Here is a 121,896-nt window from a genome sequence, read left to right on the forward strand (position 1 = left end):
GGTGCCCACCATTTTGTCTCGCCAGAAGTCCCCATATGATGTGTCTTGTGCCTTTGAACCAATCACACAACATTCATTCCCTACTAATAAATCTACAACACTTAAAATATAAATCCGGAGACATTAAATGAAATCTGGGGACATTTCGGGGACAGATTTTGTCCGGGGACAGATTTAGAAATCCGGGGACTGTCCCTGAGAAACAGGGACGACTGGTAACCATATGCTAACACAGCAGTTTGACTTCACCCCTGGAGGTACACTCCATTGTCTCACAATGCCAACAAGAAGAGTCCAAGCCATATAGGTTGACATATTGAGCAGGAGCTCCCCCTGGAGGTAAGATTAGTAAAATGCTTTACTACCTTTCACAGGAGAGTAAATAACGCCCAATTGAAATAACTGCTCTGAGTGATTTGACCGGATCATTTTGAAGATACAACAATGTGAAGTTGTGGGGTGTGCATATTTCTTTCTTCTTGCTATGTCCTATCCTGAAAGCTTTTCAGTGTAATTATAGGTGTGAGGGTTTTTCCATTGCAATTTTTAAACTTTTCATTGATCTTCACTGTATTATTTTGTAGGGACATGAGTGGCGCTGTGGTCTAAACCCCTGAGCCTCTTGGGCTTGCCAATCAGAAGGTCGGCGGTTCAAATCCCCATGACGGAGTGAGCTCCAATTGCTCTGTCCCAGCTCCTGCCAACCTAGCAGTTCGAAAGCACACCAGTGAAAGTAGATAAACAGGTACCGCTGCAGCGGGAAAGTAAACGGTGTTTCCATGCTCTCTTGTTTCTATCACAGTGTTCTGTTGCTCCAGAAGCAGTTTAGTTCTGCTGGCCGCATGACCCAGAAAGCTGTCTGCAGACAAACGCCGGCTCCCTCGGCCTGAAAGCGAGATGAGTGCTGGAACCCCATAGTCGCCTTTGACTGGACTTAACCCTCCAGGGGTCCTTTACCTATTCATGGCAGTAAAAACAAAAAAATAAGATTGCATGCATTTCTCCAAAGTGTGTGAATGGTCATTAAAATGGCAAATGTAGTTCAATGTAAATAAGCAAAAAGTAATATAAATTTGAGGGAGGGAAGGAAGGAAGGAAGGAAGGAAGGAAGGAAGGAAGGAAGGAAGGAAGGAAGGAAGGAAGGAAGGAAGGAAGGAAGGAAGGAAGCCTAGCTTCACATCTACAAACTAAGGACTTAAGAAGAGTCCTGCTGGATCACACCAATGGTCATTGAGTCGAGCATCCTGCCTTTCTCGGTGATCCACCAGGTGCCACAAGCAGAACACGAGAGTGGCAGCAGTCCTTGCCCTCTCTTGTTCCCTAGTGACTTACATTCAGGAACGTGCTGCCTCCAATCCTGGCAGCTACATAGACCCAGTTCGTTGACACTGCTCAAAGCAACATGGTGAATTCAAGGGGGGCATCCCACAAATTAGCAATGAGTCTGGTTGGTTGGTTGGTTGGTTGGTTGGTTGAGATGCTGGCAACTGCCCAAGGATGCCCAACGGTGAGGCCAGACCTAACTGTACTTGGCAGCTTGATTGCAATTAGTCTAAAACTGTTTTTAATGTTGTATTTTAGATGGTTGTGACCCAACCTGGGACCTTCTGAGGGAGGTCATGTAATAAATATTAATATTTTTGTGGCCAGGGCATCTAAAGCACAGGTGCCAGTGAGAGTTTTTACAATTCTAGTTGATTGCTTTTTCACTTCCTTGAGAAGGAACTTTTCCTCCCTGAATTGATCACTTGAAGTCAGTCATGCAAACCCTCTAGAAACCACAGCTGTTTCTATTGAGATTTTCACTCTCTGTGGCAGACTTTGAGTACTTCCGACCTCTGCTGGCAAGTGTCAGTCTACCCTCTGTTTGATTTGAAACGAGAATAACTTTACCATTTCTTGTCTTCTGCTGCCATCTTCAGGTACCTCCTAGCAGAGGTGGAATTGGATGTACAGTGGTACCTCAGGTTACATAGGCTTCAGGTTACATACGCTTCAGGTTACAGACTCCGCTAAGCCAGAAATAGTACCCCGGGTTAAGAACTTTGCTTCAGGATGAGAACAGAAGTCTTATGGTGGCAGCGCAGCAGCAGCAGGAGGCCCCATTAGCTAAAGTGGTGCTTCAGGTTAAGAACAGTTTCAGGTTAAGAACGGACCTCCGGAATGAATTAAGTACTTAACCCAAGGTACCACTGTACATGCCTTGTCTATCCTCATTTTGATTTGAAACCAGAAAGGTCGGGGCTCTTCCATGTTACTTTCAAAAATCCATATTTTCCAAATCCATTTTGTGCACTCCCCCCCCCCCAGTTTTATAAATTTTATTTTTGCATTTTCTTATTTTACGTAAACACATGAATTAAAAACATAAACATATAATCCCTTCTGACTTCCCTCCCCACCCCATTGTGGATCTTAATATAATGATTTTCCCTTCTGCATCTCTGTCATAACTCTATTTTTATAAATCTATTCTAGCTTCTTCTTCTTTTCACTTCCTTAAAAAGGAATTTTCCCACCCCAAGTTATTGATTCCTTGCTGTCTGTGATGCAAGCTATCTAGAAACTGCAACTTTTTCGATTGAGGCTTTCCCTCTGCCGAGAGCGGTGTGATTACTCTGTAATCTTCCTTTATTTCACGGCAGGCGTTGCTAACTGTGTGTACATCTGACCTCTGCTGGAAAGCATAGGTTTGACTTCGCAACCAGAATATTTTGTTTTTCCATTTCTTAGGTTCTGCTGCCATCTGCTGCCATCTTCAGGGCCTTCCTAAACGGAGAAGAAATCAGGTGCAAATATTGGGTTTAAATGTGGTCAGCAAGAAAACCCACAAATATAGACATGTGTTGCATAACCAGCTCAAGAAATCTCAGTCAGTACAGCATGAGACTCTTAATTTCAGGGTTGTGGGTTTGAGCTTCATATTAAGCAAAATATTCCTGCACTGCATCTTTGAGAAGAGGCACCACATTATTCTCCTCTTCTATGAAGATGATAGATAGATAGATGATAGAAGATGAGGAGAGAGAGAGAGAGAGAGAGAGAGAGAGAGAGAGAGAGAGAGAAATGATAGATGATAGATAGATAGATAGATAGATGATGATAGATGATAGATAGATAGATGATGATAGATGATAGATATAGATAGATAGATAGATAGATAGATAGATAGATAGATAGATGATAGATAGATGATAGATAGATAGATAGATAGATAGATAGATAGATAGATAGATGATAGATAGATAGATAGATAGATAGATAGATAGATAGATAGATAGATAGATGATAGAGATAGATAGATAGATAGATAGATAGATAGATAGATAGATAGATAGATGATAGATAGATAGATAGATAGATAGATAGATAGATAGATAGATAATAGATAGATGATAGATAGATAGATAGATAGATAGATAGATAGATAGATAGATGATAGATAGATAGATAGATAGATAGATAGATAGATAGATAGATAGATAGATAGATGATAGATATAGATAGATGATAGATAGATAGATAGATAGATAGATAGATAGATAGATAGATAGATAGAGATAGATAGATAGAGATAGATAGATCGATATAGATATAGATAGATGATAGATAGATAGATAGATAGATGATAGATAGATAGATAGATATAGATAGATAGATAGATAGATAGATAGATAGATAGATAGATAGATAGATAGAGATAGATAGATGATAGATAGATAGATAGATAGATCGATATAGATATAGATAGATGATAGATAGATAGATAGATAGATAGATAGATAGATAGATAGATGATAGATAGATAGATAGATGATAGATAGATGATAGATAGATACCAAGTAAAGTATTTACTTACTTTAAGTAAAGTAGACCTCATTAATTTAGGTACATTCAGTTGATCTCCTCTAAGTAGAACTCAGTCTGGTGGAGGCTGAGCCATTAAGGGTAAGGTCCCACCAGTTGCCATCTGCCCATCTGCTTGCCTTATCATGTCATATCAAAGAGTTGGAAGGGACCCTAAGGATCATCTAGTCCAGCAATGCAAGAATATACAGCTATCCCACATGGAGATCGAACCTGCAACCTTGGCATTATCAGCACCACGCTCTAACCAACTGAGCTATCCAAGCCATATACGCATATGGAGATCTTTTTAATTATAGCAAAATGTGCCCGTGTCCTGCGGGTTCGGTTCTTCCTAGTTTTAGTGGAAATCTCGCTAATTATTGATCAGAGAGCTTGCGAAAGCTGGAGGCATTCATTTCAAGGGGAATCTCAGATGAATAATACATTAATGGATTGCAGGGTGACTTGCACAGAGCTACCATTTCCAGCCTCTGCAGTGCTGCAGTAAGCTTGGTTTTGATGCAAGAAAGAACTAAAAACCTGAATTCAACCAAATTAAAGGTGGGGCATTGCTTCTAGGTTCTCCAAGTCAGCAGAGAAACCATCAGTGATATGAAGTACAGATGTTCAGAGAGCTGGTGATAGTACTATTAGTTACATCTCAGTGCCTCTCTTGTATCCCCAGAGCTCAGATTCATATTATACAATATCCTCCTTTTTCATTTATCCTCACAACAACCCTGTGCAAGGTAGTTTAAACTAAGCAATAGCAACTGGCCAAGATTCTCCACCACCACCAGTTGATGACAAGCTCTGGTCTGAGGCCAGATCTCACGGAGAAATCAGGTCAGGAGTTTCTTTTCTTTCTTTCTTCTAAAAAAATATATATTTATACTTTTCAAGTTTATACATTTCACCAATTTTATGCATTTCACTAATTTTACAATCATTATGACATTTCAAAACTTGACTTCCTACCCCCTCTTTGTGCAGTTCCTTAAATTTATTTTTAATATCTTCTGCATATCCAAATTAACTTAATTTGCTCATTTATTCATCTTCTTTAAATATATACTCTTGTGAAACTTCAGGTTATTTTTATCTGCTTACAATTTATCTGTAAATTTTCAATAGACCATTTCCATTCTTTTATTTAAAAAATTGTTATCTTGATTTCTTCTTCCGGTAAGTTTCGCCATTTCTGCACATTCCATAAGTTTTTGTATCCATTCTTCCTTTGCTGGGACTTCTGCTTCTTTCCATTTTGGGGCAAGTAACATCAGGTCAGGGACGCAGGTGGCGCTGTGGGTTAAACCAGAAGGTCGGCGGTTCAAATCCCCGCGACGTGGTGAGCTCCTGTTGCTCGTTCCCTGCTCCTGCCAACCTAGCAGTTCGAAAGCACATCAAAGTGCAAATAAATAAATAGATACTGCTCCCGCGGGGAGGTAAACGGCGTTTCCGTGCACTGCTCTGGTTTGCCAGAAGCGACTTAGTCATGCTGGCCACATGACCCGGAAGCTGTACGCCGGCTCCCTCGGCCAATAAAGCGAGATGAGCGCCGCAACCTCAGAGTCGGCCATGACTGGACCTAATGGTCAGGGGTCCCTAATGGTCAGGAGTTTCAGAACCATGGACAGCTCTGAGTGAGCAACTTGTTCCAGCAAAGGTTGAGAGCAGACTGAGGTCCTTTCAGTTTCTGCCGCCAGACTACCTCTTCCAGGTTCTACCCCTTTGTGGAGAACCTCAGAGCCTTAATGGATCAGACCTCTGGCCTGAAGATGGGTACTCCATTTCATAACCTGCTTGGTAAGTGCCCAGTGCCAGAAGACCAGTGAGAGCCTGTGGGAGACGTTACAGCCTTCATCTCTGTATCAGGATGCTACTGGATTCATGGCTCATGGCAAGTGATCTACATGGATGACTCTTGCACCAGAATGCTCTCTGCCGCACCACATAATTATTATTATTATTATTATTATTATTATTATTATTATTATTATTTATTATTTATACCCCACCCATCTGGCTGAGTTTCCCCAGCCACTCTGGGCGGCTCCCAATTGAGTGTTAAAAACAATGCAGCATTAAATATTAAAAACTTCCCTAACTTCAGTTGTCTTTTAAAAAAGTCAGATAGTTGTTTATCTCCTTGAATCTGATGGGAGGGCGTTCCACAGGGTGGGCACCACTACCGAGAAGGCCCTCTGTCTGGTTCCCTGCAACCTCACTTCTCGCATTGAGGGAACCGCCAGAAGGCCCTCAGTACTGGACCTCAGTGTCCAGGCAAAATGATGGGGGTGGAGATGCTCCTTCAGGTATACAGGACCAAGGCTGTTTAGGGCTTTAAAGGTCAGCACCAACACTTTGAATTGTGCTCGGAAACATACAGGGAAACACATGGCCTCGGCAGGCTCTCCTCCTATTTTTGAGGTACCTGAAGAATAAAAAGAAAGTTTAATTCAAACCCCAAAGTTCTTGTTTTGCTTCAGGGGGAGGAAACCTCACTAATTATTGATTAAAGGGTTTGCTCAACCGCAGTTTGTAAGTGAGAATTTTACGAATGACTAATCAATGAATAATACATGGATGTAACATCTACTCCAAAGCGCTCTGTTTCCTTTTGATAGGCAGACTTAATTGAAGAGAGGGAATCAATGGGAATATCTGATTTTGCTAGCTGTGGGGCTCTTAAAGCAAAATTGGGGATCCGTCGGTGGGAAACGGCTGGTTTATATATATTCATGTGCTTGCCTGATTTAATGAAGGGAAGGAATAGCCTAGCCATGGTTGGGAATACAAACCAGCTGCTCTTAGCACACAGAGAAGGGAACTGTGGTCTTCTAAAAATATTGTTGGCCTCCAACTCCCATCAGCCCCAGCCAGTATGGCCAATGGGCAAGGATGAAGGAAGCTGCTCTCTGTAATATCTGCAGGGCACCAAGTTGCGGAAGGCAGTTTTAATGTAACTTTTGCAGCCTATACATTTATGGGTCCGAATCAGATGAGAGCTGGAAATGTAATGAGGTTGAGGGTACGCCTTAATCATATGTGGTGGACTTGTAAAAGGGTAAAAAAAGTATTGAGAAATAATTTACAATGAATTAAGGGGTGTTTAAAAGTACCTCTCCAAAAAAACCAGAGTCCTTTTTGTTGAGGATAGTTCAGATGGAAATTCCCAGGTGTCAAAAAGGGTTATTCATGTATGCCACTACTGCAGCCCATGTTTCATTAGCCCAAAAATTGAAAACAGGTGAGGTTCCAACCCAAGAAGAATGGCAACTTAAACTGATGGAAGATGTGCAGCTTGCCGACTTAACGTTTAAAGAAGATTGGACAATGTTTATTGAATATATGGGTTAAAAGTGTGTACATGTGAAAACGCTGGTAGCATTAAGATAAATTCAACAGTGTAAATAAGTTAGATGGATGCAAGATTGGAATACTGAGTGGTTTGGATTATGTAAAATATGCAGGGATGTGTGGTACCACGAAAGGAGAAGAAGGGAAGTCATCAGTTTAAGGTTGTTTAAATGAACATTTTAAAATGTAAATTAGAAGATCAATAATAATAATAATTATAATAATTAATGTAATTTTTGCAGCAGGGAGACTTTTCTACTTGTGGAAGCTTCCTGAATGATAAAGAACGCTGATCTTCCATATCTCATTGACCCAGGCTTGCTCACCCTGGTTTTAACAATAGGATTGTCTTTTAGATTTTTCTTTTTATGTATGTGTTTGTTTACTTATCCTTGGTGGTTGCTTTGAATTGCCTTGGTTAAAAAAAAAAAAGCAGCCAATAAATAATACAGTGGTACCTCGAGTTATGAATGCCTCAGTTTACAAATGCTTCAGGTTACAAAGTCCGCTAACTGGAAGAGTTACCTTGAGTTGAGAACTTTGCCCCAGGATGAGATCGGAAATCGTGTGCTGGCAACGTAGCGGCCGCAAGAGGCACCACTAGCAAAAGCACGCCTCTAGTTAAGAACAGCTTCAAGTTAAGAACAAACCTCCAGAATGAATTAAGTTCGTAACTACAGGTACCACTATACAGTGGTGCCTCACAAGATGAAAAGAATCCGTTCCGCGAGTCTCTTCATCTTGTGGTTTTTTTGTCTTGCGAAGCAAGCCCATTAGCGGCTTAGCAGATCAGCTGATAAGCGGCTTAGCGGATCAGCTGATAAGCGGCTTAGCGGATCAGCTGTTAAGCGGCTTAGCAGATCAGCTGATAAGCGGCTTAGCGGATCAGCTGATAAGCGGCTTAGCGCTTAGAAAAAGGGGGGGAAAGGAAAAAACCCCGCAGGAACTCGCACGACATTTTCGTCTTGCGAAGCAAGCCCATAGGAAATTTGTTTTGCGAACCGCCTCCAAAACGGAAAACCCTTTCGTCTAGCGGGTTTTCCGTCTTGCGAGGCGTTCGTCTTGCGGGGCACCAATGTAGTAATAATCCAACAAAATCCAGGCATGTTCAGTGCAGCAGAAGTAGAGCCCATGTAAATTCAGAGTGAGCAGGAAGTGCGAGGGCTGCTATACATATGGGGTTCCCTGGACATATCCTGGATTCTGCCCTTAAAGATGAGTAAAAAGTAAAAATTTCGAGGTATCAGAACAAAGGAAGCAAGTCAATATGTGTATACGTATGTAATGATTAGATTAGAATGATGATATGGTTTTATTTGTAGATGTGTGTTTTTGTTTTTTGTGTTCTTTATTTCTATTGTGTTTTGTTTTGTTTTCTACTGTTTTATTTTGGATTCAATATTTGTAAATGTTGTTGTAATTTTGCATCAAAAATTTAAAAAAATGAAAAAATGAAAAAACTGTGCAAGGGGGAAATTCCCGGAATCAGCAAAATGCCGACCAACTTATGGCAATGGGGGCCATACGTGAAAAATGTGAAAAAGTTCATTACTTTTTTTATTCATAATGAACTTTAAAAAAGGTTCAGATTCTCTTTTGTAAAAACAAAACAAAACCCAGAATCCTTCCTATTTGGTATCATGTCCAAAGAAATTAAGAAAACAGTCAGACCATTATTCATGTACGCAACCACAGCGGCAAGGATCTTAATTGCCAAGAACTGGAAAAGTAATAATGTCCCCACAAAAACAGACTGCTTAGCAAAAAATGATTGAATACTTACACATTGCTAAATCAACAGGGAGAGTAAGAGGAAACACCTTACAAAAAGTTATGTAATAAGGAATGGACTGTCTTTAAAGAATATCTTGAAAACTATGTGGAGAAGGTACATCTCCTGACAGACATTGAATGTATCTAGAAAATAAAGAGAATATAACGAAATTAGCTTGGAAAATATTTAGAAGAACAGAGCATCCAAAATGAATTGTGTATCGATTAAATAAATGTAAACTATCACAATGAGAATGGTTGGAAGTCAATTCGCTGAGGATGTGTTGACGTTGGGTATGTATATTGGTAATGTATGTTTTGTAAATATGTATGTATGTATTGTATTGTTTGATATATGCATTGTATTGTATGTTTAGAGATTCTGATGCACAATAAAGGTATTTAAATGAAAAAGGAAAAGGAAAATGTGAAAAAAGTTGCAGAAAACATTGGGGGGGGGGGCGGGGAGCTTCTCCTATTAAAAAAAGCTCCATAACTTTGGTCTACCAAAGAAGAGTTGTCTGGAAGAGTTACATCATAGTTTTTTAAGAGGATATTTACTGAGACTGTGGCGATCACACAGGGTCCCTGGACGTTTAACGGTCTATTGATCCCTGTGTCACCACTGTGCTCACTTCCCTGCTGCCACCAACCCGTTACTCTCGGGTAAAACACTGAGTCTAGACAGTTGTTAAAAGTGAACCAAATAAACAAGTTTGTTTTATAAACATTAACAAGTTTATGGTTTCTCAGATAATATTCCTGTCAGTATCTTAACTTTAGTTTCTTTACCGGCCTATACCTTCCTAGGTATAGGTATAGGTATAGGTATAGAGGGACGCGGGTGGCACTGTGGGTTAAACCACAGAGCCTAGGACTTGCCGATCAGAAGGCTGGCGGTTCGAATCCCCGCGACGGGGTGAGCTCCTGTTGCTCGGTCCCTGCTACTGCCAACCTAGCAGTTCGAAAGCACCTCAAAGTGCAAGTAGATAAATAGGTACCGCTCTGGCGGGAAGGTAAGCGGCATTTCCATGCGCTGCTCTGGTTCGCCAGAAGTGGCTTAGTCATGCTGGCCACGTGACCCAGAAGCAGTACGCCGGCTCCCTCGGCCAATAAAGCGAGATGAGCGCCGCAACCCCAGAGTTGGTCACCACTGGACCTAATGGTCAGGGGTCCCTTTACCTTTAGCTTTACCTTCCTAGGACCTTCTGACTGATTATCTCAACTGTTTGACTGACTCCTCTTAACAAATTCTCTCACTCTCTCACATCAGACTAGCCCAACCCACAGACTTATCCTCTCTATCTCTTCTAACACCAGACTGTCTTCTCAACCACCCTAACTCTAACTCTCTTCTTTTGGGTTCCCATTGGTTAGTCATTTTACAATTAGTTAACCCTTTCCTTATGAACCCAGTATGATGTCACGCACCTGGGTGGCCAAACACCACAGAGACCTTTCACGGGCACCATTTGAGGTACTGATGTGCACATTGGCACCCCAGTAAGACAGAGGGAGGTAAAGGGTTCCCCGAGTGAAATTGGCAACACCTCGCTTATTCAAAAGAGGCAACAGCTAACTCAAGATTGTGTAGTTGCTGCACAACAGAAGACAGAGGAGCTGTCCCATGATCCCTCGGGGGTTCATTAGCAACATTTCAGCCGCCGTATTAGATTCTGCCCCCAGAGATGCTGTTCATTAATAAACTGTCATAATAGCGCTGCGTATTTATGTAGTGACATTTAAGTAGAGTTCCGCCAGCTGTCGAGGCATCATGATCAATCTGAAGCGTTGCCCACCCCCAACCATCTCAAATCTGCAAATCAAGTGGGTTGTAAACATTAATCTGAAACAAACAAACAAAAAATACTAAAAGCAAAACAGAGGTGTGAACATATGGGGTAATTTTTTTTAGAGCTAAATAGGAGCTTCAATTAAATCCCAACCGATTGCTTGTATTCCAGGCATGGCCAAACTTGGCCCTCCAGATGTTTTGGGACTACAACTCCCATCATCCCTAGCTAACAGGACCAGTGGTCAGGGATGATGGGAATTGTAGTTCCAAAATATCTGGAGGACCAAGTTTGGCCATGCCTGGTCTAATCTGAACTGAGTTGCATCTCAGGTCTTGAAAATTCACAACCATTCACCTCAGCTCTTGTGAGCTTAGCTTGTTCATCATAAGGGCTTCCTTTTCTGTTAGTACAGGGGGAAATGCACAGACGTATGCTGCATTAGAGATTGTCACTTGTCTGCAGAACTTAAAACGTGTAAAAGAAATGTGATTCTGATCTATGTCTCCCCACTTTATCCCTAGATCAGAGAGCAGGTATAGAATGGCAGGATTTCAGATCTGGTCCAACCTTAGTCTTGCGCCATCATCCCCGTTTTTTAAGGTTGCTCAAGGTGCATCACCAATAGTCTTAAATACCTTTGTGACTTTGATCTGATATAACGTCATATTGATTTTAAAGAGTGAAGACAAGGAGAAAAGTCCAAACTTGAGTGAGCCACCAGATGGCAGTGTTTTCCTCACTAAGCAATCTATCATTACACCTGCTCATTGTGGAGGAAGAAAGCATAATGTAAATGTAATAATAATAATAATAATAATAATAATAATAGAATCTATAATACTGCAGCACAAGTTGTTACTATTAATATTATTAATTAGAATTATTTGTTTAGAATGTTTTAATTATTCAGAATTATTTGAACGATGGTTTGGAATTATTTGGAAGTCTTATATCCCAAAGCCACTCATGAAAGATTTGCGCAGAGCAATCACACGCAAGCATCGTATCAAGAACAGAAGATATTTATTTATTTATTTATTTTTTATTGAATTTATATATCGCACTATACCCAGAGGTTTCAGGGCGGTTCACAGAACAGCAAAAAAAATCAAAATACAAAACCACAATACAATCGTACCTCGGTTGACGAACGCATTGCAACTCAAACGTTTTGGCACCCGAACGCCGCAAACCCGGAAGTGAGTGTTCTGGTTTGCGAACGTTCTTTGGAACCCAAACGTCTGACAGGGCTTCCGCAGCTTCCGATTGAGTGCAGGAAGCTCCTGCAGCCAATCGGAAGCCGCGCCTTGGTTTTCAAACATTTTCAGAAGCCAAACGTACTTCCGGAACAGATTCTGTTTGTCAACCAAGGTACGACTGTATATATAATCAAAATAAAGACAGTAACCTACTAACACCTCCCCCTCCATTTAATATTTTTTTTAATTATAATTATAAGTGTGCTTCCAAGTAACACAAAGTGGGATACATGGTATTTTCCCGCCCTGTCATATCTCACCAACGAACCTGTGAAGAAGATTAGGCTGAGAGATTGTGGCTGCAGCCCAACGTCACCCAGTGATCTTCATAGCTGAGTGGGGATTTGAACCCTGACCTCTTGGATCTTAATCCAGCACTCTAACCACTAATCTACACTGTCTGGCACCTGGTTTCTTTAGGCATCACCAGGCAGAGGTTCTCACTGAGGTCCTCTGAGGTCTTCACCTAGCCCAATATGGCGGCAAGTCTTACATTGCTGGCTGCTGATAGCTATATCCTCATTTGCCTTTATATTACGGCTTCTTGGTGCTGTGGTCTAAACCACTGAGCCTCTTGGGCTTGCTGATCAGAAGGTCGGTGGTTCGAATACCCATGACAGAGTGAGCTCCTGTTGCTTTGTCCCAGCTTCTGCCAATCTAGAAGTTTGAAAGCCCACCAGTGCAAGTAGATAAATAGGTAGTGCTGCGGTGGGAAGGTAAACGATGTTTCCATGCACTCTGGCTTCCGTCACGGTGTCCCGTTGTGCCAGAAACGGTTTAGTCATGCTGGCCACATGACCTGGAAAGCTGTCTGTGGACAAACACTGGCTCCCTCGGCCTGAAAGTGAGATGAGCACTGCAACCCCATAGTCGCCTTTGACTGGACTTAACTGTCCAGGGGTCTTTTATCCTTACCTTTTACTAACCACCACACTTTTTCACCTAAAGTTCTCACCATGATTAACAGCACACCAGGCCAACTTTTTTTTTTAGTATCTCACTTGTCAGGTTTATAAATTGAGTCTCCAGAGGTCCATGGAGACTTCATTAGCTTCCAGTTATCTTCCAGACCAACTGGAACAGCCCGTTGTGGTCCTTTACAAGCTCATAACTCAGGCCCAAGCGAAATGTAAAAAGGGCAAAGATCATCTCCCTGGAACAATTCAACTCTGCAATAAAGCTTGACTTCCCCTTCCTGGTCTCCTGCAAAAAGGCAGGGATGGGAAATACCTCGGCAGGCCAGGAGAAACTGAATTGGTTTGACTCTGTGAGTGGAGAGCAAAAAGCTTGGCAGGAACAGAAGATAGCCTAGATCAGAACTTTCCAAACTTTTCACACTTTTTAGACATCATTTCACAACACAGTAATTCAGTTTTACTAGTGTTTTGGGAAATCTAAGGTCTTAAATATAGAATACATGTTGATAACTGCACAAGGTAAACACACATACATAAGTATATAAGCCACGTGTCTAAAATAGTACAAGAGAGAAATCCTAAAGCCATCTTAGCTCTCCTAAAGACTAAATATTTCCTCTGCCTCCTTAGTCCTCCCTGCCTGAGAACAGGTAGGCAGATAGCAATCAGGGGAATTTTTTGAAAGGATTTCTCTCCTATATCTATGAACCACCTTTGTATTAATTGTCATTGTTTGCCCAGATGCTCTGCATTGAGGGGTGTCTGTCCGGCATCCTGATTGTCTTATCAGATGCTATTTTTGTGTGTGAACTGTGTCTAGAACTGTGTGAAACTTGCCAAATCCTCAGGAACATCACACCTTGGCCTGCCTGAGCCACAGCAACCCCACCTTATGTATGACATAATTTCTGACTCTTTGTAGAGGGGATGTGCTTCTTCTCCATGCCAAAATGCAAACCCTTAAAGAGATATTTCTTCTTGGTTTGGGGTCTCTCTTGTCTCCTTGCTAGGAGGGGAGGGAACTCTGTTGCAAGAGAAAAATAAAGATCTGTCTTGCATTCACTGCCTCCTGCCTCCATCCATTCATCTCTGACCTATTATTATTATTATTATTATTATTATTATTATTAAGTTTATATACTGCCCTATACCCGGAGGTCTCAGAGCGGTTCACATAAAAAAAATCACAGTATATAAAATAAAAATAAAAGGAATTACCCAATGGACTTAGGGGACTCAGTCCCTTGGGGAATTGGGCAGCAAAAGCCAACCACCCCTATTTTTTCTATATCACTAGCAAACCAGATGCTAAGCTAGCCCCTTTTCTTTTCTTTTTTTTATAATATTTTATTAGTTTTATGAATACAGAAAAAAGAATAAAGAACATATTATAAAAGTAGGGAAAAAAAGTTACAAATTTTCTTGTTCTTTTTTCCAAATCTACTGGACTTCCCCACGTCCTCCCAACCCTGCATTCTCTGTGATACATAACATCTGCAATTTGTTAACTTGTTTCAATACTTATTGTATCTTCCATTTTATCATGTTACCCAATTTCAAATATATTATGACCCAAATCATGTACGTTTTCATTTTAACACAATAAAGTTGTTTCATTATTCTATCTCTGACTTCTTGTACCTTAATTTCCATTTCTTTAATTTAACCTTACTGAAGCTAGAATTTCCTAAAAGGTGCGTTTTTTAACATTCATACAACTTATAATATTTTTCCAAATAGTCTTTAAATTTTTTCCAGTCCTCCTCAATTGTTTCTTCTCCCAAGTCTCGGATTCTGCCAGTCATTTCGGCCAGTTCCATATAGTCCATCAACTGCGTGTGCCATTCCTCCAGTGTGGGTAAATCTTGTGTCTTCCAGTGTTTTGCAATCAGGATCCTTGCTGCTGTAGTAGCGTACATAAAAAAAGTTCTGTCCTTCTTAAGCACTCTCTGGTCCACCATGCCCAGGAGGAAGGCCTCTGGTTTCTTGGGTAAGGTAAATCTAAGTACCTTTTTTAGTTCATTATGAATCATTTCCCAAAAGGCCTTCACTTTCGGGCAGGTCCACCAGAGGTGAAAGAATGTCCCTTCCGCCTCTTTACATTTCCAGCATTTATTATCAGACAGGTGATATATCTTAGCAAGCTTGACTGGGGTCATGTACCACCGGTATATCATTTTCATAATGTTTTCCTTCAAGGCACTACATGCCGTAAATTTCATTCCGGTGTTCCATAACCTTTCCCAGTCTTCAAACATAATGTTATGCCCCAAATCCTGCGCCCACTTTATCATGGCGGATTTGACTGTCTCATCCTGAGTATTCCATTTAAGCAGCAGGTTATACATTCTCGAAAGTAGTTTACTTTTTGGTTCTAACAGTTCTGTCTCTAGTTTCGATTTTTCCACCTGGAATCCAACCTTCTTGTCTACTTTAAAGACCTCTTGAATTTGTGCATAATGCAACCAATCTCGCACCTTGTTTTTTAGTTTTTCCAAGCTCTGCAACCTCCAATTGTCTCCAATCTTTTCAATAATTTCCTCATATTTAGGCCAATTGGCTTCCATATTAGGTCTCTTACGTGCCTTGGCCTCCACCGGTGAGAGCCACCTCGGAGTCTTACTCTCCAATAAGTCTTTATATTTTGTCCAGACCATTAAAATTGCTCTCCTGACAATGTGGTTTTTAAACAGTTTATGCACTTTAACCTTGTCATACCACAAATATGCATGCCACCCAAAAGCGTTGTCAAACCCTTCCAGATCTAGGACATCAGTGTTTTCCAGTAAGATCCAATCTTTCAACCAGCAGAAGGCTGCAGATTCATAATATAACCTCAAGTCTGGCAGGGCAAATCCCCCTCTTTCTTTCGCATCAGTTAATATCTTAAACTTTATTCGGGGCTTTTTGCCCTGCCAAACAAACTTAGAGATATCCTTCTGCCACCTTCCAAAGCATTCCACCTTGTCCACGATCTGTAGGGTCTGAAACAAAAATAACATTTTTGGCAATACATTCATCTTTATAGCTGCTATTCGGCCCAACAAGGAAAGTTTCAATCTTGACCACGTTTCCAAGTCTCTTTTGATTTCTGACCAACATTTCTCGTAGTTGTCTTTAAACAAATTCAAATTTTTGGAGGTCAGATACACCCCTAGGTATTTTACTTTTTTAACCACATTTAATTCTGTTTCTTTCAGGAACTCATCTATTTCTGCAGTTGTCAAATTTTTTGCTAAAACCTTAGTTTTTTGCTTATTCAACTTAAATCCCGCCACCCGACCAAAGTCAGAAATTAATTCTAGCACTCTTTTAGTACTAGAGACTGGCTCCTGTAATGTTAATACCAGGTCATCTGCAAATGCTTTCAATTTGTATTGTTTCACTCCGACCTCAATTCCCTGTACCAACCGGTCCTTTCTAATCATGTTCAATAGCACCTCCAGAACTGAAATAAACAATAGAGGGGATAGAGGGCACCCCTGTCATGTCCCTTTTTCAATTTTAAACTCCTCTGCCACCACATTGTTTACTATCAATTTAGCTTTTTGTTCTGAATATATTGCTTCTATTCCATTTTCAAACCCCCGCCCCACTCCCATCCCTTCCAAATTTTTCTTCATAAACATCCAAGAAATGTTGTCGAAGGCTTTCTCCGCATCGATGAAGATTAACACCGCTCTAGTGTTAAGCTTTGTTTGTAAAAGTTCCAAAATGTCGAAGATGTTTCTTGTGTTGTCACACAAATGCCTACCAGGGAGAAAGCCTGCCTGGTCCTTGTGGATCACTTCATTAAGCACTTTTTTAAACCTACTTGCCAAAATGTCTGCAAAAATTTTGTAATCCACATTTAGGAGTGAGATGGGGCGGTAGTTCTTAAGCTGGATCTTCTCAGTTTCTAGTTTGGGTATCAATGTGATGAAGGCTTCTTTCCACGTTTCCGGTGCCTTCCTCCCCTCCATAATCTGGTTACAGACCTCCAACAAAGGTTGTATCAAATAGTCTTTCAGAACCTTATGGTATTTGGAGGTAAGTCCATCCGGGCCTGGAGATTTGCCTAATTGGAGGTTCTGAATGGCGCTTTCAATTTCTTGCTGTATGATATTACTATTCAGGATTGTTCTCATTTCCTGAGGTATTTTCTGTAATCCATTGGTTTTGAGAAATTGGTCCACCTCCGAATCTTTCTGTGGCCCTTGTGAATAAAGTTCTTTGAAATATCTCTGGAAGCACTTTCTGATTTCCTCGGGTTTCTGAACCATTCTCCCTTCAATCTCTAGATTTGTAACAGTATTAAGTTTTTGTCTCTTTTTCAACTGCCATGCTAGCAGTTTCCCACACTTATTTGCTGATTCAAAAGATCTTTGTTTCATTTGTTTAATTTTCCATTCCACCTCTTGATTTATCAGTTTCAAATATTGTGCTTGGAAAAATTTCACTTCTCTCAGCACCTCCTTCGACTTAGGCCTGGATCTTAATTTTTTCTCTCCATCTCTTATTTTTGCCAATATCTTCTCCTTCTTTTCATTCCAGAGTTTTTTCTTGATCGTATTTTGTTGTATTAGAAACCCTCTCATGACTGCTTTACTTGCGTCCCAGATTATTCTTTTTTCCACAGTGGTATTTAAATTTATAGTCCTTTAAAGTTTTTTGGGCCTTCTTAACAATCTTCTCGTCCCTTAATAAGTTGTCATTCATTTTCCATCTGAAGGATCCGGTTGTATTTAGTCTCAATTCCATTTTCAAAGCATTATGGTCGGAGCAGGTTTTTGGGCAGATTTCCACCTTTCTAGTCTTGGGTGCCAGTCCTCTAGTTATCCATATTTGGTCGATTCGTGTCCATGTCAGATGAGCTTCAGAAAAGAAAGTCCCTTCTTTTCCTAGGGGGTTCTTAACCCTCCATATGTCAATTAAATCCACATTGTCAGTCATTTCAAAAAAAGTTTTAGGTAGTCTGCCATCTTTCGTTAAGTTAGCACTTTGCGACTTATCCATATTTACAGACACAACCCCATTCATATCACCCATCATGATGATGATGTTGTTATAGTCTAAGTAATCCAGCATAATCTCATGCAGCTTCCTGAAAAATTCCGATTTTCCTTCATTTGGGGCGTATATTCCTAATATCAAAAATTTTTCTCCTTGTGTCTGAATTTCAATCGCCAAAATTCTGCCGTGTTCATCTTTAAATAAGAATTTCGGTGACAGGCTCTCCTTTGCATATATCACCACTCCTCTTTTCTTCACTTTGTCCGAAGAGATGAATTCCTGGCCTAGTCTTTTATTAATTAGCACTTTTCTGTGGAGCCTTGTCACATGCGTTTCCTGCAGGCAAATAATGTCCAATTGTTCTTTTTTCAAAATGTGAAATACTTTTCTTCTTTTTTCCGGAGAATTTCCGCCATTTATATTCCAACTAAGAAGCTGCAGCGACATCCTGGTCTAATTGGTGGGTCTACAATGGGGTGTCTAGGTTTCCCTCCGATCAAGGAGGTGGTAATGCTGGTCCAGATCCAGACGGTGTAGGCTTTGGAGATGGTCCCGGTGGTGGTGGAGGCCAAGAAGCTGCAGCTCCTTTCTGGAGGTCCTCCTCGTGGTCGTGTAGGAACTTCTGTTGGTCCTCCGGTGTTTTAATTCTTACTTTCCTTCCTTTGTAGGTAAATGATAGTCCTTGCGGAAACTCCCACCTATAAGGGATTGTGTTGTATCTCAACAGTTTGGTCAAATCTGTATAAGTGGTCCTAAGATCCAAAAGGTGTTTAGGAATGTCTCTGTAAATTTCAGCCTTTTTACCTTCTATCTCCAAAGATTTTTTAAAATGTAGGCCTAGTATCTTGTCTCTTTCCTCTCTCGATCTCAGAATAACCAAACAGTCTCTGGACTTGTCCTTCTTTATCAATTTTCCCAGTCTAAAGGCAGTCACAATCTTAAAATCCTTATCTTCCTCAATCCCCCAGAATTTGGAGAACAAAAGTGTTAAAAATCCCTGTAGATTTCCTTCCTCCAGTTCTGGGATAGCCCTTAATCTGAGATTATTTTCCTTACTTTTCAATTCAACCAATGACAGGTAGGCTTGTTGTTCCCCTACCTGTCTTTTCAGAGGCCTTACTTCCCCCCTAATCTCATCAACCTTTTTGTTCGCCTGTTCTGCTTTTTGACTAGCTTCCACAGCAAGTTTATAATTTTCAGTCGTTGCCCCTTGCAATTTTTCAATTGCCTGAGTGTGATGAGAAACTTGCTCGGATAATTTAGTAATAGAGGATGTCAATTTTTGATGATTGATTGTCCACTTTTTGGTTTAAAATTGCCAGTTGTTCCAGGATTTGTTTCAGGACTGTTTCAGATCCTCCAGTTGCCATATCTTCTGCAGCAGGCTCTACAGCAGGCTCTTCAATTTCCACCTCCTGTGCTGTCAGCACAGTTGGGACGGATGATCTTCGTTGATGAGATAGGGTTGTTTGAACAAGTTGCCCTGGTTTCTTTTCTTTTTCTTTAGCTTTAGCTGCTCTTGTTCTCCCTGTGCCACTCATTCCACACCTGCCTCTGTTCAAGGTCAAGTTTTCTTTTGTTTCATAAGTTAGACAAGACCAGAGTGTAAACAATTTAACCACAGAGAGTCACAATAAAGTACAGTTCCCAGGCCTCTATATCTCCACAATCCTCTAGGTGGGGGTATTTCAAAGTTTCAAGGAAGGAGAGAGCTCTTGTCCGCCATTGAAGTTCTTATATTCCCTATGTTAAATCTTTAGTAGTTCCAGAGCACAAAAGGAAGTTTCCCCAGGCTTTCTTTCTCCTGAAGAAAGGCCACAAGGTGTCAAGAAAGGTCCCAGCAACAATGTTTAAACTCTAGTGCCTCAGTCAATGTATCAGTTTAAACTCCAATAACAGTATCAGCAGTTTGACAGTTCTCTTTTACACACTGACAGCCCGATAGCTGGGTTGTCCCTTTTAACTCCACATAGCTCAAAATTAGGAAGAAGGTCCCAAAAATAAGATCCACAACTTTTGCAAAGATTTCCAGCTTATCTTTTCACTTCTGTCAAATGCACCCTCGTTTTACTTTTACAGTCCCTTTTAAGCGCTTCAGCGCTCTTCTGCGCAATTGCTTTAATCTGGTTAGCAGGATCGGGAGGCGGACTTCCTGTTACTCGCCTCCCGTTTTCAGCCGAATTTCAACCAAATTCCCAAATTTTTCCGATGTTCCCCTTACTCACGGGTATGTAGCAGCCAATTTTGATGTTTTCAAGAAGAAAGGTCAGCGCTCATCAGCAGCAGCAGCGCGGCTTTGCATCCACGAAAAGAGCGATGAACTCACAGCGCCGCTCCCCCTTTCGCGTTCCGGAGCCCCTTACGGAGCTCCTTCTTCGTTTCCGGGGGGGCTTTGGGCGCCTGCCGAGTCCCACGGCCGCAGGCTCGCTCTGCCTGCGGTTTTTCTTGATGGGTCTCCGCTTTGCCGTAGCGGACGACCCTTTTTCGCGGAGCCTAAGCTAGCCCCTTTTCAACTCCGGGAGAAGCATGGGGAGCATTCGCACGACACACCTACACATTGCAGCCAACACACTAATGTGTTGCGACGCACTGTTTGGAAAGCTCTGGCCAAGATGATTAAAAAATACATTCTCTGGGATCTCTCTGCATTAGGGGTTAGCAATTTGTGGCCCTCCAGATGTCAGGAACAAGGAACCTTTATGGTTTTGTGGGCCAGAGCTTCTTTCATTGGCCATTTTTATTTCATTCCATTGCATTTCCATCCCACCTTTTCCCCAAAACCACAAGGGAGCACACAATGGCCCCCCCTCCCTATTTAATCCCCATAAAAACCCCAAGAGGCAGCAATCGTGGCCCAAGGTCACCCAGTGAGCTTCATGGCCTAGTGGGGTTTTGAACCCTGGTCTCCAGAACCTAATCCGACACTCTAATCGCTATGCCACCAGACTCTCCAAATGTCCTTATTTTCTGAGACAGTCTTGGATTTACAGAAGCTGCCTTGGTTTCTGATATGATCCTGGAATGTCTCGCTTTTCCTTAGAGGGAAAATGTCATTTCGTTAGAGAAATGTTGGAGGGGGTATGGTGGGACATCCCTATTTTTATTGAAAAACTGTTGGAGGGTATGGAGTTAGGCAACCCCTGCGCCAAGGAGATAAGTAACTAGTAACTGTACAACTTTTAGAAGACATCTGAAGCTAGCCCTGTATAGGGAAGTTTTTTTAAAAAATGTTTAATGGTTTGTTATGATTTTATATGTTAGAAGGTGCCCAGAGTGGCTGTGGCAACCCCGTCAGATGGGCAGGGTATAAATTAAAAAATATATTATGGAATACAGTCGTACCTTGGAAGTCGAACAGAATCTGTTCTGGAAATCCATTAGACTTCCAAAATGTTCAAAAACCAAAGCTCCTGCAGCCAATCGGAAGCTGTGGAAGCCCCGTCAGATGTTCAGCTTCCAAAAATAGTTCACAAACTAGAACAGTCACTTCCGGGTTTGCGACGTTCAGGAGCCAAGACGTTTGAGAACCAAGCTGTTCGAAAACCAAGGTACGACTTTAGGACGTCCCTATTTTCATTGGAGAAATGTTGGATAGTGTGACATCCTCCTACTAACCACCTGATGTCCCGAGACATACTGCCAATATATTATTATTATTATTATTATTATTATTGAATAGGATGTCCTAGTTTCATCAGAGAAATACTGTAGGGTATGTGCCACAATGGCATCCCACTTGTCAATCAAACAGCATCACCAGCTGATGAGTGGTTCCAGCATAAGAACAATTGAGATTCACTACCAGGCAGTGGCGTAGCATGGGTTGTCAGCACCCAGGGCAAGGCAAGTAATTTGCGCCCCCTAACCCGTGGATTTGCGCCCCCTAACCCCCCGATGTTGCGCCCGGTGGGGCCGGCACCCCCTGCACCCCCCACGCTACGCCACTGCTACCAGGAAAAGCATATAAACACCACATCCGAACACAACCCAAGTCAGAACATTTGACAGGCAATTACTTCCAAGGTGAACCATCTGCATGCCACCACCCCAAAAGGAAAAGGGGGGGAATGCCCTTGGGGCTTTTGTCATTCCTCTTCTCTCCTTTAGCCCTCACCTCAATTAACTCAGCTAATACATCTTAGCTATTTTCTGTTTTTAATTGCTCCACGTCTTGCAGGCACTCTCTGGCCCCTTGGCTACTTGGCCTTACCTTCACCTCCACGTTTTCTCATTAATTTGCTCTCCAGCCTTCCCTTTCCCCCTCTCCCGCTCTTATTCTCTCTATTTTTCGAAGGACTGTTTGCTATTTTCCTGCTTTCCGCCTCCACAGCAGGAGGTGGCTGGGAGCAGCTGAAGGCACCGGACTCCAGCAAAGTCACCAGCCACATCTGGCAAACAGCTTTGGCAGCAGCAGCATGGTCTAACACTGGAGAGGCACCTACGATTTCGATATTTCATCTCCTGCTGAAAAAGTCTCAATTTCAGCAGGTGTTTTTACAGAATGTATTTGATTCAGCGGTGGCCCTTTGCTCTCAGTTTTTGGGTATTATAGATCTATGATTTTCTAGTAATTTTTCTGTACACTGCTATGGCACTTCATTTTATAAATTTTATGTATTGCTTGATTGTAAAGGAGAAGCAGGACGCGGGTGGCGCTGTGGTCTAAACCACTGAGCCTTGGGCTTGCCAATCAGAAGGTCGGCGGTACAAATCCCTGTGATGGAGCGAGCACCCGTTGCTCTGCCCCAGTTCCTGCCAACCTAGCATTTTGAAAGCACAACATCGCGAGTAGATAAACAGTGTTTCCATGAGCTCTGGTTTCCGCCACGGTGTTCCATTGCACCAGAAGCGGTTTAGTCCTGCTGGCCACATGACCCGGAAAGCTTTCTGTGGACAAATACTGGATCCCTCAGCCTAAAAGCGAGATGAGCGCTGCAACCCCATAGTCGCCTTTGACTGGATTTAACCATCCAGGGGTCCTTTACCTTGCTAGAACGTTCCAGTGGGGAGAGTACTTCTGTATTCATGTCTTTCTTGTGGGTCTCTGGTTGACCACTCTGGGAACAAGCTGCTGCCCTAGATCACTGCTGCCCTGATCCAGCAGATTCTTGTGATGTTCTTAATTACCCCAAACGGACAAGCTCATTGCCCAATGACAGTTGCCAGACTTTGGGGGTGGGAAAATGGAATGGCGAGAATCCTGGACAGCAGCACTCCAAGCCACGTTTTGTCACAGGGCCCGCTCACAATTGTTAACAGCAGCAGACAGCTTTTTAAAGAAGAAATCCCAAAGCGGTTTTCAAAAAGAATAAAATTATCAACGCAAGACAGGCATTTGAAAACTGTTATGTACTGAAGTTCTCACCCTCGGCCAGCAAGGGGATACTGTAGATAGTTTTCACTCAGGTCCACATATGCAAATAAGGGATTGAAAGTGACATTCAGTGATTGGATAGTTACAGAAAGTGGTTACTGTTGCTTTGTAGTGGAGCTCTATATAAGCAGGCTGGCTGAACCCTTCAGTTCAGTTCTGTTCTAGCCTGTGAATAAACAAGAGCTGTTTGAAGAATCGCTGTGTTGTCTGATATGTTCACCCGCAATTTAACAAAAACAATCCAAAGATACACAAAACCCACAGTCAGCTTACAAAGAGATCAAAAGACATGTCAGCATTCTACATATCTCGGCAGGCTTGCCTAAAGAAAAATGTTGGACGTGGGTGGTGCTGTGGGTTAAACCACAGATCCTAGGACTTGCCAATCACAAGGTTGGCGGTTTGAATCCCCATGACGGGGTGAGCTCCCATTGCTCGGTCCCTGCTCCTGCCAACCTAGCAGTTCGAAAGCACCTCAAAGTGCAAGTAGATAAATAGGTACTGCTCCGGCGGGAAGGTAAACAGCGTTTCCGTGCACTGCTCTGGTTCACCAGAAGCAGCTTAGTCATGCTGGCCACCTGACCCGGAAGCTGTACGCTGGCTCCCTCCGCCAATAAAGCGAGATGAGCGCTGCAACCTCAGAGTCAGCCACGACTGGACCTAATGGTCAGGGGTCCCTTTACCCTTAAAAGAGGACAGTGAAGGTGCCTGTCTGATGTCAAAGTGTGGGTGCTCCCACACTAAAAGATTAATTTCTTACAAATGTGGAACAAATATTATGTGGAACCTGTAGCAACGGTATGCCTCCAAACGCAGGCTGCTGGGAAGCACGACGAAGAGTGAGGCCGCGTGGCTGGCGCAGCAGCGATTTATGCTGCCGTCCATGCCCCCCCCCGAAGGCACCTGGTTGGGTGCCTGCCAGTGGACGTGGTGGGCCAGCCAGGTGAGTGGTAGACAGGGGGCTAACGCCCCCTGCTTGAGGCGGAGATCGGCTCCCGCCCACAACCACTCCCCTTTTTTGCTGGAGAAGAGTCTCTGTTGTGCTCAGGTTGTGCTTGCAGGATTCCCATGCAAGCATCTGGTTGGATACATTGAGAATAGATCCAGTAGGGTTGATTCAACAGGGTTGTCATCATCATCATCATCATCATCATATGCCACCCATCTGATTGGGCTGCCGCAACCAGTCTTGGCGGCTCTCAACAAAATACAGTGGTACCTCAGGTTAAGTACTTAATTCATTTCAGAGGTCCGTTCTTAACCTGAAACTGTTCTTAACCTGAAGCACCACTTTAGCTAATGGGGCCTCCTGCTGCTGCTGCGCCGCCAGAGCACGATTTCTGTTCTCAACCTGAAGCAAAGTTCTTAACCTGAAGCACTATTTCCGAGTTAGCGGAGTCTGTAACCTGAAGCGTATGTAACCTAAAGCGTATGTAACCCGAGGTACCACTGTATTAGGAACACAGGAAAACATCAACCATTACAAACTTCCCTGAACAGAAAACTATGGATAACTCAGATGGATAACAAAAACATGGATAACAGATTGATATGCGGTTGTAAATGCTGATATTAGGACCCATGGAAAGGATGGGGGGCTGAGATTCAGAGCAATCTCTTTTTATGGATTCGCAGTTGAATTTGTTGTACATTTATTTCTTTTTTAAATCATATAAAAATATTTAAAACAAAATAAAAAAAACTTCCCTTAACAGGGCTGCCTTCAGATGTCTTCTAAAAGTCAAATATTGTTTATCTGTTTGACATCTGATGGGAGGGCGCCACTACCGAGAAGGCCCTGTGCCTGGTTCCCTGTAAGTTGGCTTCTCGCAGTGAGGGAACCGCCAGAAGGCCCTCGGAGCTGGACCTCAGTGTCCGGGCTGAATGATGTCAGTGGAGACGCTCCTTCGGGTATACAGGGCTGAGGCCTGTAATTACGCAACTCAAATTGGATCGACTAGACCCAAAGTTTTTAAGCAACATGGACTAAAGTCGCTTCTGGTACCCCTCTAGGATTAGGGGCCCTAAAGCGTAAGCTTCATAAGTTTCATAATTGATCTGACCCTGTTTATGGGCTTCCCACAGGAATCTGGTTGGCTCCTGTGAGAACAGGATTCTGGACTAGATGAACCATTGGCCTGATCCAGCAGGCCTACGTCCTTATGTTCTTACATTATGTTCTTGCCCCACAAGGCCCTTTGTGTAATGAGGTCGTATCCAACCCAAACAATTAGGCTGGATGGAATGTTGGAAGGCCCACTACTTGCCCTAATGAAATAATTAAGGAAAGGTCAGGCATGAAAATGTCCTTCTTCCCTCATTCATTTCCAAGAACAGCAGTCGCTTGACCTTCATGGTAATTCTGGACTTGGGTAATTACTAACATGGACCCTGGTGGAAAGTTCATTGCCCAGGGCTTGGAGGAGGAGGGGAGAGAGAGAGAGAGAAGTCCAGGAGATTTTGTGGAATCTTGTTTCTATATTGTATGTTGGATTACCAAAAGGTAAAGGACCCTTGACAGTTAAGTCCAGTCGCGAATGACTCTGGGGTTGTGGCGCTCATCTCGCTGAGGGAGCCAGAGTTTGTCCGCAGACAGTTTTTCTGGGTCATGTGGCCAGCATGACTAAGCCACTTCTGGTAAAACCAGAGCAGCGCACGGAAATGCCATTTACCTCATGGTGGTGGTACCTTGGGTTAAGAACTTAATTTGCTCTGGAGGTCCTTTCTTAATCAGAAACTGTTCTTAACCTAAAGTACCACTTTAGCTAATGGGGCCTCCAGGCTGCTGCTGCCGCCACGCGATTTCTGTTCTCATCCTGAAGCAAAGTTCTTAACCAGAGGTACTATTTCTGGGTTAGCGGAGTCTATAACCTGAAGCGTATGTAACCCGAGGTACCACTCTACTTGCACTTTGACGTGCTTTCAAACTGCTAGGTTGGCAGGAGCTGGGACCGAACAATGGGAGCTCACCCCATCATGGGGATTCGAACCGCCAACCTTCCGATAGGCAAGCCCAAGCGGCTCAGTAGTTTACACCACAGCGCCACCATATGTTGGATATGTGAGTGTAAAACGTTGATTTGAAAAACCACATAAATAAATTTTTAAAAAGGAAAAAAATAAAAGCAACACCTCTCTGTTTACTCCTTTGCGTATGATGTGCTGCTTTTGTTCGGTTTACCCAGTAAAGTGCTATCTGGATTTATTTTCTCTCTTGACTCCATATTTAAGTAGCGCTGATAACACATAGAAGCATTTCGTGAGAAACAGGCTGGTTGGCTAGATCAGCTTTTGAACTGATGCAGCAAAACTCTTCTTTGTGTGGTTCATTGGCTCCTGTGTTTGTTAGTTGCCTTTAACCAGGGTAACCAGGGTGACTTTTTCTTCTTAGGAAAAACCTCAAGAGATCGCTGCAGGTGTTTAAGCGCCTTACTTATTGCCTGCAGGGAATAAATGTCAGGAGGATAAAGGGAGGGGTGGACTGTTAATTTAGAGGAGAGCAGAGAGCTTTCAAATAAATACATACTACCATTTCCCAGCAGACGGGAGCAAGAATTTCCTAGACTAGGCCTCTCCAAACTAGCTGCAGCCAGTCAGCCCAGTCTTTCCCATTCACCTTTCAGTAGAGGTTATGTAATGGAGTAACCTTGAAGCGGGCAGTTTTCCTAAACAACTTTTCCATACAGGGGAAAGTAAAGTTTGTTACTGCATTACAAAGCGCCCTTGGTTTATTTGTGGGGGGAGAGTGAATGCTCAGCTCTGATCTTCAAGAACAAAGCAGAAAATCCCATCCTTAAAATAAAATAAAAAGTCAAATTAATTGGCTGTCGTAGATCTGCATTCAATAATAGATCAATTCTAAAGTTGGCCCTTAGGACCATGCATCTACCCTTAATGGCTGCAGAATATTGGAAGAAAGAATAGGGGGAATAGCCTTCCCCAAATTAATGAGCTCTTTACTGGCAATTACGAAAGTGGGGGAGAATAGATTTAGGCGGCTTGCGCCTCAGATGTCAGATATTTGTGGAGGCGGAGAGCCAAGCTGGGAAGTTGAAACACAGGGCTTATTGAAAGTACACTATAGGGAAGGGGGTAGAGATGGAAAAGGAGGTGTTTGTCATTATTAGTATGCATTTATGCATCGTTCAATGAGACACATATATTTTGATGTTTGGACAGTCAGCCAGTGCATAAATATGGAGAAAGAAAAACCAGCATAATTAGTGCACATTCCCTGGAGACTAATCTGGATTGCTGGTCGCCTTCGTTTTTCTTACTCGGTCTCCTAGCCACCATCTCGATAAGAGGTCAGACAATCTATGGATTTGTGATGAAGGTGAATATCTTACCGTCGTCTTCTTCTTCTTTTTCTTCTTCTTCACTTCAGCTGTTTAGGTATGTATGAATGTCATAGCTGTCAACTTACAGATTTGAAAATAAGGGGCCAGCAGCCTCAAAAAGAAGGGATCAGCAGCCAAAAGAAGGGATTTTTGAAGCACAGGTATGTTCAACTTCTGAGCCCCTCCGTGCCAAAGGCAGAAAGCCCAGCCAGCAACCAAATGAAGCCTCAAGTGGTGGTTCCCACAGCGCAGCAACCCGGCAAAGGGGATGCAGCAAGGAAAACCACCATGACCTCTCCGCTGGGAAGCGCTGAGCAAAGGCGAGTCCCCAGGCAACGCGGCCGATTTGATCGGCACAAGACCAAGCTCCACCCCTCAGTCATTCTTAGATTCCTTATTGGGTGACCAATGCAGCCAAGCAACACAGTTGGAGCCTCCCTCCTCCCTGGCCAGCAGGGAGGGAGGGAGAGGAGCTGCTTCCTTTGAAACCCTGGAAATTTAGGGGGGGCACCAGGTGGTGCTTTGGAAGATGGCCGACAATAACATCTCTCCGACCCATACGAGGTAATTAAGAGGCTGCTATGGGAAGTATGCAGTCTTCCTACCCCCCCCCCAAGGAGATGGGAGGCTGCCTTGCCAGCGGTGTCCACAACGCACCCCCGGATTCGAGAGAAGGGGGTCTGGACACTTGGCACGAGCCCTCTATGAGGTCGGCTCTTCCTGACGCCGGTTCCAATCAGCGCGTGCTGGTTTGCTTTAGCTCGGAATTATAATTGGAAACATATGATTGGAATAAAGCTGAAGCACATACATCAAGCAACGTTCGGGAGATAAGACTGCTGATTAATGGATCTCTGTGACCAGTGTGACGGATGGATAAGTAAATCAACTGATGAACCACCATTAAGAGACTGTATGTTTGGAATGAAGGGGGGGTGGAGGAAAAAACTTTTCTTCCTTTGCATTATGTGATATTAATAACCCTCCACCCCAGAAAGAAATAAGATTGTTGTGTTTTACTAACAACAAGCAGGAATTTAAGAACTGTGTGGAGTGGATTATAGTTAAAGAGATGATTGGTAAACAACGAGAACGGAGGAAAATTTTATGACACAGCTTAAAATGGCGTCTCGCTAAGACAGGCTTGCCTGAGAAAGAAAGACAGGGGGAGGAGAATCAGGACCATTGGAATGAGAAGGATGGTTGGAATGTGATCTTAACCTGACAGAGTCCTCCTGATATACTTGGCAAGCCTGAGAAAATTAAAGGACAGACAGAAGATTAATTTTTTATGGAAGCGTGGAATGGCGGCTGTCCCTGAATGATATGATCTTTGGAGAGTACTAAACCCACGCAGAGGATGCCTGTCTCTAATCTGCTTCTGAAGATTATCAGAGATTGCAAAGAAAGGAATATATGATGATAACAACAAGAAGATGAAGAAAGTAAAAATAGGACTATCTGGATTGAACTGGATAGAACTGTTTAATTAAAGCAGCAATACAAGTGATGTTTGGACTCGTTCGGAGCTTGATGTATGGGTACCCCCAACAAAATTTAAAATTTGGCTGTATAATTTGGAACTAATGTGATTTGGATAATGTGATGTGATTGGCCTGTTAATAAAAATTATTTTAAAAAAAGAAAAAAGAAAGAAACCCTGGAAATTTAAGGGACATCATCAATAAGGGACAGCAGTGGGACACAGCGCTGGGATAAGGGAGTTTCCCTCCAAATAAGGGACGGTTGACAGCTATGATGAATGTTGCTCTGATTGGTTCTGTTATGTATTGAAGTTCTCACCCTGGCCACCAGGAGTATCATGTATATGACCGTCCGCCGAGTCCACTCACGGCAGTTCCTTCGGCAACAGCGAAGTCAGGGAACTCGGACTCAATGCCACATTTGGTTGCACCACAGTCACAGCCGAAATCGGAAGGCCACCCGGACTCTGGTACTGGCCCTCCAGCAGGGTTTCCAAGCGCCCAGCGTATTTTAAATCCTATGTTCCCTGGACAAACTGCACATTTAAAGCTGTATGGTGAATATAGTCAATTAGTATGCTTATGTGCCTTACTGAAACCAATAAGGGTATTGCAGTATGTAATGGAACCACTGTGATTGTAACTACAGTGGTACCTCGGGTTACAGACGCTTCAGGTTACAGACGCTTCAGGTTACAGACGCTTCAGGTTACAGACTCTGCCAACCCAGAAATAGTACCTCGGGTGAAGAACTTTGCTTCAGGATGAGAACAGAAATCATGCAGCGGCGCGGCGACAGCTGGAGGCCCCATTAGCTAAAGTGGTGCTTCAGGTTAAGAACAGTTTCAGGTTAAGAACAGACCTCCGGAACGAATTAAGTACGTAACCACAGGTACCACTATAATGCCTTATCTCGGTGGGGAGGGGTGTTATGTATTGAAGTTCTCACCCTGGCCACCAGGAGTATCGTGTATGTAGTTTTCACTCAGGTCCACATCAGTTACTTTAGACGGGAAACCCTAGGTTGTTGTTGCTACAATGTTGACAGCCGGCTGCCTATAAAAGCAGGACGGCTGAGCAGTTTGCAGTTCAGTTCTGTTCCAGCTTACAAATAAAGAGCTGCTTTGGAGAAATCGCTGCGTTGTCTGCTATGTCTACCCACTATTTAACAGGTTCCTCACAAGGCTTGCCACTGTGGCTGTGAGAATAGGCGTGGTGTAGTGGTTAGTGCATGAGACTAGGACCTGGCAGATCCGGGTTCAAATCCCCACTTGGTCATGAAGTTCACTGGGTGACCTTGGGCCCGTCACTCACTCTCAGCCTAACCTACTTCACGGGGTTGTTGTGAAGATAAAATGGGGAAGAACTATGCATACCAAATTCAGCTCCTTGAAGGAATGTTGCAGTAAAAATGTTGTTGTTGTTCTTGTCGTTAAAATTTGTATACTGCCCTATACAGTACCTCCTGGTCTCAGGGTGGATCACAAGATGAGATCACAATATAAAGACACAAAGTACATAATAAAAATAAAAAATAGAACAGCCCAATTATCCCCCCTTCCCCAACACATTTTAAAAGGGCGATGGATGTCCATCAGCCAAAGTCCTGGTTAAAGAGAAATGTTTTTGCCTGGCGCCTAAAGGTGTACAATGAAGGCGCCAGGCAAGCCTCCCTGGGGGGAGCATTCCACAAATGGGGAGCCACTGCCAAGTTTCACAAGCATACAGTAAGGTTGGTAGTGCAATAGCTTTGTAAACAAGCATTTTCGTTTCCCTGCAAATGTCCTGGTCCTCAAACACTCTGTACTTCAATCAGGAGAAAGCCGCACTCACAAAGCTCAGGTCAATATTCAGTGCTCTGCCCACCACTGACATGTGGCTAGTGGAGGTTGTGCAGAAGGAAATGTGGTCCTCAGGCAAAACAAAACAACCCTTCACACAAAGCTTATGTTCACTGACCAGAAGCCATTCTCCAGAGTTTCTCTCCTAGGTCAACCCAGAGATATCAGCATTTGAACCTTTCGCATACAAAATGTGCACCGTCACACTGAGCAGCCGTGCAAGCCATTGCCATCCAGCTCCTAATTGTGCTGCAAAGCAAAACCCTTTGTCAGAAATATTGTGACGAGAAAAGCCGGAGGAGGATGCAATGCAAAATTGCTATATGGATGCTGGTAGCACGATACGTAATTGCATACAATATGGCTTTATTAATGCCCTGGTGCCTCTGCTGGAAGGACTGCCTTGCCGAATAATTGAGTGTCTGCAGGCTTTTGACTTATCTCTCCACAAATGGATGGAGGCTTGCTTCATAACAGAGGGAGAGAGGGAGAGAATACTGAATGCCCGGCCACTCCTATGAGAAACAAACAGGCTATGATAACTAAGCACTCCTCTGACAGATGGACCCCCAGAGATGGAGAGCGTTCCTGCATTTTGCCATCAATCTGCTCCTCATTCCTCCAGTTCTCTTATTCGCTTTGAGTTCAAAGTGTACACACCAACTTCCTTTCTCAGGCTGCATATACATCATACATTCAAAGCACATGACTTCGCCCCCACCTGCCCCAAGAATCCTGGTAAATGTAGTTTACCCCTTTACAGCCCCTCCAAGTGTCCCTATTTTCCAGGGATGTCCCTGATTTAGAGAAACCGCCCAGTTTTCTTTTTTTTCTTCTTTTTTTTAATTAATTTTCCAAAAAATTTAAAACACACAAACACACATACACACATCCTGTTTGAATCTTGGTAACATTATTAAGTGACTTCCTCAAATCCCCTTGGTTGAATTCATTATATATCATTTTAACAGTTTTCCAAAATCAATTTTCTCAAAAAAATAACTTAAGCACTTCACATCTTTCATTCTTTCTAATTTAGCTTTAAACATCTTAAATCCTATCCTTACATACTTAAATCCTAAGCCTATCTAGTATTTACAAGCTTTTCCAATTAAGTTATCTTGACATATTTAGCTAAATAGTCTTTAAATTTCTTCCATTCTTCCTGCTATTCCTCCCTCCTCCTTCTGGTTGCGGACTCTTCCAGTCAGGTCGGCCAGCTCCGAAAAATCCATCATCTTCATCTGCCAATCTTCCACTGTTGGTATTTCTTGTGTTTTCCAATTCTTCGCTGACAAAATTCTTGCTGCAGTTGTGGCATACAAAAATAGTTCAACATTTTTCTTGGGCAATTGCAAACCTGTTATTTCAAGAAGAAGAAGCTGCCCCATTTTCTGATTTGATCCTGAAATGTCCCACTTTTCCATAGGATGTCCCTATTGTCATTGGAGAAATGTTGGAGAGTATGGAGTTATCTGTCCCCCCAGCCATCGGAAGGCAATCCTGTATAGGGAAAAACTAGGTTGTGGGATATTGAACGCCAAGAACTAACAGTAGCAGCAGAGAAAACATGTTCCCCTCTTTATTTTCAACTTTCTTGGGCACATGAAACTAACCACAATTACCTTGAATTTCTGCTTAACCCTCAAGAAAGAAGGGCATTTTTGCTGGTCAGGTTTAATTCAAATCCATCCAACCTCCTTTGGGGAAGGTTCTCAGGCAGGGTGGAAGGAGAAAGAACTTGCCCATGTGAAAACCACCTGGTGGAAACCCTTACACATACGATTCTTTATTATAAACTATATGCTGATCTCCATCAGCAATTTCTAGATCAACTCTGTATCCCCAAATGGAAACCAGAGTTGGAGGTCATACATTTTCTATTACTGGGGAACGATCAGGAGCTCACCAAGTTAGTGGCTAAATATCTCTATTTGGTTTTGTGTCGTCGGAATACACTGCAGACGCCTGATCTCCCTGGAGACCTAGAGATGTGACGATAGACTGCTCTGCCTCCTTTCTTTTAGCAAATGTTTTGTGCCGCTGGGGAAGTGGTAATTCTGTATTGATTTGTTTTGGATGTTAGTATGTGATGCCAATAAAAGGTTTGATGATGGTGAGGTTATTATATATGCTGGAAACTGCCCAGAGTGGCTGGGGCAACCCAGTAAGATGTGTGGGGTATAAATAGTAAAATTATCATTATGGAATGGGACGTCCCTATTTTCATCAGAGAAATATTGGAGGGTAAGCCCTCACAGAGCTACAATTCCCAGCACTTGCAACAGTTCACATGGTTCTTGAGGGGAGGAGAGACATGTGCTTTAAATGTGCTGTGTGAATGCAGCTTCAGAAGCTTTCTCTGGTGGGCAAATTCCCCATTCAGGAAACATCCCCTAACTGTTGGTTCCTACTGAGGAAATTTCATGCTGTCATCTTGTGGCCCTTCCAAATTGGCAATCTTTTTTTCAGTCTTATTCTGGAGCATCTTGTCGATGCCATAATAGCACATTAGTGGTAGGTTTGTACTGAACGGTCCACACATCGTTCCTCTGAATTCATAGTTCGATTATGCTTCCTGAATGTTACTGCCATCTGAAGGGGCACTCTGGAGCTATATAGCAATGAAAGCACGGGTGGGGGGAAATAATAATAAACCAGGACATTGGTGGTATGAAAAGTGGCAGGATTTCAGCAGGAAGCTAGCAGGTTGGGTGCTGATTGGGGGGAAAAAACTTCTGTATTTTTATGATTAACCCACACTTCAGCCTAACATACAAGCCTGGGCTGAGACAACTAAGGCCCAATGTTAAAGGTAAAGGTAAAGGGACCCCTGACCATTAGGTCCAATCGTGGCCGACTCTGGGGTTGTGGCGCTCATCTCTCTTTATTGGCCGTGGGAGCCGGCATACAGCTTCTGGGTCATGTGGCCAGCATAACTAAGCCGCTTCTGGCGAACCAGAGCAGTGTACGGAAACACCATTTACATTCCCGCCAGAGCGGTACCTATTTATCTACTTGCACTTTGAGGTGCTTTCGAACTGCTAGGTTGGCAGGAGCAGGGACCAAGCAATGGGAGCTCACCCCATCGCTGGGATTCGAACTGCCGACCTTCTGATCGGCAAGTCCTAGGCTCTGTGGTTTAACCCACAGCACCACCTGCGTCCCTCTGGCCTGATGTTAAGAAAAATTTAAAACATCTTACCATCACAGAAATAAGGTGAGCTCTAAAAATATTCATCTCAGGTGTCAAAAGACAGGGCAATGTGTTCGGCATTTGCCAAAAGCAGTAAAACGAAGATGCCTCAGGGTGAGGGGATGGCAATAAACCAAAATCATCATCATCTTAAATTAATTTCAGTCATTTATACTAAAATATATCTTATTTTCCTGTATGTTAAAAATCAACAAAAAACATTTTAATAATAATGTAGCATGTTTCTTAGGAATGTAGATGGAAAGAGTCATCAAAAAGTAGGTGTTTATCATCATCTGGAACGCAAATGATAAGATAATGTCCTCCTCTCTGTCTCTCTCTCTCTGCTTCTTGGTGTTATGATTTTTTTTTTAAAGTGTGAATTCTTTTTTCTTCAACAAAAATGATTTTTATGCCTGGGAATATTTTGTCCGCTGCCTTGAGATAAGACCAGAATTGATTATTTTCTACAGGCTCAGAGTGCTGTTTACTACTTATTAAGGTGAGCTTATTTCATTAGGGAGAAATGTTTTAATTACAGCTGGCTGGGATGGGAGTGGGGCGAGGGGAGCCCACCTTAATTAACACACCAGGGAAACTGTATTACCGGCATTGAAGTTGCAAAGAAAGCCCAACGGAGGGAATGATTCAACAGAAACACGAGTTGGGCCTCTCTTTGCTGTGTCGTTAGGGGAGGGGAGGGGCTTTGTCTTCTCAAGACGAGAGTCTCCATCATCACAGAGCCTGCAGTGATTTCTACCTACCTGCCCGCAGTCTGTCTCGCCAGAGTGGTGCATGCTCTAGTTATCTCCTGCTTGGACTACTGCCATGCACTCTACATGGGGCTACCTTTGAAGGTGACCCGGAAACTACAACAAATCGAGAATGCAGCAGCTAGACTGGTGACTGGGAGTGGCCGCTGGGACCACATAACACCGGTTCTGAGAGATCTGCATTGGCTCCCAATACGTTTCCAAGCACAATTCAAAGTGTTGGTGCTGACCTTTAAAGCCCTAAACGGCCTCGGTCCTGTATACCTGAAGGAGCGTCTCCACCCCCGTCGTTCAGCCCCATCATTCACTGAGGTCTAGCAATGAGGGCCTTCTGGCGGTTCCCTCACTGTGAGATGTGAGGTTACAGGGAACCAGGCAAAGGGCCTTCTCGGTAGTAGCACCTGCCCCGTGGAACGCCCTCCCACCAGATGTCAAGGAAATAAACAACGATCTGACTTTTAGAAGACATCTGAAGGCAGCCCTGTTTAGGGAAGTTTTTATGTTTGATGTTTTATTGTGTTTTTAATATTCTGTTGGAAGCCACCCAGAGTGGCTGGGGAGACCTGACCAGATGGGCGGGGTATAAATAATAAATTCTTCAGGGTCCTAATGACAGTCCTTACAACTGCCTATCAGTCCATTATCCATATTTTTTTATCCTTCTAGATCGTCCATAGTTTTTGTTACTTTACAAGTGAGGTTAAAGTCCAGCAAAAGTTTTGATTTGATTTCAGTGGTCTCCTAAGTCGATTATGAATTTTCCCCATTCTTGTGGGAGTCATAAAGCCAAGGCAGAGGCTTGTAAATACCACAGGGTGCCCCCTGACCTCGGCTGACCAGCACTCTGTGCTTTACAATGTATTAGGACCTTAAATGGAGTTGTGTTTCCTCTGGGTAGTGTTTCCTTATATGGAGAGGGGCGTGTCAAACCATTACCAGGCATGTAACGTGAGACATTGCCAGATGACCATGCTGTTGGTGAGGACAAAGGATAATAAAAGTGACCGGGGAAGAGAGAGGTTTGAAGGAGCTGCCCGGCCATTATGAAAATACTCGCTGCCTCATTGTGTCTTCTTTCTATGCTATGCTAAGCACCATCAATGACGGCAGGATTCCGTCAATTCTTTCCCCATTTTTAAAGTTCTTGTCCTCTTGGTTCCTGAGTCTCCCAGTTAGTTTTGTCATTTCAGCATAATCTAGCAGCTTGGCTTGCCATTCCTCCCTGGTCGGGATTATTTGTTCCTTCCATCTTTGGGCTAATAACATCCATGCAGCTGTTGTCGCGTACATAAAAAGTCTCCTCTGATCTTTTGGAATACCAATAATTCCTAATTTAAAAAGGCACTTTACAGGCCCACCGCATATGATAAAAAGGGTGGGGGGGACATTTTTCAACCCAGGAGCCATAATACAGTGGTACCTCGGGTTACATACACTTCAGGTTACAGACTCCGCTAACCCAGAAATATTACCTCGGGTTAAGAACTTTGCTTCAGGATGAGAACAGAAATCGTGCTCCAGCGGCGCGGCAGCAGTGGGAGGCCCCATTAAAGTGATGCTTCAGGTTAAGAACAGTTTCAGGTTAAGAACAGACCTCTGGAACAAATTAAGTACTTAACCCGAGGTACCACTGTATTCCCTTCGAGGCAACTTTCCAGAGGGCACAGATCAGTGGCGGGTATGACACACCCATTCCTGAATACCTCAGAGGATGAAATTCTTACAAACAGATCATTGTGCTTGTCCTGCGAGTGTTCCATGTGAAAAACGGCTTTTAACCCTTCCACCTGTGGCCTGTGGAGATCGAGCGAGGAAAAAGACATACCGAAGAAATGAAAGAAGGAGACTTTCATCTGTTGAAGCGCTTCTTGCCAATTTATATTTAAAATGGAACCCTTGGGAGCTCTCTCACTGCTGTATCATCCTATCCCTTTGAACTCCGGCTCAGAACACAACACAAAGGGTACGAAAAGCTGCTTGCTTATAATTGCACTGCAAACAAGCGAGGCTCCTGAGGCGAAAGAGCCTGAAGATAATATCAGGGAATTATAAAGATCTGCAGCCAGTGCAAGATCTACAAATTTTGTAATGGGGGCAAGCAGTGTCGAAGTTATGTTTAAGCTCAACAAGCTATAGCTTGGGCCCCACTCTTTTGGGGGCTCCAAAAATATTTAAAGGGGGGGACTGGAAGTACATTTCCAAAATAAAATAAAACCTACATACAGCAACAGTGTTTTGTGTTGTGTTGGTCAACAAATTAAAAGTAAAGGGACCCCTGACCATTAGGTCCAGTCGTGGCCGACTCTGGGGTTGCGGCGCTCATCTCGCTTTATTGGCCAAGGGAGCCGGCGTACAGCTTGTGGCCAGCACGACTAAGCCGCTTCTGGTGAACCAGAGCAGCGAACGGAAACGCCGTTTACCTTCCCGCTGGAGTGGTACCTATTTATCAACTTGCACTTTGACGTGCTTTCGAACTGCTAGGTTGGCAGGAGCAGGGACCGAGCAACGGGAGCTCACCCCGTCACAGGGATTCGAACCGCCGATCTTCTGATCGGCAAGTCCTAGGCTCTGTGGTTTAACCCACAGCGCCACCTGCGTCCCGGTCAATAAATTACCATATAGCATATATTCAACAGAAATAACAGCAACAATTTGTTGTTGACAAAGTACAGCTGGACATATAAAGGGCCCCATTACCTTCCGTAGCTTAGGGCCTCATCAAACCTAAATCCGGCCCTGGGGGCAAGAGTGTACAGTGCTGCCCTCTTCTCCTGCAGGCAAACCAGAGAACAATTGTGGCAGCAATCTATCCTATCAGTAGATAGGTGTGTTCTCTTTCTGTCTGTCTCTCCCTGTTTCCTGTCACTCCCCCTCCTCCCGGCTTTGGTGAGCAAGACTTTCCAGAGGGCTCTCCCTGCAGCAGCATTAGCAGGCAGGTGGTGTGAGATCAGTCGTGTCAAAGGTGCCGCTGACCCCGCTGTCTCAAAGCAGCTCAATACAATAAGGCGGCTTCAGAGGCGGGCGATGGGTGCCCCCAGAGTTCAGCGCCCAGGTGCCCCACACCCCTTGCACTCCCAGGAAAAGACGGCCCTGAGCCTGACGCTTCAGAAGAAGAAGAAGAAGAGGAGGAGGAGGAGGAGGAGGAGGAGGAGGCAGTTCAGAATTACAACAGGGGTCACAGCTCAGAGGAAGATGGTCACAAGAGGTCACAGCTCAGAGGAAGATGAGGGGGAAAGCTGGGAAATAATGGGAGAGGAGGAGGAGGAGGAAGCACGAGGATTAGAGACAGCTGATGGACTCAGTGTCTGTCAGGGAACTGCCATCAGAGCTAGAGGCGGAGGGAAGGCTCCAGAGGGATGCCGGAGAGGGTCCCAGTAGGGAGACAGGCAGCCCATCTGCTGGGGAAGGAAATCAGCATAACACCAGTGGAGAAGGGGCCAGATGGGGGAATCGGAGAGGAGGCTCCAGGACTCTTCACTGGAGACCAGCGGGGAGAGCACGGGTCCTCCGTTGCCCACACCCTCCCTGCGCAGAAGACTTCCGCGCAGGGAGAGTAGGAGGAGACTTGGCGTCAAAGAACTTCTTTGCTGGAAGAAACGCCCACTGACGGATTCTGCCAGCGACTGAGACAGCCACGAAGTGAAGGGCTGTCCAGACAGAAAGGGTTCAACCAGGTAACCTAGCCAGGAGTGGCGGCAACTTACGCACGAGCAACCCCTTAGAACCATTACAGTGTCTTTAGAAAGCATTCCAGATCCCACCCCTTCTCCCAGAACCTGGTGAGCCTTGAAAGTAGGAGAGCAAAAGACTCAGAAGCAAAGGGCCCTCGGCACCACCCGTAGGGGAGATGATGACAAATGAGGAAGTGGGAGAAAAAGAGGGTAGAGAGTCACCAGGGACAATGGCATTATTCCAAGCCTCTCTCTGTAAATATTGAATAAAAAGCAGATGGTAAGGACTTTTCCTTGTCTTATCCATTCCTGGCAACCTGCCATGGGGGTTGTTTCCTCTGCCACCCTGACAGTCATGAGTTCATGGAAGATCATGGCAACCAAAGTGCCCACAGTGCTCTCACAATAAAAACCGGGAAGTTAGCGTCCGGAAAAATGGCGTCCTGGATTTGGGTTTCAAAGTTGTTGGAGGTTATGCCATAGGCATATGGTTGGCCAATGTGGGAGCGCGATGGACCACTGGAATGATCGAGTAGAGTCTTCTTATGGAATCGCTCACCACACCCGTGAGTAATGTGACAGCATCATGCACTCTTGAGACTGAACTTGTGATCACAAGGTACCGTATTTTTCGCTCTATAGGATGCACTTTGCCCCCTCCAAAAATGAAGGGGAAATGTGTGTGCGTCCTATGAAGCGAATGCAGGCTTTCGCTGAAGCCTTGAGAGTGAGAGGGGTCAGTGCGCACCGACCCCTCTCACTCTCCAGGCTTGCAGATAGCAGCCTGCAGCCCAAAGCCCAGGGAGCGCAGCGCTGCGCACCCCAGGCTTCGGGCAGCTATCCGCAAGCCTTCGAGTTCCCGCCGGGCTCCGAAGGCTTGCGGATAGCAGCCTGCAGCCTGAAGGGAGTGCAGCGCCAACTTCAGGCAGCTACCCGCAAGTTCCGGGAGCGAAGCTCGGGCTTCTCCCGTCCCCAGCCCGGCAAACTCCGCCACTCCCAGACCCGTTCTGGGGGCTGGGGTCGGGGGGAAGCTTGGGCTTCCCCCACCCCAGCCCCACGGCTAAAAACAAAGCCAAGACAGCTAACGGGATCCATCCCGCTTGCTGTCTCGGCTTCTTTGCTCTTTGGGGCTGGGGGGGGATATATATTTTTCCTTTATCCCCCCCCCTGTAAAATCTAGGTGCGTCCTATGGTCCGGTGCGCCCTATAGAGCGAAAAATACAGTATTTAGAGGGGAGGGGGAATCAGTCCATTTTACTTGGCACATTTTCTCCCAATTTCACCACTGTTGCAAATCCCAGGGCCTCTGGTTACAGGAATCTGAGATACATCAAGGCAGAAACCTGAGCTGTTGCACACCTCTCCCCATTATATTATCACAGCATAAAGCTGTTGTTCCTGCAGGCGTCTCGAGCCCAGATACGTCCCTCCAAGGTCACTGCCCGCCGCAGCTCCCGTGCCAAAAGACACCTACGGGTTTCAGCCGTCTTGTGTGCATTTTGAGTGGCCATGCCAATGAGGAGGCCCAGGGGAAAGGGAGGGTGCGCTGAGGGATCCATAATGAACCCACACAGCAAGGACAAAAGAATGAAAACAGCACCTCAGCTCCCAATTAACTTACCAGGGCGCAGATGCAAACAATACATGGAAGAGCATAGAGATTTCTGTGGAGCTGAGAGGTCAGGCTGCTGCTGTAGCCATGCGACTGAGAGGAGCACCCCTCAAGACCCCTTTCAACAGAGAGACGAGGAGTGCTCAGGCGTGTTGCTGAATTATACATTTCACTAATTTTACAATCATTTTGACATTTCCAAACTTGACTTCCCTCCCCCCTCTTTCTGTGGTTCCTTAAATTTGTTTTTAATCTCTTCTGCAAATCCAAATTAACTTAATTTACTCATTTATTAATCTTCTTTGAGTATACACTTATAAAACAGCAGGTTGTTACAAGAATCCTGCCAGTGTTTTTATCTGTTTATAATTTATCTGTAAATATTCAATAAACCATTTCAGGTAAGTTTCACCATTTCTGCATATTTCATAAGTTTTTGTATCTATTCTTCCTTTGCTGTGACTTCTTTCCATTTTGGGGTGAGTAACATTCTTGCTGCTGTAGTATCAACATGAATATGTTTCCATAAAATTTAGGTAGTTCTTTCCCTTACAAAGGTTATTGTAAACACCCTTTTCATTTCATTATATATCATTTCCCAGTAAGCTTTAACCTTACTACAAGACCAGCACATATGATAAAAAGAACCTTCTTTCTCTTTACATTTCTGACACTTATTTGATTTAGATTTAGACATTTTTGCCAACTCGGTGTTAGACACCATCAATGTATCATTTTCATGTAATTTTCTCTTAGACCGTAGCATGCTGTAAATTTTATATCCATTTTCCACAATTGTTCCCATGCTACCATGTCAGGCCTGTTGTTGAATGATTATTACCCTCCAATATGTCATAGAAAATAATCAGGGCATCTTCAGGTAAGGCTAGGGAAAACCCTGGACAACTGCTGTCAGTTATTGGGGAAGAAATGGAGGCAATGAGAGATTTTACTTTCTTGGGCTCCACAATCACTGCAGATGGTAACAGCAGCCACGGAATTAAAAGATGCCTGCTTCTTGGGAGAAAAGCAACGACAAACCTAAACAGCATCTTAAAAAGCAGAGACATCACCTTGCCGACCAAGGTCCATATAGTTAAAGCAATGGTTTTCCCAGTAGTGATGTATGGAAGCGAGAGCTGGACCATAATGAAGGCTGATCGCCGAAGAATTGATGCTTTTGAATTATGGTGCTGGAGGAGACTCTTGAGAGTCCCATGGACTGCAAGAAGATCAACCCTATCCATTCTTAAGGAAATCAGCCCTAAGTGCTCCCTGGAAGGACAGATCCTGAAGCTGAGGCTCCAATACTTTGGCCACCTCATGAGAAGAGAAGACTCCCTGGAAAAGACCCTGACGTTGGGAAGAGAAGAGAAGGGGACGACAGAGGATGAGATGGTTGGACAGTGTTCTCGAAGCTACCAGCATGTGTTTGACCAAGCTGCGGGAGGCAGTGGAAGACAGGAGCGCCTGGCGTGCTCTGGTCCAGGGGGTCACGGAGAATCGGACACGACTAAATGACTAAACAACAACAACAACTTAGCAAGATGGATCAATGGCCTCACTTGGCGTAAAACAACTTCCCATGTTCCTCTCTCCCCTGTCCCAGTGGTGTCACTGTGCATTTCCACTTAAGTTGGAATCCAAGCCTGATATGGGGGTAATTGCCCACTCCAACAGCCCCACCATGTCCCATCCCTCATTGTTCAAGGGGATTTCTTGACCTTCTGGAGAGACCTTTTGGAGGGTGTTGCTGCAGAGAGGAGGAGAGGACAGGAAACTTTCTTTCTGTGATCTTCTTGAAGTTATCTTAGCTTAGGATCAAAGCCTATCAAGGCATTTTGCATGCGACTCATGGATGGGCCGACTGAGCAATTATATTTCATGTTATTATCTTGAAAGGCTATATCTTAAAGGGAGAGGACAGATTGAAGCAGACAAGCAAAGGACACAGAGAACGCCAAAGCGATTGTAGCCACTTCCTTTCATTTGGCCCACGATTTGTCTCCCTAACAGGCATGAAATGAACACTCTTCACAGTAAAGGATGCAAAGTCCATTTCAAATGCTGTTATGCAATTATACTTAGGCCCCTGTCTGCACTATACACTTAAAACAGTTTCATACCAGTTTAAATAGCCGTGGTTTCCCCCAAAGCATTCTGGGAAATGAAATTTGTTAGGGGTGTTGAGAATTGTTAGGAGACCCCTATTCCCTTCACAGAGTTGCAATTTTCAGAGTGGTTTAAAGGTCAATCCCTCCTCTCACAGAACTCTGGGAACTGTAACTCCCTTAGCACCCTTAACAAAACTACAACTCCCAGGGTTCTTTGGCATAAACCATGACTGCTCATTTCATTTTTATTTATTTTTTATTACGGTCAAAGACCAGTTCAAGAAACCATGACTGCTGAACAACTGAACAACATTTCTCCTCAATCTGTAAGTGTCCTTTAGACTGGAGCAGGGCTGCCATACAAATCGTGCTGCTTTCAAAATCCAAGAAATTGTTCCTTTTTGGGAGGGGGGCGATGTTCCCAAAAAGGCCCAACAACTCATCCAGATATGGAAACCCAAGATTGGAGGTAGCTGACATGGTACAGTTCGGATATTGCTGGACTACAACTCCCATCATTCCCCTATTGACCATGTTAGCTGGAGCTATCTATATATCAATTTTCATATAATTTTCTCTTAAACCATAACATTGGCGAATGTCCCACTTTTCCTTAGGACGTCCCGATTTTCATCCAAGAAATGTTGGAGGGGATGGAATTATGTGACTCCTGAGCCAAGGAGACAAGTAACGATACAACCTTCAGAAGACATCTGAAGGCAGCACTGTATAGGGAAGCTGGGATGGCTTCTGTAAATTCGGGACTGTCTCTGGAAAATAGGGACACTTGGAAGGTCTGCTATCCTCTTTTTAATTAGAGATCCACGGCAGAGTGGCGAGGATAAAAATCCCATAGAATGTGGGAGAAGTCATTTTGTCCTCTTCTTCAAAATGAGCCTTTTTTGCCAGGTTGCTAGACTATCCTCGACATCGTAAGCTGCAGCATCTCTGGAGAATTCACTGCAGCTACAAACTTTGGAAGGCCAAGGCGTCTCGGTAACTATAGCAATAGCTTTAGGCCACGCCCCCCCTCCAGGTCCCTCTGCACCTTCCCTGTGGGATTCTCCAGCACTCATCTGTTGATCTGTTAGGTAAGATTAAAGCACTCAGCTTCCAGTGTGCAGGCAGAAACAGCCACACATGCTGTTGTCTGCTGCTACATAATTTTGTAGGTGCAAGATGACCTCAGAGGGCCCCAAGGCCTGGAATCATGTGCGCCTCGTTCACGCAGCGACAGGGGAGCTGCGGAAGGACGGAGAGTCTTCCACAGGCCACAAGAAGGAGAAGAAAGAGGGGAAGAAAAAGAAGGAGATGGCATCCTCTGGGTCTCAAGAAACAGGAGGAGAGCAAAACAATGGAGAGAAGGTGTCCGTTGAATCTCCAGAAACAGGGAAGGAGCAAAATGATGCAGACAAGAAGACCTCTGCATCTCTAGAAGGAGGAGGAGAAGGAGAACAAGATGATGGAGGTGAGAAATCCTCTGCATCTCTAGAAAGAGGAGAAGAGCAAGATGGTGGAGGCAAGAAGTCCTCTGCATCTCTAGAAAGAGGAGGAGAGCAAGATGATGGAGGCAAGAAGTCCTCTGCATCTCTAGAAAGAGAAGAGCAAGATGGTGGAGGCAAGAAGTCCTCTGCATCTCTAGAAAGAGGGGGAGAGCAAGATGGTGGAGGCAAGGGCGAAGAGGAAAGTTTTTGCCCTAAACTTCCCAAGTCCAAGAGCAAGAGTGTAGATCTAAAGCGTATGGCCGAGCTGCGGAGTCATCTCCAAGCCCAGTTTTCCATCCAGGAACAGCAAGAAGATCAAAACCTGAACAGTCAGCTGGCAGAGCTGGTGGGGAGAATGGTCCACGGGAAAGGAGATGATCGAGTATCACCAGCCAGCAGCAACGCAGGGTTAGATGAGCATTGCCCAGCCTGTGGACTGCATAGTTACCCAACCACCCGCGCCTGCTCCTGTACCAACGGACTTCCTGCAGAGATAGAAAAAGTGTTGCAGAAGGAGCTGGCAGAACTGAAGGGAGAGGTAACAGCCAGCATCGAGTCCCTGAAGAAGGAGGTCGTGGAAGAGCTGAGCAGCCTCCGTGAGACCGTCCAGGCCTATAATGACCATCACTTCCTCCAGGTTTCAGACCTGAGCCCCCTTGAGGAGCTCGATGAGCGGTTCCTTGACCAGCTCAACGGGAGCCACCACAGGATTGCCCTGGCTTCCAAGCTGGGGAGTGCAAAGGTTTCAACAGAGGAGAAATTCAAATCCTGGTCAGTGCCGACACTCCATCCTCTGCCCATCTCCAGCAAGAACCAGGCGATGCTCCGAGCCGTGAACACCATCACAGCTCAGAACGGCTTTGTCTCAAGCTTGTCCAGATCGAATTCCGACCCTGTGGAGCCTGGGCAGCCTAATATCACTATCTTGCCACCTGCAATCGCCAAAGCAGCCCCCAAGAAGCACCCCACAAAGATGATGGCACCTCCCGCTTCCAGGACCTACGGCAGCAAAGTAGCCTCCAGGACAGTGGCACCTCATCCACCATGTGGAGGCAGCGAAAACAGACCTCACTGACCAGCCCAAGGCTTCCCCCCTCAGCATTAATGAAGGGAAATGAGGAAAGCATGGACGCTCCTTGTGAACTTTGGTCACCTGGCAGTTTGGGAACCACTACAAGTCTTATGAAGGTAGCATCCTCAGAACAATGACGAGCTCTGGGTTCTCCCTGGCTGGTTTTGCCTGCAGTAAAAAATATTTCCTCAGGATTTTGTTGAGTTGTTTTCTCCTTCCTATGCGCCACCTTTGCCTCAGAGGTCTAGGGCCACAGTGACCCCAAACATTTAAAGGATTTTGATACCACTTGCGGCTTCCCCCAAAGAATTCTGGGAGCTGTAGTTTGTTTGGGGCACTCAGAGTTGATAGGAGACATCTTTCCCCTCACAGAGCTACAGTTCCCAAAGTGGTGTAGCAATCAGTCTTTCTTCCCAAGGAACTCTGGACGTTGTAGCTCTGGGAAGGTAATGGAAGTCTCCTAACCATTCTGACTGTTTAAAGCAGTAGCCTAGTGCTCTAAATGCTTGGTGTGAGTGTGGCCAGAGAGTCTAGTTCAGCTGCATACCAAATTGATGGTATTAGGGGAAGGGTGTTATGCAATTCTCAGAGTAGTGGGCAGTGCCAGATTTATGTATAAGCTAAACAAGCTATAACTTAGGGCCCCACTCTCTTGGGGACCCCCCCAAAATTATGAGTCTTTGTAAATTGTGTTTCTAAAGGAACTTTTGTTATTACCAAATGCCAATGTGTTTGCATTATTAAGTTTGTTATAAAAAATAATAATTTTAAGTTAGAGCTTATTTCACAATTAATATACTTCTTCTTAATTGTATTTCACTATTAATATACTTCTCCCTAAAATATCACTGGTTGGCTCATTTCTATATATAGGGTGCCTACATTCTGCATAGATTTTGCATTCTGCATTGACTTTTCAACAATTACTTTGATAAAACTTTGATAAAATACATATTTTGCTGTGTGCCAATGGCTTTAGATACCTATTGGGTCCATAAATTACCTTATGCCATATATTCAACACAAAAAACAGCAACAGTTTGTTGTTGACAAAGGACAGCTGGACATATAAAGGGCCCCATTACCTTCAGTAGCTTAGGGCCTCCTCAAACCTAAACCCGGCCCTGGTAGTGGGGAACACCTCCAGATGTTGCTGGACTCCAACTCCCATCAGCCCCAGCCAGCTTGGCCAATGACCAGGGATGATGATAGCTAGAGTCCACCCAGGACTGGCCTAATATGGCGCCTCCCCATCTCACCCCATTCCCATGTATGGAAGCTAACTTTGCCAGCGATTGATTCCTTCTTCAATTATAGAAAGGGGGGCATCTTTCATTACTTTAGGGGGTGCAGGACTTGCCATGTGGCCGTCACAACTCTGACCTTCATCAGAAGTGGATGACTAGGGTGGACCAGGAAGAAAAGCCATGGGGTTGTTGTTGTTGCTGCTGCCCCCTAATATCAGCCGCCTGAGGCAGTGGCCTTGCCTCATGGTAGGGCCAGCTCCAAGTCCAGCATCACGTAGAGGGACTCCAGTTCCTTCTCTGTGGAGCAGCTGTGAGAAAACGCCTCTGGCCACTGCTTCCTTCACAGCTCAAGGCTTTTAAGCTACAGCTTTTCTCTGCCAAGCGCTTGATCTTCCTGCTGAATATTCTTGCGGCGAGCCCTGCTATCAGTTCCAGCCCTGCGAGCTTTAAAGTGACCAGCGCTTAAAGGGAAATGAAAGGTAATCTTGTGACAAGTGGATAGCATGCTAGACGGTCAACAGCTAGGGGGAGATGCACCCACACAAAAGCGGGCTTGCAGGATAAACTTGCAGGCAACGGCGGGGAGCCCACAGAGTTATCTTCGGGGGTGGAGGGGTTGCTGAAAGGTGGGGACTGCTAGATGCTAGTGGGTAAAGGTGTGTTTGCTTTTGTATCACAGGTGCAAAAAAAATATGTTTTGAAACATGCAAGGTCTGAAAGCCGCTTTTGTTACAAGGCTAATGTTTGCCGCCCGTGAAACGTCAATGTGCAGAGCTGCATCCAAGACTAGTACAATGGTACCTTGGGTTAAGTACTTAATTCGTTCCGGAGGTCCGTACTTAACCTGAAAATGTTCTTAACCTGAAGCACCACTTTAGCTAATGGGGCCTCCTGCTGCTGCCGTGCCGATGGAGAACGATTTCTGTTCTCATCCTGAAGCAAAGTTCTTAACCCGAGGTAATATTTCTGGGTTAGCGGGGTCTGTAACCTGAAGCGTATGTAACCTGAAGCGTATGTAACCCGAGGTACCACTGTAGTCTCATTAAAAGACTAGTAAAAGGTAAAGGTACCCCTGCCCCTGCTCAGTGTCCGACTCTAGGGTTGTGCGCCCATCTCACTTAAGAGGCCGGGGGCCAGCGCTGTCCGGAGACACTTCCGGGTCACGTGGCCAGCGTGACGAAGCTGCTCTGGCGAGCCAGCACCAGCGCAGCACACGGAAACGCCGTTTACCTTCCCGCTAGAATTGTTGTTTAGTCGTTTAGTCGTGTCCGACTCTTCGTGACCCCCTGGACCAGAGCACGCCAGCCACTCCTGTCTTCTACTGCCTCCCCCAGTTTGGTCAAACTCATGCTGGTAACCTCGAAAACACTATCCAACCATCTCGTCCTCTGCCGTCCCCTTCTCCTTGTGCCCTCCATCTTTCCCAACATCAGGGTCTTCTCCAGGGAGTCTTCTCTTCTCATGAGGTGGCCAAAGTACTGGAGCCTCAGCTTCACAATCTGTCCTTCCAGTGAGCACTCAGGGTTGATTTCCTTCAGTATGGAGATCTACTTGCACTTAGGGGTGCTTTCGAACTGCTAGGTGGGCAGGAGCTGGGACCGGAAGACGGGAGCTCACCCCGCCGCGGGGATTCGAACCGCTGACCATGCGATCGGCAAGCCCTAGACACTGAGGTTTTACCCACAGCACCACCCGCGTCCTAAAGAAGACTAGAAGACCTCATTAATTTAGGTACATTCAGTTGATCTCCTCTAAGTAGAACTCAGTCTGGTGGAGGCTGAGCCATTAAGGGTAAGGTCCCACCAGTTGCCATCTGCCCATCTGCTTGCCTTATCATGTCATATCAAAGAGTTGGAGGGACCTGAGGATCATCCAGTCTAACCCCGTGCAATGCAGGAATATGCAGCTGTCATATACGGGGATCGAACCTGCAACCTTGGCGTTATCTCTAAACCACTGAGCTGTTGCAACCACTTTGCATAACTGTTTAACGAACTTCTTATTAATGTATAGTTTGTTTGCTTTTTTGAAATAATTTTTATTTGATCTTACAAATACAAAATTAAAGGTAAAGGTAAAAGGACCCCTGACAGTTAAGTCCAGTCGCGAACAACTCTGGGGTTGCAGCGCTCATCTCGCTTTACAGGCCAAGGGAGCCGGCGTTTGTCCGCAGACAGTTTTTCCAGGTCTTGTGGGCAGCATGACTAAGCCATTTCTGGCACAACCAGAGAAGCGAACGGAAACGCTGTTTGTCTTCCCACCGGAGCGCTACCTATTTATCTATTTGCACTGGTGTGCTTTCAAACTGCTAGGTTGGCAGGAGCTGGGACGGAGCAACAGGAGCTCACCCCATTGCGAGGATTTGCACCGCCAACCTTTTGATTGGCAAGCCAAAGGCTCAGTGGTTTAGACCACAGCGCCACCCGCGCCCCCAATACAAAATTACAACAATACAATCACACATCAACAGTTTAAAAATTCCTCCGAATCTCTGGACTTCCCACCTTCCCCTCCATGTGTCCTATTGTTAAACCTTTTCTACTGCATTGTTTTCAATAGTCTGTGTTTTATATAACTCCACTATCTCCATAGTACTTGCTACATTACAAGTGTTATTGCAATCCTGCTACTGTTTTCATCTGCTCACAGTGATCTCCAAGATAAATTATAAAACTTCCCCATTCTTTGTTGAAGTTTTGGTCTTCTTGGTTCCTGAGCTTTCCGATCAATTTCGCCATCCTTTTAATGTATAGTTTATTAGTATTTTAAAAAAAGTTACCCAACAATACGAAAAACATAAAGAAAAAACAGGAACATAGCTGCAAAGTGTGTCAATTCATAATACCGATAAGAAAATCGAACATCTGCAGTCAAAGCCCGAACAAGAGAGAGAGAGAGAGAGAGAGAGAGAGAGGGCTTCAGGGGTTGAGGAGGGGAGGGGAGGGATAGGCTCCAGCAAAAGCCACATGGCACACAGATTACCCAAACAGCTCTCAGTAAAAGTCCCAGATCTTGAAGTACTTAGTGAGCTTTTTTGAAAGCAGCACATTCATTTCCAGTCTTTTTCACATCCAGGGATAGGCAGCCTAAGGCCCATGGGCCACAAGTGGCCCAGAGGGGTCGTTTAACCGGCCCACGAACCACCCCCGAACCAAGACTCCTGCTCGGCGAGTCCCCGCGTACTGCGCTAAGCCGGTGCAGCACGGCACAGGGACTCGCTTCCACAACACCAGAAATCACGTCTGTACAGATGGCAGAAATCCTGGGCATGCACGCTCACGCGCGGGTGCAATCCGGCCCACAGAGGGATCTCCGCTGGAGTGAACCGGCCCAGGCGAGGTAAACCTTGCCAACCAGTCCTTCAGCCAATCTACGTACTTATCCGTTAATATGCACAACCAGGGGGCAGAAGGCAACCTCTTTCAAAACATTCACATTTTGTTCCACGAAGGAACACTGAATTGTTATGTTTGGATGTAGCCAGAGATGGATTTGTGCTCTGTTGATCCCAAGGGATGCAGCACTGAAATTTATTGTTAAAAAGGACACCGCATCAGAGCAGCTGGTCTTGGGGACAGGGGGCTGATCAGAGAATTCAGAGGGAGTGTGGAGGAAAATAGGGGACTCTTGTCATTGTCACTATTTACCTCCTCTGTTGGAGGCAGTATGCCTTTGAATGCTAGCTGCTGGGAATCACAACCGGGGAGAGCTCTGTTGCAATCAGATTCTGCTTGCATCTAGTCAGCCACTGTGAGAACCGAATGCTGGACTAGATGGGCTAGTGGCCTGATCTGGCAGGCTTGTCTTCATTTCTTATATTCCAGCAGGTAGGTAGGGTTGGGACTGCAGCCATCACCATCAAATTCTGTCGGCCCATTCGAGAGAGTTTTTTTCTTTTCTATCGCAGAATTTTGGCCCCATCATTTCTTCTTTAAAAAAAAAAATTCAACACAACATACATACAAACATACAACACAACAACAAGATTCCAAGGAATCTCTTGGAGTTCCCTCCTCCCCTTTGTGGATCCTATTGTTAATCATTTCCTCCTGCATCTTTTTGTAATAATCCAAGTCTTTTACCTCTCCATTGTATCCAAAATTCACCATTAAACTACATGTGATATTCCAATCCTTCTTATTATTATTTGGCGATCACTCGTAGTCGAGTAAGGTTGTCTTCCATAAACACGGTTTTAACGACGAGTCTGTAACTAACTGTGGAGGCCAATTCTGGATCCACACGTCCTTCCACAGTGGGGACATTGGTTTCCGGACGGGACTTGATCATGGTGTGGATTTGCCAAGCATACCTTCCTCCTAGCATGTTTCTCCCTTGTGTCCTGAGTTCGAGTGTCGGTTTTAACTGTTTACAATGGTCTTTAAGATAAGTTATAAATTTTCTCCATTCGTTATTAAAATTTTGGTCTTCCTGATTTCTGATTCTTCTGGTCATTTTAGCCATTTCAGCATAATCCATCAACTTGATCTGCCATTCTTTTCTGGTAGGGACTTTATCTTCTTTCCATCTCTGGGTATCGTCCCCCCCCCCCCCCCGTTATTCGCAGTGCTTAGGCTGCAAGTGCTGTTGGCTCACAGCAACACGAGATGAAGAGATCAGCAAACATGGGTAAGCCCTCAGGTTTGCAGAAGTACAAAAAAATATCAGGAAGACAAACCCTTAGAGGAAAATTAATAAACATCGCCATGGAGACCGCATGTGCTCAAGTGCATTTGGAGAATGCCCACTGTCCACTGGGAAGTGAAAAATGAAAATTGGGTGGAAAGGAACTGGGTACCACAAAAACGAGCATGGAGAGTTGGCGTACTGAAATTCAGCACTCTGCTCTGCAGCATTTTGTGGCAGGTCCTGGATATCACATATGAGAATGTCGTTCTGTTGGCAGAGCGTGTTCTCCCTAACAGAGAGCACGTGTTGCGGTTGGGGAAACAGGCCACTGTGTCATGACTAGGCAAATTTGGTGGAACCAAGCCTTTAAAGGGTTAATTGGGTTGCTGGGGATTTTTGTGTGTTGCCAATTCGGAGGAGGGGTTAGAGGCTTTAAATATAGGGGCCAGACGATGGGACGTCCTCTTGGCCGTTTTGCACCGGATCACCTGCCCCCCTCCCTTTTATAGGGTGGTTTTGGTTCACTTGACCTTGCTATGCCTGTCATGGGGTCGTCCGCCTTTGAGCGGGGGCCTGCTAGGAATTTTGCCATTTGGTTGATTGGCTGGTGCCATTTGGTTTTTGCCTACTACGTAGCAAATCGTCACAACTTGTAAGGTTGGTGGTTAGGCATTGGTTAAATTTGTGCTTGGAGGGGTAAGTGCCCATCCCTCCAAATGATGTGGAAAGGGAATTCCGTTAAAGGAATCCAGGGGCTTGCCATTCATTTCGTCCTTGTCCGTGGAGCCGGACTTGGGCCGTGCAAGCCCCACCGGAACATGAGGGTGAGAAGTGTGGGTCTGTTTCCCAGCCTCATTTCTCGCCCAATACTTGTTTCCCACGCTGGCTTCCGTTGGTGTCCGGAAGTGCCAGCTCTGTCCTTGGGGGGCAAGGACAGATAGTCATAACCAATGCCTAAGCAACCACTCACATTTTTTGTATTTGAATAAAGTTGTGGCCAAAAATTATGCCAAAAACCTTAAACAAAAATTGAAGTGTGAAGTGTGAAATTTTTGGGGGGTGGCACTGTGGGACTCAACACGCAAATCATTTTTTATTTTGCACATGTCAGCAAGAACAACAAAGGATCCACATGGGGTTTTCTTTCTCATCTTATGTTCTTATGCCTTACATTCTTATGAATGCCTTCACCTTTTCTGTGATATTTTGGTTAGCCTAATAAAGGTATTGCCGATACAGATTTTGGAATTTATGTTTGTTTGTTTTCTTTATCCAAAAGAATGCCTGTTGGGCAGCAAATGTGGAGATGAAATCTCTCTCTCTCTCATCTCTCTCTCTTTTTAAAAAAACTTTTATTGATAAATGCAGTACTTACAACCACAAACCAGAACACTAAACAAACTTAATATCCATAGATACATACACCTTTCAACTTAGATTACAAAAAAGGAAAATAAACATCCAAACTAAACATACAGACATAAATTTTGACTTCCCTCCACCTATATGTGCCTTCCTTTGTTTCTTTTCTTCTTTTCGCTGTGTTATCAATATTATTTTTGACTATCTCATCTTATACCCATTTCTTGTTAATTTTTTACTCTATAAGTTTCATTCATTGCATACTGATATATTAATACCAGAACAATGCTTTTTGATGTATTCCTTCATGCAAGTCCACTCCTCTATCAGTTTTTGGTCTGACTGGCTTCTTACCACTGCTGTAAGTCTTGCTGATTCTATATATACACAAAATCTTATTTGCCATTCTCTTATGGAGGGAGTTTTTTCCCCCTTCCAATTTTTTGCTATAATCATTCTGGCCACAGCGGCTGCATATAAGAAAACTTTTTTCCTAGAGGCAGGAATGCCAGTCGATATAATTCCCATCTCTCATCTCTCACCTGTCTCTCTCTCTCTTAATACTACAACCTTGTGGTAATCTGATGCACCTGAATTGTGTGAATTTTGACTATGGAACAGACGAGAGGAAGTATGCCACACTGGAAGCAGTTGAAGAATGGGGCTATGGGATTCACCACCATGTGGGGGCAGCAGCCACCAACTTTGATGGCTTGAAAAGGGGGTGCCAGCCATTGGCATGCCTACTTGTGGCATGAAAAAATGAAAGTACATAAAGGATTTACAAAACATATAATTGGGGGGGGATTATGTAGAGTATGGGATAAATATTAAAACTCTTTGGAGACAAAAACACCACCTTGGCTTTCTCCATTGGAAGCCATAAAGGTAAAGGGACCCCTGACCATTAGGTCCAGTCGTGGCCGACTCTGGGGTTGCGGCGCTCATCTCGCTTTATTGGCCGAGGGAGCCAGCATACAGCTTCCGGGTCATGTGGCCAGCATGACTAAGCCGCTTCTGGCGAACCTGAGCAGCGCACGGAAATGCTGTTTACCTTCCCACCGGAGCAGTACCTATTTATCTACTTGCACTTTGACGTGCTAGGTTGGCAGGAGCAGGGACCGAGCAATGGGAGCTCACTCTGTCGCGGGGATTCGAGCCGCCAACCTTCTGATTGGCAAATCCTAGCAGTAATGAAAAGGAATATGTTGGAAAGTTCGGCAATTTATAGAAATTTATTAAGAGAAGAGGGAGGAGAGTTTAAACTAAAAGAATCTAAGAACTTATCAGGAATGTTAACAACAGGGATACAATATTATCACTTAAATGAAGTATTGAAGTATTTAAGAAAGAGAGGAAACAAGGGTTTGGGAAACAAATATCACATTTGGAGAGAGACCTGTTAGAATGTAATGTTAAAGTTCTGTCTAAAATGTACAATATACTGTTGGAATGGGAAACAAAGGATGAACAAGTAAAATCCTCAATGATACATTGGGCAATAGACATTGATCATAATACACAGTTAGAAGCATGGGAACAAGTGTGGAATATGGATAAAAAATTGACAGCATATTATGGTTTAAGAAAAAAAATATATGAAAATGATATATAGATAGCCCCAGCTAGCATGGTCAATGGGGGATGATGGGAGTTGTAGTCCAGCAATATTTGAACTGTTCCATGTCAGCTACCTCCAATCTCCACACACACCCCAACTCCCCCCCCCCCAAATTTTGGGCTTTTCTTGGATTTTTAAAGCTTTTTAACAAATATATAAAAACATCCTACATGCAGCCTGATTCGTATGCCAACCCTACTCCAGTCTGAAGGACACTTACGGATTGAGGACTGAAGAGAAATGTTATTCAGTTTGCATTTAAAGGCAAACTAACCTATTTTGCAGCTTCTGAAACAATATGCAAACTGAAAAACAGACATCCTTCAAAATACACCATCATCTGAATTTTTGTAATGCAGTTCTGCAGACAATTAATTTGTGCAAAAAAAATGCATAACACTATTTGGCACACAGGGACGCGGGTGGCGCTGTGGGTAAAACCTCAGTGCCTAGGACTTGCCGATCATCAGGTCGGCGGTTCGAATATCCGCGGCGGGGTGCACTCCCGTTGCTCGGTCCCAGCGCCTGCCAACCTAGCAGTTCGAAAGCACCCCCAGGTGCAAGTAGATAAATAGGGACCGCTTACTAGCGGGAAGGTAAACGGCGTTTCTGTGTGCTGCGCTGGCTCGCCAGATGCAGCTTGTCACGCTGGCCACGTGACCCGGAAGTGTCTGCGGACAGCGCTGGCCCCCGGCCTCTTAAGTGAGATGGGCGCACGACCCTAGAGTCGGACATGACTGGCCCGTACGGGCAGGGGTACCTTTACCTTTACCTTTTATTTGGCACACAGATACATATGTTAGTGTAAATAACAAACAAATGTACATCGTATTAGGAAAACTGCTCTGCAAAGAATGTGAATATCAGACAAAATTACATAGAAAAAGGTGGCTACTAAGAGAAAATCCCTCCAAAAAAATTGGCAGATTTCCCTGAGAATTTTTTGTTTAAACAGTGCAAGCTGGTGTGGAGAACTTAATTTAAGGATTGGTAAAATGAGAAACTGAGAGAAACTGAGACTGACAGATTTGTTCATCCTTAGTAACCCCAGGCACACGCATAATTGGAGTTTTGATAACTTACTGCTACAACATGGAACATTCAAACAACGGGTGCTGTGATATATGGATAATGCATAAACCAGCCTTCTTAATTTCAGTGTGAGATCTGGGGAGGGGAAAAAACACTGATCTGTGAGTGGCCAGCATCTGATGCAAGATAAAGGAAGATGCATTTTCATTCGTCAACGGGCACTGAAGCTCTGGGAACAACTGTCTAGTCCATTTCTGTAACCCTATCATAGAGCACGTTACTGTGTCACTGTCAATATGTTTCTGTTACATCAATTAGGAGTGTTTGAGAGCTGCTGGGTGAGTAATAGATCAGCAGGGAATTTCTGGCACTCTTGACAGAACACACCATGCAGACCTAATAAATCAGGGAGGTTGTCTGTTAGCAAGCATAAGTGCTTTCTGTAGATTCAAACTAACAATAATGGCCGGTATCGGCCCTTAAGGGTTTTGGATTATGAACAAATACATCAGCCCCTGCACAGACACTTTGGAAATCCATAGCCTATTACATGTCCAGCCCAAATTATTATCAGAGGTTTGGGCCTCGCCTTGCAACAGTTTTCCCCTTGCTATCAGCAAACCTTTCCTGCCAACTCCTCCCACTTCTGAAATATATTTAAGGGATCTTCACAACAAGTGGGTCACCTCTGTGTACAGGAAAACTTTGAGCAGTATATTGAGTTGTTCACATGTAACGTCCAGTGAGTGCATAGTCTCTGCATAAATTTAGCTGACCTGAATAAATAAGCTTGTGTGTAGAGAGAGAGATGGGGAACCGGGTGGCGCTGTGGGTTAAACCACAGAGCCTAGGACTTGCTGATCAGAAGGTCGGCGGTTCGAAGCCCCATGATGGGGTAAGCTCCCATTGCTCGGTCCCTGGTCCTGCCAACCTAGCAGTTCGAAAGCACGTCAAAGTGCAAGTAGATAAATAGGTACTGCTCTGGCAGGAAGGTAAATGGCGTTTCCATGTGCTGCTCTGGTTCGCCAGAAGCAGCTTAGTCATGCTGGCCACATGACCTGGAAGCTGTACGCCGGCTCCCTCGGCCAATAAAGCGAGATGAGCGTTGCAACCCCAGAGTCGGTCACGACTGGACCCTAATCGTCAGGGGTCCCTTTACCTAGGGAGAGAGATACAGCTTGGACCTGTGTTCAATGTAATCCATAATCAAGTCTTGTCTTATCCATACGAAGGAGGAGGGAACCAGCAGTAAAGAAGGCTCACTGAAAACAGAAGATGCTTCATTGTTAAGCCTGGAGGCAAGCATCTTTATTTTCTGCCAGGATGCATGGAAATTAGTGTTTCCCATGTCTCCTGATTAGGGATGGGGGTGGACCAGAAGTGGGGACCGATGACAAGGAGTCCTCACTGAGGTCAGGAGACCTTGCTATTAAGGTCTGGAGAGAAGCATCTTTATTTTCTGCCAGGATACATGGGAGTTAAGAGTTTTCTATGTCTCCCGATTGAGGATGGGGGGAGAAAGTTGATTTAGTTCATGTTTGTGTTGTTAATTATGTCACAGCCTAGGACCCTCGTACCTACGAGACCGCCTCTCCCGGTATGCCCCACGGAGGACCTTAAGGTCCATAAATAGCAACACCCTAGAGAAAGTTAGATTAGCTTCAACCAGAGTCAGGGCCTTTTCAACACTGGCCCCGGCCTGGTGGAACGCTCTGTCTCATGAGACCAGGGCCCTGCAGGATCTGATTTCTTTCTGCAGGGCCTGTAAGATAGAGTTGTTCCGCCTTGCCTTTGGCTTAGAGTCAATTTGATTCCCTCCCCCTCTTTCTTTTTTCCTTTCCCCTTCTGTGAAGAGGCTGCAACTTAATGTTTTAATGTTGTATTTTAATCTTGTTTTTTAAGTTGTATTTTAATCAACTTGTTTTTATTATTGGTTGTTAGCCACCCTGAGCCCGGTCTTGGCTGGGGAGGCTGGGGTATAAATAAATAAATCATTGTTATTGTTATTGTTACCATTACGTTATTCCACCCCATTCATTTTAATGCAAAGAAAACTCTATGCAAATTGACAGGGGGAAACATAATCAACTATGTCTCATTTGCAGACTGAAAACAATTGGATTGATTTCGCTTCTGGACATGGGACAAATAAGCGAGGATCCTCAATTTCCACCCCTGTAAACATTTCTTTCGGAATTCTCCTTTGAGTGTGCAAATATATAGAGCACAAACTGCTCAGAGAGCTCCTTAACATTGACAAAATAGTGTGCTCTTGACCTTCAGTGTGATGTAGTGGTTAAGAGCGGTAGTCTCGTAATCTGGGGAACCGGGTTCGTGTCTCCGCTCCTCCACATGCAGCTGCTGGGTGACCTTGGGCCAGTCACACTTCTCTGAAGTCTCTCAGCCTCACTCACCTCACAGAGTGTTTGTTGTGGGGGAGGAAGGGAAAGGAGAATGTTAGCCGCTTTGAGACTCCTTTGGGTAGTGATAAAGCGGGATATCAAATCCAAACTCTTCTTCAAATTTTCCTTCCTGAAAGAATCAAAGACTTCATCAATTGGTTAAGATCTAACGCATTGGGACAAAACATCCCCACCAGTCGTCAGAGAAGACACAGTCATCTCCTGCTGCTTATTTTTCTGTACAGTCAATCTCGTAACGATGCTACTTCAATCATTTCGCCGGGAAGCTGCTGGGATCGACAGAGTGACAGACGTTCGTTCGATGGCTTCGAGTGTAATTGAGCTGTTGTGTTCCCGCAATGAAGGGCGTGCTTGGGATCGTTGTGAACCGTACTGATTGTTAAACTGGCAATTTACAAACTCTGACACAAATAAACACAGTCAACCCTGTCTCCCTCACACCCCACAGATCATCTTCCCCCCTTCCAAGCCCACACTTTGCTGATGCCTCATCAGAACCAACTATTCTGTGAAACAGCATGCCTTCCAAGATCTAACAGGTAAAAAAGGTAAAGGTCAAGGACACCTGGACGGTTAAGTCCAGTCAAAGGTGACTATGGGGTTGCGGCACTCATCTCGCTTTCAGGCCAAGGGAGCTGGCGTTTGTCCGCAGACAGCTTTCCGGCTCATGTGGCCAGCATGACTAAACAGCTTCTACTGCAACGGGACACTGTGACGGAAACCAGAGCTCACAGAAACACTGTTTACCTTCCCTCTGCAGCGGTACCTATTCATCTACTTGCACTGGCATGCTTTCGAACTGCTAGGTTGGCAGGAGCTGGGACAGGAGCTCACCCCATTGCAGGAATTCAAACCGTCAACCTTCCGGTCGGCAATCCCAGGAGGCTCAGTGGTTTAGACCACAGTGCCACCCACATCCCTAAGATCTAATAGGTGACCGCCTACCAGCACATCCCAGAAACACCTGAAGATATTTTTGCTCTGGCAGGCTGTCCCAGCTGGATGAATAGGTCTTTACCACCAGTGTCCGCTTGTTTCACAATTCCCAAAGTTCCATAGGTAGAGGATTAATTGTTCAACCACTCTGGGTCTTTGTTCCTCACCAACTCTCAGAGCCCTGAACAAACCACAGTTCCCAGATTTCTTTGGAGGAAGCTATGACTATTTAAAGTAGTATGAAACTGCTTTAAACATATAGTGCAGATGAGGCATGTGTCCCGCTCTGGTGGTTGGGATCTGCATATCCTTAAGTTGCCTTGCCACCTTACGGTTAATTCAAGGCAAATTTACATATAAGGTTATCAAAATTGTAATAAAAAATTTAAGGTCTTATATATATATAATAAATGTTCATAAATGTACCAACCAAGCACGTACATAGATATGTGGACCACATGTCTGGAGCAGCACAGGAAGACCGCCCTGAAACCATTTGGACTCCCAAACTGACCAAATGTTTTCTCTGCAAGGAGGGAGGGGGTGAGGGAACCTTCCCATTGTCTCAGGAGTTGGGTAATCGCCATCTCAAAGGAATGGCCAGACTACCAGGAAAGGCAATCAGATAAGGCATTATCCGATAACCTGCCAGACAGGAAAAACAACAGCACTCAAATTTCTGTTGTAGACCGCCTTTTCTGTGATGTATGTATGATGTATGGAGGGGTGGTCTTGAGCTCCAGGGCAGGGAATTTAAAATGTCTATATAAGGGCAAGTACACCTTTGTTCTGGGTCCTCCTCCATCCTCCTGCATGTGAGGGGAGCACCCTGTTGCAACAGCTTTAATAAAGATCAGGCTTACTTGCTGCTTTGCTTCTCAATATTCTCTGGTTGGCCTCTGTTATTTTCTCCTACCGATAGGTAACCCACTTAAGGACTCTATACAGGCTCTTGGATACCCCATAAGGGAAGAAGGGCAGGTTTTGTTTACAACAAAAGCAGTTTACAACACAAAAGCAGAAAATATATTTAAATTGAGACATAAACCCTAATTATAATTCCTCATTTAAATAGCAGAACTGTACATATTTTTAGCAGAAGAGACCCTTTGTTAAGGGTGATGAGAGTTGTTAGGAAACCCCCTTATTCTCTTCTGAGAGCTACAATTCCCAAAATCCCCTGGGAAAAGGGGTTGATTGTTAAAACTTCAGAATGGTTAAATACGTAATCCCTATTATTCTCCCAGGCCCAATCTCACCCACTCTTGGTACGCTGCTGAAATTAGAATCAAGGCTAATAGGCCAAAGATTTTGTTAAAAATCAAAACAACCACACACAGCAAAAGTCTAATTTGCAAGAAGCATGTAGGTGTTTTGTTTTTCTTTTATTCACGCTGAGATCCAGCTGGCCTCTTCTCAAAGCTAATTTTGGAACAGGAGAACTTTCTTTGTCGGTGCTAAATTTAAACCTGCAATTAGGGAGAACAAAAGGGGGGAATTTCAGTGTCTCCTTAACAGGTTTGCTATTTGCAGAAGAGCTCAATTTCCTTGGGTTTCTGCTTTCCTGACAAATGATGGGAGGGGGGGTTGGAGGTTTGCCTATTCTGTCTGCTTTTCTCAATGGGATTTTCCTCCTCAGAGCTCCTTTGAAATTTAAATTGGTGGGAATGGCAGAGTCGTGCTAAAAGCCCCAGGAGAGGAGTGAAGCAAAATCTATGCAGCAGGCCTAGGGAAAGTAAATAATGCAAACTTCCAGTGGTGCAAATTGGAAAGGAAAGTGGATTGTTACCGATGGGATTCACAGCAAAATGTTGCAATTCAGAGTGGTGCTGTTCCATGTCCCAGAGACCCTTTCAGACCCTCCCAGTGTCCCTATTTTCCAGGGGCAGTCCTGGATTTACAGAAGCCATCCCAGTTTCTGATTTGATCCAGGAATGCTCCGCTTTCCCTTTAAGGTTATATATAAAAAAATTACATGTTCATAACAGTGTATATAAACCACATGTCTGAAACCCCACAGATTAGGTCCTGAACAAATTGACTTCAAATATTTCTCTGCAGGGTCAAAGTGGGAAACCTCCCCATTATCTCACAAATCCTTTCTTAGGGGCACATTCAAGATATGAACAGGGTGTGAGCCTGTGACCTGTGACCTGTGACCTAGATTCAGGAATTAAGTAGTTATTATAACAAAAGAGTGGCCCAAACCCAGAAAATACAATCAGGTAACATGCCACACATGAGATAAAAAACGCTCTCAGATTTCTGTTGTAGACCGCCTTTTTTGTGATGTAGGTATGATGTATCTGGGGGGTGGTCTTGGGCTACACCCCTTCTGTGATGTATGTATGATGTATCTGGGGGGTGGTCTTGGACTCGAAGGCGGGCAATTTAAAATGTCTATATAAGGTGATACGGAAGGGGGGGCATGTCTTCTTCACCTTCTTCGCTACAATATATCCATTTATTTCCAATTGTCAATGTCAAAAGGGACTAAAATCTATAAATTTCATAGAAAATCAATGTGCCAATTTGCTCAATTTCTCTAGGACTCCATGACACCTCCCCTGTCCTCCATAACCCCTCAAGCAAGGTGTCAAGACCCTAATCCTGTCAAATCACTCTGCCAAGCCTTTCCTCCGGGCAATGCCAGTACATGGACCATTGTCTTCTCATCACCGGTACTCAGGATGTGCTTATCTGCGCATATCTCCAGCTCTGCATATTCCCCCTCCCTCCTCCATATGTTAATCCTGTGTAACACAACCTCTTCTTAATGTATTCATCATGTAATCTGTGTAACCCAACCTCTTCTTAATGTATTCATGATGTAACTGGGATGTATTTTGCACTGTATTCTGGGACATGGAGGGAAATTTCAAAAGTTCATGTCACCCCTTTCTCGCGGTTCAATCTCGCCTTGAACCTGTTGCGCAATAAACTTGGATCTTCTGCAGCTTGCTCCTGTCTCCGGCTGAGCTCATTTTCCTCCGCAGGGACCCACGGACTTAGTCCGACGAGCTGGGTGACAGAGCAGCCTCGCACCCAGATTTTACCGTAACAAAGGGCTTGCACGCATGGCTCTGGGTCCTCCTCTTTCCTTGCGTGTGATTGTGAGCACCCTGTTGCAACAGTTAATAAAGATCAGGCTTATTAGCTGCTTTGCTTCTCAATATTCTCTGGTTGGTCTCTGTTATTTTCTCCTACCGATAGAGAACCTGCAAAAGGACTCTGTAGGCTCTTGGGTACCCCATAAGGGAAAAAGAGCCGTTTTTTAAACTTATATCATATTATTATTACTATTTGATAGGATGACATTCCATAGCCTCTCTCTCTCTCTCTCTCTCTCTCTCTCTCTCTCTCTCTCTCTCTCTCTCTCTCTCTCTCTCTCTCTGTTTGGTACTTTCATATTTATCTGTTTCCTCCAAGGAGCACGAGGTGTTGGCATACATGCAATAAAAATGACCCCTGCAGAGGCCCTAAAGAGTGCTGGGATCAGGCCCTTTTGCTCACTCCCATCCTCATTTTGCTTCCCTGCTCCGATTACCAACTCTAAGGGAAAGACTTGATCGCTCCTCTTCCCTGTAACTCCCCATTCTAACCTGGGGCAAGTTATGGAGTGGAACGGGGGTGACAAGCTAACGTGGCAGCTCCATCTATTTGTCACAGCTCTACTCGCATCGTATTTCAGTCGCTCTCAGCCTATAATTAGTTCCTTCTAAAGGACCATCCATTGATCATTGCTTGTCTTGACAGAGCAGAACTTCCTCCAGGCAGGAGCAGAATAAGGATGTAGGAAGAACATAGGACACTGCCAGATACCAAGTCCAAACAGCTCAGGGTTGTCGACAAAGACTTGCAGTGGCTCTCCAATAATTCAGACGGGGTCCCCTCTGTTGTAAACAAAAAAATGCCCTTTTCCCTTATGGGGTATCCAAGAGCCCACATAGAGTCCTTAAGTGGGTTCCCTATTGGTAGGAGAGAATAACAGAGGCCAACCAGAGAATATTGAGAAGCAAAGCAGCTTGATCTTTATTGAACTGTTGCAACAGGGTGCTCCCCTCACCCGCAGGAGAGAGGAACCCAGAAAAATGGCGTGCAAGGCCTTATAAAGACTTTTGAAATTGCCACCCTGTAGATCAAGACCACCCCCAGAAACATCATACATACATCACAGAAGGGATGTAACCTAAGACCTACCCCTCAGATACATCATACCTACATCACAGAAAAGGTGGTCTAAAACAGAAATTTGAATGTTGTTTTTCTCCTGTCGTTGTTTATCTCCTGTCTGGCAGGTTACTTGATTGGATTTCCTGGGGAGCCTGGCCAGTCTTTTGTAGTGATAAATACTTAGTTCCTGGGTCAGGTCACAGGCTCACACCGTATTCAAACACAGACATACCCTTAAGACAGGATTTGTGAAGACAATGGGGAGGCTTTTCCATTTTCCTTTGACCTTGCAGAGAAAACATTTGGTCAGTTTGGGACAGTTTGGGAATCAAAATGGTTCCAGGTCGGTCTTCTTGTGCTGATCTATGTATGTGCTTGGTTGGTACACTTATGAACATTTAACATATATCTAAGACCATAAAATTCCTATCACATCCCCCAGCCCTGCCTAGAGATGGTGGGGACTGAATCTGGGACCTTTTGCATCTAAAACCAACTCTCTACCACTGTCAAGGACTGGGCAGAGCAGAAGACAGTTCAGAATTACAGCAGGGGTTTGAGGGAGGTCACAGCTCAGAGGGGGATGAGGGGAAGAGCTGAGAAATAATGGGAGAGGAGGAGGAAGATGCACCGGAGGGGGGGGGGACAGCTGACAGACACAGTGTCTTTAGAAAGCATTCCAGACTCCGCCCACCCACCCCGCCCCCCCAGAACCCGGCAGGCATTGAAAGTAGGAGAGCAGAGAGCTGAAATAAAAAAAATAACGTCTTATGTATATAATAAAGGTTCATAAATGTCCCAAGGAAACACGTACATAAATATATAAGCCACATGTCTGAAGCTGCACAGGAGAACAGCCATGAAGCCATTTTGACTCCCAAACTGACCAGGTGTTTTCTCTGCAAAGCCAAATGTATTTTCCTTCACAAATCCTGTCTTAAGGGTATGTCTGCGTATGAATAGGGTGAGCCTGTGACTTGGCTCAGGAACTAAGTGTTTATCATTACAAAAGACTGGCCAGGCTCCCCAGGGTATCAATCCAGTAAGCATTAACAGGTAACTTGTCAGACAGGAGGTAAACAACACACTCAGATTTCTGCTTTAGCCCGCCCTTTCTGTGATGTAGGTATGATGTTTCTGGGGGTGGTCTTGGACTCCAGGGCAGGCAATTTAAAATGTATATATAAGGGCGGGCACACCTGGGTTCTGGGTTCCTCCTCCCTCCTGCGTGTGTTGAGTGGGGACCCTGTTGCAACAGTTCAATAAAGATCAGGCTTACTAGCTGCTTTGCTTCTCAATACAGTGGTGCCCCGCAAGACGAATGCCTCGCAAGACGGAAAACCCGCTAGACGAAAGGGTTTTCCGTTTTGGAGGCGCTTCGCAAAACGAATTTCCCTATGGGCTTGCTTCGCAAGACGAAATGTCTTGTGAGTTCCTGCGGGTTTTTTCCCCTTCCCCCCCCTTTTCCTAAGCCGCTAAGCCACTTATCAGCTGATCCGCTAAAAGCAGCTAAACCGCTAATAGCGCTAATCCGCTAAGCTGTCAATGGGCTTGCTTCGCAAGATGAAAAAACCGCTGTACGAAGAGACTCACGGAACGGATTAATTTCGTCTTGCGAGGCACCACTGTATTCTCTGGTTGGCCTCTGTCCTTATCTCCGACCGATGGAGAACCTACAAAGGACTCTATAAGGGCTCTCGTGTCCCCCATAAGGGAATAAGGGCAGATTTTCATTTATTACAGAGCTCAGAGGCAGAGGGCACATCTTAGCACCCATGGTGATGACACATGAAGGGAGAGAGGGAGGAGGTGGAGACTCACTAGAAGCAACACCATTACTCCCATTTCTAAGCCTCTCTCTGTGAATATTGAATAAAAAGCAACTGGTAAGAACTTTCCTTGTCTTCTCCATTCCTGGCAACCTATTATGGGGGTTGGATCCTCTGACCCTGACAACCACTGAGCTGAGACTCGTGGGTGGGTGCATATGTGCAGATACCAATACATAACTGAGACGGGTCTCCTGATCTTGAAGGTTTTACCAGGTGAGCTACTGTCCTGACACAGGGATAGAAGTTCTTCTCTGGCCATCCACTCACCCACCCTCCCTGGGCTCACAGCATACTGGCCGTCCTGATGAAATAGGACTTGCAACTTGAGGCTGCCGCTAGCGCAAAACACAGTGGCTCAGCTGCTCCCTAGGGCATATGTCCTCAAGACACCAGTCTCCACTAACCTTCCCTCCACATAGCTGTCAACCTTCCATTTTTTGTGGGAAATTCCCTTATTCCAGTGCCGTTTCCTCCTGCTTCTCGCTGCTATCCCGGATTGTTAGATATCCCATAGACTGTCCCCGGGACAGGCGAGGCTGCTGATCCCTTATTTTCAAATCTGAAAGTTGACAGCTATGTCCCTCCAAGGAAACTGTTATAAAAATTTTAAGGTCTTAAATATAGAATAAATATTCATAAATGCACACGTCTAAATATATGAACCATGTGTCTGAAATAGTATGGGAGAGCAATCCTGGAGCCATTTTGACTCTCCCAATGACCTCAAACATTCCTCTGTAGTAGGGAGGAAAATGGAGAAAGCCTTCCCATTGTCTTCTTTTTGCTTGCAAATCCTGTCTTAAGGGCGTATTTGTGTATGGATAGGGTGAGCCTGTGACCTGGATTCAGGAACTAAAGTATTATTAACCATTACAAAAGAATGGCAGGCCAGGCTGCCCAGGTAATACAGTCAGGGACCATTATCAGGTAGCCTGGCAAACAGGATTTCTGCTGTAGACCGCCTCCTTCTGTGATGGATGTATGATGTTTTGGGGGTGGTCTGGGGCTACAAGGTGAGCAGTTTCAAAAGTCTATATAAGGGCTTGCGCACCATTGTTCAGGGTTCTCCTCCCTCCTGCGTGTGGTGAGTGGGGACCCTGTTGCAACAGTTCCTTGAATAAAGATCAGACTTACTAGCTGCTTTGCGTTTTTAACTTTGGCCTTTGTTATTTCTCCTACCCATAGGGAACCCACTTAAGGACTCTATATGGGCTCTGGAATACCCCATAAGGGAAAAGGAGCAGTTTTTTTCTTATAACAAAACAACCCTGGGAAATCACCCCAGCACCATGGCATCTTTCACTCCTTGGAGATTGTGGTGGGTACAACGCTGTGTTCTTAATTGTTTGTTGCCTTATTGTTCATGTGTGTGCATTTCATGGCTTGCACGCTTACAATGGAAGTGTGAATGTCTCTAACAAGGACTTCTTCCACAAACTCAACAGGAAGGGGCTGCCCGAGACAGACAGCGAAGCAGATATTTACTATTTTGGATGGGGAATGAATGGGACAGAGGCCTCCCATCATGGAAAAACTAAGAACTCTGGATTTATTCATTATAATTTCAGTTTACATCGTTTCAGCTTTTGTTTCACATTGTGCGTTATGTTCCCTCTTCCGCAAAGCAGATCACGACATCTGGCAAAGTTGAAAGTTTGGCACAATTCTATTCCCAAGGCTGCCCCCAACTTGGTGAGTCAATTGTGGGGCTATGCTATCCATTTCAATGCAACTATACACAACTTGTAGATTGAGGTGTGTGTCTTATAGGCTAAGCCAGCCTTTCCCCTTTGAGTTACTGGATGCTGCTAGATTAAACCCCCATCATCTTATAATAATGGCGATTCCCAGCTAGGGATGATGGGATTTCTAGTCCAGCAACATCTGAGAATCCAAGTCTAGGCTAGATTTCTTTTCCAAGACTAACGACAGACAGGGGGAAATTAGGTGCAAGTGATGCTATTTCTGTACGGGACGGAAGTGTGCTGAATTTAAATATCAAGGATGCTAATTTTTTGTTGCTTAGGCACTTGGCCGCCATCTTGGAAAATGGCCACCAATATTGCTGTTTTTGATTTCTGCAAGTGGTCTATCAAACCTATCAACTTTTTTTTTTCCCCATCTTGAATATTTTGCAGCTACCTTCGCAAGGATTACAGGACATTAGCTGGCAGCAAGGCAGACCCCACAAAATGTCTAGCAACTCAGGTAATGGCAAAGGCACCAAATGACAAGGACACTGTGGCAGCTGGAGCTTTTGCTGAAGTGAGATCATCTAAAAACAAGTTGGCTGCAGCATCTTAACAGTCGGGCTCCACACAGGGAATAGCTGACCTGGTCCAGTTCTGTCCTCGAAGCAATTCAAGGGCAGGACTAAAGTTTAATTAGAGGTTAAAAGAGCACCTTGCTATATACATAAGTTGCCTCTATATATTCAACCTAGTACTATTGAAATGCGTGAAGCACCATGTGCTTTCTGGAGGGTAGATCAGAAAATTTTGATAATTGTGTAGGTCACAACTTTTGTGATAAAGCCACTTCCGCCCTGCAGAGGAGGAGGTGTTGCGGGCTTCATGCCCCTACCATGCGCACGGTGCCTGGCGCTCAGCTTCCGCGTGATTGGGGAATCCCCGACCGCATCACCCCCTGGACAGCCAATCAGCTGGCTCTGGGGGCGTGGCCTTGTTGGTTTCTGCTTCCTTCACTGAGCAGCGAAGTGCTTGTCACAAGACAATGTTTACATTCCACAGTCAAGTGCTGTTGGGTTTTCTCACGGGAAAGGAGACTGGATGTGACGTACACTGGTTTCCTGTTTTTCACTGTTCTTTGCAGTTCAGTGTTGTTTCTCTCCGTGCTTTAGAGGAGAGAGGATGCCTTTCTCTGCTCCGGCAGAGGGAAGATGTTTTTTCTGTAAATTACCAGCTTTGAAGTGTAAATAAAGTAATATAGAGCATGTTGGCACGTACTTTTCATCATTCCGCTGTGCACTGGACACTGCTTATCTCCAATATTTGGTTCCGGGCCCAGAAAAACGCAGTGTTTTGAGAATGGACTCCAGAAGTCGGGCTCCTGGCAAAGGAACAAAGGAGCAAAGAATTGGAGTGCCGGCAAAGGATCGGAATGCAGAGGGCCGGATCGGACGATATCTCTGCGCGTCAAGATGATTTGATGAGGTATGTGCTACAGCTCCGGGCAGCCTGCCAGCTTCTAATTAATGGCTTTATGGCTGGACTTTGAACTTTTATAGCCGGTTTTGCCGTGGCACAGGCAAAAGGCTAGAAGGATAAATTTTTCCTATGCTGGGGAAATCGAAAGTAAAGCAGCTGCAGCAGTGTCGCAGCATGAATTTAAGACAGCAGAGAGAACTTTCACTTTTGAACTTGCCTTTGGAATGCGGTTTTGCAGCAGCTGCAGATAAGCAGAGTGGCACAGGCTCACAGGCAGAGGCTGGAAATTGAAAGTACTTTTGAACTTGCTTTTGGAATGAAGCAGCTGCAGCTGTACACAGACGCAGCTTGTATAAAGCAGCTTGATTTAAAGCAGCAGAGATGACGCAGAAGGCTAATGCCAGAGTCATGATGGCTAGCTGCAGAAGGCTGGCTGATGCAAGTGGGGAATCTGATGCCAATCAGCCAAATGCTCAACTCACAGTAGCCTGTGATACTGCCATGATTCAGAATGAAGCAGACCGCCAGGGTGATAGCTGCATGGGCAAGGGGGAGACTTCACAGACGTCATCCCATAGTGCAGTGGAACCACCAGATGGCGCCAAAGCTTTGAAGGCAGTGAAATGCTACTCGTGTGGACGTCTAGGCCATATGAAGAGGGAATGCAGAAATCCCAGGGCCAAGACAGAGCAGCGCAGCAAAAGCTCATCGCGTGGAAAAGGCCGAGGCAAAGGCAAAGGTCCGGTGTCCAGGACAACGCAGCACAAGGCAATGGTCTCACGCTTCACTCCAAAGGTTGCAGAGGTCCAGAAGACGTCTAGATCTTTTTTCGTTGTTGATTCAGCGGCGACCCACCACATGTGCAACGATAAGCGACTGTTCGTGTCTTTTACACCGCAGGAAGGTGCGATTCACCAGGCGGATGACCACACAATCCCCAGTAAAGGCTACGGAACTGTTGTTCTTCACAGTTTGGACTTATCGATACAGGATGTGCTTTATGTGCCAGATGCCAAGCATAATCTGCTCAGCGTTGGACAGCTGAATGAGCGGAAAATTGACGTTTCCTTTAAGAACAAAAGGTGCATCATCACAAAGAAAAATGATTATGTATTGCATGCTGAATATGTTGGTCGTTTGTATGTTTTGTATTTTGATGATGTTGTGCAGGATGACACTTGTTGCATTGCAGGTTCTAACAAAAGTTTGCATGCAGAATGTATTCACGATTTTCATCGAAAATTTGGTCATTTGCATTTTGAGGCAGTATCTAAAATGCCTGCCTTGGTTGAAGGTATGACTATTAAACCCTGCAGGTACCACATGAAGTGCAAGGCATGCGCAGCAAACAAGGTAAAAATGGCTGCGAAAGGTAAGATGTCTAGTAGGCAAGCTACAGAACCATACCAGGTTGTTCATGCTGATTTGGTTGGACCACTAGCGCCCTCTTTGGGTGGAAACAGGTACTTCATGGTTCTCATTGATGCATTTTCCAGGTATATTTATGTGTACAATCTCAAGCAGAAATCAGAGGCTTTTCCAAGGTTCAAAGAATTCTGTGCTTGGTTGGGAAATGTGCATGGTAAGAAGGTAAAGACTCTTTTCAGTGATCGCGGGGGAGAATTCACTTCTCAGCAGTTTGAAGCTTTTCTGACTGAGAAAGGAATTCAACACGATTTGTCTAGTCCTCGCTCGCCATGGCAGAATGGACTTGCGGAACGAGCAAATCAGACATTGCTTCAAGGGTTAAAAACCTTGCTGCATGATGCCAATCTTCCAGAGAGTTATTGGGCCGAAGCTCTCTCATGTTTCACTTACAGTTATAATCGCAGGTTATCTTCAGCGATTGGTTGTACCCCCTATGAGAAGATGTTTGGCAAGAAGCCATACATCAAACACATGAAAATTTTTGGTTCTGACATGTGGGTTCACTCACCACAAAACTCCAAGTTAGACAAGCGTGGATTGCATGGTATCTTTCTAGGTTATCAGAAAGGGTCTTACAGAATAATGATGACTGACTCTAAGGAAATTAAGCTCACAAGAAGTGTTGAGTACAATGCCAAGTGGGGGGAGAATGTGGGAATTTTCCAATGTTATCCTGATGACAGTGATGAAACTGAGGATAGTCAAAAGCAACCGCAACAACCCACACCCACTGATGAAGGTTCTGAGTCTGAGTCTGAAACTGAATCGGGTGATTCAGAGGATTTCAAGAGTGCGAAAGCCTCTATGCGACCCTCTGAAAGCTCTGATCAAGAATTGGAGGAACCATTGTTCACAATAGGTCACTTTTCTCCTAAGAAGGAAGAGGAGAGTATTGAAGACTTAAGGCTAATTCGCAGGTCACAGAGAGCAACAAAAGGCAGACCTCCAAAGAGATTTGCTGATGAGTTTGCTAAGATAGCAGTAACAGCTGTTAAAAGCTCCAAGAAGGTATTTGAACCTTCAAGTTTCCAAGAAATCCAGGATTTGGATTCAAAGGAAGCTGAGCCATGGTTAAATGCCATGAAGGCTGAGCTTGATTCCTTGGAAAGGAACAAAACATGGGACCTTGTTCCAGTAGTTCCAGGAATGAAACTGCTTGGAAGCAAATGGGTCTTCAAAGCGAAGACTGATCAAAATGGCAAGATAGTCAGACACAAAGCCAGATTGGTAGCCAGAGGTTTTGCACAGGTACCAGGTGAAGACTATCACGAGACCTACTCACCCACCGTGAGGTATGAGAGCATTAGGCTTATGCTCAAGCTAGCTGCAGAAGAGAATCTACACATTAGTCACCATGATGTGAATACAGCTTTTCTGTACGGATCTCTAGATGAATCACTTTATATGCTTCCACCTGATGGCGTACAGGTAAAACAGGGATTTGTTTGTGCTCTGAAGAAGTCCCTTTATGGTCTCAAACAAAGTGCACGGTGTTGGCACACAAAACTCACTGAAGTATTGTTTTCTCTAGGTTTTAAGCAAGGGAAAGCTGATCCATGCGTATTTGTCAAAGAGGAGGGGCAAAAGAAACTGTATTGTTTGTTTTATGTTGATGATCTTTTATTCTTTTGGGAAGATGTCACAATGTACAATAACGCCCTAGCTCAACTGAAAGAGCACTTTGACATAAAAGATCTTGGTGAGGTAAACAACTACCTATCTCTGGAAATAGAGAGAGATCAAGATGGTAACATTCTAGTACACCAGTCACGGAAAATTGCTGATGTGTTAAGCAAACTAAACCTGATGGATGCTAACCCTGTAGACACACCGATGATAACAAGTTATCAGGTAGATGACACTGAAGAAGCATTTTCTGACACTACACTGTACAGAAGTGTGCTAGGCAAGCTAAACTTCATTGCCAGATGTTCAAGACCTGACATTGCTGTTAGCTGTAATTTGCTAAGCAGACAAGTCAACAATCCTACTGTTAAGGATTGGAAAGCTCTGAAACGCATAGCGCGGTATTTGAAAGGCACTATGCATTACAGACTGAGATTTAACAATCAGAAGTCTGGTGGTCTTGAGATATTTGCAGATGCAAGTTTTGGAAGTGACACTACAGACAGGAAAAGTACGTCTGGAGTTTGCTATAAGTACAATCAGGGTCTATTTGATTGGTCATGCAAGAAGCAAACAACAGTTAGCTTAAGTACTTGTGAAGCTGAACTGAATGCACTGTCTTATTCACTTAAAGATTGTGAATGGTTGTTACAATTGTGCAAAGACATGAAAATTCCTGTCAAATGTCCAATCCAGGTTTACCAGGACAACAAAGCATGTTTGGCTTTGCTGAATTCTGAAGGTTGTAAGCAAAGCACGAAGCACTTGCAATTGAAGTTGCAACATGCTAGGGAACGTATTCAAAAGGGACTCGTAACGGTGTCCTATATGCCAGGTAATGAAATTCCTGCTGATGTATTGTCCAAGATTGTATCAAGGGATCAACACTGTACCTATGTGCAGAAGTTGGGTTTGTACTGATATTGTACGAACACGCTGCCCAGTGATGTTCACAGAAAGGGGGAGGATGTTGGTTTCTGCTTCCTTCACTGAGCAGCGAAGTGCTTGTCACAAGACAATGTTTACATTCCACAGTCAAGTGCTGTTGGGTTTTCTCACGGGAAAGGAGACTGGATGTGACGTACACTGGTTTCCTGTTTTTCACTGTTCTTTGCAGTTCAGTGTTGTTTCTCTCCGTGCTTTAGAGGAGAGAGGATGCCTTTCTCTGCTCCGGCAGAGGGAAGATGTTTTTTCTGTAAATTACCAGCTTTGAAGTGTAAATAAAGTAATATAGAGCATGTTGGCACGTACTTTTCATCATTCCGCTGTGCACTGGACACTGCTTATCTTCAACAGGCCTGACCTATTTAAAGGGGGCACGGCCGGGGATCTCCCTCTGTTGCTTCCTCCAGCTGCTCCTGTTTCCCACCCTCCCGCCCTTTAAGGTTTTCGTCCTTGACCTTGCTATGGACCTCGGTTGGTCACCATTGAGGAGCCTGGTAGGAATTTTTTCCACTTGGCAAATTGGTACCAGCCACTTGGTTTTCGCTTACCTCATAGCAAATCGCCACAACTTTCTTGGTATTGGCAGTTAGGTATTGGTATTGCTTTGTAGATGGAAGAGGGGAGGAAGTGCCATCACCTGCCCCGCATATTGAAGGGTAGTCCGATAAAGGATTCCGGGGGCCAGGCCCTGTCCGAAGCCTATGGAGGTGAGGGGCTAAGGAACGCCCCCGAGCGGTGACCCAGGGGGAGTTCCTAGTTGATCTAACTTCAAGCGGACTGGCTGAAGCCAGATATATTTAGTTAGGACCAATACCTAAGCCAATATCGCTCATCACCTGTAACCAATAAAGTTGTGGCCTTAATTAGCCCATTAACCTTAATATTTGTGTCATGTGTCTTTATTTCGACTGGGGAAGGGCAGGAACTCACCACACAACATAAACAGGCCACCTTTGCAGGAAAATGCCGAAAGATTAACAAGGCTGCCTTCAGGCATCAGAAAATTTGGCACCTTACATTTTTTGATTCAGCACACTTTTTTTTTTTTTTTTTTTTTTTTTGCTAAGGAACACCAGTTTGCCACTAATTCCTCAGCAATGCCAACGGGATTTCTGGAGGCCTCCTCAGGATTTTGAGCCAGTCTGTTAACAGGAAGAAAGCACCTTTCCCCCCAAAATAAGCAAAATACAATCGTCAGATGTTGCGTTCTTTTCTCGTTGCCAGTTTTGCTCCAACTCGTTCAATGTTCAGATCAGCGGCTAGAAAAGGATCACAGTGAAGATGCATGGATATGAAGATGCCACAAAGCCATCACCCATCATAATTGTTGAACTCGATAGAGACACCTAGGAGGTGCCAGAAAGCTGGCCAATCAAAACAGCCAAAAGCAGAGGGAAGAGATGATTGACAACCAGCGGGGAGCCATGGCTAATGGTGGCGTCTCTGGAAGCATAGACTTCGCGACCATGAAGAGGCTGCGGTGGGCGGAAGTTGTTGGTCATTTTCAGGGAAGTCGTTCCAGCGCTTTTGTAGTAAAGGGTGTTGACAAATGCATTCAGCTAAATAGAGGAATGAGAGAATGGTTTAGCAGTTACTAGGGGCTAGGTGCTGGCATGTACAGTAGTACCTCTGGTTACATACACTGCAGGTTACATGCGCTTCAGGTTACATATGCTTCAGGTTACATACTCCACTAACCCAGAAATAGTGCTTCAGGTTAAGAACTTTGCTTTAGGATAAGAACAGAAATTGTGCTCCGGTGGTGCAGCGGCAGCAGGAGGCCCCATTAGCTAAAGTGGTGCTTCAGGTTAAGAACAGTTTCAGGTTAAGAACGGACCTCTGGAAAGAATTAAGTACTTAACCCGAGGTACCACTGTATTCATTTAGAAAGATTTATAAACCGTTTGTCATATGACGCTGAAAGTGGAAAGTGTCAGTTTGCATTTCTTAGTGCAGAAAGCGTTAATCTGATGTGTAGAGATCTTTCCTATTCTAATTACAGTGGTGCCTCGCAAGACGAAAAGAATCTGTTCCGCGAGTCTCTTTGTCTAGCGGTTTTTTTGTCTTGCGAAGCAAGCCCATTGATGGCTTAGTTGATTAGCGCTATTAGCTCTATTAGCTCTATTAGCTCTATTAGCGGCTTTTAGCGGCTTATCGGATAAGCAGATAAGCAGCTTAGCGGCTTAGAAAAAGGGGGGGGAGGGAAAAAACCCGCAGGAACTCGCAAGACATTTTCGTCTTGCGAAGCAAGCCCATAGGAAATTCATTTTGCGAAGCACCTCCAAAACGGAAAACCCTTTCGTCTAGCGGGTTTTCCGTCTTGTGAGGCATTTGTCTTGCGGGGCACCACTGTACCATAATTCAAGAGGGTTCTGGAGGCTTCTCTGTGTGAAAGAAACAAGCAGAAGAATCGTGATGTTTGGGTTATTCCTTCAGAGAAGCGGAATACAGCTGGCTTAAACTGGTTCTCTTATCTCTTCCGTCAAGGTCATGCTGGCAATAATAATAAGGCCAGAAGGAGCCTCGGTTTCGCTTTCCTCTTTCTATCTCTCTTCCTTCTGGTGTCGTGTTCTGTACAGAGCTTGGTTAGTGTTAAGGTTTAGACTTTTTATAAGTTATTGTAAGTTTACGTTAAGTCTGCTGCAACTGGATTTCTTATGGACAGTGCCAGTCCTGAATGTAATGGATTTGTGACCATTATGCTCATTTGCCTTCTCTAAAAATAAAGCTCTGCTGGATGAAATATTAATTGTCTCTGGACTATTTGGGGGGAATCCTGCAACGTGTTTAAGTTTTTACTCTGCTAACTATACAGTGGTACCTCAGGTTAAGAACTTAATTCGTTCCGGAGGTCCGTTCTTAACCTGAAAGAGTTCTTAACCTGAAGCACCACTTTAGCTAATGGGGCCTCCCCTTGCCGCCACGCCACCGCCACATGATTTCTGTTCCCATCCTGAAGCAAAGTTCTTAACCTGAGGTACTATTTCTGGGTTAGCGGAGTCTGTAACCTGAAGCATATGTAACCTGAAACGTATGTAACCCGAGGTACATTGGAATCTGCCTCTGATCACTACTGAGTGGAAATTCAATGACATATGTCAATATATACCAAAATATCACAACATATACCAGGGGTCAGCAAGGTTTACTGGCCATGGGCCAGACTGGTGCAGTGCAATGCCAGAAATCGCGTTTGCGCATGTCTGCGGTGCCAGAAATTGCTTCTGCACATGCCCAGATGCCTGCACAGAAGCGATTTTCGGCGTCTGGGCATGCGCAGACATGCTTTCCAGTATCTGCACATGTGCAGACACGATTTCCGGCGCCACTCGGCAAGTCCCCGCGCCGCGCTGCACTGGTTTAGCGCAGCACGCAAGGGACTTGTCGAGCGGGCTGCTCAGTTCGGGGGCAACTCGTTGGCTGGTAAAACGGTCTTTGTGAGCCCCTGACATATACCAGTATATCATGATAACTGAAATAGGGATGGAGCTCTATAGAGACATGGGCTGGCTTCATGGTTTTCCTCGCATTGTGATTTCTGCTGGCGCCTGCTCTTGTGATTCGATGCCCCCCTGCATGAGGCTGGGGAGAGCTGAGCTGGCCAAGTTAACAAGGGCTGCAGGAATCAAGAGAAGCATTGGCTGGCTTGACGGTTTTCCCCACATTGTGATTTTTGCATAACACACACTCACACATTGTGATTCACAAGATATTGCCAGGTCAAAAAAAAATGAAACCTATAACACAATATGGACTTCAAATCACTGTGGCTGACAACGGCTGTGTTTTCAGCTGACAGAGGCAGTATTTCTTTGAATACAGTGGTACCTCAGGTTACATACGCTTCAGGTTACAGACTCCACTTTGCTTCAGGGTGAGAACAGAAATCGTGCTTCGGTGGCGCGGCGGCAGCGGGAGGCCCCATTAGCTAAAGTGGTGCTTCAGGTTAAGAACAGTTTCAGGTTAAGAACGGATCTCTGGAACGAATTAAGTACTTAACCCGAGGTACCACTGTACAAGATGCTTGGCTAGATAAGCCATTGGCCTGATCCTGCAAGCTCTTCTTGTGTCATTTTAGATTGGGAGCCATTTTTGTTTTTCGAAAGCCACAGCCTTTTTCAGCTAAAATGAGAAACAAGAGCAACACTGGACATAGAAATGTTTGGTTTTCTCACCTGTGACTTGCTGATTGGGATGTTCTCTTCAAACACAGTCCATTGCACCACTTCTTCGCAGTTTGGGGTGGTGAGGGAGCCCTTGTAGCGATAATATTTGGAGAGTGAGGCCATGTTGGGGAGGAGGTTGCTCAGAGAAAACGTGGAGGCCAACTCGACATAATCCTCTAAGCAGAGAAACAGAAACAGAGAATTGGGGTTTGGATTTGATATCCCGCTTTACCACTACCCAAAGGAGTCTCAAAGCAGCCAACATTTTCCTTTCTCTTCCTCCCCCACAACAAACACTCTGTGAGGTGAGTGAGGCTGAGAGACTTCAGAGAAGTGTGACTGGCCCAAGGTCACCCAGCAGCTGCATGTGGAGGAGTGGGGAATCGAACCCGGTTCACCAGATTACGAGTCCACTGCTCTTAACCACTACACCACACTGGCTCTCTCACTGGGGTGTGAGGACGGGAAATGAGAAAGTGGGTTCTCCTTCATGGAGAGCACGTGTTGCGGTGCGAGCAACCATGACATCCCCTGTTGCTGGGCGGGTTAGTTTGGATGGCCGCGGATTTGATTGGGCACCTCCAATGTTGCTGGGGAAAATTGATTGTTGCAATTTTATTTGATTGATGGGGGTGCTCTATAGGTCCCCCTATGTGCAGCGTCGAGCTGCTTCTTTTCGCTGCGCTCATCGGATTACCCACCCACCCTCCCTTTATTTAGGGCTTGTTTGCGCTGACCTTCCTATGCCTGTCATGGGATCGTTTGTTTTGGAGCAGGGGACTGGTAGGAATTTTACCATTTGGCTGATTGGCTGGGGCCATTTGGGTTTTGCCTACTGCGTAGCAAATCGTCACAACTTGTAAGTTGCGCTTAGGCATTGGTTAATTTTTTGGTTGGTAGAGGGGATGAGGTTGCCTGTGCCTGCCCCTCCAATGCTGCTGCTGCAAGGGTATTCCATTAAAGGAATCCAGGGGCTCACCATGCTTTCGTCCGTATCCAGGGGCACCGACTTATAAAAAATATTGGGGGGGGGGCCATACCGGGGTCCTCGCCACAAGATCCTGGCTGCGGGGCGCAATTCGGGAGGGCTCGGCTGGCCGGGCCCAGGCCCGCGGGGCTCCTCCGCGCTCCCCTCCCCCGGCCAGGCGGCGCCTGCAAAGGCTGCAGGTTCCGCTGCTCCTCCGTCTCTCTTTCCACTGGTAGCGAGAGCGGGTGGGAGGAGGCCACCCGGGAGCCGGAACCGGGCACCAAATAAGGAGAGCAGGGCGGGCCTGGATCCTGGCCTTGTTTGTCGCTTCCCCTCGGCCGGCAGCCCAGCCAAACCCGCGGCGGCGGCGAGGCGATGCCCGCGCAGGGGGGCGCCCACCCCTCGGCCCCCACCCGGCGCTGCCGCCCCAGCACCTGCCCGCTCCTCCCAAGGGGCCTCCTCTCCCTCCCGCCTCTTCGCAGCGGTAATATAATTTTTTTAAATTATTGGGGGGGCGGAGCCCCCCCAAACGAATTTTTGAGGGGGCTCGGGCCCCCTCAGGCCCCATGGAGTCGGCGCCTATGTCCTTATCCCTTACAATGGGCTAGGGCCACGCAAGAGCACCTGGGAGCATTTAGGGAGAGGTGTGAGCCTGGCGCCCAGCTTTTTCTCTCCTCAAAATGGCTTACCCTTACTGACTTCCGTGCAGGTGTGGTTGTCAGTTCTGTTCCTACCTCCAAGTGGGAACAGATAATCGCTAAACAAGGCCTAAGCAACCACTCGGTAAAGGGTAAAGGGGACCCCTGACCATTAGGTCCAGTCGTGACCGACTCTGGGGTTGCGGCGCTCATCTCGCTTTATTGGCCAAGGGAGCCGGCGTACAGCTTCTGGGTCATGTGGCCAGCATGACTAAGTGCTTCTGGCGAACCAGAGCAGCGCGCGGAAACGCCGTTTACCTTCCCGCCGGAGTGGTACCTATTTATCTACTTGCACTTTGATGTGCTTTCAAACTGCTAGGTTGGCAGGAGCTGAGACCGAGCAACGGGAGCTCACCCCGTCGCGAGGATTTGAACCGCCGACCTTCTGATCAGCAAGTCCTAGGCTCTGTGGCTTAACCCACAGCGCCACCCGTGTCACTCACTTACTGTAATTCAATAAAGTTGTGGCCAAAATTATGCCAAAAACCAAAACAAAAATGATGTGCGAACGTGTTTTTATTCAGGGGTGTCTTGGGGGTCCTCAACACGCAACTCCATTTCAAATGGAGAATGTACAGAAATGCCCTGCCGTAGGGGAAATTGCTCTGCTAAAACGTGCCTGTGAGGGGAATTCGCACTAAGATCCTGCTGGATTTTCATGAGCACTTTTATTTGTTTTTTAAATAAATTGATGTGAAGGGGGAACACAAGACTATGAAAATAAGAAACTGGATTTCTGGGACAACAACGGGATATTAGCTCCGCCTAAGGCATGATGGTTAACAGCAACAACCAGGGGAAAGAAAGACATAACATCTTACAAGGAGAGGAATAAACACCACAGACAGAATAATTGCCACACACAGGAAGAACAGAGATATAGTTTAAGTTCCTCACTTGTAACTTTATAAATCATTTAACGTGTCAACATGAATAGAAGTTATTAATATTGCAGTTGTTGTATAAGAGATTATTATGATGACCGGAATGTAATGGAAATTAATAAGATTTTGGAGCGCAGAGATAAAGCAAATAATCAATTTATCAAATCTAGCACACGGGGGCCCACTATCTAAATGATATAATTCAGTATTTGAACAATTGGTATCAATAATTGGCATTGTTATAATGAAGCTATTATTGGATTGTAAGTGAAAACTAATAAAAATATTATTTAAAAGAAAAGAAAAGAAACTGAAATTGGTAGATTCACCCAAACATGCTGACATGTTGCTTTCCCTTAGGCAATAATCAATTGGTACCAAGCACTAGCAAGAGCCCCAAAAATGTATGGTGTGCATGTGGCCCTGATCCACCAAATCCAAGCATTCTAAAGGATTGCCTGAGGTTTGATGCTCACCTGCACGAGTGATATTCCTCAGGCCAGTGACGATGGTGTTGTAATTGGTATTGTCTGCATCAGATACCTGCAGTGCAAAAATCTAGTATGCATCTTTGGTGCTTGACCCATTGCAAAGTCCCTTTGCCCTCAAGCTGTTACCCCTCCAGCATCAAGCAGACAAACAAAGGTAACCAAACTGGATACAGTCTCCTCCCCACGTTATAAACATGGCCTCTGAAAACCTTGCTTCAAGTACTTCACTTAGAATTTTGCAAATGAACCTAAATTATGGATGGATGGATGATAGATAGATAGATGATAGATAGATTAGATAGATGATAGATAGATTAGATAGATAGATAGATAGATAGATAGATAGATAGATAGATAGATGATACATGATATAGATAGATAGATAGATAGATAGATAGATAGATAGATAGATAGATAGATAGATAGATAGATGATAGATAGATAGATAGATAGATGATAGATAGATAGATATAGATGATAGATAGATGGTAGAGAATGAACATATATGAATGTGTGTCTCCTGTAGGTACTTTAAATAACATAACAGCAGCTGCTTCTCAGGAGATACCTTAAACAAGAAGCCCAAGACAGCAAATCCGTTGGGGTGCCCTTTGGCTTCTGTGATGGTTTTGTACTTGGTGTTCATGTGAACAATGTGGAGCTGTGGAAAACAAAGCGAGAGTTATTCAGAGCAACTTTGGGGATATTCATTCACTGGCAGACTTTAAAGCAGGGGGGGTCAACTGGTAGGTCCCTGGGTGACTGATCACAGATTGACAAAGGGTTCCGATTCCCAATTTGCTTAACAACAAACAGGACTTTCCCCTGCCTAAATCCAGCAGCTGAAATTAAGAGAGTTGTCCAGGGGATAATTTTGTCTCAAAAGAATGCAAACTCAGTCTTGAAATCAAAGTCAAAGAGCTAGAACTGATAGACATATGGCAGCCCTGACAATAGAGCTTTCCAAACCCTGTGTCGCGACATTTGTGTGTCGGCTGCAGTGTGTAGGTGTGTCACACGAACACTCCCCACGTTCCTCCAAGGGCTGGAAAGGGGTTCATTCTGGTTTGCTAGTAAAACTGAACTACTGTGCCGCGAAACGATGCATGTCTAAAACGTGTGTCACCAGCATGAAAAGTTTGGGAAGCTGTGGTCTAGAATGTGCTCCAAAGCACCCTATTCTTTCCTTCAACTATGGTTACACTATGGGACGCGGGTGGCGCTGTGGGTTAAACCACAGAGCCTAGAATTTGCCGATCAGAAGGTCGGCGGTTTGAATCCCCGCGACGGGATGAGCTCCCGTTGCTCGGTCCCTGCTCCTGCCAACCTAGCAGTTCGAAAGCACGTCAAAGTGCAAGGAAATAAATAGGTACTGCTCCTGCGGGAAGGTGTATGTCATTTCCCTGCACTGCTCTGGTTCGCCAGAAGCGGCTTAGTCATGCTGGCCACATGACCCGGAAGCTGTACGCCAGCTCCCTCAGCCAATTAAGAGATGAGCGCCGCAACCCCAGAATCGGTCACGACTGGACCTAATAGTCAGGGGTCCCTTTACCTTTTATGGTTACACTTAAAACACTATTTAGTAAGACTACCAAAAGAAACTTTGCCACGGCCACTGTGATATCATTAGACTTGTCGTCCAGAAGATATTTAGTATAGTAGTCTTCAGATTTACCCGGCTGATTTGCCAGTAGGGGTTTAATCAATAGATCCCTAAAAAGGTAAAGGTAAAGGACCCCTGACAGTTACGTCCAATAGTGAACAACTCTGGTGTTGTGGCGCTCATCTTGCTTTACTGGCCGAGAGAGCCAGCGTTTGTCCACAGACCGCTTTTCCAGGTCATGTGGCCAGCATGACTAAGCCACTTCTGGTGAAACCAGAGCAGCGCACGGAAATGCCGCTTACTTTCCCGCCGAAGCGGTACCTATTTATCTTTCACTTTGACGTGCTTTTGAAGTGCTAGGTTGGCAGGAGCTGGGACCGAGCAACAGGAGCTCACCCCGTCGCAGGGATTCGATTCGCCAACCTTTCAATCGGCAAGCCCAAGGCTCAGTGGTTTAGACCCCAGCTCCACCCGCATCCCAATAGATCCCTAGTTTGCTCATATTATTTGCAATGCAGTAGGATATGCCTCATACTATCGACGCCCTGAGAGAATACACAGAGCCTATTCTGATAAGGGATGCCTCTCAGTCTGCCATTTAGCACTTCTGATGGAAATACATTAAATCTGCCTTTGGTAAAGAGACGCCGATAAGTTGGCACAGACAGATTTCTAAGATATGCAGGAAAATCGTACCCGTAATGAATTCCTACTGCTATCGGACCACAGATAACATGAGATTGAGATTGGAGATCGCTATGTGATATGTCCCAAGCCTTCGCCTCAGAGATTCAAGGGCGGTATCATAGCCCAGATGGTACAAGACAGAGGTGGCATTAAGACTAAACAAATATCGTCTCGGTCTCCCTCTCCCGGGGGGTTGTCTGTATGAATCTGCATTTTATTCTGAATCTATGTTACTGGTTTTTGGACCACAATAAAGATTATTCTTATTATCATTATTTACCGTATTTTTCACTCCATAAGACACACTTTTTCCCTCCTAAAAAGTAAGGGGAAATGTGTGTGCATCTTATGGAGTGAATGCAGGTGGGAGGCAGGCAGGAAAAGCCCCCAAGAGCCGCACACACGCTCCGTGTGGCTCTTGCAGGCTTTTCCCCAGGAGGGAGAAGGGACGGACTGATGGCGTCAGTCCCTTCTCCCACCTCGTAGAAAAGCCCGCAGGAGCCGCACACCCTTTAAAGAGCGCGCAGCTCTTGCTTGCTTTTGTGGGAGGTGGGGGAAGGGACAGAGGGCAGCCCCTCAGTCCCTTCCCCCACCTCCCGGAAAAGCCCCCAAGAGCCGCATTCCCTTTCACTAGCCGCGTGGAGCGTGTGTGGGGCTCTTGGGGGCTTCTCCCTCCTGGGGAAAAGCCTGCAAGCGCCGCACACACGTTCCACGCGGCTCGTGAAAGGGAGTGCTGAGCAGAGCCTGGGTGTGATGGCCTGGGAATCTGATTCAGAAGCTGAACCTGAGGAGTCCCAGCCTGCACAGGAGTCCCCACCTCCAGGGGCTTGAATCTGAAGGGCCTGCACCTGTGCCGGGTCCTCAGGAGCAGACACCAGATGTATCCACTCTGGCTCCGGAGGTGATTGAAGACCCATTGCCTGCAGGTGCTCCTCTCCCAGCTCTGTCAGGAGAAGGTGAGGTTGCCTCTGGGTCCAGTAACCCTCCAGCCTCTCCTGAGCTACAGAGGCTTAGGGCAGAGAGGCGGAGGGAACTGGGTTCTCTCAGGAAGAGTGCTCGCCTTAAGGCCAGGAAAGGCGGGTCACCTGTGGGCCGGGACCACCCCTGGCCTCAGAGGAGATAAAGGCCAGTCAGCCCAGTCCCAGGTTGCAGGAGCAACGTAGTTGGAAACCTGTTTCTGCCAGCACCCAGACCTGTTCTTCCGGAGTTCCCAACCACGCCTGGCTTCTTGCTTTGGACCCCGCTTCGCCCTTGGTGGACAGTCTCCAGACCCTCGACCCAGGACCAGACTCTGACCACGCCTCTCGGTAACCCCCCCCCCCCGGGTCCAGCACACTGGGATGCATACAGGCTGTGCTCAGTGCTCCCTTTAAAAAAAAAAAATCTTGCATTCCCCTTCTAAAAGATAGGTGCGTCTAATGGTCAGGGCAACAGATACGGCGGTAGTAGTCACGGAGAATCCTGGGAATGGTGGTTTGTTAAGAGCACTGAGATCACAGAGCTGCAACCCCAAGCACCCTTAACAAATGACAGTTCCCAGGATGCTCCATGACTGTGAAAGGTGCGTCATGGTATGAGCGTATGGTTTGGATGGGACCTGTATGTCTTTTACCCCTTCTCTTGCCACTTCCACTATCTCTGCGGAATTGCTCTGTACATCATTTTGTAGACCGATCCCACTTCCATGGAACTATTATGGCATTTGACATGCTGTCCCCAAAATGGCCGATTGTAGCTCTGAGGTAAAAACAAAACACCTCATTATATTTTTACAACCTGTTTTCATACTCTGTATTTAACAGTTAAAGATAATCGCAATGATAGGACTAGTTGCCTGTTATCATCCCAGAGTCTTCATTTTTTTTAATAAAGAAAAGGAACCCTTTCATGTCATCCTCATTTCAACTATCATGATGAATGGCTGGTTTGTCCATCGTTTAGCAAGATCAAAAGGTGGAAGGGCCAGGGGTCTTGCCTAATTAGTAGCTTCTTGCTAAATATAATACAGAGAGCTGATTTAGGGTTATTCACTGTACGCCATTTAATGGAGTGGCTGTTCCCTATTCCAACAAACAATATCGGAACCTTGTCTCCACTTCTACCCTGAAGGTTGGAGACAGATCAATTTCTGAATAGATCAGTCTTGGAAAATTGTAGGTGGTGTGGTTATGGGGGTCATTTCAGGCACTGTATTTCTTGATTTTATTTTATTGTACTACAGGGGTACCTCGGGTTACATACGCTTCAGGTTACAGAGTCCGCTAACCCAGAAATATTACCTCGGGGTAAGAACTTTGCTTCAGGATGAGAACAGAAATCATGCTCCGGCGGTGCGGCGGCAAGGGGAGGCCCCATTAGCTAAAGTGGTGCTTCAGGTTAAGAACAGTTTCAGGTTAAGAATGGACCTCTGGAACGAATTAAGTACTTAACCCGAGGTACCACTGTACTGTATTTTTGTTTTGTTTTACACGAACCTCTTTGAGCATAGATGTACTTGGGGGAAACGTGGCCTACGACTGTGATTATGACTAAAAACACATTTGCACCACAGATTTACAGCACAATTTTTACTTATTTCTTGCATTTATATATCCCCCTTTTCCTCCAAGGAGTTCAAGGTGGTACACGTGGTTTGTCCCTCCCCATTTTAAGCTCACAACAACCCTGCAAGGGGTGTTAAGCTGAGAGGCAGTGACTGGCTCAAGACCACCTGGTGAGCTCAATGACTGAGTGGGGATTTGAACCCAGGTCTCCCAGGCCCTAGTCCAACACTCTAACCACCACATCACATTGGCTTTCACAAGTATACAGTTTCAAACAGTCATGGCTTCCACCAAAGAATTCTGGGAAGTGTGGTTTGTTAAGGGTGCTGAGAGTTGTTAAGTGCCCCCTATTCCCCTCACAGAGCCATAGTTCCAATTGTTCCCTGGAAAGGTTAAAAAAAGGTAAACCCCTGGACAGTTGAGTCCAGTCAAAGATGACTATGGGGTTGTGGTGCCCATTTTGCTTTCAGGCTGAGGGAGACGGCATTTGTCCACAGACAGATTTCCGGGTCATGTGGCCAGCAGGACTAAACCGCTTCTGGCACAATGGGACACTGCAACAGAAGCCAGAGTGCATGGAAATGCCATTTACCTTCCCACCACATTAGTACCTATTTATCTACTTGCACTGGCGTGCTTTCACACTGCTAGGTTGGCAGGAGCTGGAACAGAGCAACGGGAGCTCACCCCATCGCGGGGATTCACTGACCTTCTGACCGGCAAGCTCAAGAGATCAATAGTTTAGACCACAGCGCCACCTGGGAAGAGGGAGGGATTGTTAAACCAGTCTGAGAACTGTCGATCTGTGAGAGGAACAGAGGTCTCTCCTAACAACTCTCAGTGCACTTATCTCCCAGAATTCTCTGGTGGAAGCCATGACTATTGAAAATAGTATCCTAGTGATTTTAATGTATAGTGTGAACATGGGTTATGACTATTCTAGGTGGGGCCTTTTCAATGCCGCACGACATTGCTAAGAAAATCAAAGTTGGGAAGCTCAATGTACCTCCATTGGGTACTGCTGACCATCAACGGTGTGCTCTGAGCCATTTCGACTGAGGTCCCCCCAGTGGAAGTGGAAATTCAAGGCCCGGTACGTGTCCTGAAGTCCTCCTTTGGTGATGTTAATTTGATCTGCAGCAGATGCTCCATCTAGGTTCATGACAACTGCCAAGGAGGCCCGGTCAAAAAGAGAGAGTTCAGAGACAGACAGTACTACACTAATGCAACACAAGACCTTAGAAAGGTTCTCTAAACTTGCATTAGAAAACACTTGGCCCAAGGTTATTTATGTATGCTATTACTGCAGCCCGTGCTTTGTTAGCCCAAAAATGGAAAGCGAGCGAGGTTCCAACCAAAGAAGAATGGCAACTCAAGTTGAGACTTAACATATAGAATAAGAGAACAAGAAGAAGAACATACATTTAGAGAAGATTGGAAAATGTTTATTGAATATATGGGGGAAATTGTGTACACTTAAAAATGTTGGCAGCATTAAAATAAATTCAACAGTGTAAATAAGTTTTGATGGATGTAATAATGGAATACTGAATGGTATAGTTTCTGTAAAATTTGCAGGGATTTATGATATGTAAAATGAACCATGGAAAGAGAAGAAGGGACGTCATTGATATCTTAATGATGCAAAAATGAGTACTATATAGAAAACACCTGGCCCACATTCACACCAGACCTTTAAATCACTGTGATGCCACGTTAAACAGTCATGGCTTTGCCCAAAGAATTCTGGGAGCTGTGGTTCAATAAGTGTGCTGAAAGTTGTTAAGAGACCTCCTTTTCCCCTCAGTTCCCAGAGTTCCCAGAGAAGTGGGATTGATAGTTGAACCACTCTGTGAATTGTAGCTCTGGGAGGGAATTAGGTATCTCCTAACAACTCTCAGCACCCATAACAAGCTACAGCTCCCAGAATTATTTGGGGGAAGCCATGACTGTTGAATGTGTTCTCATCGTGCTTTAAATGTATAGTGTGAATGTGGACTTGGAAAACATCTCCAGAAGAATCTGTGTCCTCTCCATGCCCACCTGAGTGTCCATCGTTTATCAGTCTCCACCTGCCAGGAGGCGCCTGGTCGTAGCCTTCAAACAAGATCTCGTCGAGGTTCCTGTCTCGTTGAGTTTTCCTCCTGTCGATGTTAATGGGTGACTGGTTCTCTCCCCCACAGGTAATCATGATGTCCTTCCAGTGCAAAGGACCTAAGGAGAAGGGAAGAGTGAGGTAGAAAGGAAGAGATGGGCCCAAAGGCAGATGAAATCCTTACTCTACAAAGGGTGGAGAAGCAAAGCTTCTTGTCAGAAGGAAGGTGAGGGAAACTTTTGGCCTTCCGGAGACAACTTGATCACAGAAGAAGAAGAAGAAGAAGAAGAAGAAGAAGAAGAAGAAGAAGAAGAAGAAGAAGAGTTTCGATTTGATATCCCGCTTTATCACTACCCAAAGGAGTCTCAAAGCGGCTAACATTCTCCTTTCCCTTCCTCCCCCACAACGAACACTCTGAGAGACTTCAAAGAAGTGTGATTGGCCCAAAGTCACCCAACAGCTGCATGTGGAGGAGTGGGAACACGAACCCAGTTCACCAGATTACGAGTCTATCGCTCTTAACCACTACACCACACTGGCTCTCCAGTAGCCCATTCATTGGTAACCTCAAGGCTGGATGACTGCAATGGACTCTATGTGGGGTTATCCCTGGGCCTGGTGCAGAATGTGATTGTCAGGGACTGGGCAGAGGAGGAATGGTGGAGACCCCCTCCCCATCCTGACCCTTCCAGGGGGGAGGAAGAGGAAGGCAGTATAGATTGACAACAGTGGTTTGTGTGAGGTCACAGCTCAGAGGCAGAAGAGGGGAAAAGTTGGGAAATAATGGGAGAGCCAGAACAACAGCCGGCTGACACCTTGTCATTAGAAAGCATCCCAGACCCTCCATCTCCCAGAACCTGGCGAGCCTTAAAAGTAGCAGAGCAAAGAGCTCAAAGACAGAGGGCACATAGAAGCACCCGTAGAAGTGACAAATGAGGAAGTGAGAGAGATGGAGGGTGGAGGTTCACTCGGGACAACGCCATTGTTCAAGGGGCTGGGTTCTATAGCCTCTCTCTGTAAAGACTGAAATAAAAAAGGACAATAAGAAACTTTTCCTTGTCTTATACTTTCCTGGGCATCCAGCCGGCAGCCACTGACAGCATCCTGACCGTGATGAACATCATGGGGCAGCTGGCTGAGTACTTGTGACACCATTGTTCAGGGGCGCTGAGTAGTGGAGTCTAGGGGGCCTGGGCTCCCCAAAAATTTCAAATCAGAGGGCTGGCCGCCTCCCCAGGTTCTGCAGCGGCCATGCACACACACCACAGGGTGTGCTCGCATTATGCGGTCAAGCCGTGGGGCATCCGCATGGCACATCAGCATGCCCCGCAGCATGTGCAACTGACGTCAGCACACTGCGGCTGTGGCAGTGGCAGCAGGTGATGCATTCCTTGGAGTCCACATCTGTTTCCCCCAGGAATCCTGCCACCTGAGGCGGTCACCTGACCTCCCCTCAAGGGTGGACGGCTCCTGCATGGCTGGAACGAAGATAAGAGTCTCACCCGTTGCTCTTCTTCCCCTGGTCCCATAATAATAATAATAATAATAATAATAATTTATTATTTATACCCCGCCCATCTGGCTGGGCCTCCCCAGCCACTCTGGGCGGCTTCCATAGAAAGCAAAAATACAGTAAAATATCACACGTTAAAAACTTCCCTGAACAGGGCTGCCTTAAGATGTCATCTGAATGTCAGGTAGTTGTTTATCGCTTTGACATCTGCTGGAAGGGCGTTCCACAGGGCGGGCGCCACTACCGAGAAGGCCCTCTGTCTGGTTCCCTGTAGCTTTGCTTCTCGCAATGAGGGAACCGCCAGAAGGCCCTCAGCGCTGGACCTCAGCGTCCGGGCAGAATGATGGGGGTGGAGACGCTCCTTCAGGTATACTGGACCGAGGCCGTTTAGGGCTTTAAAGGTCAGCACCAACACTTTGAATTGTGCTCGGAAACGTACTGGGAGCCAATGTAGGTCTTTCAAGACCGGTGTTATATGGTCTTGGTGGCCGCCCCCAGTCACCAGTCTAGCTGCCGCATTCTGGATTAGTTGTAGTTTCCGAGTCACCTTCAAAGGTAGCCCCACGTAGAGTGCATTGCAGTAGTCCAAGTGGGAGATAACCAGAGCATGCACCACTCTGGCGAGACAGTCCGCAGGCAGATAGGGTCTCAGCCTACGTACCAGATGGAGCTGGTAAACAGCTGCCCTGGACACAGATTTGACCTGTGCCTCCATGGACAGCTGTGAGTCCAAAATGACTCCCAGGCTGCGCACCTGGTCCTTCAGGGGCACAGTTACCCCATTCAGGCCCAGGGAATCCTCCACACCTGCCCGCCTCCTGTCCCCAAAAAACAGTACTGTCTTGTCAGGATTCAACCTCAATCTGTTAGCCGCCATCCATCCTCCAACCGCCTCCAGACACTCACACAGGACCTTCACCGCCTTCACTGGTTCTGATTTAAAAGAGAGGTAGAGCTGGGTATCATCCGCATACTGATGAACACCCAGTCCCACCACTTAGCACTGGCCTGCGGCTCCTGGAAGGTTTCCCAGAAGGGAATGCAGTCCTCGAATTGGAAACGGCTTCCCCCTGCACCTGAGTTAAATGGAGGCTATTTGTATCGATTAAAATCAACACCTCCGCCAGCAAACGTCTGCCACGCAGATGCCTCAGCCAACACGCTCATTAGTCTCTTTGTTCTTCCTTCCTTGCCTCCTGCCACCAACGGGAGATGCCCTCTGGCTGAGCTGACCTTCATTAATAATCACGAAGCAGGGCTTTTTCTTATTTATAATTCAGCAGGGTTTCCTCACCGGACCTATCTTTAGTCTGACAGGATAAACGAGCTATTTTGGTGTGCATTATCGCCTCTGAAGACCAACAGCAATTCCATTCCAAATTCCTATTTATATCCACCTTCTCTCAAGGCATCCCTGGATTGGTTGGTTACAGCTCAGGGGCAGAATATATACATATATTGTGAGTGCACAGCATCCCTACTTTACAGAGGACTGTTATGAGAAGGGATGTAGCTCAGTGCTGCACATCTATCTTCCATGCAGAAGGACTCGGGTTCAATCCGCATCATATTTAGGTAGCACCTTTTGCCTGAAACCCTTAGGTAGGCTGGACCAGTGTTATTGTTCTAGAAAAAGGGATGCCAGAACTCACCAAGGGAATACCTCCCTTGTTCTCGTAGAATGGCAATGGCACCCACCTGAGAGGTGCCAGAACTGAGTTCCAGTGAGTTCCTGCTGGAAAAAGCTCTGGCCTGGACACCATTTGCACCCACGTCTTTCTGCCACATAAGACCCATCTATGATTCTTCAGTTGTTCTGAGAGATAATGTCAGGGACTGGGCAGAGGAGGAGGAATAGTGGAGACCACCTCCCTATCCTGACCCTTCCAGGGAGGAGGAAAAGGAAGACAGTATAGATCCATAACAAGGGTTGGAGGGAGGTCACAGCTCAGAGGCAGATGAGGGGGAAAGTTGGGAAATAATGAAAGAGGAGGAGGCAGAAGCGGAATGGCAGCTGGCTGACACAATGTCTTTAGAAAGCATCCCAGACCCACCATCTCCCAGAACCTGCGAGCCTTAAAAGTAGGAGATCAAAGAGCTCAAAGACAGAGGGCACATAGAAGCACCCGTAGAAGTGACGAATTAGGAAGTGGGAGAGATGGAGGGTGGAGGTTCACTCGGGACAACGCCATTATTCAAGGGGCTGGGTTCGATAGCCTCTCTCTTTAAAGATTGAAATAAAAAAGGACGGTAAGAAATTTTTCCTTGTCTTTATAATTTACTAGCCAACCAGCTTGGAGCCTCTGGGAGCATCCTGGAAGGTTCCTACAGCCAGTCAGAAGCCGAGATTTGGACTTTTGGAACACATTCCGTTCAACTTCCAAGGTGTGACTGTATACAGTGGTACCTTGGTTCTCGAACGTAATCCATTCCAGAAGTCCGTTCGACTTCCAAAAATGTTCAAATACCAAGGCACGGCTTCCGATTGGTGCTGGTGCCCCAGAAACAATAGCCTACAACTCCACTGGACATTCGGCTTCTGAAAAACATTTTCGAACCAGAACACTTACAGTACTTCCAGGTTTGAGGCGTTTGGGTTCCGATTTGTTCGTCAACTAAGCCATTTGAGAACCAAGGTTTGTGTGTGTGTGTAATTTTTATGAGTTTTCAATTACAATCCATGGAAAGGGATTCTTTTAACCTCCAATTTGCTAGTAAAACTGAATTATTAAGTTTTATGAAATGATGCAAAAGTGAATTACTGTGTCACAAAATGATGCATATCGAAAAAGTGTGTCACCAACATGGAAAGTTTGGAAAGCTCCAAGCTAGACCAAGAGGCCTGGGGGACATAGCTGGGGCTGATGGGAGTTGTGGTCCAAAACATCTTTTGGGGCCCCAGGTTGAGGGGAAACTGTCTTAGGGCCCAGACACCCCATGCATTTAAAGCACATTTGATGCACGTGACTTCTATCCCAGAAACCCAGGGACTGTCATTTGCCCTGCACAGAGCTACGCTTCGCAGCACCCTTAACAGACTATATTTCCCATGGCTCTTTGGGCGAAGAAATGGAAGTGCAGACAGAGAAAAACTGAAAACCTCATTTCAAGTACTTACCACACTTAGGATCTTGTGAATCGTAGCACCAGGTACCTGGATTAGAGGGCATGGGAGGGATGAAGAAAGAAAACGTGTAAGCTGATCGGAAGGGAAGAACCAGTCAAGAACCAGGACCTGCATATCCAATGGAGGGGGGGGTGGACAAGACATGCATTCTCCAACGAAACAAACCAAAGGATCATAGAGCTGGGAAAGGTGCGGAAAAGGGCATTGATTTCTGTGAGATATTCTGCTGCGAAATCGTGTGAGGTCACAGCAACCAAAATAGCCATCATTCCCCCGCAATAAAAAATGGGGTGTCCCATTTCCCCCCGCCCAGGAATTTTGCAGGATATGCCTGGAATCTGGCTCAGAAGCAACCAGTTCGGCTGTTTTACAAAAGAGGTCCTATGGGTTCTAAATGAAACCCCAGTCAGGAATCTTTGTTTCAGAGCACTTGACTGGACCGTTAGGTTTTCGGCCGGAATATTTTCATAGGCCATTCATTACATACATACACACACACACACACACACACACACACACGGTCTCCTTAATCCCGCCCCCCCCCCCAAATCTTCAGTCATGCTCCTTTCTCCGCTTGTATTGTCCAAACCTCCCCCAAGCCAGCATGCCAAACCATACCTGCTCCTTTCCTCTTGGGGCCTGCTGCAGTAAGAGAAAGGAGAAGCAGAGAGAGAAGTGAATATGAAAAGGGACCTGTAGAAGAGAGCTAATAGGATGCAGGTGGTGCTGTGGGTTAAACCATAGAGCCTAGGACTTGCCGATCAGAAGGTTGGTGGTTCGAATTCCCGCGACAGGGTGAGCTCCTGTTGCTCAGTCCCTGCTCCTGTCAACCTAGCAGTTCGAAAGCACGTCAAAGTACAAGTAGATAAATAGGTACCGCTCCAGCGGGAAGGTAAACGGCGTTTCCGTGTGCTGCTCTGGTTCGCCAGAAGAGGCTTAGTCATGCTGGCCACATGACCCGGAAGCTGTACACCAGCTCCCTCAGCCAATAAAGCGAGATGAGCGCTGCAACCCCAGAGTTGGCCACGACTGGACCTAATGGTCAGGGGCCCCTTTACCTTTAGTAGAGAGCTCCCTTGATCTGATGCTTGGATTGGAAAAGGTTCTGTGCCTCATTTCCTCTGGTGTCTCTCAGCCCATGCCAGGGATGGAACCTGGGACCTTCTTCCTGCAAATCAGAAGCTCCGTCCCTGAGCTATGAGCCTTCCCTTAAAAAGAAACTGTCTTATACTGAGTCAGGCCATTGGTCTTTCTAGTTCGGGGCTGGCTACAGCCTCAGCCCAGTATACCTGACAGAGCATCCGGTGGCAAAGCAAAGTTGGGTGGTACCTGGTGTAGAAAATTTCTTGTCACATTGGGGGGAAAAAATTTTTGGCTGCAAAACTGGTTTGACTTTACAGTGGTACCTCGGGTTACATACACTTCAGGTTACATACTGTCAGGGAACTGCCATCGGAGCTTAGGGTGGTGGAGAGGCTCTCGGATGCTGGGAGACCCTCTGATGCTGAGGAGGGAACCAGCAGGGGGAGAGGGAGAGCTTCCGTGGAAGCAGGAGGGGAGGCGGAGGAGACAGAGTCGGAGGTGAGGCTCAGAGACGCTTCCAGCGAGACCAGTGGGGAGAGCTCAGGACCTCCCCTTGGAACGCCTACTCTGCGCAGAAAGCTGTCACGTAGGGAATCAAGGAGGAGACTTTCTGTCAAAGAACTTTTATGCTGGAAGAAATTCAGGAAACGCCCACTGACGGATTCTGCCAGCGATTAAGGCAGCCATGCACTGATGGCTGCGCGGAGAGGGAGAGTTTTAAAACTAACTACAAAACTGTGAGAGTTTTAGCGCTCACGCACAAGCAGCCCCTTATCTCATTACACATACGCTTCAGGTTACAGACTCTGCTAACCCAGAAATAGTACCTCGGGATAAGAACTTTGCTTCAGGATGAGAACAGAAATTGTGCTCCGGTGGTGCGGCGGCAGCAGGAGGCCCCATTGGCTAAAGGGGTGCTACAGGTTAAGAACAGTTTCAGTGAAGAACGGACCTCCGGAACGAATGAAGTACTTAACCCGAGGTACCACTGTATTGCATACTTTTGAGGGGAGCCAGAGTTGTTGAGCTTCTTTTTAATGGAGATCACGTGCCTTGTGACAAGGAGGCTGCCTGCAGCTCTACAGCTCTACAGCTGAGGCGAAGTGTCTCTCTCACAGATTCTCTCACAGACTCTCTCTCACAGATGTTCAGTGCCACACAACATTTTGTCACCACCCTCGGAGGTGGCACCCGGAGTGGACAGCACCCACCTTGCTCCGCCCCTGGGAGCATCTTCACCCCAATCATTCTGCCCAGACACTGAGGTCTTCCTCCGATGGCCTTCTGGCAGTTCCCTCGCTGTGAGAAGCGAAGGTACAGGGAACCAGGCAGAGGGCAGATGTCAAGGAAATAAACAACTACCTGACTTTTATAAGACATCCGAAGACAGCCCTGTATCGGGAAGCTTTAAATGTTTGATGCTTTATTATGCTTTTAATTCTGTTGGGAGCTGCCCAGAGTGCCTGGGGAAACCCAGCCAGATGCGTGGGGTATAAATTTATTATTATTATTATTATTATTATTATTATTATTATTATATACCGACCGGCAGCAGCTCCCCATGATTTTAGGCAGGGGACATTCCCAGCCCTACCTGGAGATGCCAGGAATTGAACCTGGGATCTTCTGACACCAGGACGAACTTTCTGAGGATAAGAGCTGTTTGACTATGGAACAGACTCCCTCAGGCAGTTGTGGACTCTCCTTTATAGGCGGTTTTTAAGCAGCAGTTAGTTGGCCTTCTGTCATGGATGCTTTAGTTGAGATTCCTGCATTGCAGGGGGTTTGGACTAGAGCAGGGGTCAGCAAACCTTTTCAGCAGGGGGCCGGTCCACTGTCCCTCAGAGCTTGTGGGGGGCTGGACTATATTATTGGGGGAGGGAAATGAACGAATTCCTATGCCCCACAAATAACCCAGAGATGCATTTGAAATAGAATCATAGAATCATAGAGTTGGAAGAGACCACAAGGGCCATCGAGTCCAACCCCCTGCCAAGCAGGAAACACCATCAGAGCACTCCTGACATATGGTTGTCAAGCCTCTGCTTAAAGACCTCCAAAGAAGGAGACTCCACCACACTCCTTGGCAGCAAATTCCACTGTCGAACAGCTCTTACTGTCAGGAAGTTCTTCCTAATGTTTAGGTGGAATCTAAACATGGAAAGGACACATTCTACTCATGTAAAAACACGCTGATTCCCTGGCCGTCCACGGGCTGGATTCAGAAGGCGATTGGGCTGGATCTGGCCCCCAGGCCTTAGTTTGCCTACCCATGGACTAGACCAAGACCCTTTGGTCTTTTTCAAATTCCATGATTCTGTGACTGCAAAGCAGATCTTTTGCCACTGAGCTACAGCCTCCCCCTGATCATAAAGAACCAACCAGCCACATAATTGTACTGTCCCTCTTCATTTTGGTGGGATGACCAAATGGAGGGTGGTTCTTTATATATCTGTGGTGTCTCGGGTTCAGTGAAGCATGTTAATGCAGCTCCCCAGAGGAATTCAAATTGGGCTGGAGAAAGAACAGCGAGGCATCGATTAAGGACTTGATGGATTGCGACCAAGTATGCACAGTGATTAATCTCCATGCATCGTGCTTTGGGGAGAGTGATCCCTCAAGTTGTTTCTCAGAGGATAAAGTCAGGTCCAACTTCATTGCACACTATCAGAAATCGTCAGGGATGAACCAACCGGCATTGTGTGGGTGGGGAGTTGTCACAAGAGACCCTCCAAGTCTCCCTATTTCCCAGGGAGGTCCCTGATTCAGAGAAGCCGTCCTGGTTTCTGATTTGATTCTGGAATGTCCCACATTTCCTTAGGATGTCCCTGTTTTCATTGGAGAAATGTTGGAGGGTATGGAGTTATCTGTCCCCCCAAGCCGTCTGAAGGCAATCCTGTATAGGGAACTTTAAAAAAAAAAAAAGTTTAATGTTTTATTATGTTTTTATACATGTTGGAAGCTGCCCAGAGCAGCTGGGGCAACCCAGTAAGATGTGTGGGGTATAAATAGAAAAATTATCATGATGGAATGGGACGTCCCTATTTTCATTGGAGAAACGTTGGAGGGTATGTCAGAATGATCCAAGTAATTTAAGGCCAGCATCCAGGGCTAAAGGCTAGCTCATAAAAATATAGAACAATTCTATTGCGATTGATCCATTTCAGAACAGGAAATACACACAAACAAACAAACAAACACACACACACACACTCCTAATGTGAAATGATCTAAGCAGGGATGTGTTGGGGGACAGGAGAGAGAGCCCATGTCTGAAAAATGTCTCATTTGGGGCCCTAATTGTGTAGAAAGAAGGACTGGGTCGTAGGTAATTGATTTTATTTATATATGAAATCGGGGGTAGAGGAGAGAATCTGCTCAAATAGTCTTTTTCCAAGCTGATACAGTGGTATCTCAGGTTACATACGCTTCAGGTTATATATGCTTCAGGTTACAGACTCTGCTAACCCAGAAATATTACCTCAGGTTAAGAACTTTGCTTCAGGTTGAGAACAGAAATCATGCGGCGGCGGCACAGCAGCAGCGGGAGGCTCCATTAGCTAAAGTGGTGCTTCAGGTTAAGAACAGTTTCAGGTTAAGTATGGACCTCCGGAACAGATTAAGTAGGTAACCAGAGGTACCACTGTATAGAAAAATAGGGGTGGTTGGCTTTTGCTGCCCAACTCCCCAAGGGGCTGGGTCCCCCTAAGTCCATGATCGCTCAGAGATGAATGGATGGAGGCAGGAGGCAGTGAATGCAAGGGAGATATTTATTTTTCTCTTGCCTCCCTCCCCTCCTTACAAGGAGGCAAGAGAGACCCAGAACCAAGAAGAAACGTCTCTTTTAAGGGTTTGCATTTTGGTGTGGAGAAGAAGCACATCCCCTCTACAAAGAGTCAGAAATTACATCACACATAAAGTGGGGTTGCTGTGGCTCAGGCAGGCCAAGGTGTGATGTTCCTGAGGATTTGGCAAGTTTCACACAGTTCCAGACACAGTTTACACAAAACATTAGCATTTGGTAAGAAATTTGGGATGCCTGTCAAATGTCCCTCAGTACAGAACATCTGGGCAAACAATGATAATTAATACAAAGGAGGTTCATAGATATAGGAGAGGAATCCCTTCAGGAACATCCCCTGACTGCTATCTGCCTATCTGTTCTCAGGCAAGGAGGACTTAAGAAGGCAGAGGAAATATTGAAAGTCTTTAGGAGAGTCAAGGTGGCTTTGGGATTGCTCTCCCGTACTATTTTAGACATGTAGCTTATATACTTATGTATATCTGTTTGCCTTGTGCAATTATCAACATTTATTCTATATTTGAGACCTTAGAATTCCTGTAAGAGTACTATTTTGCCTCAACTTCTTATCAAGTCTGCTGCCAGTCCCTCTAATTCAGCTCCATTCTCTGTTTTAGTTGGCCATTCTCAGGGAGACAGTATACAGTGGTGCCTCGCAAGATGAAATTAATCCGTTCCGTGAGGCTCTTCGTATAGTGGTTTTTTCGTCTTGCGAAGCAAGACCATTGGCAGCTTAGCGGATTAGTGCTATTAGCGGTTTAGCGGCTTCTAGCGGATCAGCTGGAGAAGACCCTGATGTTGGGAAAGATGGAGGGCACAAGGAGAAGGGGACGGCAGAGGACGAGATGGTTGGATAGTGTTTTCGAGGTTACCAGCATGAGTTTGAGCAAACTGCGGGAGGCAGTGGAGGACAGAGGTGCCTGGCGTTCTCTGGTCCATGGGGTCACGAAGAGTCGGACACGACTAAACGACTAAACAACAACAAAGCGGATCAGCTGATAAGCGGCTTAGCGGCTTAGGGAAAGGGGGGAGGGGGAAAACCCGCAGGAACTCGCAAGACATTTCGTCTTGCGAAGCAAGCCCATAGGGAAATTTGTTTTGCGAAGCGCCTCCAAAACGGAAAACCCTTTCGTCTAGCAGGTTTTCTGTCTTGCGAGGCGTTCATCTTGCGGGGCACCACTGTATTTGGAAGCAATTAATATTTAGGCTGCCAGGGCTGGCCCAGCCGTGATGTAGGGTGAAGCAGCCATCTCAGGCAGCAGTGAGATCTCATGGAGGGTGAGAGATCTCGAAAGATCTCAGTGAGATCTCACTGGAAATTGGAGGTGGAAGTGGCACAGTGGGGACGCCGGTGGAGGCAGGTGGCATGGTTGCAGTGCCAGCGACAGAGGGGCTTTCACTTCAAGCGGCAAAATGGGACATTGCAATCCCTGTCCGCTGCTCATAAACTATCAAATAATCTCCGATGAGTTTATGGCAGCCACGGGGGTTGCAACTGGCCTACTTTGCAAGGCCGTTGTGCAAGGAAGTGGACTGTCCTAGTCTCCCCCTTCCATTATATGATGAACCTTGGGCCCAGCAGCCAAATATGGCCCCCTGAGGCCTCTCCATTTGGCCACATTCCTCCTCAGATATACATCATCATTGTATGCTTTCGACTGGCTAGAATGTGCCTTTGAACTCTGCTCACGCATCTTGCCTGCCTGTATGGAGGAGGGAGAATGACTGCGTACAGAAACTAGACTACTGCACAAAGGCAAAAGTTACATTAATTGCTTTGCGAACTTTTTCCTCTGGGCCAGCCCCCATGTGGCCCCTGGAAGGTTGCCTGGACAGATATGTGGCCCCCAGGCCACACAAAAAGTCCTCCCACCATTAACAGCCACCTGTCCCATTAAAACCAAACTCATTCCCTTTCTTAAAGGCCCTTTTAATGCCTTCTTTCGGACTCTTCAAAGGGAGCGGCAAATCTGCCCACTCCTTAAATTAAAACATTCAGACCCCTCCTGGATTATTATTTTTTATCTGGGTTGATTTATTTATTTTTTATCTATTTTTTGCTTTCATCTTCTGTCTATTAATAATAGATCTGAAGAGCCTGTATTTTATTTAGCCAAGAGAATCTCTTGTTCGGCATTCAATATTTGCTTTTCTCTTCTAATTATCCCTGGAACCTGCCTGCGTTTGTTTTCCTAGCGTCCCCTTTGCAAACTGGTTGCATACAGTTGTGTGTGTGTGTGTGTGTGTGTGTGTGTGTGTGTGTGTGTGTGTCTTTCTCCCCCTTCTTTTCTTTACATCTCCTCTTAACCAGGTGCCCTTTGCCGGGTGTTTACGTCAGATTCCATCAAAATGAAATTCCGCTAGAGTTACCCTTCCAGCTACTCTTTAAATATTTCCACAATATGCGTCCCTGTCAAGACTCGTGAGATCTGGCCTTATTATTTCTTCCAGAAAAGCACTTAACATTTTATAGCTCCAGACCCAGAAGAAATACAGTGGTTTTATATTTCAGCGGGGAATTATTTAAAATGTGTAGAATAATGCAAAGAAAACTCTCTTGTGTTTGCTTGCCTCTGTCCCAAGCCTTATCCTCCACAAATGTGCCTAATCTTCACTTTAAAAGCCATGCACGTTGGTGACCCCCATTGCAGGCGTGAATTCTGTGTGCTGTGAATCAGGATGCCTGATGCATAGAGAAAGGTAAAGGTAAAGGGACCCCTGACCATTAGGTCCAGTCGTGGCCGACTCTGGGGTTGCAGAGCTTATCTCGCTTTATTGGCCGAGGGAACCGGCGTACAGCTTCCGGGTCATGTGGCCAGCATGACTAAGCCGCTTCTGACGAACCAGAGCAGCGCACGGAAATGCCGTTTACCTTCCCGTTGGAGTCATACCTATTTATCTACTTGCACTTTGACGTGCTTTCGAATTGCTGGGTTGGCAGGAGCAGGGACCGAGTAATGGGAGCTCACCCCGTCGCGGGGATTCAAACCGCCGACCTTCTCTGTGCTTTAACCCACAGCACCACCCGCGTCCCATGATGCATAGATACCCATTGCTATCAAGTCCACTGAATCCCCAGTGTCTGGGAGGGCCCATCTGAAACTCTGGAGAGCTGCCTGAAGATGCATTGGACTACAACTCCCATCAGCTCCAGCCAGCATGGCTGATGGGAGTTGTAGTCCCGAATGTCTGCAGGGCGCCATGTTGACAAAGGCCATAGAGTGTGCCACACTGCTTAATGCCATTGTCTGCCTACCCAACCTCTCCACCTGCCAGAAAGTGGAGCAACCACCTTGTGTACAAGGCAAACTCTCTTGTCAGTTGCACCTCTAGAGGGTTGTTATTAGAATTTAAGGTCTCAAATATATAAATTTACAAGGGAAACACATCCATAAGTATATCAACCACGTGTCTGAAATAGTACAAGAGAACAATCCTGAAGTCATTTTGACTCTCCCAGTGACCTCAGATATTCCTCTGCAGTAGGGAGGGAAATGGGGAAAGCCTTCCCGTTGTCTCTTTGCTTACAAATCCTGTATTATGGGCATGTTTGTGTATGAATAGGGTAAGCCTGTGACCTGGATTCAGGAACTAAAGTATTAGGTAAAGGTAAAGGGACCCCTGACCATTAGGTCCAGTCATGACCTACTCTGGGGTTGCAGTGTTCATCTTGCTTTATTGGCCGAGGGAGCCGGCGTACAGCTTCCGGGTCATGTGGCCAGCATGACTAAGCCGCTTCTGGCGAACCAGAGCAGCACACGGAAACGCCGTTTACCTTCCCACCGGAGCGGTACCTGTTTATCTACTTGCACTTTGACGTGCTTTCAAACTGCTAGGTTGGCAGGAGCAGGGACCGAGCAACGTGAGCTCACCCTGTTGTGGGGATATGAACCGCCAATCTTCTGATCGGCAAGTCCTAGGCTCTGTGGTTTAACCCACAGCGCCACCCACGTCCCAACTATCACCAAAAAATGGCCAGGCTGCCCAGGTAATGCAATCAGTGACCATTCTCAGGTAGCCTGGCAAACAGGATTTCTGCTGCTTCACCTCCTGTGATGTATTTCTGCTGTAGACCACCCCCTTCAGTGATGTATGTATGATGTTTTGGGAGGTGGTCTTGAGCTACAGGGTGAACTTGCACACCATTGTTCTGGGTTCCTCTTCCCTCCCTGCGTAGGTTGAGTGAGGACCCTGTTGCAACAGTTTAATAAAGATCAGGCTTACTAACCGCTTTGCTTCTCAATATGCTCTGGTTGGCCTCTGTTATTTTCTCCTACCGATAGAGAACACACTTAAGGACTCTTTACGGGCTCTTGGATACGCCATAAGGGAAAAGGAGCAGTTTTTTCTCATAACAGGGTGTGACATTAACATATGAGAGTGCTGGAGGTGAAATAGTTAAACAGGTTACGCAATCAGAACCCAGGGGGTGGAGTCAAAGGGACTATAAAACCAGCTTTGGGAGGAGCGAAGGGAAGAGTTTGTTGGGAGTTGGGTGGTTGGTTGGAGTGGGAGTGAATTGGGATAGAGTCTGTGGGTAGGTTGAGTTAGTGTAGCGAAATAAGCTGAGTCAGGAACAGTTAGGGGCTAGGAAGACAAGTAAAATCTGAGAGGTGGTTTAGTAAATGAGAGCAGGTAGCGGAAGTTATAGGTCTGGATAGGCACCCCATGATTGTAATTGACCAATACCTTTTATGAAACCACACGCTTGTTAAACTGCAATAAATAAACAGAAGTTTATGTTCCAATTTAACCCTGACTGGACTCAGTATTGTCCCAGGTAGGGCCTGGGTGGTGGCAGTGAGAAATAAAGTGGTGGCACAGGGATCAATAGACGGTGAAACGTCCGGGGACCCTGTGCGATCGCCACACAGGGCGGTCAGTTTCCTTTAAATAAATAAAATAAATGAAACCTTACTGAATGTTTCAGTAGAGGAGCGTCTTAAAACAAACACCATCTTTGAAGTACATGGAGATGCCTTGCAAACACAGGAGGAGGGGAAAGGACTTATCGGCAAACTTCCAGTCACACGGCCATGGGACTGACAGAAAATGAGGCTCCCATTTTCTTTAATTACACACATCTCTCTTTTTCGAGTAGCGGGAAGGCACAGCCAAAGCCAGGAGACCTTAGGGACTCTGGCTGCTCCTGCTCCTGCTGTGCTCTTTATTTCTCCTACAAAACTTTCACTGTTCTTCCCTTCCCTTCTACGCCTCTCTAAGGATGGATAGAACTGTTTCCGTCCCTCATTTTTCCAGGCCAATATTCCACCTTTTATTTATTTATTGAATTTATATACCGCCCTGTACCCATGGGTCTCAGGACGGTTCACAGAATAAAATCAAGATATAAAACCACTAAATACACAATAAAAATAATAAAAACAACAACCCAATAGCCCCACCCCCCACGAACAAACCCACATTTTAAAAGGGCATAGGATGTAAATCAGGTCAACCAAAGGCCTGGTTAAAGAGACCTTTGCCTGGTGCCTAAAGATGTATAATGAAGGCACCAGGCAAACTTCCCTGGGGAGAGCATTCCACAGAATGGATGCTTTTGAATTACGGTGCTGGAGGAGACTCTTGAGAGTCCCATGGACTGCAAGAAGATCAACCCTATCCATTCTGTAGGAAATCAGCCCTGAGTGCTCCCTGGAAGGACAGAGCGTGAAGCTGAGGCTCCAATACTTTGGCCACCTCATGAGAAGAGAAGACTCCCTGGAAAAGACCCTGATGTTGGGAAAGATGGAGGGCACAAGGAGAAGGGGACGGCAGAGGACGAGATGGTTGGACAGTGTTCTCGAAGCTACCAGCATGAGTTTGACCAAACTGCGGGAGGCAGTGGAAGACAGGAGTGCCTGGCGTGCTCTGGTCCATGGGGTCACGAAGAGTCGGACACGACTAAATGACTAAACAACAACAACCCCCAAGCTACGAACCTATTCCTTCAGAGGAAGTGTAACCCCATCAAGAGCAGACAATCTCCCATCCCTCTGTTCCAAGGAACCACCCACTAATAGTGTCTCAGTCTTATCTGGATTGAGCTTCAGTTTGTTGGCTCTCATCCAGTCCGTTACCAAGGCAAGACACTGGTCCAGCACTTCCACTGCCTCACCTGCAGGAGTAAAGGACAAATAGAGCTGAGTGTCATCAGCATACTGCAGACAACGTACTCCAAACCTCCAGATCACTCCACCAGTGGTTTCATGTAGATGTTAAACAACGTGGGGGATAGGATTGAGCCCTGTGGAACCCCACATTGAAGGTACCACCGGGCTGAAAAGCATCCCCCTAGCAACACCCTCTGGGAACAACCATCCAAGTAGGACTGGAACCACTGCAAATTGGTGACACCCACCCCTAGTTTGTAGAGTCTCTCCAGAAGGATACCATGGACGATGGTATCGAAAGCCGCTGAGTGGCCAAGAACAATCTACAGGGACATGTTTCCCTTGTCTCTCTCTCCACAGAGGTCATCGTACAGGGCGACTAGAGCAGTTTCTGTGTCAAAACCAGGCCTAAACCCCGCCTGAAATGGATCCAGAAAATCAGTTTTGTTATGTGTGCCGGCATGGTTGCTCGAGAGCGAACAGGCAAGACCCCCTCTGGTCTTTTCAAGGCTTTATTATCGGTACAAAAAGATTCACAGTGCAGTACGTCTCAATTCCATGTCTTGCTCAGTCACCAGCAGAATCTGGGAGTGGGTGGTCCTTAAACTTTCCCCCAGCAGAGTAGTCTTTTGACCCCCATCCTATGTCTCCCCTCTCTGCGCATAAACTGACTGTGCAGAGGGCATGGGCAGAGGGGGACCTGCCTCCCCCCCCCCACGCTTTGCTCCTGCTCGATGCTGTGGCTCTCCCTTGCATCCTCTGAGCCCTTCCCCACTGGAGGCGTGGCTTCCCTCCTCCGCAGAGGAAGTGCTGCTTCTCACAATCTTTGGGGGCTCCCTGTAACCCAGCTGCCCTTCCACCTCTCGCCTCTGAGCTGATGGCCGTTCCCTGACAAGTTTCTTCCAAAAGTGTCTTTGGCATCATAGAACTGTAGAGTTGAAAGAGACCCAAGGATAATCTAATCCAACCCCCTGAATTGCAGGGATATTCAGCTGGCCCATACAGGAATCGAACCGACTCCCTTGGCATTATCAGCACCGTGCTCTAACCAGCTGAGCCAGTGGCGTAGCGTGGGTTGTCAGCACCCGTGGCAAAGCAAGTAATTTGCGCCCCCTAACCCATGGATTTGCGCCCCCTAACCCTAACCCCCAGGTGTTGCGCCCGGTGCGGCCGGCCCCCCCTGCACCCCCCATGCTACACCACTGAGCTGAGCTTCTTTCTTTTTTTTAAGTCTTGAAAATTCAATTGTTTTATATACTAGCGAAAAGGGTTTGCAAAATACGTTATCAGCCGCATTACTATAAAGCGGGCGGGCGGCACATGTAAACCTGTTGATAATTTAGTTGGAGAAGATGATCTATCCGGGAACAGATGTTTCCATACAACCCTGAGGGAACAGCATCAGGAGAATCCCGTAGCAAAACTAAATAGAGGAATGAATATTGTAAAGATGCTTGTGAGATGGGGAAATGTTTGTGTTGTTTTTTTTATGCCCATGTTTAGTTTATCTAGTTATCTTTTTATGCATCTGTGAAAAACCAATAAAAATTAGGTTAGAAATCTTTTGTCAGCATTTCAGTGCAAATTACTCCTTACCAACACATTTGTGCGATCAATACTCCCCCAATGTAATGCATTTTTTATATGTTGTTTTCACAAAGCTATGCCCTCTTTAGGCATATTTTTCTTGATGCAAGTGATTTTGTACCCAGAATTGGGTTGGAGAACTGCATCACAACATCTGTAGAAGTATGGAGTGCGGGGGGAAAGGTGGCTGTACTTCAGTTGGTGTGTCGTTTTCAAAAGTGTGAATTTGGTAGGTGTTAGGTTGTGGGTGAACATATCAGACGACACAGCGATTCTTCAAACAGCTCTTGTTTATTCACAGGCCAGAACAGAACTGAACTGAAGGGTTCAGTCAGCCTGCTTATATAGAGCTCCAGTACAATGTAACTGTAACAATTTTCTAAAACTATCCAATCACTGAATGTCACTTTCCATCCCTTATTTGCATAACTATCTACAGTATCCCCCTGCTGGCCCAGGGTGAGAACTTCAGTACATAACAGTAGCATTAAGACCCACACCAAACCAAATTGCTTCCCCAACCACTGTCATTGAAATTCTAATCAATATTGATCCAGAGCAGATTCCAACGTATAGTTAGCAGAGTAAAAACATAAACATGTTGCAGGATTCCCCAAAAGTAGACCAGAGGCCATTGTATTTCAGCAGAGCTTTACAGCTACTGAAGGCAAATGAGCATAATGGTCACGAATCCAATACATTCGGGATTGACACTGTCTGTAAGAAATCCAGTTGCAGCAGACTTAACTTAAAATTACAATAAGTCTAAACCTTAACACTAAGCATACTATGTACAAAACACCACACCAGAAGGAAAAAAAGAGACAGAAAAGAGTGAAACCCAGGCTCTCCTTCTGGCCTTACTTTTATAGTCAGCATGACCTTGACAGAAACAGATAACAGATCCAGTTTAAGCCAGCTCTATTCAGCTTCTCTGAAGGAATAACCCAAACATCATGAACCTTCTGCTTCTTTCACACAGAAAAGCTTCCAGAACCCTCATGAATTAATTAGAATAGGAAAGATCTCTACACATCAGATCAATACTTTATGCGCTAAGAAATGCAAACTGACGGCCATTACTCTCTCTCTCTCTCCCTCTCTTTTCCCCAAAGGCAAGAAAGAGTTCAGCTCAGGATCTGAGCCCTTTCTAGCAGTTGTGCAGTTAAGGCAGGCATAGGCAAGCACGGCCCTCCAGATGTTTTGGGACTACAACTACCATCATCCCTAACCACTGGTCCTGTTAGCTAGGGATGATGGGAGTTGTAGTCCCAAAACATTTGGAGGGCCGAGTTTACCTATGCCTGAGTTAAGGCCTGCATATGGGGCAGTTCTCCAGCAACATCAGCGGCCCTCAGCCAATTCCAGCCACCTTCCTTCCTGAAACCTGTCCAGGGGATGTCATTGCCTCTTAGCTCCCTCCTCCTTGGAACATAAGAAGAACCAGCTAGATCAAACCTACAGCCCTGTTGGTCCAACATCCTGTTCTCCCAGTGGTCAACCAAATTCCTGCAGGTGACCCGCAAGCATGACTGGAGTACAGCATCATCTTTCCCCTTGTATGGCTTCCAGCAACTAGTACCCAGAATGTAGCTGCTTCCAACTATGGAGGCAGCGCAGAGCCATCAGGACTCATAGTCATCAATAGCTTTCTCCTCCATGAGTTTGTTCAATTATCTTTTAAAGTGGCCGCCGAGGCCAGATAACACCAGTCCTGAATGAACTACATTGGCTCCCAGTACATTTCCGAGCACAATTCAAAGTGTTGGTGCTGACCTTTAAGGCCTGAAATGGCCTCAGCCCAGTATAGCAGAAGGAGCATCTCCACCCCCATTGTTCAGCCCGGACACTGAGGTCCAGCACCGAGGGCCTTCTGGCTGTTCCCTCAATGTGAGAAGTGAAGCTACAGGGAACCAGGCAGAGGGCCTTCTCGGTGGTGGCACCCGCCCTGTGGAACGCCCTCCCACCAGATGTCAAACAACTATCTGACTTTTAGAAGACATCTGAAGGCAACCCTGTTTAGGGAAGTTTTTAATGTTTGATATTTTGTTGTGTTTTTAACATTCTGTTGGGAGCTGCCCAGAGTGGCTGGGGAAACCCAGCCAGATGGGTGGGGTATAAATGATAAATGATGATGATGGCGATGATGATGATCGAAGTTGGAGGCCCTCACTGCCTCCTGGAGGTCCCAGGTCCTGACTCAGTATGGCTGCTTCTTAGCAGGGGAAGGTCCAGAGCTCAGCAGAGAACATCAGAAGGTCTCAGGTTCCACCTCCAAGTAGGTTTCCCTGCTTGGGAAGGACCCCTGCATGGAATCTTGAAGAGCTGCTGTCATTCAGTGCAGGCAGTATGGAGCTAGCTAGGTCTAACTCGGTTTAACGTAGTTTCCTAGATTCCTCCCTACCTCCTTTCTCCGTAGAAGCAATCAGGAAAAGCAAGTGTCGGATTTGGACTCAGCTCTGTTGGGCAGGCTAGTTTCCACCATGCTTGGAATGTCATCCAAGACGCAGTGAACCCAGAGAAATGAGCACAGGTAGCATAAGACTCTCGCGCACACAAACACACCCAAACGCTGCCAACGCTGCCTTCTCAGGCTGCGACCGATGGAAGTAATGAGGAAGTTTGTTTTGTGCAGCAAGAACGGGGTGAGTTCCACCCTGTGGCCTCCTCAATGTGCGCTTATTAGCTATCAGTCATTCTGCTCCATCCTTTCCCAGCTGGAGAAAACCAGAGGAGCCTTTGATTCACTTATTGGTTGGCGACAGCTGTGTCTGAACCAAAGCAGAGGCGCAGGCAGGTAGAGGTGTTGAGGAGAACCCTCAAGCAAATCCTTTTCGTTCCAACTTTCCAAATTTTTGTTTTAAGTGAGATTTATCTTGCAGATCCAGAATTATTATTATTTTCGCCAGGAGGAAAGCAGGTTTTCAAAGTCTGTTAAACTCAGTTTGGCACTGGAAAATTGAAGCACCTGGTCTCAGGCTGGGGTGGCAGTGTCACCCGAGTGCAGCAGCGACTGTCCCCACTTGTGATTCCCAGGACTTGGAATTCTGAAGCATATTGCCTCTGACCGTGCGGGATGGAACAGAGCCTGATCTTCCATAAGTGCTAAAGTCTGTCTGTCTGTCTGTCTCTCTTTCTGTCTGTCTGTCTTGTGGGATGTAACATAAGCAGTCAAGTGGAGCATCTCCACCCCCATCATTCTGCCCGGACACTAAGGTCCAGTGCCAAGGGCCTTCTGGCAGTTCCCTCATTGCAAGAAGCAAAGCTACAGGGAACCAGGCAGAGGGCCTTCTCGGTAGTGGCGCCCGCCCTGTGGAATGCCCTCCCATCAGATGTCAAAGCAATAAACAACTACCTGACATTCAGAAGACATCTTAAGGCAGCCCTGTTCAGGGAAGTTTTTAATGTGTGACATTTTAGTATATTTTTGGTCTCTGTGGAAGCCGCCCAGAGTGGCTGGGGAAACCCAGCCAGATGGGCGGTGTACAAATAATAAATTATTATTATTATTATTATTATTATTATTATTATTATTATTAAGTACAACACTTCCTGTTTGCCCAGAGTGGACACACAGGGGGGTATTACTCCAACTAGGAGGACTTCCTGTCACCCCTGGTCTGGAGTTCCTCCCCCTGCATGTGACCAGGTAGGTGGGCAGGACCCTGGAAGACCCCATAAAAGGGGCTGGTCACGCAGCCATCTTCCTCTTCCTCCTCCTCCTCTTCTTCTTCTTCATGCCATGCTCTCCTGAAACTGATGTATTTTGCTGTCTGCTGGTTCTCAGCCAGCAGGACATGGGCTCATTCCCATATGGGATAAACTCAAACCCTCTTCTGTAACTCTAAGCTAAAGCCTGCCTTCAGGGATCCAACCATGAACTGAATGTGAGTAAACTTATTGTTACTTTTAAAAGAAGCTTTATTCTTTTTAGGAGAGATTAAAAGGGGACTTACCAGGAACAAAACCCAATTTGAACAAAGCCAGATTGGATTGCTTGCGTAAAGAGATTCAAACGAATCTACCAACTAGCTTCCTGCTATATATTTGGGAATGTCACTCTGCTGCTGACTCACAAACGTGATTTAGGAAGGATACTATTAAATCAATATATCCCCTCCTAGTATCTACATTCCCACATGTCTGTCTGTCTCTCATAGTGACTTGTCTGTAGAAAGCTTCCCTTTGACTGGCCAAGTGATGGCAGCTGGGAAGGCCAGTTCCAGAAGATGGAACATTTGACGAGGCCCCCAAAACTGAAGATGCTCCATGACTCTAGCAGTGCTATCATCTCCACTTCGCACAGAATATTGAAGAGTATCAGACCCAGTCTGAGACCCCACTGGCTCTACACCTTAAATGCAGCATCCTACCACATCAAACAGTTACAAAGGTAGAAGTAAAGGGACCCCTAACCATTAGGTCCAGTCGTGGCCAACTCTGGGGTTGCGGCGCTCATCTCGCTTTATTGGCCAAAGGAGCCAACATACAGGTCATGTGGCCAGCATGACTAAGCCGCTTCTGGTGAACCAGAGCAGCACAAGGAAACGCAATTTCCCTTCCCGTCTGAGTGGTACCTATTTATCTACTTGTACTTTGACGTGCTATCGAACTGCTAGGTTGGCAGGACCAGGGACCGAGCAATGGGAGCTCACCCCGTCGCGGGGCTTCGAACTGCCAACCTTCTGATCGGCAAGTCCTAGGCTCTGTGGTTTAACCCACAGCGCCACCCGTGTCCCTTCAAACAGTTATGGCTTTCCCCAAATAATTCTGGGAGCTGTAGTTTGTTAAGAGTGCTGAGAGTTGTTAGAGCTCCCTACTTATCTCAGAAAACTATAGTTTCCAGAATTCTCTGGGAAGAGGGATTGATTGGCTTTAAAAGAAGATTGGACAAATTCATGGAGGAAAGGGCTATCCATGGATGAGACTGTAAGTAAGAGCCAGGGAGTGGAGTTGAAATCAAAGATGAGGAGGAGCAAAGAGCACCATCTAGTGATCATGGCATCAAACTCCACTGCCCTTCAGAAGGAGAAAGTCAAGAAATATCAGCTGTCCTGTCATTGACAGCAAGCCTTTCCTTCTGTTTAAAAGTGACGGCTGGTGAAATGGTCCACCAAGCTTAGTCTGCCCTTAGTTAGGCTCCACTGGTCTGCCTTCTTACTGACAACCAGCCCAGGGCATGGCCCAGGCTGCCAGCTTCTTCTTCCTCCTTTCAGTATTGACTCAGCAGTGAGGAGGAGGGAGAGAGCATTAGCTGCATCATTGGCTCTGCCTGTCAGTTGGTTTGGGGGTTTTGGTGTCCCCTGCTGGTTTCTTCCCTGCCTGCCACCCTACCAGTCCGGACGGGCCACAGAAGCTACAAATCCAGAAAGGAAACTCCATGTGGATCCTTTGTTGTTCTTGCTGACATGTGCAAAATAAAAAAAATGATCTAACAACTTCTTCTTTGGCGATCCCTCGTAGCCGAGTAAGATTGTCTTCCATAAACACAGTCTTAACACTGAGTCCGTAAGTGACTGGGGAGGCCAATTCTGGATCCACATGTCCTTCCACAGTGGGGACAGAGGTTTCCAGGCAGGAGTTGATCACGGTGAGGGTTTGCCAAGCATGCCTTTCTCTTAGCACATTTCTCCCTTTTGCCCTGAGTTTGAGCGTCTTCAAAGCCCATGACACCTTTGGTAAAGGATATTCTCCAATTGGAGCACTCGCAGGCCAATGTTTATCAGTTGCCGGTGTTTATACTACATTTTTTTAGATTTGCCTTGAGAGAGTCTTTAAACCTCTTTTGTTGACCACTAGCATTACACTTTCCATTTTTAAGTTTGGAATAGAGTAGTTGCTTTGGAAGACAATAATCAGGCATCTGCACAACATGACCAGTCCAACAAAGTTAATGTTGAAGAATCATCGCTTTGACATTTCCCCCCTCCAACATATTTTCATTTTTCACTTCCCAGTGAGCATTCTCCAAATGCACTTGAGCACGTGCGGTCTTCATGGCGATGTTTATTAATTTTCCTTTAAGGGTTTGTCTTCCTGATAATTTTTTGAACTTCTGCAAACTGAGGTTTTACCCATGTTTGCAGATGTCTTCATCTTGTGTTCCTGTTTTCATTATGTGAGCCAATGGCACTCACAGCCTGAGCATTGTGAAAAACAGGAGGAACTGATGGGGCCAAAATTCCGCTATATAAAAGAAATAAACTATCCAGAATGGCAGAATTTGATGGTGATGACTGCAATCCTAACCCTATCTACGTACTAGAATATAAAAGGTAAAAAAGGTAAGGAGCCCTGGACAGTTAAGTCCAGTCAAAGGTGACTATGGGGTTGTGGCACTCATCTCGCTTCAAGCCGAGGGAGTTTGTCCACAGATAGCTTTTCCGGGTCATGTGGCCAGCAGGACTAACCGCTTCTGGCACAACAGAACACCGTGATGGAAACCAGAGCACATGGAAATGCCGTTTACCTTCCTGCAGCAGCAGTACCTGTTTATCTACTTGCTCACAGAAACACTGTTTACCTTCCCGCTGCAGCGGTACCTATTTATCTACTTGCACTGGTGTGCTTTCGAACTGCTAGGTTGGCAGGAGCTGGGACAGAGCAACGGGAGCTCACTCTGTCGCGGGGATTCGATCCACTGACTTTCCAATCACCAAGCCCAAGAGGCTCAGTGGTTTAGACCACAGTGCCACCCATATCCCATTAGAATATAAGAACCTAAGGCAAGCCTGCCGGATCAGACCACTGGCCCATCTAGTCCAGCATCCTGTTCTCATAGTGGCTGACCCAAAGCATGAGAGAATCCTGCAAGCAGGGCATGAACACAACAGCACTCTGCCCACCTGCAATTCCCAAGCAACTGATCTTTCAGAGGCTTAATGCTTCTGTGGAGGGAGAACTTGGCCACAATGACTAGTAGCCGCTGATAGCCTTGAACTCCATAGATTTGTCTGATCTGCTTTTAAAGCCATCCAAGTGAGCATGTCACCTCCCACTTGCTCGTAGGAAAGTCAGACCATCCCCTTGATCCTTTTGCTTGCCATCTTGACTGCCCTATCCAGTAGGATCTGCTTCTGAGTACATCTGGTTAGGATTGCTCTGTTAGTTAGATTAAACGAAGGAAGCTAATTATTTAAGCTTGTGTTTATCTGCTGTCCAAAATTCGAATTTTCTTATTGGCCCAATAAGACATGTTCTTATTGGCCCAATAAGACATGTTCTTATTGGCCCAATAAGACAAGTCTCACCTCCAGACTGGATTATAGTAACTCGCTCTACGTGGGGCAGCCCTTGAGACTGACCCAGAAACTCCAGCGGGTGCAGAATGCCGCGGCGAGACTCCTTATGGGGTCTTCGCTGCGAGATCACGTTCATCCAGTCCTATACCAGCTGCACTGGCTCCCGGTGGAGTACAGGATCAGGTTTAAGGTGCTGGTTTTAACCTTTAAAGCCCTATACGGCCTGGGACCCTCGTACCTACAGGACCGCCTCTCCTGGTATGTCCCATGGAGGAACTTACAGTCTTCAAACAAAAACATCTTGGAGGTCCCAGGCCACAGGGAGGTTAAGCTGGCTTCAACTAGAGCCAGGGCTTTTTTGGCTGTGGCTCCGATCTGGTGGAACCCTCTGTCACAAGAGACTAGGGCCCTGCGGAACTTGACATCTTTCCGCAAGGCCTGCAAGACAGAGCTGTTCCACCAGGCCTTTGGCCAGGGCACAGCCTGACCCCCTCCTCTGGCAATCCTCACAGAACTCTAGCCCAATGGTTGCCATTGAACTGATTTTATAATGAAATGATTTTAGAATGTTGTATCATTTTACTGTTGTTAGCCGCTCTGAGCCCGGCTTCGGCTGGGGAGGGCGGGATATAAATAAAATTTTATTATTATTCTTATTCCACGGTTGAGATTTGACTGATGCATCATAAACACCAGTGCTGTTAGATGCTGCACTAGATGGATCAATGGTTGGACTTGCCAGCAGACAGATTCCTGTATTCAGCGGATGAACTGTAGCTCAATGATAGAGCAGCTGCTTAATAATAATAATAATAATAATAATAATAATAATAATATGGCTTTTTTCAACCGGAGCTCACCAGAGCTCAGCTCCAGCACCTCTTAGGTGGACGCCATTGCCATTCTAAAGAAACAATGATGTGTTCCAGCACCTCTTTTTCTAAAAAAAATAGCACTTATTACTATTGTTGTTGTTAATTTGATTTATATGTCACCCTTTATCAAAAGTTCCCAGGGCAGTGTTCAGCATTACATTTAGTCTATCTATAACCTACCAGGCACCATTGATTTCATCCCCAAATCTAAATCATCTCAGTTGCCACTTGCAGCAGTGAATCTTTTCCATGCTAATATTTTTAATATTTTTTATTTCTTGAGCACCCAAACCCTTCCTAGCAAATACCAACCAATTCCAATGAGACTACATTGAATCAGCTCCAAACCTGTTGACTCAGTTTGTTGGTGGTTTTCCTTCTTTTTCTTCTTCTTCTCCTTTTTTAAGTAATAGGCTCTAAGTAAAAAAACCCAACACTCATATCCTGCTTGGCAGAGAACAAATGTGTTTGACAGTAGGAAGCAACGCCATCCCTGCTGAGCTACAAATTGAATGGCACTGCAGAGAAAATACTGCACGCTCATTTCATTCATCCATCCATCCACCCCCCAGGGACGCCAGGGAGCTCAGGAGCTCAGAGATAATAGCCAATGGATTCACAGGAAGTGAAAGTGAAGGATGAAGAGGGTGAGAGGTCATTGGGGTCACTGGGGGGTGTTGGGGGATTGGGCACTGCTGAGTTGTTGTTTTTAAAAAACCTAACTAGCTTTAACAAACTAGCTGTGTGAGTTGTCTGGAGACAGTTGGAGGATGGATGGCAGTTAACAGATTGAATCCTGACAAGACAGAAGTACTGTTTTGGGGGGACAGGGGACGAGTGGGTGTGGAGGATTCCCTGGTCCTGAATGGGGTAACAGTGCCCCTGAAGGACCAAGTGCGCAGCCTGGGAGTCATTTTGGACTCACAGCTGTCCATGGAGGCGCAGGTCAATTCTGTGTCCAGGGCAGCTGTTTACCAGCTCCATCTGGTACGCAGGCTGAGACCCTACCTGCCCACTCTGTCTCCCCAGAGTGGTGCATGCTCTAGTTATCTCCCACTTGGACTACTGCAATGTGCTCTACATGAGGCTATCTTTGAAGGTGACCCTGAAACCACAACTAATCCAGAATGCTGCAGCTAGACTGGTGACTGAGAGTGGCTGCCAAGACCATATAACACCAGTCCTGAAAGAACTACATTGGCTCCCAGTGCGTTTCTGAGCACAATTCAAAGTGTTGGTGCTGACCTTTAAAGCCCTAAACAGCCTCGGCCCAGTATACCTGAAGGAGCATCTCCACCCCCATCGTTCTACCCAGACACTGAAGTCCAACTCCAAGGGCCTTCTGGTGGTTCCCTCACTGTGAGAAGTGAGGTTACGGGGAACCAGGCTGAGAGCCTTCTCGGTAGTGGTGCCCTCCCATCAGATGTCAAGGAAATAAACAATGATCTGACTTTTAGAAGGCATCTGAAGGCAGCCCTGTTTAGGGAAGTTTTTAATGTTCGATGTTTTGTTGTGTTTTTAATATCCTGTTGGAAGCCACCCAGAGTGGCTGGGGAGGCCTGGCCAGATGCGTGGGGGGTATAAATATGTTGTTGTTGTTGTTGTTGTTGTTGTTGTTGTTGTTGTTGTTGTTGTTAACAAAGAGAAATAACAGAAAAAGGTGCAACACAAAAGCTAACACCAGAAAGCTAACACAACATGAGAGTCTCCAACCACACTGTACTCAGCCCCTGGTTTTTAAGTGCCCCTTCACCGATTCCAGCGTCACCTCCTGCTCAAACCTCTGCCAATGTTTAAAATTGTCACTTTTTCCCTCTTAGTACTTTTCCACCCCTGCTTTAGTCAAGTCCCTGGCTGTTGTTGAACACCACCATTTTCCTCTCAGTGTTTCTCCATCCACACTTTACTCAGTGGCGTAGCGTGGGTTGTCAGCACCCGGGGCAAGGCAAGTAATTTGCGCCCCCTTACCCGTGGATTTTAGCACTCGAGTCTCTTCCGCGCCCCCCTCCCCCCGATGTTGCGCCCGGTGCGGCCGGCCCCCCCTGCACACCTCACGGTATGCCACTGACTTTACTCAAACTCCAGCCACTGTTTCTAGCAGGCACTTTTCCCCCTTTCAGTATTCCTCCTTTCCCTGTGTACTCTAACTTCTCCCTCTTCTGTTCCTAAGCTGCCTCGCTTGAGAAAGATCAAGGATGTAGAGCCTTCAAGTATTCCATAGTTCTTTACTAAAAACCTCTCCTCTTGTTTAAAACTGCCATTTCCCTCTTGGTTTCTCCCACTCCAACCTTATTCAAATTTGGGTCGTCATTTTAAATCACCACTTTCCCCCTCTTAATGTCACTCCCTTCTCAGCCACTGCTGTTTCACAACCTGCTTTCCTTTTTGCTCCCCTGACTCCATGCAAATCCAGCATTGGTGAGGACACAGTCTCCAATGACGGCTGCACAATGACATCCTTATTTTTTTATTATATTGAGAGATAAAAAGAAATATAATGCTCTTAGTACGTATTGACATTCCACATTTCCTCTGCAATATTTTCTGGGATTATTTGTCCTGTGTCATTCGTATTTGCTCCAATTGTTATCATTACACGTTAGGCTTATTTCTATGGGGTTTTTTAATCATTTTGTATGCATATATATTTCATTACAAGTGTGAGATGAGAGAGAGAGAGAGAGAGAGAGAGAGAGAGAGAGAGAGAGCGCGCGTAAGTATTGGTCATTGACATTCATTCCAAGTATCTTGAGGGTCAAAGATGAATGCTCTTCCATTAATATATATATATGTTTCTATATCTGTGTCAAAATTAGAAACAGCTAGCCTAACAACCAGAAGATCTGGGAGCAACAGCTGGAGGGGACCATGCAAGAAAGAAAGCTAATGTTTGTTGTTCGTGGTGGTGCAGTTTAATTTCTCACTTAGAAATGAAATGGTCTCTCAGGGTAGTACTTGGGCCAGAAATATTTTATTTTTAACCAACTGTTTATCTCTTCTTGAAAGTAAGGGTCCAATCCTTCCATGTGTGTATGTGTGTGTGTGTGTGTGTGTGTCACTCCACAAGTAATATCCAAAGATAGCCCCACACAGAGTACACCCATGGAAAATAATAGCCATGACAAACCTAGGCCTATTAATTTCAATGGTTCCATTCTGAATAAAATATAGTTGCATATGTGTGGAAAGGGAAAGAAATAAGGCTCAGTGGAGTTCTCCTGCGTTCTTAAGAACATATCAATACAGTGGAACCTCTATTTGTGACCATAATACATTCCGGAGGTCTGTCTGGAGGTCGAAACGGGTTGCTGGAAGAGGCGCCGTTGTGCGCATGTGTGAACGCTGGCAAACCCACCGGTTACTTCTAGGTTTGCCGCGGTCATGACTTGGAACAACCGTAAGAAGAGGCAATGGTAAGTAGAGGTTCGACTGTAGTTTGTTTAGTGCAAGACACATGCTTTAGTTAAAATGGGTAGTTTTTAGTTGCATCCTTGCTTGTATCTTCCTATATACATAAAAAGGTAAGGTTGTCATCACACAGCTCCCACTGGAGGACTGGCAGTGCCACATCACAATCCTGGATTTTCATGGAGGAAATTTCAAGAGGCCAAGAAAAGCGGACTTAGCATGGGTATAGCATCTAGATCAAGGGAAGTAATAGTGCCACTGTATTCTGCTCTGGTCAGACCTCACCTGGAGTACTGTGTCCAGTTCTGGGCACCACAGTTCAAGAAGGACACTGACAAACTGGAACGTGTCCAGAGGAGGGCAACCAAAATGGTCAAAGGCCTGGAAACGATGCCTTATGAGGAACGGCTAAGGGAGCTGGGCATGTTTAGCCTGGAGAAGAGGAGGTTAAGGGGTGATATGATAGCCATGTTCAAATATATAAAAGGATGTCACATAGAGGAGGGAGAAAGGTTGTTTTCTGCTGCTCCAGAGAAGCAGACACGGAGCAATGGTTCCAAACTACAAGAAAGAAAATTCCACCTAAACATTAGGAAGAAGAACTTCCTGACAGTAAGAGCTGTTTGACAGTGGAATTTGCTGCCAAGGAGTGTGGTGGAGTCCCCTTCTTTGGAGGTCTTTAAGCAGAGGCTTGACAACCATATGTCAGGAGTGCTCTGATGGTGTTTCCTGCTTGGCAGGGGGTTGGACTCGATGGCCCTTGTGGTCTCTTCCAACTCTATGATTCTATGATTCTATGGGGTGGGGAAACTCTAGGCAGAGGCAAATTCAGGGGAAAGTGACCCTTTCGATCACACTGGGCACAAAGCCTTGGGTGTGCCACCAGGGGTACTACAACCATAATATGTAATGAAAGGAAGGGGCGCTAAACAGGGTGCCGCTGAAATTTGGGACCCCAAGGTCTGCTACTACTCTAGGGGGTTAATGTGAGGGGTGGGCAGGTGGTTAGTGAGTGGAGTCAGCATGGGCACAGTCGTGTGCATGTCTGTGTGCCAAAATCAAACTTTTTTATTTCTATTTTCATTGAGTTGTAGTCACCTAAATTCTACTCAGAGTAGAATTTCCCACTGGGATTATTAGTAAACATTAGTAAGTTCATCCTCTGAGGCCCTTCTCCCTTTGAGGATGGTAAAACAAGCACAGGCCTTTTCAGTGATGGCTTCCTGCTTCTTTTCAGCCAGACTTTTGGTCTTTCGCTTGGTAGTATACCTGACGGAGCGTCTCCACCTCCATCGTTCAGCCCAGACACTGAGGTCCAGCGCCGAGGGCCTGCGAGAAGTGAAGTTACAGGGAACCAGGCAGAGGGACTTTTCGGTAGTGGCACCCACCCAGTGGAACACCCTCCCATCACAATGTCAAGGAGATAAAGAACTATCTGACTTTTAGAAGACATCTGAAGGCAGCACTATTTAGGGAAGATTTTAATGTTTGAAGTTTTATTCTGTTTTTAGTGTTCTGTTGGGAGCTGCCCAGGGTGGCTAGGGAAAACCAGCCAGATGGGTGGGGTTTAATTAATTATTATTATTATTATTATTATTATTATTATTATCATTATTATTATTATTATTAAGTTTTAGATGCTGTGGCCTTCATGAGCAAGTGGGGTGTGTTAGACTGCCTTTTATGTATATACATGTTTTAAGCTTTTATTTTAGTTTTATATTAGTTTAAACTTTTGCATTATATTGTAAATGGCTTTAAGTTTACTGGTCATTTTAAAAGGTGACTAATAAGTGCAATAAATAATAGCAGTCATGTACGTCAACTTCCATGGATCTACTCTGAGTAGGACTAACGTGGAATATCACCCATTGCCATTTCTGTTGGAATAACACACATTTATTATTACTGTTCTCTATTTGTTTTGTTTTTGATTACCAGCTTTCTGTATACTGCGATCCTGGAGTGCCCTCGCCATAGCTGAGAATTTGGTTCAGAAAAATCACCTCCCATCAGCAAATCAGAGTGACTCCAAATCGACTTTCACCAACCGCCCCCTTAAAATGCATTTGTGGTTGATTCCCCTGTGGGGGCAGTTGCATCACTCTGGATTTACACCCAACCTGAGTGAAATATATTCAGAGTTGAGAGTGGATTTCATGCTCTTTATTCAGCTCATAGTGGTGAGGAAGGATAGAAGTTCCCCCAGAATGTCTGCTTTATATACATTATTTACACAATGGGCCCCACGTGATTGGCTAATTCTGGGATTCACCTGTAGGCCAATCTGGTTGCGGATTCACTTCCACCTGGAGCTGGATTGGGTGGCTCCTGTGGACCAATCAGGCTGCTGCATTCTGAATCCAATTGTTCTAGGACCAATCAGGCTGCTGCATTCTGAATCCTATTGTTCTAGGACCAATCAGACTGCTGCATTCTGGACCCTATTGTTCTAGGACCAATCAGGCTGCTGCCTTTTGGATCCTATTCAACTCAGTACATAACACTGAGAATCAAATCCACTGGAGTCAAGATGCGTGGCCAAATTTTACATTGACATGCGCACACTGTCAACGACTCCAGCAGGGGCCTCGATCCCAAATGCACCAACACATCCCTGCCTTTTGCAGCACCTCCATTAACACACCCTGCCAGTGGTTTGGTCGGGGGTGGCATGATCACAAGCATGGGCACATGCTGGAAAGATGCCAAGAGAGACGGCCATGTGGCCATTACAATGTGGCCACAGATCCAGTCTGAATATTCTCAAGGCTTAGGTGTGCATGCTACCTGCCATGAATCAGCCCTCTGAGATAATGATTCATTTAAAAGTATCTCCATCTCTCACACACAGCAACAGAACCCATCAGTGACTCCTGTTAAATAGGGAAGAGAGGACTTCAAAGTTCTGGCACAAGGATGCCTCTCTTTTAAGGTAAAGGGACCACTGACCATTAGGTCCAGTCGTGGCCGACTCTGGGGTTGCAGCGCTTGTCTCGCTTTATTGGCCGAGGGAGCCAGCGTACAGCTTCCAGGTCATATGGCCAGCATGACTAAGCCGCTTCTGGCGAACCAGAGCAGTGCACGGAAACGGCGTTTACCTTCCCGCCAGAGCAGTATCTATTTATCTACTTGCACTTTGACATGCTTTCGAACTGCTAGGTTGGCAGGAGCAGGGACCGAGCAACGGGAGCTCACCCCATCGCCATGATTCGAACCACTGACCTTCTGATTGGCAAGTCCTAGGCTCTGTGGTTTAACCCACAGCGCCACCCACGTCCTGCCTCTCTTTTAGCCCATCTGCAAATTACAAAGCACGGCGCTTAATCAAGATTGACACCCAGCCGAGGACGAACAATGGCAGCCCAGTCTGGAATTTGAGGGAGGTTTTTCTGTCTCGGTTCAACAGCAGCAGGAAGCGCTGAGGAGCCTCAACAGAGTTGGCCAAGGACCAACAGGTGTCTAGAGCAAGGTGGGTCCAGGTGGGAGATAAGGGGTTGCTGAACCCTGGTCTAAACTGCACTATTGACCAGCAATCCACCCACACTTTGAGAGGGTCCCTCCAACTTGTCATTTTTTGGGGGGGGGGTATTAGGTTCAGTTCACAATTCAAGGCAAACTCTACCCGATTTGAACCAAACCACAGCCACTCATCAAAATTCACACTTCTCCAGCAAGTAACATGTATTTTTTTAAAAAACAAAACAAAACCACACACACTAGGGCAAAACGTGCCTTAAAATGCATATATTTGGTTTTTTTTAAAAAAAAAATGGTGTATGAGGAACCGGCTTTGCCCAAAAAAATGTTTGTATTAGGTAAGGTTACAAAGAAAAACGAGGATATTGACACTAACACGAATTCTCACGGGGGCTGAGAATTTTTTTTTTTTTGCTTTAAAATGTAAATTGATGGGCAAAAGGTGGAGAGCGGAAGGGAAGACTGGACCAAACCGAGAAATTGAAATTTGACTAAAGCACCCATCCCTAACCACATCCATTCAGAAGAGAGATAAAGAGCATCATCTCTCAATGACCAGCTCACCTGCTGTGCCCGCTTGAATGACAAAAGGCAAAGTGAGAAAAGTTATCCCAGGAAGACGCAGCATCCTCATTGCAGCCAGACGGGTCCTGGCAGTCAGGAGACTCCCCGAGGGATGAGATGCGCTGGAAACCCCAGGCAGGGGGAAAGATCCAACAGTGTCCTCAGGTCTGTCTTCTGCGCCCTTCTTCTTCTTCCTCCTGCTGCTGAGGAGAAAGTCCCCGGGCATCAAACCCCCGACCGGAGGAAGCTCCTTCTACACCAGCCACGGCTGTCAAGAGAAGCCAGGGAAGAAGGGATTTCCAGCGCCAGCTCTTCTGTACCGGCTGCTGTTAAATATTCATCGCAAGGAGACCAAGGCTGAGCGCTTAACTCTTTGTCTCCTGACAAGAAGCAAGCCTAAAAATGAGGGGCAACAGGAGGGTTAACCCCCACTTGAAAAAGAATATGTATTTGCCAGCCCTGATATCTGACATCAGGGCTGGGCAGGATGCCAATGTGATCAAAAGGATCTTAAGGACAAGAAAGGCTTGCTATATCCAACAGCAGTCCCTATTTATTTTCAATTTTATTTATGCTTTTCATGTTTATACATCTCATTAATTTTACAATCGTTCCAACGTTTCAAAACTTGACTTCCTCCCCCCCCCCTCTTTCTGCGGTTCCGTAAATTTATTTTTTAATATCTTCTGCAGATCCAAATCCATTTAGTTTGCTCGTTTATTTATCTGCTTTAAATATATACTCTTATAAAACTGCAGGTGGTTACAATGTTCTTATCGGCTTGCAATTTATCTGTAAATATTAAATAAACCATTTCCATTCGTTTATATATAAAGTTTGTTATCTTGATTTCTTATCTTTCTGGTAAGCAGTCCCTATTTAAGTTCCTGGGATCTGGTTAATCACAGTCCTGCTTTGGACTTAGGGAATTTTTTATTTTTAAAAATTGCAGGGTGCCTTTTAAAAAAAGAGGATGTCTTAGCTATCCTTCTGTTGCATTAAGCAAACTGATTGCAAAACTTGCGACCAGTCCAGAGTGGTGATTTTTTTTTGGGGGGGGGTGTATTCTGCTATATCTCATTAATGCCAGTGCATGACCAACAGAGTGATCATTTTTGCTTTAGTCTTCATTCTACAATGCTTCCCCAATGTTGCTGTGTCATTACTGTCTAGAAGAGCACTCTTGGGGGGGGGGGACAAAAAAAAATCGGATTTGGGGTATAAAAAGTTACAGGATTTCAGCAGGATGTTAAAAGACATACATGCACTAGACACAAAACAGTGTGTCCATCCCCCCAAAAAACACACTGGCAAACAAATGATGAAAGCCATATCATTATGTATAATGGCCCCAGTACCTTCATGAGCTCAAATCAGCACAATAAGGAGAATGTCTCAAGGGAACCTTAGGATGGTGATGATGATGATGATGATAGTAATAGTAATAATAATAGTTTATACCCCGCCCATCTGGCTGGGTTTCCCCAGCCACTCTGGGTGGCTTCCAACAAAACATTAAAATACAATAATTCATCAGATAGTAAGAGCTTCCCTAAACAGGGCTGCCTTCAGATGTCTTCTAAAAATCAGATACAGTGGTACCTCAGGTTACATACAATTTACATTTTACCTCAGGTTACATACGCTTCAGGTTACAGACTCCGCTAACCTTGATTAACTCCATAACCTTGATGGCAGAAAGTGAGGAGAAATTAAAGAACCTTTTATTGAGGGTGAAAGAGGAGAGTGCAAAATATGGTCTGAAACTCAACATCAAAAAAACAAAGATCATAGCCACTGGACCCATCACCTCCTGGCAAATAGAAGGGGAAGAAATGGAGGCAGTGAGAGATTTTACTTTCTTGGGCTCCATGATCACTGTAGATGGTGACAGCAGCCATGAAATTAAAAGACACCTGCTTCTTGGGAGAAAAGCAATGAAAAACCTAGACAGCATCTTAAAAAGTAGAGACATCATCTTGCCAACAAAGGTCTGTATAGTAAAAGCTATGGTTTTCCCAGTAGTGATGTATGGAAGTGAGACCTGGACCATAAAGAAGGCTGGTTGTTGAAGAATTGATGCTTTTGAATTGATGCTTTTGAATTATGGTGCTGGAGGAGACTCTTGAGAGTCCCATGGACTGCAAGAAGATCAAACCTATCCATTCTTAAAGAAATCAGCCCTGAGTGCTCACTGGAAGAACAGATCCTGAAGCTGAGGCTCCAATACTTTGGCCACCTCATGAGAAGAGAAACTCCCTGGAAAAGTCCCTGATGTTGGGAAAGATGGAGGGCACAAGGAGAAGGGGACGACAGAGGACGAGATGGTTGGATAGTGTTCTCGAAGCTACCAGCATGAGTTTGAGCAAACTGTGGGAGGCAGTGGAAGACAGGAGTGCCTGGCGTGCTCTGGTCCATGGGGTCATGAAGAGTCGGACACGACTAAACGACTAAACAACAAATCCAGACATGTAGATGTTGAGGTGTTTTAATCTTTTTCTTTTTACTGTTAATTTTAATTATCTGTTTTTGACTGTTGTTAACTGTTTTTATTGATGGTTTTAGCATTTCTTGTAAACTGCTTGGAGGTTTTCCTACAATCAAGTGGTATATGCATTTTGTTAAATAAACCACAGAGGCTCTAATTTACTATTGCTTTGTTCTGCCTAGCGCACTGGCTTTTAAAACAAGTCGTTAATTCAAAGCTCTTGGAATTTTGGACAAAGAAGAGGAAGCAGAAGGGAATCCAGATCAGGAAGGACAGTGAAGGCATTTCAAGCATGGTCTCTCCTCCACCATGAGGGCTAACTGCTTGATATTTTAAAGATGCAGGGGAATCAGATTCTCCGGCTATGATTGTAACTTGTAGGATGTGGAATATACACATAGCCTAATGTACAGTTGGGACGCGGGTGGCGCTGTGGGTTAAAGCACAGAGCCTAGGACTTGCCAATCAGAAGGTCGGCGGTTCGAATCCCCACGACGGGGTGAGCTCCTGTTGCTCGGTCCCTGCTCCTGCCAACCTAGCAGTTCAAAAGCACCTCAAAGTGCAAGTACGGTAGATAAATAGGTACCGCTCTGGCGGGAAGGTAAACAGCGTTTCTGTGCACTGCTCTGGTTCGCCAGAAGCAGCTTAGTCATGCTGGCCACACGACCCGGAAGCTGTACGCTGGCTCCCTCGGCCAATAAAGCGAGATGAGCACTGCAACCCCAGAGTTGGCCATGACTGGACCTGATGGTCAGGGGTCCCTTTACCTTTACCTTTAATGTACAGTTGAACAACACCATATTGGTGAGAGCTCATTCTCTGCATTGTTATGTTTTAAGAGAAGTCACATGCCCTAAGTGTCATTTTTGAGAAATGGTAAGCAACATTAATCGGGTGCATGCAGCCGTTATTGTCATCGATCAATACATGCAACATGATTTACAATATAATAGGAGGGCTGTGAGCTAAAAGCAAAATGAAAAAAAAAAAACAAGAAAAATCAGATTCTACATCAGTATTCTCTTTGAAAACTCAAAGACAATGTGCAAATATCTCCTCATTTTGCCCAATTAATAATGATTTCTATTAGTTTTCAATTACAATAATAGCCTCATTATGACAATACCAATTTATAATACAATTATTAATACCA

At 45.6% G+C, this 121,896-nt stretch overlaps 1 protein-coding gene across 4 annotated transcripts; it reads right to left on the bottom strand.

The window, feature by feature from the left end:
- Positions 1-72,448: 72,448 nt before the first annotated feature.
- Positions 72,449-118,762, bottom strand: LOC310834111 (carbonic anhydrase 15-like). Of its 4 annotated transcripts, none has more exons than XM_083717514.1 (9): positions 118,256-118,762; positions 90,721-90,741; positions 90,094-90,129; positions 85,411-85,581; positions 84,374-84,534; positions 79,103-79,195; positions 78,520-78,586; positions 75,504-75,670; positions 72,449-72,887 (listed from the first exon to the last, which is right to left on the bottom strand). In XM_083717514.1, the coding sequence occupies exons 1-9, from the start codon at positions 118,479-118,481 to the stop codon at positions 72,675-72,677; spliced, it is 1,155 nt and encodes a 384-aa protein (XP_083573640.1). In that variant the 5' UTR covers positions 118,482-118,762; the 3' UTR covers positions 72,449-72,674. The 4 variants fall into 4 exon arrangements, with proteins under 4 accessions (XP_083573640.1, XP_083573642.1, XP_083573641.1 ...); XM_083717516.1 differs by lacking the exon at positions 118,256-118,762 and adding an exon at positions 91,161-91,459 and having other exon boundaries at positions 90,721-90,795; XM_083717515.1 differs by lacking the exon at positions 90,721-90,741 and having other exon boundaries at positions 118,256-118,761.
- Between the last annotated feature and the right edge of the window lie 3,134 nt (positions 118,763-121,896).

This window comes from Podarcis gaigeae, assembly GCF_964106915.1.
Source record: "Podarcis gaigeae genome assembly, chromosome: 16".
NCBI lineage: Eukaryota > Metazoa > Chordata > Lepidosauria > Squamata > Lacertidae > Podarcis > Podarcis gaigeae.

What these genes read in the sequence shown, in the direction of transcription:
- LOC310834111 (XM_083717514.1), bottom strand. Translation starts at nt 118,481, where the DNA reads ATGCCCGGGGACTTTCTCCTCAGCAGCAGGAGGAAGAAGAAGAAGGGC. An exon ending in CATTCAAGCGGGCACAGCAG is followed by an intron (nt 90,742 to 118,255) that starts GTGAGCTGGTCA and finishes TTACTGCAGCAG; the next exon opens with GCCCCAAGAGGAAAGGAGCA. An exon ending in CCCCAAGAGGAAAGGAGCAG is followed by an intron (nt 90,130 to 90,720) that starts GTATGGTTTGGC and finishes CCTCTAATCCAG; the next exon opens with GTACCTGGTGCTACGATTCA.